Consider the following 144,179-nt stretch of genomic DNA (forward strand, 5'->3'; position numbering starts at 1 on the left):
AAAGACTTAAAAAAATGCAGAAATTATAGTTTCCACATTTTTTAAGTAAAAAAAATCATTGCTGAATAGACCCCGGAATATCGCTGCTCCACACGTATATATTGCTTATTTTGTTAAATAATTTCACTGTAACTCACATCCCTAATATAGTGGTTTCAAAAAAAGCCTTTATTTAATCAATGTCAGGTGCATGGTTATGTCTAAAGCAGGCGTCGATCGCTATCTACCGGTAGTATACACTGTATTCATGCAGTCTAAACCTGATTGAGTTATTTCAATAACAATTCAACAATATTGCCTTTATTATTTTCAGAACAATTCTGTATCTCTCACTGAAATGTGTCAGATACAATCCTTTCCATGGAGGAAAAATCAGCAGCTGATGGTATAATTAATATGGCATGCTGAAATGAATCATTTCGATATCAACATATTAGACCACTGTGGGGTCTATTCATCATTCCTTAATTTCTACAAAAGTGAGTGAAATGTAATATTTCCCTACTTTTGTCAGTGCCATTCATCATTCCTGTAACGCAGGAGATATCGCAGATATCTCCTGGTTACAATTCTGCCCGGATCATTTCCACAGTCCCCGTACTTTAGTATCAGGACGTAGAAATTATGCCATTCATCAAGTTCTGGAAAAGCATTTTTTTCGGAACTTGTGAGTGATAATGTACGCCACTCTGAGATGGCGTACAGTACCTGATACCAAGCACAAGCTGCTGTTCACATGGCAGCTTGTGCAGCAGAGGGATGTTTTAAGATCACTCAAGCTGTGTCTACTTACCTCCGGTGGCTGTGGGATGTCAACAGTTCCCTCCTGTGCTCTCCTGGAGGGGTGCCGGAGGAAGCTTCTGCTGCAGACGTGGGGCGGTGGAATGAACACACACAGTTGGGGGAGGCCACAGCAAGGGGAAGGGCGCTGGGACAAACAACCCCCGTGTGTATGTGGTCACACTCACTGGCTGCTGGAAGGCAGAGGGCCCAGCTGGGATAGACAACAGCGGGCACACATTCTTTTGGAAGGTGGGTACACACAGCGTCGAGCAATGGTGTCACAAGAGGGTTGTGGGCCACACCTGGGTTTCACCCGCCGAGGGGTGACACCAAAGTTCCGACTCCTAAGTGACAGGAGCCGGGTGCTGCACTGGCATTACATGCAGCACTCTGCTCCCGACACAGTGAGCGTGCCGGCAACGCACACAGAGTGGTCCCAGGGAGCAGTTCGCACCTCCAGGACCCCTGGAGTGACTAAATCGGGGGTTCAACAATGCCAATACTATACCCCTCCTGCCAAAGTCTCAACTGGTGGCATCCTATCGCCCTATCATGGTTCTCAATATATACTTTAAACAGTTGGCTAAGATTATGGCTGTGCAGCTTCAGCCAATCTTTCTTGGTCTGTTAATGGGACACCAGCTGGGCTTTCTGGAAAGGAGGGGGGGGGGGGGTCATATTTCTGTTAGGTGGATCCAGGCATCTGTGGCAGCCACTGTGGCTTCTGCCCAAGCTCCTTCTACTGACAATATGTTACTCAGCCATGATGCCAACAAGGCATTTGGTACCATTATATGGTCTCACCAGTATTAAATACTGGCCCGTAGGACGCGTGGATACTCCATCAGAAATTTAGGTGACCACTTCTGTGGAAGATAGTCTGCTCTATTTGACTAATGCTGCCCAGTCATCTTGCTCTATTCTGCTATATTTGGTGACTATGGCTCTATATCCAGCCTCCCCATGCCTACTGATAAACCTGTAATATTATATTTGAATCTAGGAGTCACACGTCCATCATGGGGCAGATTTGCTCCATTCTGGTTTGAGAAAACATTTATCCAATATCTTGGGACTCAAATACCTAAGAACCCTTTCATGTTATATCACCACGTTTCTCTGAGTGTGCGTTGTTTTGGTATGTATTGACGTCATCTCCGACTTTCTTAACTAAGCAGAATCCATCTTGTTAATATGGGTACTTTACCAGAACATACTCCAATCATTACCACGACTAACGCAGCCTGATACTAAATGAATAAGCCCTATAATTAAGAAATACATCTTGAGTAGTAAGCACCGGGATAATGGATTCATCAAATGTACAACAGCCTAAAATGAATGGTGGGATTAACTTCCCCAATGTGACTCGCTATAGTCATGCCGCCATTCTCCATCACCTTAGATACTGCTTTATGGAACTGAGCGATATACAGATATTCCCCTGGAGGAGGCCTTATGGACAGATAGGAATCTAGTGTCTTTTTCTTGCACCTTCACGACCAGGAGATGAATTTCATTACAGTTCCTCGTCAAACCCTTTGCAGCATGGAAGGCTAATGGAATTAACAGCATTGGTCATTTGGTGGATAAAGTAAGCAGACACCCTTACCTTTGTCCAAGCGGAGGAGTATAACATCCTCGGACCCCACCTTTTATTACATTTTCTTTGGTAAAATTCTAGATGAAGTCTCTTAATACAGGCTTAATTCAATGGTTACATCGCTTCCCTGAATTAACTATCAATGCCTTGCTGAGAGGTCTAGCACAGAGGTTAAACTGGGTCCTCAAGGCACCGTAACAGTCCAGGTTTTAAAGATATCCAGGCTTGAGCACAGGTGGCCAAATCAAATAGACTTGAGGTACTAATTAAGCCCTAACTGTGCAGAACCATGGAAATCACGGAAACCTGGACTCTAAGGGGTATATTTATTAAAGTGAGTTTTTAGAAATGGAGATGTTGCCCATAGCAGCCAATCAGATTCTACTTAACATTTAAGTAGCACCTTCTATAAGATAATAGCTAGAATCTGATTGGTTGCTATGGGCAACATCTCCAATTCTAAAACTCTCAATATATAACCCCAAGAATTCTTTGAGGACAGAGATTGGGAACTACGGGTCTAGTAGATTCCTGTTGCTTAGGGGTCCATTTACTAAGCCTTGGATGGAGATAAAGTGAATGAAGATAAAGTACCAGCCAATCAGCTACTGTCATTTTTCAAACACAGCCTGTGACATGACAGTTAGGAGCTGATTGGCTGGTAGTTTATCTCCATCCGAGGCTTAGTAAATAGACCCCTTAATTCCTACAAGAATGTACATGGAGATATTCTCTAGTGTCTCATTGTACTTATTTAACCCCACACAGTTACTATTACCTGGTTTTCAGACATGGTTCCAACCCAGGTCAGACAGTTTATACAGCTCCATCGATCTGGGTTATTCCTGGGTCAGCCCCGTTCACACTGAACCTGGGTCTACCCTACTAAACTTGTGAGGTCATAAAAAGTGGGAAGTGACTGCTCCACAATCATCAATCAGCTCATTTTAAGCATGACCCAGGTCGGATAACCCGGGTTGCGCCGTTTACACTGCACCATTACCCAGGTCCATCCTGGGTTCGACCCTGGTAGCTACCTGGGTTGGATTGCCGGGTCACTTGACCTGGGTTATTTTTCAGAGACCCTTTTATACTGAGCTGCAACCTAGGTAGACCCAGCAAAAACCCAGGTTTTTGCTCTGGTACAAAAGGGGTATAAGTGATGGGTATATCCCCAATACACATTTGACCTCAATGGTTGGAGACAGAATTGTTCTATTGCCTATTTAGCTGTCCTTTTGTGAGATGTTTTTGGCTTCAGCTTCAGAGATTTGCGACAACTGACCTGAACTTCCAGCCTTGCTGGAAGGAGCGGGTCGTTTTGGAAATTACCTAGCTAGCGAACTTCCAAGGGTTGCAGGTGACTCTTCTGTGCTCTTAATGCGGTCAGCAATGTCCAAGGAGGTTCAAATCCAACATTTGAGATGTGGGAGTAACTATAATTTCATTCCACATTGTGATATGAATTAAGAAATATAGATAATGACCAACCTATTCTCTCTTAGGGGTGAGGGCACATTCTGGTGTAACGATTCCTTTGTTTAGTCCGTTCGCTGATATGTTACATTGCATCCACTTCATACATTGGTATGTTTTCTCTCTTGGGCTTTGGCTGGCCCCTATTTGGACCTGCTATGAATCAAATTTGTTCCGTAACCTAAAACTACTGACACAATGTTTGCTTCTCTGACTCTTGTTTCAGGCACTCTCTTCTTATGTATGTTTGACTTATGCATTGAATTCAATTAAAATAGTGATTTTTTTTTTACATATAAAAAACTCAACATTGAAAAGTGATAACGCAGGTTGAAAAATAAAACCACATGACTTTTCAACAGCATTTATGGAAATATTAATACATACAGCACAAAGTGACATTTCAAAAAGATAGATTGTAACATCATCCTCTTCCGTCAGGAGAGAGATGCAGAGAACACTCTTTTTTTAAATTAAGTGTACTCTCATGCTAGAAGACCACCCAAAACTTCAGGAGCACTCACAAATAGGACAATCATTACACCTTACAGTGTCCTAATGGTTGTGTCATTGCCTAAGAGACGATTCTTCTGCTTGACCAACTTTTTCTAGGCATATATGTGTCCATTTATAGCCTCGCATTTCTCTAAGTACCAGGGCTTCTTGCTGCATATCATAGGCTTTTGCTAGAGGAAATTTCTTGGTAGCAACCTGTCTGTCAGGTATCAAACCTAATATCCTGTTACTAGTTTATCCTGCATTAACTCCATATGCACTGTTCCTTGTGTCCTTCAAACTATTTTATACCATTTGATCCAGAACCAAATAATACTAGTCTGCAAATTGACTTTTCATCCATCCAATTAGTGGAAATGATTTAACAAAATGTAAAAAAAAAAGAAAAAATTATATATATATATATATATATATATATATATATATATATATATATAATAAAACAAAAAAAACAACTAGAGCAGTAGTACAAACAATGCTATATAACAAAAAAGACATGATTAGAGGTCAATGAAGAGCCAAAGTCAGGAGGAATAATGAGAATTGTTCTTTTGAAAAAATACTTTCCACTTGCAAATACGCAAAGTTTTAACTGTATAAATGCATGTTAAAAAAATGTGTTGTTTATACGTACTGTCATATCAAACAAGATCAAAATGGCATCTCAACTCTGTGACCTCTCTGGTGTTTAATTACAGAGGATTTATGTGAGAAACATTTCCAGCACTCATAACACGGAAATGGTTTTTCCTGTGTGACGTCTCTGATGTTTGTTAAGATTTGATTTTTCTGTAAAACATTTCCCACACTCAGAACATGAAAAAGGCTTCTCACCTGTGTGAAGTCTGCAATGTGTAACAAGAGATGATTTTGCTGTAAAACATTTCCCACACTCTGAACAAATAAATGGTTTCTCACCTGTGTGAGTTCTCTGGTGTTTAAGACAAGTGGATTTTAGTGTAAAACATTTCCCACACTCAGAACAGGAAAATGGTTTCTTCCCTGTGTGACTTCTCTTATGTTTAAGAAGAGATGATAACTGTGCAAAACATTTCCCACACTCGGAGCAAGGAAATGGCTTCTCTCCTGTGTGAGTTCTCTGGTGTTTCATAAGATCTGCTTTGTATATGAAACATTTATCACACTCAGAACATGAAAACTGTTTCTCACCTGTGTGAATGCTCTGGTGTTTAAGACAACTTGAATTTTCTGTAAAACCTTTCCCACATTCAGGACAGGAATATGGTTTCTCCCCTGTGTGAATTATCTGATGTTTAATAAGAGTTGATTTCTGTGCAAAACATTTCCCACACTCGGAGCAAGAAAATGGCTTCTCTCCCGTGTGGATTCTCTGATGTTTAATAAGATCTGCTTTGTATATGAAACATTTATCACACTCAGAACATGGAAATAATTTCTCACCTGTGTGAAATCTCTGGTGTAAAAGAAAATTAGATTTTCGAGTGAAACATTTTCCACATTCAGAACAGGAAAATTGTTTCTCACCTCTGTGAAGTACCTGGTGTTTTGGAACATAAGATCTCTGCTTAAAACATTTCCCACACTCAGGACATGAATACGGCTTCTCTCCTGTGTGACTTCTCTGGTGTCTAATCGCATTTGATTTCTGCGCAAAACATTTACCACACTGAGAACACTGAAACGGCTTCTGTCCGGATTTAGCTGGCCGATGGGTGATAAGCTTTGTGTTCTGTGTAAAACATTTGGGATCTATAGCGGAGGGAAATATTTTATCCGCTCCAACAGACGTTACAGATGTACCATTATCAGAGCTACCGGGAAAAGATTCCTCACTGTGATGTACTTTATGTAAATTTAGGCTAATAGGGTTTTTTCTTTGAGAATCCTGTACGGTGACGTTTTTTTCCATTTCATGATCAGGTGATAAAATGAGAAGATCCTCTGAGGTATTCCCGCTGTTACGTCCTTCTGCTGAGAATAAAATAGAAAATATATTATAATATATATATATATATATATATATACATATACACACACACATAAACATATATATACATACATAAACAAGCCATACTGCGCAATAAGCCTAGCATAAGCAGGCAGGTCCCATGCTACTCTGCTAGAGTCTGGCATATTTTTTTTATTGACGAAAATGCGTCTAAGTCACAATGCGATGTGACTAGGACGCACCAGGAGACGGTGCTAATTAATTAGATATGTAACACTTGTATACCAGTGTGCGACTGTATCAACAGGTGCTTATCTTCTCTTGTAGTCATGCTGTTGGAATCATTGGATGGGCTTATTGCCCAGTCTGCTATTACAGCAGTTTCTGGCAGCAGGTTAGTACGGATACTGAAATACTGATAGCTCTAGGTAAGAACAGCTATTGCTCTCAGATGTGATTTAAGGGCAAGAGGTTCCTAATTGCTGAATATGGGGCAGTAGTACGCTTACCCTGATAGGAGCTCCTTTACTGGCAAGTCATGAGAACCCGAGTGGCAGTTGGGGGTAAAAAAGACTGACCGGAAGAAGACGCCTTGGCAGAGGGCACCACGGCGGTGAATGCCAGAACCGGTGGATTCAATTATTAGTGGAGATCACACCTGGTATGATAGTTAATACCATGTGATTGAGGGGTTATCAATGTGCCGGCTACAGGTAATGCCAGAAAATGCTTGTCCCTTGCTGGCTTTGTGGAGCAGGTCTCAAATTGGTGTAATACCAACTGGGAGATTGGCCGTCCCCTCCATAGTCAAGCCCAGTGTGTTACAGGATGAAGCGCGGGGCAGGTAAGACTCTGTGATATAGCACAGGCAAGTTTAGGCTGGGGTCCTGTAAGGCCACCAGGAGTAGTAAGCCTTGAGCGCTGGTTGCTATTCTCCAGGCTCCTCCAGTAATATATAAGCGTCACTCGCTCTTAGGTTATCTTTCTGCTTGTGAGCTATACATCACATGCAGCAGATCCATAGAATGATGTCCCTTACACAGAGAACTTCCTATTATCTGTGACTAAGAACACAATCAGGGGCTTACCTGGGGATGGGTGTCCTCAGGCTAATTTGGACTCAGACCACTCCTGTGACCCAGTAGATGGGAGGCTTTAGTTCAGTCCCAGCTACCTGTACAGGCTGCACATTTACACATTTAACCCCAGAGTGCTGGAATCACTGAACCAGCCAGTTCAATGATTCCAGCAGCATGACTACAAGAGAAGATAAGCCCCTCTAGATACATAGCAGTAAAAACACTATCTGATGGACTAACTAGAGTTCAGAAAAAAATATAAAAATAATGTATATATATATTTTACACATACACACACACACACATATATATATACACACACACATATATATATATATATATATATATATACACACACACACACACACACACACATACATATGTATACATACACACACACATATATACATACATATACACACACACATATACATATGTATATATACACACACATGTATATATATATATACACACACACACACACACACACAGTTATATATATAGACAATAACTAATGTTAAAGTTAAAATATGTTTTGATACATTTTATGCTACTATGTAATGGGAATAAATATATTAATTACATATTAATAAAAATAGAAATAATATATCTTATACAAGTTCTAGAAAGTTGTTAAAAACTAAACTTATGAAGTTATAAGTAAAATGGCCACTGAGGTCCAGGTTCTCTTGGAAAAATAAAATAATTAACATGTAAAATAAATAAAATGGACATATGCCAAGTGAAGTAAGCTAGCTCCAAGGTCACGAGGGAAAACTAAAAATGGACATAGGCCAAATGAAATAAGACACCTGCATAGATATGCATAGTTATATAAAGTATATTTTCCCATGGATTTACAAATGAGTTTTGATGACTTCACCTGTAGAAACGGTATAAATAATGGAGCCTTTATGGGCTATGGGGAGACTGGGGATTGAAGTTCTAGGATGACATCCTGCTGCACGTAACTATAAATGTTATCTATGTATTATTTTGTATTTGTACTTTACTTATTTCCTATTCAAGAACTGTTAAGTATTGTTAAGTATACGAAAAATTTTTATGAATTTAATTCTTGATTGGACATTGAATAATCAAAACAATATCTCTCTTTACTGTTTACTTTAAAAAAAACTGTTATAATCTTGTTGACCATCGTATGAATGACTGAATGTGTTGAATCAGCCTTTACGGGATCTGAATGTGCAAAAAGATTCTGATTTTAAGTATTCCTTCAGTTACCGCTTGAAGAAGGATTAGATAGTTCCAAGTCCCAAGTGAAATCACAACACTATAAGGCCTTAGACAGCATTATGTGATACACGTGAGAGAGAATAAAGGTGCTCGACAGGATGTACCAAAGGGAAGGTTTAATGTAAATGTTTTAATTTTGACAAAGAAAAATAAAAGTTCTTATCAAATAGGGACCTTGAAAGTTGGAAATTACACCATGCTAATGGTTTGTTATTAAATAGCAACTCCACTTACAAAAGTATTAAGATAATAATATAAAAAAGGGGCGCTTGTATTGGTGCTAAATAAAAATGAAGGAATTGTAAAAAACTAGGTAAATGATGAGAAATGTAAAAGACTATAAATTAGACCAAATAAAATAAATTTAAATGAAAAAGTAAAAATTAAAATAATGAGATATAAATTAAAAAATGAAACATAATATTATTAAAATAAGAAGAGTATGCAATACCTGTAAAGGAAAAAAAGGTGAGTATAAAAAAAGTTTATAGCCTTTATTGTGTATATAGTAAGTGCTGGGAAGTACAGGGGTTCCAATGGCGTCAGTACTGGCCTTGCATAAAAAGCCGCAGATTTGGAATTAACTAGCTGTCCCTATATCTGCCTACCTTTTCTGCCGTTATTCGCCGTGTGCTGACTGGTTTCCCTCTATATGTGTCTAGTTCTCCGTTCTCGGCAGGTTAGCACCGTGAGTGTCTTGGTCTTTCGCTCAGAGGCCATACCGATGACGTGCAATTACTTTGGGAATAAAATTTTTATACTAACCTTTTTTTCCCTTTACAGGTGTTGCATACTCTTCTCATTTTAATATTATTATTACGTTTCATTTTTTAATTTACATCTCATTATTTAGATTTTTACTTTTTCATTTAAATTAATTTTTATTTTTATTATTTTTTATTTATTTTATTTGGTCTAATTTATAGTCTTTTACACTTCCCATCATTTACAATTCCCTTATTTTTACTTCGCACCAACACAAGCGCCCCTTTTTTAGATCAAATAGGGACCTTATCAGACACCGCTAAGTGTGTATTACTCACCTGTGCTGCTACCTGTAGGGATTTCCTCCTCCTTACACTGCTCGTCACCTCTCACATACATCTCTTCTCCTTCTGTATTTTCTACCTTAATATCAGTCAGGACTTGATCCTAAATAACACACAAAAACAATAAAATAACACTTCAATAATGTCGGATTTGAATAAACTGGAATTAAGCTGTAAAATATCAGAGCAAGACGCACACAGTGTCACAGGTCATGTAATGAGAGCCACTTTGGTGTTTGGTGAGACCCTAAATCCCACCTACCTGATCTTCCTGTGGGACACTGTGATTCTCTTCTGTATGGTCCTGAGAATAAAGAGGACGGGGACATCTCTCTGGGGTATTTCTGTTACCTGCTCCATCTGTAATACATTATTTTTATGTGATTATTAACGTCTACAACCCAAAGCTTGATAGTGAAAGAAGGATTGGTCCCATGCTGAATTTATAAAATATAAAAGGGGATGTTTTACAAACTTCAAGTTACTGTAATACAGCAATACAGGCTGGATCAATAGGAAATGTACGCTCTTTACCATTGCATTGATACAATCAGCCACTGTAACAGTGAAGGTGAGCACTGAGCTCTGTGTTGTTCTTATCTCTGTTTACCCTGTTTCACTTTTAATAGCTCTTCTGTCCTGTTCCACTATTTGAACGTGTTTGATCATTTATTTTACATGATTTCTTCAATGCAGTTGCATTTTGATACCATATATACGTGTTGGTATGGTTTCCGCTGTTTTGCCAGTTATTTTGATAGCAAGCAGGTTTTCTAGATGTCCCTGTTTGATTCATCACTGGCTTTCATTTTTATTTATTTTCTACTTTCACGTTATTTGATGAATGCATTTGCTCACTGGCAAATCAGTGGCAGCCAAGTCAGCAAATGTATTCATCAAATAGCATGAAAGTAGAAAATAAATAAAAATGAAAGCCAGTGATAAACCAAACAGGGACATCTAGAAAACCTGCTTGCTATCAAAATAACTGGCAGATCAGTGGCAATCAAGTGATTTTGCGTGTGAGCAGGTTTTCCAGATATCCCTGTTTAACTCATCACTGTTTTTTTTATTTATTTATTTATTTTGGTATTTAGTGTTCTACGTTCATGTTATTTGATTAATTAATTTGCAGATTTTCCTCTGTAAAATAAACCTGTTTTTTTACATCATGCTGTTCAGCAGTTTGCAGGTATAGGCCAATTTTTCATGCCAAATCAGGAACCCAGAAAGTGCATAATGACATAGGTAGTTGTAGTACTAGTATACGGCTTGCCTGAAATAAATGTAAGAGGATGTCTTCACTACCGAGTACCGCACATGTATTATTACTACAGTGAGGATCATGTGTAATATGACATGTGGTCTTATCCCGTTAAGCAGTAATGGAACCACAATGGTGTACGGGTATCAGGTCTGTTTTAGAAGCTTTTGTAAATTTACCCCTAAGTGTATATTACTCACCTGTGCTGATAGCTGTAGGGATTTCCTCCTCCTTACACTGCTGATCACACATCACAGACGTCTCTTCTTCCTCTATTATATCTTCTACCTTAATATTAGTCAGGACTTGACCCTATATAACCCACAAAAACAATAAAAGAACACTTTAATAATGTCTGATTTGAACCAATTGGAATTAAACTGTATAATATCAGAGCAAGACGCGCACAGTGTCACAGGTCATGTAATGAGAGCCACTCTGGTATATTGGTGAGACCCTAAATCCCACCTACCTGATCCTCCTGTGGGACACTGTGATTCTCCTCTGTATCATCCTGGGAATAAAGAGGACGGGGACATCTCTCTGGGGTATTCCTGTTACTGGCTCCATCTGTAATACATTATTTATATATGGTTATTAACCTCAGCAACCCAAAGCTTGATTGTAAAAGCAGCAATACAGGCAATGGGAAATGTATACACTACTAAGCTCTTTATACATGATTGATTTTAGGACATTCCCGAAAGATATGGACCAGTATATTTCTATGGTATCCACACCTCCAGCAATGTGACAAGGCCAAGGGAAACCTTTTGTGCAGCACTATAGGAACGAGGAACCATCTGGATAGAAAAAACAGACTTACGGGTAAAGCTTCTATAACACACAAGAGGAGGTGTTGCAGCATAGCAACCAATCAGATTCTGTCTATTATTTTCTACAATGCAATAGAGAAATAATAGCTACCATCTGATTGGTTGCTATGGGCAACACCACCACATGTCTGTTTTAGATAGTTTAGTAAATCTACCCCCACAGGGGCATATTCAATTAGCTGCAGTGCTTACAGCGGGCAGATAACCTCGAGCATTAACGTTCGGCGTTATTCAATCATAAGCCCATTTCCTTCTGCGGTAAGCCTGTGGTTAACCTCTAGATCCAGGTTAGCTGCCCGGCGCTAAAGGTTAACACTCTCGTGGTGGCCCTGCTTTCCTGGAGATTGTGCGAATAGAAATTGTAGCCTGCGGGCTACAATAAAATAGCCCCGGACAAAATATTATCTTCGTGCTGTGAATTATTATTATTACTATCGTTTATTTATATGGCGCCACAAGTGTTCCGCAGCACCTTACAAGGTACATAACCAAGAAGTGACTTACAGTAAAATACAATACAATTAAGGACAAGGACATGGATAATATACATTGGAACATAGGTGGCCATAACACCCAATTAAGCAACAGAGCATTGGCACCAAGTGTTAGGTGTCCTAGTTGTGAGTAAGAAGTAGATGAACATAAAGTAAGGAGAAGCACAAGAGGGGAGAGGGCCCTGCTCGCAAGAGCTTGCATTCTGAATAATTACAAGAAGGCTTCTCAATAAAATACAAAAACAGGTCATACGTCCTAATGGCACCAAAATGTGCGGAATAAATATAATATAATGCTTCTGCACACCACAATTGAATACACGTCACAGAACCATAAATATGAATTAATGAAATATGCCCGGATAAGAACGACTGGCCTCTTAGACGTAGCTCACTCTTTCATGTCCCCTGAGGACTTCCTGGAGCCATAACTCAGCTGGATCGTGGTGGAGTAATGCTGGTAGTGCGCACTGAATTGTGCTCCGGGGAACAGTGTAAGGCTGTATACAGTTCCGCATGGTTGAAAAAGGAAAACGTTCTGTGAAGTAACTACTTTTTCTGATTTGTGATCAATATGAATTCTGCAAACAGGATTTCCGTAAGCAGTATAACTATGGGATAATGTATATAACCTCTCATCCAGCCTTAATAAAGGACCATTGGTCAAAATGCGACGGGATCGTCTATCTGCACCAGGTGAGTATTCTGAATCTGTTCATTCTGTAGCAATTTCAGTTCTTTAATTTTGGGTTTCTGATTCCAACTTGAAAGACAGTAGACATGTGCCTGACCATTGTCTATAAATTAGGCGGCCATCTTGCCGATATTTAGGATTCATCTGGTCTTTAAGCATAATACTGTTTATAGGTGCAATTTTATTAATAAATACAATTTAGAAGGATCAACTGCACCATACAGCAATTTATTTCCCTTGCATTCTGGGAACCACTTCATCAGCCCATTCGGTTTCCACCGAGATGGACTACAGATACCAAGTTACCTAAGATGTGCTCATTTGGTTGTTAATCTCTCTGAGTGCATTACCATATGGGATTTTCACCAACTGTATCTCCTCTTCATGACGGTAGAACTTGATCCTATTGGGTTGTTTGGTTCATTTGTGTTTTATCCGACCATTTCATCCATTTACCTGTATTGACTATGTTATACTAATGTGGCTGTTTCAGTTAGCCATGGACTACACATTTATCTAATTTTAAGAGCTAGGAAAATTTGATTCTGTATGTGTACTATTGTGATTTGTCCTCATTAGTCTGCGCTGACAGAGGAAGGTGTAGGATAAGAGATGGCTGTAGTGACAGAGGAGGGTGTAGGATAAGAGATGACTGTAGTGACAGAGGAGGGTGTAGGATAAGAGATGACTGTAGTGACAGAGGAAGGTGTAGGATAAGAGATTGCTGTAGTGACAGAGGAGGGTGTAGGATAAGAGATGACTGTAGTGACAGAGGAGGGTGTAGGATAAGAGATGACTGTAGTGACAGAGGAGGGTGTAGGATAAGAGATGACTGTAGTGACAGAGGAGGGTGTAGGATAAGAGATGACTGTAGTGACAGAGGAGGGTGTAGGATAAGAGATGACTGTAGTGACAGAGGAGGGTGTAGGATAAGAGATGACTGTAGTGACAGAGGAGGGTGTAGGATAAGAGATGACTGTAGTGACAGAGGAGGGTGTAGGATAAGAGATGACTGTAGTGAGAGGAGGGTGTAGGATAAGAGATTGCTGTAGTGACAGAGGAGGGTGTAGGATAAGAGAGTGCTGTAGAGACAGAGGAGGGTGTAGGATAAGAGAGTGCTGTAGAGACAGAGGAGGGTGTAGGATAAGAGATTGCTGTAGTGACAGAGGAGGGTGTAGGATAAGAGATTGCTGTAGTGACAGAGGAGGGTGTAGGATAAGAGAGTGCTGTAGTGACAGAGGAGGGTGTAGGATAAGAGATGGCTGTAGTGTCAGAGGAGGGTGTGGGATAAGAGATTGCCGTAGTGACAGAGGAGGGTGTAGGATAAGAGAGTGCTGTAGTGACAGAGGAGGGTGTAGGATAAGAGAGTGCTGTAGTGACAGAGGAGGGTGTAGGATAAGAGATGGCTGTAGTGACAGAACAAGGTGTAGGATAAGAGATTGCTGTAGTGACAGAGGAGGGTGTAGGATAAGAGATTGCTGTAGTGACAGGGGAGGGTGTAGGATAAGAGATGGCTGTAGTGACAGAACAATGAGAATATGTGACTGTCCTGTACTTAGTGATTATTACTCACCTGTGCTGATAGCTGTAGGGATTTCCTCCTCCTTACACTGCTGATCACCTCTCACATACGTCTCTTCTTCCTCTTTTATATCTTCTTCCTTAATATTAGTAAAAACTTCACCCTAAATAAGTCACAAAACAATAAAATAACACTTTGATAATATTCATATATTATTAGAGTATAAGACACACACAGTTGGCCTACAGAACACAGAGTGAAAACTCACATGGGTATTTGGTGAGACCCCCCAATCCCACCTACCTGATCCTCCTGTGGGACACTGTGATTTTCCTCTGTATGATCCTGGGAATAAAGAGGACGGGGACATCTCTCTGGGGTATTCCTGTTACTGGCCCCATCTGTAGGCGACACACAGTGACTGATTACACTGTATATATGTGATTATCAGAATTATTAAACCAGTCACTAGCTACTGGAGTAATTCCAGAGGACTGGAAAAGAGCAAACGTTGTCCCACTGCACAAAAGTGGAAGCAAGGAAGAGGCAAGCAACTACGACCAGTGAGCCTTACATCAGTAGTTGGGGAATTGATGGAAACACTCTTAAAAGAAAGAGACATAGATTATCTCAAATCCAGCAATTTGCAGGATCCCAAACAGCATGGATTTACTGGGGGGAGATCATGTCAAACAAATCTTACTGACTGGATGACTAAGGAAATAGATAAAGGGGGGGGCCATAGATATCGCTTATCTAGACTTTAGTAAGGCTTTGACACTGTTCCACATCGCAGACTGTTAATTAAACTGAAAAGCATGGGATTGGATACAAAGATAGTTGAATGGATAAGATCATGGCTGCAGGATAGGAAACAGAGAGTTGTAGTAAACTGAGTGCAGTCTCAAAAGAGAAATGTTACCAGTGGAGTACCTCAGGGATCTGTACTTGGAGCAGTGCTTTTTAATATCTTTATTTGTGACACTGCAAATGGTATTGAAGGGAAACTATGCCTTTTTGCAGATGACACAAAGGTATGCAACAAGGTAGACACACCAGGAGGGGTAAAACAAATTATTGATGATCTAGGTAGACTAGAGGAATGGTCAAGAACGTGGCAGCTACAGCTTAATGCCAATAAATGCAAGATCATGCACTTGGGTCTCAAAAATCCAAAGGCTAAATATAGTATTAATGGCACTATACTGGAAACTACTGAAGAGGAAAGGGAGTCACTATTTCAGGTGACTTAAAGGCAAGCAAACATTGTAACAAAGCAATGAGGAACGCAAGTCAGATGCTTGGTTGCATAGGGAGAGGAATCCGTAGCAGAAAGAAAGAAGTAATAATGCCACTGTATAGGTCATTGATACGTCCTCATCTTGAATACTGTGTTCAGTTCTGGAGGCCATATCTCCAGAAGGATATTAATACATTAGAGACTGTACAAAGAAGGGCAACTAAAATGCTGCAAGGTCTACACCACAAAACATACCAGGAAAGACTAAAAGATCTTAATATGTATAGTTTGGAGCAGAGAAGGGAAAGGGGGGACATGATAGAAATGTTCAACTATATAAAGGGTTTTAACACGGTAAAGGAAGGAGACATTCTTCAAAGAAAGAGAAGTATTAGAACAAGAGGACATGTTCTGAAACTGGAGGGTGGTAGGTTCAGGGGAAATTTTAGGAAAAATTACTTCACAGAAAGGGTAGTGGACAAGTGGAATAGCCTCCCATCAGAGGTGGTAGAGGCTAAGACAGTAGAGCAAGTTAAACATGCATGGGATAGACATAAGGATATCCTTCAGAAGACGTAAGGATCAATAAGGGATGAGGTAACAATATGTTTAAATATGGGGCAGACTGGATGGGCCAAGTGGTTCTTATCTGCCTTCAAATTCTATGTTTCTATGATGTGTATATAGGTGGCCCCATAGCTGCTCTCTCCATTACAATAAATGACAGTCTCCTCTTACCCAGTGATGTGAGGGGCCAGTGATTCTCCATCATCACGTCCTTGTACAGACCAATGTGTCCTTCTATATACTCCCACTCCTCCATGGAGAAATAGACAGTGACATCCTCACACCTTATAGGAACCTGACACACAATGATACGGTCATCACCCAGACAGATCCCCTGGTGTTACTGTATAAATGTCCCATTCCCAGCAGTCACCTCTCCAGTCAGCAGCTGAATGATCTTGTTGGTGAGTTCCAGGATCTTCTGGTCATTGTGTCTCTCATGTATCAGTGAGTGAGGTAGAGGCACTGTGATAGGGCTCTGGGTCCTGCTCAGTACCCATGACGCACAGAGGAAGCTGCTGGGTGTCTCATATTAACTAGATGTATTCTACACTATTGGTATTGAGAGAGACATCAATAAAAAGGGAAATGGAACTTTGCCTATCTGGAATTGTTTTACAGGCTAATTGTGCAGAATATACAAAAAGGGTATATTCTACAACCTATATTACACCTGTAAACATTTCCTGGAGTCACACTCTAGTAAAGTGTATATTACACATTTATCCCTCATCCAGCTCCAGCCATCTCCATGGGGTGTGAGGTTCCGAGTCCCCAGCCTACAGCCGGCACCCACAGATGTATTATCGGCTTTGAACAGAGAGCTGCAAATAGCAAGATGATGTGATGGTGGGGGCTGGACGAAAGTAAAGGACCCAGAACAGCCAGCCCACGGAAGATGGCATGAGAGCAAGGAGTTATATATACAGTATATTAGACAGTGTGTGGAGGAGACAGTTACAGATAGGACAGGGCTATGTTGGTAAAATTGTAGGATTTAATTAAATAATTGTTGGATTTAATAAGAGCTTAGAATAGGCCAAAAGCTGTAAACTGCAAAGTCTGATTAGTGTGTCAGTGATACAAAAATAATAATAATATAACAAATCCAAACTTGATTGATTCTGGGACCTGTAAAGGTGCCTACACACTAGGCGATTTTTTACACGATCTGCCCGATTCCGACAAATCGGAACGTCAAATCGTGTAAAATATGTCCTAATCGTGAGTGCCCACTCACGATCACGAGGCCGATGCGTGTCCCCGCTGGTCGTACATCGCATCTTCAGATCTTGCCTGTTGCAGGCAAGATCTGAAAATCTCAGTCACGATGCACTGGAATAGTTAGGAGGCACGATAGATCGTGGGTCAATTTGGATATTTTTTAACACCAAATTGTGCCCATGACTGCCGGGGGGAGAAATCGGACACGATTTCGCATCGTGACCAGATCGCCTAGCGTGTAGGCACCTTTAGAGATACAGCCTATACCTCCTGCCCAGGTTACAGCTCTGCAGATGAGAAGACTGAAGGAGAGCAGAACATACCAAAGAGAAAATGGATACCATCATGTGACCCAGAGAAGAGAGGATCATGGGAACTTGATAAAGACCCAAGAAGGAAGTATTCTAAGGTCACTACAAAACTCTCTGTGGAACGACTTTTCTAAAAGTTAACTCTAATTATATTGTCATAGTAAATTTGTTATAGATGCCCCTATGTAAAGGAAAATGAGACAGATGCCCTCCCCCCTCCTCCCACAGATCATGTTATCAGCCTTTATTTAATCATGTAAAAGTTACTTAGGGGTACATTTGATTAGGTGTTGGTATACAAAACCCAATAGCAAGCAATCAGCAACCAATCAGATTCTGGCTAAAATCTATCTGGTACATTCTATCATTTTAATTGGTTTTCGACTTTTAAAAACACAAACTTTAGTATTTTATCCCTTAGTCTACTTGGCTGTATCAGTAAATATCCCACTAACAGAAATCCTCAAAACATGAGCTATTGGGGGCAACATGAGAACCAGATTTGGGAAAGACTGCTCTAAAGGTGCGCAGCCAGTTATCGATAAAACAAGCCGATTGAACAATAACGACATCGTTCAATCGCTTGTTAATCGCCTGCAAATCGGGCATTTAAATGTTTTAAACGACCAGCGATGCGCGTGCCCGCTGGTCGTTTTAGACAGCTATCATCACCCGAATATGCTGGACAACCTGCCGATGTCGTCAGGCTGCCCATGTTCGGGGATGATAGATGTGCCTACACTGAACGACTGATCATTGAGTGTATGCACAACCACAGACTTGGAAACGACTGCACAATTACAATGTCGTAATCGTGCAGTCGTTTCCAAGTCTATTAGTGGATACGCACCTTTAAGGATATATTTGTTTCTCAAAATCTCACAGCTAAAAGCCACAAATAATATTGCAGAATATGTCCAAATCTATATTTCTAAAATATATAATAGTAGACAAGAGTCCTAAATGTAATAAAATAGAAGAGAATCAGGCTCTAATATATTATTATCACTCTATTCCTTGATAATCACTAGAATATTTATTGAGTGACCTTATACTAGAATATTTGGAAAAATTCTCAGTTCGTCATTCGATATCTATTTCCAAATTCCAATCCCCTTCTCAGACAAATGTGAGGACTGCTACCGGTACCCCCTAATTCAATCATGAACAAACAAAGGGAAACATGCACAAACAAAGGGAAACAGTAGTGTCTTATTACAGGATAATATATGTGGAGTATGCCATCACTGGTAAAAATGGGAAGCAGCCGGGAATCTGGTGGTGCCGACCACTGGCTTCCCGAATGCTTAATCCCGGCAAGGTACAAATGACAGGTGTCGATATGTCAAGACCTGTCATTAGACCTATGCCTGGAGCCCGACACCGGGTTTACCGATCGAAGGTAAGCCGGGCGCGGACAGCTGCGGGGGGGGGGGGGGATGGGAGGGTTAGGGGCTCCCTGGGGGGATGGGGGGGATTTAGGGTTAGGCACCCCCCTGGGAAGTTAGACTAGGGGAAGGGGGGGGTTAGGTTTAGGCACCCCAGAGGGGAGGTTAGGGTTAGGCACCCCCCCGGGAGACTTAGGGTTAGGCTGTGGAGAAGTGGGGGTTAGATTTAGGCACTTGGGGGGGAGGTTAAGGTTAGGCACCCCTAAAGGAGGGTTAAGGGGTAGAATTAGGTTAGTTATACTTACCTTAAGGACGATTGGGATTTCCTCCTCTGTCGGGCTGCCGCTGTCGGGAATAGATTCCTGTAAAAACTACCTCTTTCCACTTAATTGTGTATAGCCAGTCCCTCAGTTTATATATTTGTCTTATGAAACGTAGCTTATAAGATCTACATACTTCACAACATTTACACTAATCTCTGTGTTCTACAGACGCTGACTTACTCTCATAAATCACTGAGAATATAATAGGATTAACATATAGGAGGACAACAGATTTTAAAAGTCTTTATTCCCAATGTTTCTTACTACAATCACACCTACAGTCAGGTGCATAAATATTGGGACATTGACAGAATTTTCATACTTTGGCCTCTATTCACCACCACAATGGCTTTGAAATGAAACAAACAAGATGTGCTTTAACTGCAGACTTTCAGATTTAATTTGAGGGTAATTACATCCAAATCAGGTGAACGGTGTAGGAATTACAACGGTTTCTATATGTGCCTCCCACTTTTTAAGGGGCCAAAAGTAATGGGACTATCAACTCAAAGCTGTTTCATGGACAGTTGTGGGCTATTCCCTCGTTATTTCATTATCAATTAAGCAGGTAAAAGGTCTGGAGTTGATTCTAGGTGTGACATTTGCATTTGGAATCAGTTGCTGTCGACTCTCAATATGAGATCCAAAGAGCTGTCACCATCATCAGGCTGAAAAATCAAAACAAACCCATCAGAGAGATAGCAAAAACATTAGGTGTGGCCAAATCAACTGTTTGGAACATTCTTAAAAAGAAAGAACGCACCGGAGAGCTCAGCAACACCAAAAGACCTGGAAGACCACGGAGAAAAACTGTGGTGGATGACAGAGTAATTATTTCCCTGGTGAAGAAAAACCCCTTCACAACAGTTGGCCAAATCAAGAACACTCTCCAGGAGGTAGGTGTATATGTGTCAAAGTCAACAATCAAGAGAAGACTTCACAAGAGTGAATATATAGGGTTCACCACAAGATGTAAACCATTGGTGAGCCACAAAAACAGGAAGACCAGATTAGAGTTTGCCAAACAACATCTAAAAAAGCCATTACAGTTCTGGAACAACATCCTATGGACAGATGAGACAAAGATCAACTTGTACCAGAGTGATGGGAAGAGAAGAGTATGGAGAAGGAAAGGAACTGCTTATGATACAAAACATACCACCTCATCAATGAAGCATGGTGGTGGTAGATTTAGGATTGTTTAGTTTGTCCCATTACTTTTGGCCCCTTAAAAAGTGGGAGGCACATATAGAAACCGTTGTAATTCCTACACCGTTCACCTGATTTGGATGTAATTACCCTCAAATTAAATCTGAAAGTCTGCAGTTAAAGCACATCTTGTTTGTTTCAATTCAAAGCCATTGTGGGGGTGAATAGAGGCCAAAATATGAAAATTCTGTCAATGTCCCAATATTTATGCACCTGACTGTATATTTTAAACAATATTTTGCTGCTTATTTTAGAGTTAATAATAAGAAAAGTTATGTTTTAAAATGTATCATATATTTACCATTATGTTCTATTTGGAAAAGGGTACGATAATATACCATATGCATATAGGAGAATAGTGCACTGGATAAAGAAACCCCTACTGTTTCCCTTTTTTTGTTTATGTAAGAGTCCTAAATGTGTCTGACTAGAGTCACAGTTGTGCAGAAACCAAAATCACAAGAGGTGAAGACTCTCTCACCTCCCCAGTCAGGTCCCTGTGTTAGTACTAGAGATAAGAGTGATGTCACTGTGACACTCCCAGACTCCCCTCACCTCCCCAGTCAGGTCCCTGTGTTAGAAATAGAGATAAGAGTGATGTCACTGTGACACTCCCAGACTCCCTCAGCTCCCCAGTCAGGTCCCTGTGTTAGTAATAGAGATGATAGTGATGTCACTGTGACACTCCCAGACTCCCTCACCTCCCCAGTCAGGTCCCTGTGTTAGTAATAGAGATAAGAGTGATGTCACTGTGACACTCCCAGACTCCCTCACCTCCCCAGTCAGGTCCCTGTGTTAGTAATAGAGATCATTAGGGCATTCCCAGAATCCCTCACTAACCTCACTGTAACAAACCCAGTGTATAATATGCTGGGTGATGTCTTATCCCTTGTCAAATCTAATTGTAGAGACCCATCAACTATATATAATAATAATCCCTTATATCATGCAGTGTGTTTTGGAAGCTGTTATATTCTCATCATATATCACTGTACAGAGCCCTCTCCTCTATATAATAATATTACCACATACTAGTGGGTAATGGGAGCTGTGTTATATCCCCCATCATATATCACAGTACAGTCCCCTCTTCTCTATATAATACCACATAGTGTGTGCTGGGAGCTGTGTTATCCCCCATTGTATATCACAGTACAGTCCCCTCCCACCTATATATAATAATACCATATATCAGTGTGTGCTGGGAGCCGTGTTATTCCTCCTCATATATCAAGGTACAGTCCCCTCTCCCCTATATAATTAAAATATTACATATTAGTGTATGCTGGGAGTTGTGTTATCCCCCATTATATATCACTGTACAGTCCCCTCTCCCCTATATAATAATAATACCACATATCAGTGTGTGCTGGTAGCTGTGTTACCCCCATCATATATCACTGTACAGTCCCCTCTCCCCTATATTATTAAAATATTACATACTTATCAGTGTGTGCTGGGAAATACCTTTTATTTCCTTATTGGATCACTGCTTCATGCACCTTTCCTTTATATATTGATAATAACATAATTAATATAAAACTATTTACCTTCTCCGTGAGACATAAGGGAAATGGCGAGTGAGTATGTTGTTGTGTGGCAGTGAGACCCCAAACTTCCGGCCTTCTGCGTTCCAGCCGGGCCCCGCCCTCTGCAACCTTTTGAGCCCCGCCCCCTTCTTTCCCTCTGTCCAAACAATCTGCAATACACCAGAGCACCGCCCCCTGCCTTCCCCCTCGATCTCTGTCCACTGTCACCAAACCTCCTCCCGAACCCCGCCTTCTTTTCCGGCAATCTGCATTTCCTCTATCCCCGCCCCCTGCTTTTATTGTGTCCCCGTTTTGTGCGTTCCACTGAGTCCCGCCCCCTGCGTTCCACAGTCAGGAAGTGTTTATCTATTTGCTGGCTGCATTGCTGCAACTTTCCAGCGACAGTAACTAGGCAGCAGCAGCAGCAGCAGCAGCAGAGGGAGGACATTGCTGTGTCTGGCAGCAGGTAATGAGGTTCTCCACTTGATGTTACTGTGTTGCTGGGGGTATCCTGCTGTCATCTTAATGTGCTGCTTGGAGGGGGGGAATCCAGGGGTCACCTTACTGCGCTGCTGGGGGGGACCCCAGTGTCACCTTACTGTGCTTCTGGGGGAGGGACCCCGGTGTCACCTTACTATGCTGATGAGGGAGACCCCGGTGTCACCTTACTGCACTGCTGGGGGGATCCTGGTGTCACTTTATTGTGCTGCTCTGGGGGACCCAGGTATCACCTTACTGCTCTGCTATGGGGCATCCTGATGTCACCTCACTGTGCATACTGAGCACCTTTCTGCGCTTCTGGGAGGGACCCCGGTGTCACGTTACTGCACTACCACCCTAATGCGCTGCTGGTGTGGACCCCAGTGCCATCCTCCTGTCTGCTGGTGGGGACCCCGGTGTCACATTACTACTGGGGGGGCCCAGGTGTCAGCTTACCGTGGTGCTGGTTGAGACCCCGGTGTCAGCTTACTGCGCTGCTGGACGGGATCCCCGTGTCACCTTTTTGCAGGGCCTGACACATTTTTCTAAAACCTAGGAGCCAGGATGAAAGTTTAGGAGCCAGGTCACTGTTCCCCCCCCCCTCCCCCCCCACTCATAAAATTACAATTGTGAGTGAGGAGCACAACTCTGTCTTATGCAACTGTTATACACACTATACTAGTCCACAAAATGGTCGCAGTTGAATGGATACAATAACCATCCTCCCACAGCCACATTACTGAGCAGCTAACCCCCCTCTCCAGGCAACCAACCCCCAGAAACACCACCCCTCCGCAGCCAAAAATTCCAGGCAAGGAAAGCAGTGGCCGAACTAGAGAGTGGTGGGCCCAGGTGCAAGAATATGCTTTGAGCACCCCTATGCAGTGCCCCCAGTAGTAGTCCCCCCTATGCAGTGCCCCCAGTAGTACCCCCTATGCAGTGCCCCCAGTAGTAGTCCCCCCTATGCAGTGCCTCCTCCAGTAGTAGTCCCCCCTATGCATTGCCCCTATTAGCACCCCCCCTATACAGTGCCCTAGTAGCACCCCCCTTATACAGTGCCCCAGCAGTGGCCACCCCCCATACAGTGCCACCAGTAGTGGCCACCCCCCACCCTATGCAGTGCCCCCAGTAGTGGTCCCCATATACAGTGCCCCCAGTAGTGGTCCCCCTATGTAGTGCCCCCAGAAGTGGTCCCCCCTATACATTTCCCCCAGTAGTAGTCCCCCCTATGCAGTGACCCCAGTAGTAGTCCCCCCTATGCAGTGACCCCAGTAGTAGTCCCCCCTATGCAGTGACCCCAGTAGTAGTCCCCACTATGCATTGCCCCTAGTAGAGGTCCCACCCTGTACAGTGCCCCAGTAGCGGGTCCCCCAAACCGTGTCCACAGTAGCAACCACCCCCCATGCAGTGCCCACTGTAGCAACCACCACCCCTATGCAGTGCCCCTTACACACACACAAAAAAAACACAACTTACCTGATCCCCACTCCTGCTGACGACCACCTCTGTCCGCTCCTCCTGGCCCTCTTCACTATGGGAGAGACGTAATGACGCTGCTGGGGGAGCCGGAAGGCGGAGCTCATGAGTGAGGTGAGCTCCTGCCGGCTCCCTCCATGGACGACACAGCAGCCAATGAGAGTCTGTCTGACTCTCATCGGCTGCTATAACAAACACACAGCTGGCGCTAGCGGCTGTGTGTATGTCACTCTGTAGTGTGGACTGCTCTCGCAGTCTGCACTACACTAGCGGCTGCAGGGGTTGCTGCAAATCTGGTTGACATGGCCCCCGGGTTTTGTCGAGCCCTGGACTAACTGTCAGGTGATATGGCTGACCATTGTATAGGTGTGTACCGTGTACCCAGCTTTACACTGCAATTTAGATTTGAGCTAGGACACGCCGCTCCCAAATCTAAATCTAGGGAAGGGATTCTTTACAGTAAGGGTGATTATGCTGTCTAATTCCTTACCATATAAATGCATTCTTATCTGTAGCAATAAATGGTGGAGGACAAAAAAAACATCAATGTTACCATTTCTGTAATGTTCTCACTTTCAGTTTAGTAACCCATCTACAGAGGAACGTGTACTTCTCTATATCATCTTACAGTCTTAAATGAGGATGGACAAGGCCAGGAGTCACATGACTGAGAGGATATTAGATCTCACCCTGGAGATCATCTATCTGCTTACTGGGGAGGTGAGGGAGTCTGGGAGTGTCACAGTGACATCACTATTATCTCTATTACTAACACAGGGAGGTGAGGGAGTCTGGGAGTTTCATAGTGACATCACTATTATTTCTATTGCTAACTCAGGGACCTGACTGGGGAGGTGAGGGAGTCTGGGAGTGTCACAGTGACATCACTCTTATCTCTATTACTAACACATGGACCTGACTGGTGAGATGAGGGAGTCTGGGAGTATCACAGTGACATCACTATTATCTCTATTACTAACACAAGGACCTGACTGGGGAGGTGAGGGAGTGTCACAGTGACATCACTATTATCTCTATTACTAACACATGGACCTGACTGGGGAGGTGAGGGAGTCTGGGAGTGTCATAGTGACATCACTATTATTTCTATTGCTAACTCAGGGACCTGACTGGGGAGGTGAGGGAGTCTGGGAGTGTCACAGTGACATCACTCTTATCTCTATTACTAACACATGGACCTGACTGGTGAGATGAGGGAGTCTGGGAGTATCACAGTGACATCACTATTATCTCTATTACTAACACAGGGACCTGACTGGGGAGGTGAGGGAGTCTGGGAGTTTCATAGTGACATCACTATTATTTCTATTGCTAACTCAGGGACCTGACGGGGAGGTGAGGGAGTCTGGGAGTGTTACAGTGACATCACTATTTTCTCTATTACTAACACAGGGACCTGACTGGTGAGGTGAGGGAGACTGGGAGTGTCACAGTGACATCACTCTTTTTTCTCTATTACTAACACAGGGACCTGACTGGGGAGGTGATGGAGACTGGGAGTGTCACAGTGACATCACTATTATCTCTATTACTAACACAGGGACCTGACTGGGGAGGTGAGGGAGTCTGGGAGTGTCACAGTGACATCACTATTATCTCTATTACTAACACAGGGACCTGACTGGGGAGGTGAGGGAGTCTGGGAGTGTCACAGTGACATCACTATTATCTCTTACTAACACAGGGACGTGACTGGGGAGATGAGGGAGTCTGGGAGTGTCACAGTGACATCACTTTCTTCTCTATTGCTCACACAACCTGACTGGGGAGAGGATGAATTTTGAGTAGTGTTATTTCTACTTCAGGGTCCATAGGGTATCCACAGGATACCTTGGGGTATAGGTGTGACGTCAGTCGCAGGGCACCAAAGAGTTAAGCTTTCAGCCTCCCAGGATGCACTAGGTCCCCCTCCTATACCCCGCCCCCGGGCCAAGGCACCTCAGTTTAGTTTGGTGCCCGGCCGGAGTCGGGTGCACCTGTTGGAGTGGGGGCTAGAAGAGCCCCTGAAGCTTTTTCTTCATGCAGCTGTGGCTGCACATCTGGATGAACAGCATGGACAGTCAGTCCTGACGTCCATGCTGTCTTCCCTACACCCCGCCGGTACCAGAACGCCGGTACTGATTCGGGGATGCTGGTGGGCGTCTGGGGTCACAGCTACCGGTGACCCCAGATGCTCCGGACCATGGCCGGATTCAAGGGGGACAGAGGTAAGCAGCGGGGTCCCGCGGTGGGTCCCCGCTGATCACATGGTCCTACGTCCCCAGGCAGGGGGCTCCCTGGGGACTGGCTGCAGCGTGGAGCCAGGCGACCAACCTGCGCTTCCACTACCCCCTTGGACAGCGGACCGCAGCAGAGAGGTAGCGCTGCGGCGTCCCAGGGGTTAAATGCATGCCAGGGGAGCGCGCCTTCCCTGTCTCACAGCCGGCGCCTCCCCCGCTGCACACAGCCCTTTCTGCACTGTGCTGACTGGTCCTGTGTCAGCGCTCCTTCCCCAGGCCAGTTTCTCTCTGCTCCTCGGCGGCCATCTTCTCTGCAACGCATGGTGAACGCTGCTGGAAGTCTGGAAGGAAGCATCGTGGTCTGGGTCCCCCCGCATACCTCTCCTCCGCTGTGGCTCAGGTCTGTGTATGCAGCGCTGTGTCCTACCAGGCCCTGTGTCTGTGTAGTTGAGTGATCAGCGCTGTTAGTGCAGGAATTGTTATTTCTCTGCATTGTATGTGACTGTGCTAGCGCTGCCTGTAACTTTTCTTCTCTAAACTGTCAGCTTTATTACTGTCCCTGTTCTTTCTGCTAAAGCCCTTGCGGTGCGGTGCTGCAGGGTGGTCTCTCGCCTATTAATACTTAATTGGTGAGAGAGGTCACATACGTGGTGCCATCATGTCTGAAAGTGATTTTCCCCTCCGGCTACAGTGTACCACGTGCAAAGTACCGTTAGCGGAGGGGGAGGGTAGCGCGGAGGGCCTTTGCCGGCAGTGTTTGTCCATGGCGCGGCCTATTACGGTTACAGCACCGGTATAGGAGCCGCCCTGGGCTTGTTTCGCTCAGGCGTTAACAGCTTTAGTGGGCCAGTTAGCTCCGCAGCCCACGTTTACTCCGATGGGTTTGTCCCAGCAGTCTGTGGTGTCGTCACCCATGCAGGGGTTCCCACGACAATTGGTGGTACCCCACAGTCTCCCTATTTCCCCGCTCCCGGGTTCTCAGGAGCCAGCGTGGGTTAACTCCCTGACGAGTTCTGTACAGCACTTGTCGGATGTGTTGCAAGGGGAGTCTGTGATGCGGCCTCATAAAAGGACGGTGGCGTCTCTGTCCGCTCCTTATGAGGATGACGAAGGGACGTCTGATGATGGGGAGATTCTGGATCCTTACGATCAGGAACCTCTCCATACTAAGGACGCTGATGCTAAGTGCAAAGTATATATTCCTGGACTTATTCGGGCGGTCCGCACAGCCTTGGTGATTGAGGACGAAGTTCCCCCAGCGGCTAAATCTAAGTATGCCTTTTTCAAAGATGTGAAGGGCGATGCCACAGTCTTTCCTCTTTCGGGTCAGTTGGTGGACCATTTAGAGGAGGCGTGGAAACAGCCTGGCAAGCGATACCAGCCGCAGAGACGCCTGGCGGTGGCTTATCCGTTCGCGGATAATTATTTTGCTAAGTGGGAATCCCCTCCACAGGTGGATTCTCACGTGACCCGTCTTGTCCGTGGTGCCACATTGCCGATGCCATCCATGTCCTCCCTTAAGGATGCTACGGACCGCAAGGTAGAAATCTGCCTGAAGTCCGCTTATTCCCTTGCAGGGGGGGCAGCACGGCCGGCTATGGCCATTTGCTGGGTTGCCAGAGCGATGGAGCGCTGGGCGGATTCATTAGAGGCTTCTTTTGAATCCGACTGTCCGGCCGAACAGGCGGAGTTGATTGGCAATCTCCGTGATTCGGCCACCTACATCAACGAGGCAGCTCTAGACATTAGTACTCTGGTGTCTAGAATTTCTTCAGCAGTGGTAGCTGCTCGTTGCACCTTGTGGCTGCGATCCTGGAAGGCGGACGCAGATTCCAAGAAAGGTCTGGAAGCGTTGCCGTTTACCGGAGAAGTTCTCTTCGGTCCGGATCTGGATAAGATTGTGGCCACGCTGGCGGCAGCCAAATCTGCTTGTCTCCCGTCGGCCGCTGCTCCTTCTGGTTCTGGACCATCGTCCTTTCGGTCATCTAGGGCCCAGGGCAGGCCCAAACCACAGTCGTTTCCTCGACAGGCTGGCCCTAAGAAATCGGTCAAGCCCCGGAAGCAGGCATGGAGTACAAGACGTCCGGCCCCCAAGCCAGATGACAAGCCTGCGGCCTGATGGTCCGGGCCTCCCTTTGGGGGATCCCAGGGTGGGAGGCCGCCTGCTACAGTTCGCCCAGTGTTGGTCGACCACTACGACAGACACTTGGGTTCTGGAGGTGGTTTCCCACGGATACGCCCTCTCCTTCCGGCACAGATCCCCGGCTCGCTTCTTCACCACGGGTCTACCATCAGACCGGAACAAGGCTACGGAGCTGCGGAAGGTATTGCACACTATGCTCCAGGCTGGAGTTATAGTGCCTGTTCCATTCTCCCAGAGGGGCCAGGGTTTCTATTCAAATCTATTTTTGGTACAGAAACCCAATGGGTCATATCGTCCGATTCTCAACCTCAAAGCACTCAACAAGTCTTTGCAGGTCCCGAAGTTTCGGATGGAGACCCTACGGTCCATCATTCTGGCGCTGGAACCTGGGGACTACATGGTGTCATTGGACATACAGGACGCTTACCTGCATGTCCCTATTCTTTTGCGCCATCAACAGTTCCTCAGGTTTGAAATCCGCAGCGACCACTTCCAGTTTCGGGCGTTACCTTTTGGCCTGGCAACAGCACCACGTGTTTTCACCAAGGTGATGGCGGTCATGGCGGCTTCAGGGAGTCCGCATGTTGCCGTATTTGGACGACCTGTTATTGGTGGCAGGATCTCCAGAGCTCCTGTTACACCACTTGGACCTGACCATTGCACTGCTGCAACGGCACGGCTGGCTAATCAACTGGCAGAAGTCCACTCTAATCCCGTCTCGGAGGATTCTGCATCTTGGAGCCTTATTGGACTCGGGACAGCAAAGGATCTTCGTGACGGAGGACAAGATCTCTGCTTTACAGTCAAGGGTGCGCAGTTGCCTGCACAGCCGCCGGGTGTCCTTACACTCGGCGATGAGGTTACTGGGCTCCATGGTGTCGGTGTTCGACATGGTGGAATACGCCCAGTTTCACTCCAGACCTCTGCAGCACCTGATCCTGTCCAAGTGGAACGGGCTGCCTCAGTCTCTGAAGTCCCAGACGATTGTGCTCACCCCGGAGGTTCGCCTGTCCCTTGCGTGGTGGTTACAGACGATCCACCTCAACAAGGGACGTCCGTTCTGGGTTCCAAATTGGGTCCTGTTGACAACGGACGCCAGTCTTCGGGGCTGGGGAGCAGTTTCGGGTCCACACTTGTTCCAGGGCAGGTGGACGCCGACAGAAGCGGAGCTTCCAATAAATATCTTGGAACTCTGTGCGGTCTTCAATGCTCTCCAGCAGGCACAGCGGTTTCTCCAGGGTCGCCCGGTGCAGGTCCAGTCGGACAACGCTACCACCGTGGCCTACATAAACAGGCAAGGAGGAACTCGCAGTCGGGCGGCTCTCGTAGAGGTCTCTCGGATCCTGGTTTGGGCGGAGCGCAATCTTCCGGCCATATCAGCGGTCTTCATCCCGGGAGTGCTCAATTGGGAGGCGGACTTTCTAAGTCGCCAAGACGTTCATCCAGGGGAATGGTCCCTGCACCCGGACGTTTTTCAACTACTGGTGGACAGGTGGGGTCTTCCAGAAATCGACCTCATGGCATCCTGGCACAACAACAAGTTGCCGGTGTACGGGTCTCGCACAAGAGACGAAGGGGCGTCTCTGGTGGATGCTCTGTCCGTCCGGTGGACGTTCCGGTTCGCATACCTGTTCCCTCCGGTCTCCCTTCTTCCACGGGTAATCCGGAAATTCAAACAGGAAGGAGGGACGCTCCTGTTGATAGCTCCCGCGTGGCCCAGACGGCACTGGTTCTCAGACCTTCAGGGTCTGTCCGTGGACAGTCCTCTGCGGTTGCCGCTACGACCGGACCTTCTGTCTCAGGGTCCTTGCCTTCACCCGGACCTGACTCGGCTGTCTTTGACGGCGTGGCTGTTGAGACGGCCATGCTGAGGTCCCGGGGGTTTTCCAGCTCTGTGGTGCGTACCATGTTACGAGCTCGGAAACCGTCTTCCGCGAGGATATACCATCGCGTGTGGCATACGTTCTTCCAGTGGTGTCGACCGAGAGGTTATGCACCGCGGGAGTTTCGTCTGTCTCGGATTCTCGCCTTCCTGCAAGCGGGACTAGATCATGGGCTTCGCCTTGCTTCTTTGAAGGTACAGGTTTCGGCCCTATCTGTCTGGTTTCACCGTAGGATTGCTACAATCCCGGATGTGCGCACCTTTATGCAGGGTGTTCTCCGCATTCAGCCGCCCTTTGTTCCACCTGTGGCGCCTTGGGATTTGGCTGTGGTCCTGAGGGCTCTCCAAGGACCGCCGTTTGAACCACTGGGCTCAGTGGATCTTAAATGGCTAACAGCTAAGACTGTTTTCCTTCTGGCCATTGCTTCGGCCAGACGTGTTTCTGAGTTAGGGGCTCTTTCTTGCAGACCCCCTTTCTTGGTTTTTCATGGGAACAGGGCAGTGCTCCGCACTCGGCCCGAGTTTCTTCCCAAAATTGTTTCCCAGTTTCATGTTAACGAGGAAATAGTTGTTCCGGCCTTTAACTCACCGGGTCTTTCCGTGGGTGAGGCCTCTTTGGATGTTGTGCGGGCCTTAAGGACTTATGTTGACCGCACTTCTTCGTTTAGGAAGTCGGACGCTTTGTTTGTCCTCTATGGCTTCCGTAAAAAGGGTTGGCCTGCTTCAAAGCAAACTTTGGCAGCCTGGATCCGTATGGCTATTTCTGAAGCTTATCTTCATGAAGGCCAACCGGTCCCTCCTTCTCTGAAGGCTCATTCCACTAGGTCTGTGGGTCCTTCGTGGGCAGCTCGACGTGGTGCCTCGGCAGTTCAGATCTGCAAGGCTGCTACGTGGTCTTCTGTCCATACCTTCGTGAGGTATTACAGGTTTGACACCTTCGCCTCTCAGGATGCTTCCTTCGGGCGGCGGATTCTCCTTTCTGCACAGGAGCGTCCCCACCCTTAAAGGATACTGCTTTGGGACATCCCCAAGGTATCCTGTGGATACCCTATGGACCCTGAAGTAGAAAATATGAGATATGGTAAGAACTTACCCTTGTTATCTCTATTTCTACGAAGTCCATAGGGTTCCACAGGACTCCCGCCCTGTCGCACCTGTGCTGCAGATGGGCTTTGCTCTGGTCACCGGTTTTCCGTCTCCCTCTGGTGAGAATGTGATTCTTGTATGTGTCCAGATCTTTGTTCTCTCTCTTCCTTCTCCTCCTCCGGCCTATGGCTTGGTAACTAACTGAGGTGCCTTGGCCCGGGGGCGGGGTATAGGAGGGGGACCTAGTGCATCCTGGGAGGCTGAAGGCTTAACTCTTTGGTGCCCTGCGACTGACGTCACACCTATACCCCAAGGTATCCTGTGGAACCCTATGGACTTCGTAGAAATAGAGATAACAAGGGTAAGTTCTTACCATATCTCATATTTTTTTTTTTAACACCCTGTACCAGTCACAACCCGTGCAGTACCGCTTCTTACCTGGGGTGTTGCTTTCTACTCTTGTGCCTCTAGCACGCTCTGGTCTGTATATTGGTGCGTACACACGGTACGATTAAACAGGACGATATTAACAACAACGATATCGATCATATTGTTATCGTTCATATCGTCCTGTTTTGGGGCCCTTTTAACCCCCGAACGATGGACAATATCGATAATCGCCCGTGCATGCAGGCCAACCTCCTGGTTACTATAGGGACTCACGATGGTTGATCGCGGGTCGTTATAGTCGTTCGGGTGTTGGTGCATGTGCTGGATATTCAATATCGAACATCCAGCACAGCATGGCGATCAGACAACGATCATCTGATTGTCGTCTGATCGACCCGTGTGTACGGTCATATGAGAAGTATGTTGCATCAGCTGAGTGTGCTAGAAGCACCAGAGCAGAGAACGACACCCCAGGCAAAAATTGGGTACTGCATAGGTTGTGACAGGTGCAGGGTGCTAGAATGAACACTATTTGAGACCATCACTGTGACATGCCTCTTTTTCTCTACTTTATCACACACATTTTAAGTTCTGCCTATCCATCTTGATATTCAGTATTTTCTCAACACACAGTATTACAAAGTAGTGAAGAAGATAGGTGAATGTGAGACACCCAGCAGCCGTCCCCGTGTGTCAGTAAATCTGAGCAGGACACAGAGCCCCATCACGGTGCCTCCACCTCACTTCACTGATACTTGAGAGACACAATGACCAGAAGATCCTGGAACTCACCAACAAGATCATTCAGCTGCTGACTGGAGAGGTGACTGCTGGGAATGGGACATTATACAGTAACACCAGGGGATGTGTCTGGGTGATGACTGGAGAGGTGACTGCTGGGAATGGGACATTATACAGTAACACCCGGGGATGTGTCTGGGTGATGACTGGAGAGGTGACTGCTGGGAATGGGACATTATACAGTAACACCAGGGGATGTGTCTGGGTGATGACTGGAGAGGTGACTGCTGGGAATGGGACATTATACAGTAACACCCGGGGATGTGTCTGGGTGATGACTGGAGAGGTGACTGCTGGGAATGGGACATTATACAGTAACACCAGGGGATGTGTCTGGGTGATGACTGGAGAGGTGACTGCTGGGAATGGGACATTATACAGTAACACCAGGGGATGTGTCTGGGTGATGACTGGAGAGGTGACTGCTGGGAATGGGACATTATACAGTAACACCAGGGGATGTGTCTGGGTGATGACTGGAGAGGTGACTGCTGGGAATGGGACATTATACAGTAACACCAGGGGATGTCTGGATGATGACTGTATCATTGTGTGTGTCAGGTTCCTTTAAGGTGTGAGGACGTCACTGTCTGTTTCTCCATGGAGAAATGTATTTATTATTTATTATCAGTTATTTATATAGCGCAGACAAATTCTGCAGCGCTTTACAGAGAATATTTGGCCATTCACATCAGTCCCTGCCCCAGTGGAGCTTACAATCTATATTCCCTATCACATGCGCACACACATACACACTAGGGTTAATTTGTGTTGGGAGCCAATTAACCTACCAGTATATTTTTGGAGTGTGGGAGGAAACCGGAGTACCCGGAGAAAACCCAGGCAAGCACAGGGAGAATATACAAACTCCACACAGGTAGGGCCATGGTGCGAATCGAACCCATGACCTCAGTGCTGTGAGGCAGTAATGCTAACCATTACACCATCTGTGCTGCCCAAATTGGAGTATATAGAAGGACACAGGGGTCTGTACAAGGACGTGATGATGGAGAATCACCGGCCCCTCACATCACTGGGTAACAGGAGACTGTCATTTATTGTGATGGGGAGAGCAGCTATGGGGGGTAACCTAGATAAACATCATCTGATAATCATATATATAAAATTAGCTGTGATACCCAGCGTGCCCGGGTTGAAGACTGGACCCTGAAGTACATCTGCAGCCTTTATTTGTTTACATTGTCCACGCCTATAACACCATTCCATTGATCATGGAAAGGACCCCACTGTTTGCTAACATACCATGCAAGCAGTGACATAACTACCGTGGGCGCAAGGTGTGCTGCTGCTATGGTGCCCAAGCTGACTCTGCGGCCTGCCACTCCCCGTGTACCCAGTCACGCACAAGGTGGATCGGTCCAGTCAGGGCTCTTCGGGATGTCAGCGTTGTTGATTTGGTGCGGATCGCCAGCTGATTACAGCTGGCACACCGATCGGCAGCCAATCAGCAGTGGCGGCTCTTGATTGGCTGCTGGCCCTCAAGCTCCGATTGGCTCACCACCAGCACCAGATGTAATTTGTGCCAGTGCTGTCTGTCCATGTCTGCTGCTGCTTGCCGGAGTGCCAACTGTAATTAGCTGCTGACCTGGCACCACATCCACACCTGCTGGCTGCTGATGGCACACAGGGGAAGGCGAGAGGCTGCTAGAGGGACACAGGAAGGTGAGTTGCTGGGTAGGCATAATGTGTAAGGGGCATTACTGTGTGGTATCATGTTATTAGGGGCATTGCTGTGTGGCATAATATGTAAGGCACTACCATTGTGTGGAAAAATGTGTTATTTGGGGCACTTACTACTATGTGGCGTAATCTGTAAAGGGCATTACTGTGTGGTATCAGTGGCGTCACCCGGGTGTTACCCAACAAGGTGTGACACCAAGGTGTAGCCTCCCCTTCAGTGACAGGAGCATTTGCAGCATTTGGCTCCTGACATAATGAGGGATCCGGCACTGCACACAAGGGACCTCCTGCGCACCCCCCTCCAGTAAGAAGAACGGGACCACCGGGTTTCAGACACATCAGGTCCCGAAAAAAAACCCTGATAAGTGCCGTTGTCAGGCCGACTTCGGGGCTAATTGGATAGCCACGAGTGAGCCCCGGGCGAGCTAATTAGCCGTGGTAATTTACCGCAGCTAATTGGATATGGCCCCAAATCGTGACCACGACTGCCAGGGAGCATGCCACTTTTGATTGAAGCATATAATTCATAATAAACTAATAGCTCCGTTTTAATACATGCTGTATGGTTACTGTGAGCGATGCTGTATGGTTGCTGTAATCGATGTTACTGCGAGCGATACCGTATGGTTGCTGCGAGTGATACTGTATGGTTGCTGCGAGCAATGCTGTATGATTACTATGCTGTATGGTTACTGTGAGCAATGCTGTATGGAATGTATGGTTGCTGCGAGCGATGTATGGTTGCTGCGAGCGAGTGGTTACTGTGAGTGATGCTGTATGGTTACTGTGAGCAATGCTGTATGGAATGTATGGTTGCTGCAAGCGATGTTGTATGGTTGCTGCGAGTGATGCTGTATGGTTGCTGCTCACCGATGATTACAGCAATGCCCGGAGCATACTGAGGATGCCCCGGGGAGCTGTAAAGACAGCGGTGGGACCATCTGAATCATCTTAAAGACACTACAGACAGCACTGCTGCATAGATTCTGCCTGCAGGGTAACATTCTAGGCACTCTGCTACCCAGATGAGGCTAGCAGAAAAAAGCTCTTAGGGCCAGACCAAATGATTCCAGGGGCCTTATACGGCCCCTGAGCCTGAGGTTCCCCATCCCTGATCTAGTTAATCCTCAATTCAGAACATGTTTGTCTCTAAGAGGAGTTCTATAATATCCAGGCCCTGAGGAGACGCATATGACAGATTGATACACAGCCTGGTGGAGGAGTGAGGTTTCCTGCTCCTGTGACACAAAGTGGCACAAACATTTATTCCAAGCTTTTCCTGGTAGGAAAAACACCAGGAGATATTCTACAGTTCTCCACATGAGCCATCTTAATTAATTTTCGCACGTTGTCAGTTCAGTCCATATAGAAAGTAAATTACCTTACTTTAATAAATCTACACATTCCTATTACAGCTCAACATCATTTCCTCAGATCTTTCGTACTCTGTCATCATGGCGTGGCTTTATTTAGACAACCTTCTTGTGACCGAAAAGTCAAAGTACGTCGCCAAAATCAGAACAGCTTAGGAGATGACTTTCCTACAGGAACACGGTCTCATCATCAATACAGCAGGAAGTCATCTTGTGCTTTGTCAACAGGTGTCATTTTTGGAACTTACACAAGATGGGCACAGCACGAGACACAGCGTCTTTGCCACATGAAAGACTTGTCAAAGATCAACTTCTCGCTTGGCAAGTTCAGTCTTTTCGAAAACTTCCAATAATGGATTTTCTTCATCTCCTAGGCATGTTCTTAGCCGCCATAGTTCAGGTTCTCTAGATCGCTATATCAGACTTTGCAAGGATATTCTTGGATGGTGGCTCTACACAACTGTTTTGCATTCCTTTGCATTTGACCTTTGATGACCTTGTCTAGGAGCCTTTTGTTGCTCTCCAGCACTTTGCAGCTTCACTAAGGCTCCCAGGCAATTGGACAATGTGCAACCCAGTTCCTGGCTATAGCTTTTGAGCTTCAGTAGGATATCGACACCTTGGATTCTACCTTTTGCCAGGTTCTCCAATACACTTAAGGATGAACTGGCTTCCAGCGAGCTTCCATCTTTCTTTGACAAACTTATAAGCCTGTGTCACAAAGTCGTTTCAGGTAGTGGCTTCAGGAAAAGGAGCAGTCCCGCCATTCCACCTTTAGGCTGGCACCTCATTTTCAATTGCCAAAATTACTCCAGTGGAACCCATGAAGCTTGGACAACCCTGATTGTCCCCAAAAGAGGTCCAAGAACGGTCTGTGTTTATACTGTGCTGCATGGTATCAACGAGCTAGGCTTTGGAGTCGATAGGCTCCAAAGCCTAGCTGGTAGCGCAGAGGCCATACTTGGTTCATTTGACTGCACTCCCTCTACCATCTAAGTCAAAACTTCTCCATGCTCCTGGAGGATCAGCTCAGTTGTCTCTTTATTCTAGGGCATCCAGGGAGCTTAGTCAACACTTTTGTTGTTGCTAAACTTACTTTACCCACCTAAGACCTAATTCTACAAATTGTTCTCACGGTTATTATAAAATTTTATATCCCTCACTTTGTTGCACGTGGCAGGCACAGGTATCCGATTATATCAATTCAATCTTGGAGAATAGACATAAAGAGGTTACTACTAACACAGGAGATCAGACTTCCTCAAATAGACCTCATGGCAACATCTTCAAACACTGAGCTTGATTCTATCTTGTCAAGGGACACCAGAGCAAAGGGAATAGATGTGTACTTGATGCCATGGCACTATCTGCTGGACTATTTGCTCATTCCTTCACCTCGCACCTGATCGAGAGAAGCAGTAGAGGTCATGGCAGTATTACTATTCTGGCTGCTTCCCAGGGGCTTGGGGAATGTTGCTGGAACAGCCATGGCATTGGGCACATTGCTCAGATTGCACCAGGAACTGATTCTTCATCCAAACCCAGGTGTCCAGTCATTGAGGGCATAGAGTTTGAGCAGTCACTGCTGAGACAAAATGATTGAGAGAACTTTTTAAAGCCTGGAAACATCATTTTTCCTTGATTTACAATAAGATTGGTTGACATTAGTTCGGTGGTGCAGACCTTCTCTACTGTCTACGGCTTATCTCACCATGTTACAAGGGATTTGCAGAAAGTCAACCTTCTACAGATGTTATTTCCATGCCGACATATCAACAATGTTGTCATTATGGCTGGTATTGTGAATGCATCCCCTGTTCATTATATTTAACCCAGTTGCTTTCATTGCTATATTGCTGGAGCACTTTCCATACATGATGGGCTGCCTTGGAGTTTGAAAAGGAAATTAGAGCATAATCCGCCATTATTTCATACTCCATGGTAGCACAATACTGACGCTCATGTTGTCTGTTATGTAGGATATATTGGGAAGGTTCTCAAAGACACCAATGAAAGAAGGAGTCCTTTTATATACCTTCTGAAGGAGTTCTTCTTCCTGTCTCTACTCAGCTGACTAAAGAGTTAACTCAATAACTAAATTACAGCTGCTAGGGAGTATTTAAAAAAAAATATTTTTTTTCTTCTTTAATATTTAGGATGAAAACCTCAGTGATTTTCAAATTGTTATAGAAGAGATAAAAAAGGAGGAGGATGAGCTCCGTGTTATTATCAAAGAGGAGGAAATCCCTACAGGTAACAGCACAGGTGAGTAATAATCACTAAGTACAGAACAGTCACATATTCTTCTTGTTCTATCACTACAGCAGTCTCTTATCCTACACCCTCCTCTCACTACAGCCATCTCTTATCCTACACTCTCCTCTGTCACTACAGCCATCTCTTATCCTACACCTTCCTCTGTCACTACAGCATCTCTTATCCTACACCGTCCTCTGTCACTACAGCAATCTCTTATCCTACACCCTCCTCTGTCACTACAGCATCTCTTATCCTACACCTTCCTCTGTCACTACAGCACTCTCTTATCCTACACTCTCCTCTGTCACTACAGCAATCTCTTATCCTACACTCTCCTCTGTCACTACAGCAATCTCTTATCCTACACCCTCCTCTGTCACTACAGCACTCTCTTATCCTACACCCTCCTCTGTCACTACAGCCATCTCTTATCCTACACCCTCCTCTGTCACTACAGCCATCTCTTATCCTACACCCTCCTCTGTCACTACAGCCATCTCTTATCCTACACCTTCCTCTGTCACTACAGCAATCTCTTATCCTACACCCTCGTCTGTCACTACAGCAATCTCTTATCCTACACCCTCCTCTGTCACTACAGCCATCTCTTATCCTACACCCTCCTCTGTCACTACAGCCATCTCTTATCCTACACCCTCCTCTGTCACTACAGCCATCTCTTATCCTACACCTTCCTCTGTCACTACAGCAATCTCTTATCCTACACCCTCCTCTGTCACTACAGCATCTCTTATACTACACCCTCCTCTGTCACTACAGCATCTCTTATCCTACACCTTCCTCTGTCACTACAGCACTCTCTTATCCTACACTCTCCTCTGTCACTACAGCAATCTCTTATCCTACACTCTCCTCTGTCACTACAGCAATCTCTTATCCTACACCCTCCTCTGTCACTACAGCACTCTCTTATCCTACACCCTCCTCTGTCACTACAGCCATCTCTTATCCTACACCCTCCTCTGTCACTACAGCCATCTCTTATCCTACACCCTCCTCTGTCACTACAGCCATCTCTTATCCTACACCTTCCTCTGTCACTACAGCAATCTCTTATCCTACACCCTCGTCTGTCACTACAGCAATCTCTTATCCTACACCCTCCTCTGTCACTACAGCCATCTCTTATCCTACACCCTCCTCTGTCACTACAGCCATCTCTTATCCTACACCCTCCTCTGTCACTACAGCCATCTCTTATCCTACACCTTCCTCTGTCACTACAGCAATCTCTTATCCTACACCCTCCTCTGTCACTACAGCATCTCTTATCCTACACCTTCCTCTGTCACTACAGCACTCTCTTATCCTACACTCTCCTCTGTCACTACAGCAATCTCTTGTCCTACACCCTCCTCCTTCACTACAGCACTCTCTTATCCTACACCCTCCTCTGTCACTACAGCAATCTCTTATCCTACACTCTCCTCTGTCACTACAGCAATCTCTTATCCTACACCCTCCTCTGTCACTACAGCAATCTCTTATCCTACACCCTCCTCTGTCACTACAGCCATCTCTTATCCTACACCCTCCTCCTTCACTACAGCACTCTCTTATCCTACACCTTCCTCCGTCACTACAGCACTCTCTTATCCTACACCTTCCTCTGTCACTACAGCAATCTCGTATCCTACACCCTCCTCTGTCACTACAGCACTCTCTTATCCTACACCTTCCTCTGTCACTACAGCACTCTCTTATCCTACACTCTCCTCTGTCACTACAGCACTCTCTTATCCTACACCTTCCTCTGTCACTACAGCAATCTCTTATCCTACACCCTCCTCTGTCACTACAGCATCTCTTATCCTACACCTTCCTCTGTCACTACAGCACTCTCTTATCCTACACTCTCCTCTGTCACTACAGCAATCTCTTATCCTACACCCTCCTCCTTCACTACAGCACTCTCTTATCCTACACCCTCCTCTGTCACTACAGCAATCTCTTATCCTACACCCTCCTCTGTCACTACAGCAATCTCTTATCCTACACCCTCATCTGTCACTACAGCCATCTCTTATCCTACACCTTCCTCTGTCACTACAGCACTCTCTTATCCTACACTCTCCTCTGTCACTACAGCAATCTCTTATCCTACACCCTCCTCCTTCACTACAGCACTCTCTTATCCTACACCCTCCTCTGTCACTACAGCAATCTCTTATCCTACACTCTCCACTGTCACTACAGCAATCTCTTATCCTACACCCTCCTCTGTCACTACAGCACTCTCTTATCCTACACCCTCCTCTGTCACTACAGCCATCTCTTATCCTACACCCTCCTCTGTCACTACAGCCATCTCTTATCCTACACCCTCCTCTGTCACTACAGCCATCTCTTATCCTACACCCTCCACTGTCACTACAGCAATCTCTTATCCTACACCCTCCTCTGTCACTACAGCAATCTCTTATCCTGGAATTGGTATGATTTCCGTCAGCGGCAGCCCGACATCAGCAGAGATCCCGGCAGCGGAAGCCCGACAGCGCTGGAAATCCCGATCGTGGATAGGTAAGTATTGTCTAACCTAACCCTAACCCTCCTTACAGGTGCCTAACCCTAACCTCCCCCCCCAAGTGCCTAACCCCAACCACCCCCTTCCCCGCTGCCTAAACCTAAGTCCCCCGTGGGGGTGCCTAACCCTAATCCTCCCTCCCCCTAGCCTAACCCTAACCCTCCCGGGGGGGTGCCTAACCCTAAGTCCCCCCCGGGAGCCCTAAACCTAACCCCCCACCCCCCCCCCACCCCCGCGGCTGTCCGCTCGCGGCGCCCGGCAACACTACGATCGGGATGCCGGTCTCCTGGCGTCTGGGAAATGCCGGGCGTCTACATGTAGACGCCTGGCATTTCACCCTTGCCGGGATATGACAGTCGGGAAGCCGGCTGCCGGTATTTAGGCAGTCTGCTTCCCAATTGCATACCCTTATCCTACACCCTCCTCTGTCACTACGGCAATCTCTTATCCTAAACCCTCCTCTGTCACTACGGTAATCTCTTATCCTAAACCCTCCTCTGTCACTACGGTAATCTCTTATCCTAAACCCTCCTCTGTCACTACAGCAATGTCTTATCCTACACCCTCCTCTGTCACTACAGCCATCTCTTATCCTACACCCTCCTCTGTCACTACAGCAGTCTCTTATCCTACACCCTCCTCTGTCACTACAGCCATCTCTTATTCTACACCCTCCTCTGTCACTACAGCCATCTCTTATCCTACACCCTCCTCTGTCACTACAGCCATCTCTTATCCTACACCCTCCTCTGTCACTACAGCACTCTCTTATCCTACACCCTCCGCTGTCACTACAGCAATCTATAATCCTACACCCTCCGCTGTCACTACAGCCATCTCTTATCCTACACCCTCCTCTGTCACTACAGCCATCTCTTATCCTACACCTTCCTCTGTCACTACAGCACTCTCTTATCCTACACTCTCCTCTGTCACTACAGCAATCTCTTATCCTACACCCTCCTCCTTCACTACAGCACTCTCTTATCCTACACCCTCCTCTGTCACTACAGCAATCTCTTATCCTACACCCTCCTCTGTCACTACAGCAATCTCTTATCCTACACCCTCATCTGTCACTACAGCCATCTCTTATCCTACACCCTCCTCTGTCACTACAGCCATCTCTTATCCTACACCTTCCTCTGTCACTACAGCACTCTCTTATCCTACACTCTCCTCTGTCACTACAGCAATCTCTTATCCTACACCCTCCTCCTTCACTACAGCACTCTCTTATCCTACACCCTCCTCTGTCACTACAGCAATCTCTTATCCTACACTCTCCACTGTCACTACAGCAATCTCTTATCCTACACCCTCCTCTGTCACTACAGCACTCTCTTATCCTACACCCTCCTCTGTCACTACAGCCATCTCTTATCCTACACCCTCCTCTGTCACTACAGCCATCTCTTATCCTACACCCTCCTCTGTCACTACAGCCATCTCTTATCCTACACCCTCCTCTGTCACTACAGCCATCTCTTATCCTACACCCTCCACTGTCACTACAGCAATCTCTTATCCTACACCCTCCTCTGTCACTACAGCAATCTCTTATCCTGGAATTGGTATGATTTCCGTCAGCGGCAGCCCGACATCAGCAGAGATCCCGGCAGCGGAAGCCCGACAGCGCTGGAAATCCCGATCGTGGATAGGTAAGTATTGTCTAACCTAACCCTAACCCTCCTTACAGGTGCCTAACCCTAACCTCCCCCCCCAAGTGCCTAACCCCAACCACCCCCTTCCCCGCTGCCTAAACCTAAGTCCCCCGTGGGGGTGCCTAACCCTAATCCTCCCTCCCCCTAGCCTAACCCTAACCCTCCCGGGGGGGTGCCTAACCCTAAGTCCCCCCCGGGAGCCCTAAACCTAACCCCCCACCCCCCCCCCCCCACCCCCGCGGCTGTCCGCTCGCGGCGCCCGGCAACACTACGATCGGGATGCCGGTCTCCTGGCGTCTGGGAAATGCCGGGCGTCTACATGTAGACGCCTGGCATTTCACCCTTGCCGGGATATGACAGTCGGGAAGCCGGCTGCCGGTATTTAGGCAGTCTGCTTCCCAATTGCATACCCTTATCCTACACCCTCCTCTGTCACTACGGCAATCTCTTATCCTAAACCCTCCTCTGTCACTACGGTAATCTCTTATCCTAAACCCTCCTCTGTCACTACGGTAATCTCTTATCCTAAACCCTCCTCTGTCACTACAGCAATGTCTTATCCTACACCCTCCTCTGTCACTACAGCCATCTCTTATCCTACACCCTCCTCTGTCACTACAGCAGTCTCTTATCCTACACCCTCCTCTGTCACTACAGCCATCTCTTATCCTACACCCTCCTCTGTCACTACAGCCATCTCTTATCCTACACCCTCCTCTGTCACTACAGCACTCTCTTATCCTACACCCTCCGCTGTCACTACAGCACTCTCTTATCCTACACCCTCCGCTGTCACTACAGCCATCTCTTATCCTACACCCTCCTCTGTCACTACAGCACTCTCTTATCCTACACCCTCCGCTGTCACTACAGCAATCTATAATCCTACACCCTCCGCTGTCACTACAGCCCTTTTTAGTCTCCTGCTCTCCCCCTCACATCATGTCACTGTGTGTTACCAGCACAGAGATCTGACCAGTCTCCTCCCCACACTCTCTGGTGTATCTCCTACATCAGGAGCCATCAGCCCCTATTATACACCTGCTCTTATCCACTTTAGGTCGTTATAACTGACTGCATTACATGAGTATCAAAACACTACTGATTGACAGTCTCTGGACATATTGTTTAGTGGTTGTAGACTATGTTGTGACTTTGCAGTTGTTTTATTGCTTTATCTTTTCAGGATCCATACCACATGGATGTTGATATCCAGCACTGGCTTACATGGGAGGAGGGTTCTGAGTACCCAGAACAACTCCAACCCTTCCCCCTCCCCCTTTAATCATGCATAAATCCCCCCCCCCCCACCTCCTATACTGGCTATATAGAGTGGGTGGGGCCAGTATTATCAGCCTCTCCCTAAAATAACACATTTTGTCATTGTCAAACTACATGTGAATCTAACTGTATATTATAATTGATATATTATATATGTGTGTGTATATATCTATACGTGTGTGTCCTTACATGAGTTATTGTGATCACCCTGGGAAGTTTAGTTGGGACAGAATTGCAGCTGAATTGTTTATAAGACAGTTACAGTTATTAGTATAAGTGATAGCAGAAATGTGTATACAGACTTTCCAATCAGAAAAGTATATTGGTACCATTGAGTAGTGGAGTGTAATAAACTAAACGTTTTAAAGCTGACTGGTTGGAACTTTATCTCTCTCCCAGCTTTCATAAATCTCTCCCTGGGTTTTATAACGAGCTCTGCAACCTTCTCACTAGATCTCGTAATTCCCTATCTGGGTTTCCTGGAAATAATGTTACCGGTAAATGGATTGCTTTTTGCATGCATCCGAGCCTGGTGTCAGCAACGTTCAAGATCTATGAGTGACTCAAAGTTGTGCTCATCCCAGCCGCAACTTCACTTACGTAAGAGCAGGCGTAACTGGGCGTCCATGCGTTGGCTAAGTGTCCCGTTTTGAGCGCACGTAGAGATGCATCTGATTTCAGACCGTTCTCTTGCACCAAAGATACGGCTGGCACTACTCTCACGAGCAGATAGACGGGGAAGGTGCAGACGCGGTGATGCAGCCATCTTTGAACATGGATGAAGATAGGCATTTGCGTCTGTGAACGCGGTGCAGCGGACTCTGAATCCTTGTCGGATGTACGCCTTACCCTGCTTATCATTACTTTGCTGTGGCTGCTGGAGAGTCTATCCAAATATAAAAAGGCCCTGTACGGGTAGCAGCCATTACTCATTACGACACACAGCCCCCATGTAGAAAATAGGAGGTTCCTTCCTCTGCAACGGCCAGGTTTCCTGACTCTGGAGCTGATTGGTGCTCTCAGAACCGAATCCATACAGATATGTAAATGTAGGTTAGTCCTTGTTTACTGTTACGGTCTATCTACATTACGATGTGATTCGGCTCAGGTGCTGTAGAGGCGCACTAGTCTTCATCATGGTTTATGTATATGGCAGGGAAAGGAGATAATAGATATGGAGGGGAAAGAAATAAACATAGTAAGTATAGGGAGCTGCCTAGGTACATACTATACGATATATTGGGCAATCTTGCGATCTGCAACGACCATTTTATATTGTATACTCCCAATTAATCGTTTGATAAATCATCTGGTCGCATCGTCCCATCTGATGTGATACAGACGTTGTGGTGCGGTAACATTACTCCTGTAGCGATATATTGTGTCATCGTACGGCAGATTGCGCAGTATGTGCATGGGCACGATATATCGTTACATCGTATCAGGTCATCGCCTGAATAAGTGTGGACTAAGGCAAAATTATGTAATAAAAGAAGAATTAGGGATAAAATAATTGTATTTGCTTTGGAGACAGTGAGTATACTTGTCTGGGGTCACTGGGTGGAGGACCCTGTGCCTATAGCACACACTTGTACCCTCCGACAATAACCAAGCACATTGCTGCATCTGTAACTCCAATCATAGGCTACCTCAGACCAGACTGGATTAAGGGCCACACAAGCCTGGGACTGAATAATAATTATTTTCTCTGTAAGTATACTTTACATTTTTTACAGTACTAGGGTGAATGAGTCAGTGAATGAACATTTTCAAGTTTACAGTATAAAAATAAGCATTACTTTTCTCAGATAATCATAACCAGTGTTTAATTTGATGCTTTGAAGCCTTCTGGTGCTAGCTGAATTCTGATTGGATCCTGAAGCCACATGACTAGGTTGCAAATTGATTTCTGTTTCTGGGCTTGAACGAGTCTGAGCTGCTGTAAGGTAATGTACGAACTAATATGTACTAAACACTATAAAAAAGAAAAAAAAGTACAATGTTTATACTTCTGTGCATATGGGTAAAGGCTTTTAAAGGGTTTCAATTTGATACTTTGAGGTGAAAAACTACGTGGACAGCCTTAGATAAGGTAACTGGATACCATGATCAGGAGAACCTGGACTGTTCCGAGCCTGCACACCTCTACTGTAGACGGATCTCACTTCTTGGAAATGGCCTGACGAAGAGGAACATTATCTGGTACGACAGTAACATGGTGAAGGAAAAAATAATTGCTCCAAGTATAATTGGTTCAAGAGGATATGAAGTATACAGTGTTCCAGAAAGACTTAAGTATAGGCAAAAAAAGATGCTTAATAGCATGTAAACATCAAATTATCTATTTCTTCAATTATTATTAATCGTGTAGTATCTTGTACTTCAATGTAACACATAGGGATGGCCATCGATTTTGGTTTCCATCTATGGCGATGTAGCAAGTCGCCAAGGATGATTACAAACTATACAATGGATGACCATCAATGGTTTCACCACAAATGGTCATCACTGTTCTTTGTCAGACTGGCCCATTGGCCAATAAAAACCTGGGGGCGGGTCTTCACAGGTGTCGGAGGTGGAGCTATGCTTTGTATCCCGGCACCTTGTAAAAAAAAAAAAAACACATTCGGTTATGCTTAGCCATCTATGGAGGGAAACCTGATTGTCCCCCATTGATCATAAAAATGTTCACCATTGGCCATAAACCATCGATGATTATGAACCATCGATGGTCTTCCCTAGTAACAGAACATCAAAGTTGACCTGTTGGCGTTATTTTATTACAGTAAGTTACATTGCTCATGTAGGTCACACTGAGATCACACACCTGTTCATGAGCCTGCGTTATAGCCCCCATGGCTAACTTTGTGCAACTACGGGTGGTTCAGGGTTGTACCTATCTCCCCTTGCAGCTTAGTGGGTGTAAATTGGTATTGGCAGATGGGATAAGTGTGCCATGGGCGGAATTGCGGGTGACTCAGGGATGGGTGTGCACAGAGATCCATCTGTTGTCAGACAGAGGACAGGGCTGGTGCAAGTCATCCGCAGTGATAATGATGTGCATTGTGTGCAGTATACATGACAATATGGGATGTATGGATGGAATCCCAGGAAATCGCATCATATAGGAACCTGATTGCAGACCCCTAACGGAAATAGTATAATAGATATACAGCCAATGTGCAATGCAAATGGGACCACCCCTAACACACCCTCTCCCCTCCATACTGTGCAGGGCCTGTCCCCTTATCCATACCGTGCAGGGGCTGTTGCCTTATCCATAAACTGTAGGGGTGGTACCCTTATCCATACTGTGCAGGGACTGTCCTCCTTATCCATACTGTGTAGGGGCTGTCCTCCTTATCCATACTGTGTAGGGGCTGTCCTCCTTATCCATACTGTGTATCAGCTGTCCCCTTATCCATACTGCGTGGGGGCTGTCGCCCTTATCCATACTGCGTGGGGGCTGTCGCCCTTATCCATACTGTGTAGGGGCTGTCCGCTTATCCATACTGCATAGCGGCTGTCCCCTTATCCATACCGTGTTGGGGCTGTCCCCTTATCCATACTGCGTAGGGGCTGTCCCCCTTATCCATACTGCGTAGGGGCTGTCCCCTTATCTGTACTGCGTAGGGCCTGTCCCCCTTATCCATACTGTGTAGGGGCTGGTCTCTTATCCATACTGCGTAGCGGCTGTCCCCTTATCCGTACTGCGTAGGGGCTGTCCCCTTATCCGTACTGTGTAGGGGCTGTCCCCCTTATCCATACTGTATAGGGGCTGTCCTCTTATCCATACTGTGTAGGGGCTGGTCTCTTATCCATACTGCGTAGCGACTGTCCCCTTATCCATACTGCGTAGGGGCTGTCCCCCTTATCCATACTGCGTAGGGACTGTCCTCCTTATCCATACTGCGTAGGGGCTGTCCCCTTATCCGTACTGTTTAACTCACATTTAAATAATTTTAACAGAAACAAGAACGCAACTTGGTTGGTAATAATATAATTTATTATCTTATTTGTGTACAGACCATAAGGTAGCATGTCATATTCATATACATAATGTACTGTTATATCATCTACCTACTCAACACATAAACAGTAACACAATATAGATATAACATCAAACTGAATTATAACACACATTCTTATAGCCACTGTGCAACCTACAGAACACAATATAAAGAGTTATCATAAAACATAGGCAGCAATAACCTGTCTTTGCACAGACATAATACAGAAATATAATAATCACACTAAGGTGGTACATGTATTCCAACATCAAATGAAAAACACTATGGCCACCGACACACAGTGCAGGCAGCCATTTTGGGGGCGTCCTTCAGAATACAGTCTATCATATCATGAAGTTCCACAATAAGGTCACTGGCTCCTGATGGATTGGTAAAGTTGCATTCTCATGGATGGTGTCTCAGTTGTAGAATGGCTGCCTCCTCCACTGTTTGTTATCCTACAATTAATGGGACTCATCCTTTACTTCAAAATATACTAAAGATGAGTGGAGCTTGTGCTCAGCACTGCAGGCATTCAAAGCGAAAGGGGGGGAGAATACACATACAAGATCCCTGTCCTACTGTTACTGCTGTGTGGGCCCGAGAGAGGAGATGGCAGAATAATGATGTCACTAAAGAGGTGGGGCTTAGCTCATTATAACAGCACTGCTGACCTTGAGCACCCTACAAATCTTGCCATTTGGGAAAATTCTCTGACCTATTTGTCTTGTCATAAAGATTTGTCCTTTATCAAAACCACTCAAGCAGTGGGGCCTACTGGGGATATTCCCTGTACTCCTGTGGACCAGTTCAACCCTGTACGCACCTAATGCCAGGTTACTGTCTAATATATCCAGTGATTGCACTGAGCGAAAAAAATTGTGGATCCCGGGGAATCCCGAAGATAGGTAAAGTTGAAAGAAGACTTGAAAGAATAAAGTAGCCTCTTTGAGAACAGAACCTGCATAGAACAGAAGTACTGGAGCCGGCAGCAATAGGTGAGGAGTGTTAGGTATCTGCGGCTGCAGCATGTTCACAGCCGGGAAGATCCCTGAACTCAGTGGCCAGTACTAAGGTGATGAAGCGGGAAGCAGGCAGGGGGGAAACGGGTTGGATGGGAGTGCAAGCGCTGGCTTAAGCATAGCAGATGTGATGGAGTGGGGTGTCCGCGAATGCAGTATACTAAGCAGGTGAGTACTGGTGATGGAGCAAGAAGCAGGCAGGGGGAGTGTGGGTGAGACGGGAGTGCGAGCGCTGGACAGATGTGAAGGAGAGGGCAGGGGGTGTCCGCGGCTGCATCATCTAGATGGGCAGATCCCTGAGAAGTGATGAAGTGGGCAGCAGGGGGGGGGGGAATGGCACAGAGGCCCAGGGGAAGAAGGGGGGATCCGGCATCATCCAGCTGGAGACCTGAGCATGGAGGTCCAGGGCACATCGTTTGCCCGTGCGCCAGCTGCTGAATGAAAATGGCTCCACCTCAGAGATCCGTGAGGGGATAGAGCCTGGCACCGTCACGTGACCGGGAGGCGGTGGTCATGCTGATTGGTTGAGGAGACGCTAACGCCCGCAGTCATTGGTTGAGAGAAGGTGAGGGCTGGTGCCAACAGCTGCAGCGCACACAGCGCCTACTGCAGGACCCAGCCAGTTTTAAAAAGTAGGTCCCTTAGTGCCTGTAGGGCGTAAATACGGGCTATAGCGCATATTTTGCGATCACTGATATCCATGACCTTGATATGCAATGAGGTAGTCAATGTCTAATAGAAGGAATCTGCTGTATGTTACAGTCTTATGTTGATGGAACGCATGGTCACTGGCATAACGCGTACACACTAGACAATGTGTCCGATACGTCCTCCGATCCGGCCGGATCGGCTGACATATCGTCTAGTGTGTACCCGGCATTACAATTTATATACCACTTACATATATGGTATAAACATAATCTAAAGCATTTCATTGGATAAGTGAATTATGAGCATTAACAGTCTCAGCTACTATCTTTAAGCAGGTGCAGGGTAACAAAACAACCCTTCAGTTAAACCATAGAACTTTACAGTTTTCTCTGTATCTAAATGTCACACATCTGTGTGAGTCTTTCAACTTATCGAAGTACCAAGCAAAGCAAAATGGAGGATAAGAGCCATCTTGATCCATTCCAGCAAAGCCCTCCATAAATCAGTCATGCCAATACAATCTCTAAATATTTGTTTACACTATTTTTTTTATCATTTACATTAATATTAACATATTTTACAATATTTACATTATTGCTGCAATACCTCATGATAATGGTTTGTTTTCTGCTTTGTGAGTTCTCTGATGTACAACAAGGGTTGTTTTTCGCATAAAACATTTCCCGCACTCAGAGCATGGAAAGGGCCTCTCACCTGTGTGAGTTCTCTGATGTACAACAAGGGTTGTTTTTTGTGTAAAACATTTCCCGCACTCAGAGCATGGAAATGGCTTCTCACCTTTGTGAGTTCTCTGATGTCTAACAAGACCTGATTTCCCTGTAAAACATTTCCCACACTCACAGCATGGAAATAGCTTATCTCCTGTGTGAGTTTTCTGATGGCTGACAAGAGCTGGTTTATATGTAAAACATTTCCCGCACTCAGAGCATGAAAACGGCCTCTCACCTGTGTGAGTTCTCTGATGTTCAACAAGGGTTGTTTTTCGCGTAAAACATTTCCCGCACTCAGAGCATGGAAACGGCCTCTCACCTTTGTGAATAATTTGATGTCTAACAAGAACTGATTTCTCTGTAAAACATTTACCACACTCAGAGCATGGAAAAAGATTTTCTCCTGTGTGAATTCTATGATGGCTGACAAGAGCTCGTTTACATTTAAAACATTTCCCACACTCAAAACAAGAGAATGGTTTCTCACTTGTGTGAATTCTCTGATGATTAATCAGCACTGAATTCATAGCAAAACATTTCCCACACTCAGAACAAGAAAACGGGTTCTCACCTGTGTGAACACTAAGATGCACAGTAAGATTGGATTTCTCAGCAAAACATTTCCCACACTCAGAACAAGAGAACGGTTTCTCACCTGTGTGAACTCTAAGATGCACAGCAAGATTTGATTTCTCAGCAAAACATTTCCCACACTCAGAACAAGAGAATGGTTTCTCACCTGTATGAATTCTCTCATGCTTAATCAGCATTGATTTCTCAGCAAAACATTTCCCACACTCAGAACAAGAGAAAGGTTTCTCCCCTGTGTGAACCCTAAGATGCCTTACAAGCTGTGATTTCTGTGCAAAGCCTTTCCCACACTCACAACATGGAAATGGTTTCTCACCTGTGTGACTTCTCTGATGTCTAACAAAGTTTGTACGGCCTATGAAACATTTACCACATTCAGAACAGGGAAACATTTTAGCGCTTGCAGGGCTTGTTCTTTGTGTAACAACATCTAAATTATCAGCAGAACATTCCTTATGATTATATAGATCAGATGACGTATCTCCACTGTCAAACACTGGACGTATATTTACTGTAATAGGGTTTTGTCCTGGAGAATCTTGTACCATGTTCTCTCCTATTTTAAAATCTGAAGACAACAGGAGATGTCCCTCCGAGGTCTTCCTGCTTTTGCATCCATCTGCTGGAAATAAAAAACATATTTGGAGATATTTTCTTTCTACACTGAATAAAAGTTTATACAGGTTGAGTCTCCGCTATCCAAAATGCTTGGGACCAGAGATATTTTGGATAATGGAAAATTCTGTATTTTGGAATAATTGCATACCATAATGAAATATCTTAGGAATGGGACCCAAATACACACATAGAATGCATTTATGTGTTATATACACCTTATACACACAGCCTGCAGGTAATTTTATACAATAATTTCAATAATTTTGTGGCTCAAGCAAAGTTCGTGTACATACATAAATTTCAGTTATGTTTAATATACACCTTAAACACACACAGCCTGAAGGCAATTTTATACAATATTATTAATAATTTGTGGCTTAGACAAAGTTTGTGTACATTGAACTATCAAAAATCAAAAGTTTCATTTTCTACTTCAGGGTCCATAGGGGGTCCACAGGGTTTACCTTGGGGGTTATAGCTGGAACAGGATCCATGGGCACCACACAGTTAAGCTTTTAGCTCCCAGGATGCACTTGGGTCCTCCTCTATACCCCGCCCCCGAGCCACAGGCACCTCAGTGTAAGCTGGTGCCCGGCCGGAGTCGGTCACCGCGCAGGGGGGCTGCAGGAGCAGCCCCCAGAAGCTTTTTATTTTAAGTTAAATTTTTATTTAGTTTTAATCTATTTTTACTACAGACGGCAGCGAAGGGCTGTCTGTACAGACGCCCACGCTGCCGCTCTGATCCCCGACTGGCGCCGCGATGCCAGTACTGATCTGGGGATCGCGGCGGGAGGACAGAGTCCGTACTAGCCGGACTCTGTCTACCTCCCAGGACTGCTGCCGGAGTCGCCGGGGATGCAGGTAAGCCGCGCGTCGCTGGCTAGCGGCGGCGCGCGGAATGCCTTAAATGCAGTCCTTTAGCCTCCGGTCCTGGGGACAGACCGGAGGCTGCTGGCAGTGGTGGCGGGCCCCCCCCCATAACCCGTGGGACCACTAGACCACCAGGGATAACCGGCAAGCGGGAAGCCAGCATCCCTGGGGTTATGGCCAGCCAGGGGAGGAAGCCTTCCCTGTCAGCGGCTCCTCCCCTCAGCTTAGCGCACCTTTCAGCACGCAGTCTGGCGTCGCTGAGCTGCAGATTCCTCGGCCACTCCTCCTCTGAGGTCTCCAGCGGCCATTTTCCCACAGTGGCAGCGCAGATAGTGTGCTACTCAGTGCCATATTGTGGGCTGTTGTTCAGCACACCGGTGAGTGCGTTTCACTTCTACCCTGGTGCCAGATATATAATATATTCTGTCATGTCAGACGAGGAGGTTGAGCGCTCAGTGGCTCCGGTGTTGGCCTCCTGCGGACGCTGTTCTGCAGGAGTAGATAGGGAGGATTTGTCACAGGATGGCCTGTGTAGTCGATGCCAGGTGGCTCCTGGCCCATCCAGACCTTCTCTGGCGCAGGAACCACCGTGGGCGATGTTTTCTCAAGTGCTGGTGTCTATTGCGGACCGTCTGTCGGTCCCGACTGCTCTCCCTACTAGGGCGGTGCCCCAGCCGACCATCCCCCATTCCCCGGGTGTCCCGCAGTTATTGCGGAGTCCTCCTGGGTCTCAATCAGTTGGTCCCTATGCGGGGTTGCCTATGTATATACAGGCTTCCCCTGTGCCGCAGCAGCCTGTGGTACCTTTTCAGGCCCCTATGGCGACGCCTCCACCATGGGTGGATGTGCTCTCCAACTCCGTGCAAAATTTGGCGGCCGCTTCCTCGGCTTTTCAGTCAATGTTGCAGACTGACATGCCTTCTAGGATTTCTAAACGCCCACTCATGACACGGGCTGCTCAGGTATCGGACTCAGAGGGTTCCTCAGATGATGGGGAGGTCCCTGATGACACTGACTCGGACGCCTCGGTCCAGGAAATGGATACCAAGTCGTCCATTAATGTGCGAGCACTAGTTAGGGCGGTGCGAGCTATTCTTCTTATAGAGGATGAGGCACCGGTTCCTAGGTCGAAGTTTCCTAGTTTCAAAAAAACTAAGGTGGCTTCTGCGGTGTTTCCCCTGTCGGATCAGTTGACGGATCATATAGCGGTAGCTTGGCAGGCGCCCAGTAAGAGATTCCTTCCTCAGAAGCGGTTGGCTTCTAATTACCCCTTCCCTGAGGCACATTGTAAAAAATGGGAAACTCCACCGGCGGTGGATTCCCATGTCACCCGTTTAACTCGGGGCGCCACCTTACCATTACCGTCGATATCCTCGCTGAAGGATCCCACGGACAGGAAAGTTGAGACTTGCTTAAAGTCTATTTACTCCCTCTCCGGGGCGGTGGCCCGACCGTCCATGGCCATTTCCTGGGTGGCCAAGGCCATTGAGGGGTGGGCCAATGCATTGGAAGATACCTTCCCGGACGACGCTCTGGATGTCCAGTGGGCGTTGTTGGGACAAATGAGGGACGCCGCTTCTTACATTGGAGAAGCTTCTTTAGATGCTAGTCTGCTGACCTCGCGGGTATCGGCTGCAGCGGTGTCTGCCCGCCGATCCTTATGGTTGCGGTCCTGGAGAGCGGACTCTGATTCAAAGAAAGGTCTGGAGGCCTTACCTTTCAATGGGGAATTACTATTTGGTCCGGACTTGGACAAAATAGTGGACACCCTGGCTAAATCCAAGTCGGCCTTCCTCCCTTCGGCGGCACTGCCTGCTAAGGTTCGGAGTTCGGCTTTTCGTTCCTTTCGGGTTCAGGGTAAGGCGAAAGGTCAGTCCTTCCCGAGACAGTCTGCGAGTAAGACGGCCTCTAAACCCAAGAAGCAAGCCTGGAGTGCTCGGCGCCCTTCTTCCAAGCAGGAAGATAAACCTGCGGCCTGATGGGACGGGCCTCCCTCTGGGGGACCTCAGAGTGGGAGGCCGACTTCTTCTATTTGCCCAGTGCTGGCACAATACCACCACGGATGCCTGGGTTCAAGAAGTGGTCTCCCAGGGGTACGCCCTGTCTTTTCGGCACAGACCACCCCACCAGTTTTTCTGCACAAGTCCTTCTCAGAACAAGACCAAGGCGTTACAGGTTCAGGAGGCTATAGAGTCCTTGCTGAAAGCAGGGGTCATTGTTCCCGTTCCTCTATCACAACGAGGGACGGGGTATTATTCGTCTCTGTTTCTGGTGCAGAAACCCAATGGTTCTCATCGCCCTATCCTCAACTTGAAGTCTCTGAACAAATTCCTCAGAGTTCCCAAGTTCAGGATGGAAACGTTACGTTCCATCATTCTGGCGATGGAACCGGGGGATTACATGGTGTCCCTGGACATCCAGGACGCCTACCTCCATGTTCCGATAGCATCTTCACACCAGCGGTATCTGAGGTTCGCTATCCTTCAACACCACTATCAGTTCCAGGCGCTACCCTTTGGTCTCTCCACGGCACCGAGGGTGTTCACGAAGATTATGGCGGTCATGGCCGCACATCTTCGGAACCAGAATGTACGGCTGCTGCCGTACCTGGACGACCTCCTGTTGCTGGCGAGCTCCCCGGAGGTACTGCTTCAACATCTCCACCTGACGATCGCTTGCCTGCAAGCGCACGGGTGGTTGATAAATTGGAAAAAGTCCTCTCTGATTCCATCACAGCGGATGGTTCATTTGGGAGCTCTGCTGGATTCGCGTCAGCAAAGGATCTTCCTGACTCCGGAGAAGGTCGCCTCACTACAGCTGCGGATACGCAGTTGCCTGAGCCGTTGCCGCCTGTCGGTCCATTCGGCTATGAGAGTTCTGGGGTCCATGGTGTCGACATTCGACATGGTGGAATTTGCCCAGTTCCATTCCCGGCCCCTGCAGGGGCTGATTCTATCAGAATGGAACGGGTTACCTCACCGGATCCGCTCTCAGGTGCTGGTGTTGTCTCCGGACGTTCGGCTATCTTTGGCTTGGTGGCTTCAGACAGCTCATCTGGTCGAGGGGCGCCCATTTTGGATCCCGGACTGGGTCCTGCTCACGACGGATGCCAGTCTCCGGGGTTGGGGGGCAGTGACCGGCTCTTTGTCGCTTCAGGGTCGTTGGTCAGCGGAAGAAGCACTTCTCCCCATCAACATCCTGGAACTGCGGGCAGTATACAAGGCCCTGCAGTCGTCCGGCCCCGCTCTTCACGGAAGGGCGGTACAGGTGCAGTCCGACAACGCCACCACGGTGGCGTATATCAATCACCAAGGCGGAACTCGCAGTCAGGCAGCGATGTCGGAGGTGTCTCGTATCCTGTCTTGGGCGGAGGGTCACATTCCAGCGATCTCGGCGGTCTTCATCCCCAGAGTCCTCAATTGGGAGGCGGACTTCCTCAGCCGTCACGACGTGCATCCCGGGGAATGGTCGCTTCACCCAGAGGTGTTTCAGCTACTCGTGGACAGGTGGGGACTGCCGGAGCTGGACTTGATGGCCTCCCGTCACAATCACAAGTTGCCCGTTTACGGGTCAAGGACAAGAGACGCAGGTGCAAGTCTGGTGGACGCGCTGTCGGTGACATGGACGTTTCACCTGGCGTATCTGTTTCCTCCGATATCCCTGCTTCCTCGGGTTCTGCGGAAATTCAAGCAGGACGGCGGCATGCTCGTGCTGGTAGCTCCGGCGTGGTCCAGACGTCCTTGGTACTCCGATCTGAGGAGCCTCTCCATCGACGCTCCGTACCTTCTTCCTCAACGTCGGGACCTGTTGTCTCAGGGGCCCTGCCTTTACCCGGATCTGGGTCGGCTGTCTTTGACGGCGTGGCTCTTGAGACAGCCGTCTTGAGGTCTCGGGGCTTCTCCAGTTCGGTTATTGGTACCATGCTCAGGGCACGCAAGCCTGCTTCAGCACGGATTTATCACAGAGTGTGGCACACTTACTTTCAGTGGTGTGAGTCCAGACTTTATGATCCTCAGGTGTTCCGAGTTTCTAGGATCTTGGAATTTCTTCAGTCAGGATTGGATCTCGGCTTACGCCTTGCATCTCTGAAGGTTCATGTGTCCGCCTTGTCCGTGTGGTTTCAACGGCGGATTGCAATACTACCAGACGTTCACACCTTTTTCCAAGGTGTTCTCAGGATCCAGCCTCCCTTTGTGCCTCCTGTGGCTCCTTGGGACTTGGCGGTGGTGCTACGGGTCCTGCAGGGTCCTCCGTTTGAGCCTCTTGAGGCGGTGGAGCTCAAGTGGCTGACATTTAAGACTTTTTCTCCTGGCAATTGCTTCGGCCAGGAGGGTGTCTGAATTGGGGGCGCTTTCCTGTCGCCCTCCTTTCCTGATTTTTCACCAGGACAGAGCGGTGCTCCGCACTCGTCCTGAGTTTTTGCCCAAACCCAGTGGTCTCGAAGTTCCATATTAATCAGGAACTTGTTGTGCCAGCTTTTCAGTCCCCTGATCTTTCAGCTGGTGAGACTTCCTTAGATGTGGTCCGGGCGCTTAGAATTTATGTAGACCGGACGGCTTCGGTTAGGAAGTCTGATTCCTTGTTTATCCTCTTTGGTTTTCACAAGAGGGGTTGGCCTGCCAACAAACAAACGTTAGCCCGTTGGCTTCGTTCCGTTATTTGTGAGGCTTATGCACAGGAGGGCTTACCTGTGCCAGCCTCTGTTAAGGCTCATTCCACTCGTTCTGTGGGTCCCTCTTGGGCTGCTAGACGTGGCGCTTCTGCTGTTCAGCTGTGTAAGGCGGCCACTTGGTCTTCAATTCAAACGTTTTTGAGGTTCTATGCGTTTGACACCTTTGCCTCTCAGGATGCATCCTTTGGGCGCCGGGTACTCCTTTCAGCACAGGAGCGTCCCCGCCCTTAGTTGTACTGCTTTGGGACATCCCCAAGGTCAACCCTGTGGACCCCCTATGGACCCTGAAGTAGAAAACAAGAGATATGGTAAGAACTTACCTTTGTTATCTCTGTTTCTACGAAGTCCATAGGGTCCACAGGGCGCCCGCCCTGACGCACCTGGCTTCAAATGGGCTGTGTGGCTGGTCACCGGTTTTCCGTCTCCTATTGCTGTGAGTATGGTTTCTTGTGTGTTCCAGTCTTCCTTCTCTCTGTTCCATATTCTCCTCCGGCCTAGGCTGCTTACCAACTGAGGTGCCTGTGGCTCGGGGGCGGGGTATAGAGGAGGACCCAAGTGCATCCTGGGAGCTAAAAGCTTAACTGTGTGGTGCCCATGGATCCTGTTCCAGCTATAACCCCCAAGGTCAACCCTGTGGACCCTATGGACTTCGTAGAAACAGAGATAACAAAGGTAAGTTCTTACCATATCTCTTGTTATCTCAGTAAAGCAAAAAAATTCCGTATTTCGGAATATTTCGTATTTCAGAATATTTGGATATGGGAGACTCAACCTGTACTATGAGGGGAATGTGCTTAGCTTGCGGTATCCTATAGGACCCTTTTGGGCATCGCTGTAACCAGCAAATACAGTACAGGCGCCTTTGCTGATGTTTGCTCGCACTTCCTGAGGTCACAAGCAGTAAACACCATGAAATCCTGTCTGAGATCGTGGCCACTGACAGCTGCGGCTTGGCTAATTTAATGGCTTAACCCAGCGGAAGCATACAAGCCGCGAGGTTCCGCCTAATTTAATTCAAGACATTTAGCTGTATAATTTCTTTCAGCAACTAGGAACACTTTATTACAATTATAATTATAGATAGAACAAATATGACTATTTTTTTTCCTGACCAATAAAACACTGTATTACGATATAACACCACCAAATTACCAAGCACGTCACATAACCGCAGCCGAGGTAACAAGCAGATTGCACAGCCAGATTGTACAACTATACGCAGAATACGGTAACATTTCACAAGCATACGCATTACTCCGCCAGGATCATGGGACAACACAGCTGGGTACACACCTGAACAATTTTAAAAACAATTGCGACGGTCCTTCCAATTTCACTAACAATGATATAGTCCCAGAACACGCGATTTTGAGCATACACACTCCACAATCATCGTTCAGATTACTCGATATATCGTGCTCCAGGATCGTAAGCAGTTAATCTGTTCAGATGATGTCTTCAAAGGACTAAGTGCCCAACATACGATGATATCGGGTTGATGTGTGTACACACTACTATTCATGCGCAATATCGCACGTGGCAATCTCCCATCTGACGTCCAATTGAACGATGAGTCCTGAGCAGTTTTCATACTATGAATTGGGTGTACACAATATGAGATGATTGTGCAGAAAGATTGTGGATTGGATGATTGTCCAATATATTGTGTAGTGTGTATCCACCTCCAGCCTCATGAACAAGTGACACTGACCAACCACAGCGGCAACCCAGATACTGCCCTCAAACACACACTGGAAGCAGAGGAGACAGGGGCTAAATGAGCAGCACTTCTCAAATTTCTCCAGGTGGTCAGATAGGTAGCAAAGTAAAACAGCAAAGCAGTCTATATGTCTCTCTAGTCGACCTCAGGTAACATAATCCCATGGCCATAGGTGTAAGATGCAATGTAGAGGAGCACTGACATGGGAAGGAGAGCAGCAGGAAAGCTCAGAGCAGTATGATGAGGGCACAGAGTGCAGCAGAGCACAGTATAAGGAATGTGCAGCGGTGAGGCACGCAAAGTCTGGCTGCTAATACACAGTGACATGATGTGAGGAGGAGAGCAGGAGTATAATAGGGGCTGATGGCTCCCGACTCCCCCACTGGGAAGATACTTTGTCCCCATTTGTCTGTACTGACAGAGGAGGGTGTAGGATAAGAGATGGCTGTAGTGACAGAGGAGGGTGTAAGATAAGAGATTGCTGTAGTGACAGAGGAGGGTGTAGGATAAGAGATGGCTGTAGTGACAGAGGAGGGTGTAGGATAAGAGATTGCTATAGTGACAGAGGAGGGTGTAGGATAAGAGATTGCTGTAGTGACAGAGGAGGGTGTAGGATAAGAGAGTGCTGTAGTGACAGAGGAGGGTGTAGGATAAGAGATGGCTGTAGTGACAGAGGAGGGTGTAGGATAAGAGATGGCTGTAGTGACAGAGGAGGGTGTAGGATAAGAGATGGCTGTAGTGACAGAGGAGGGTGTAAGATAAGAGATTGCTGTAGTGACAGAGGAGGGTGTAGGATAAGAGATGGCTGTAGTGACAGAGGAGGGTGTAGGATAAGAGATTGCTATAGTGACAGAGGAGGGTGTAGGATAAAAGATTGCTGTAGTGACAGAGGAGGGTGTAGGATAAGAGATTGCTGTAGTGACAGAGGAGGGTGTAGGATAAGAGATGGCTGTAGTGACAGAGGAGGGTGTAGGATAAGAGACGGCTGTAGTGACAGAGGAGGGTGTAGGATAAGAGATGGCTGTAGTGACAGAGGAGGGTGTAGGATAAGAGATTGCTGTAGTGACAGAGGAGGGTGTAGGATAAGAGACGGCTGTAGTGACAGAGGAGGGTGTAGGATAAGAGATGGCTGTAGTGACAGAGGAGGGTGTAGGATAAGAGATTGCTGTAGTGACAGAGGAGGGTGTAGGATAAGAGATGGCTGTAGTGACAGAGGAGGGTGTAGGATAAGAGATTGCTGTAGTGACAGAGGTGGGTGTAGGATAAGAGATTGCTGTAGTGACAGAGGAGGGTGTAAGATAAGAGATGGCTGTAGTGACATAGGAGGGTGTAGGATAAGAGATGGCTGTAGTGACATAGGTGGGTGTAGGATAAGAGATGGCTGTAGTGACAGAGGAGGGTGTAGGATAAGAGAAGGCTGTAGTGACAGAGGAGGGTGTAGGATAAGAGATTGCTGTAGTGACAGAGGAGGGTGTAGGATAAGAGATGGCTGTAGTGACAGAGGAGGGTGTAGGATAAGAGATTGCTGAAGTGACAGAGGAGGGTGTAGGATAAGAGATTGCTGTAGTGACAGAGGAGGGTGTAGGATAAGAGATTGCTGTAGTGACAGAGGAGGGTGTAGGATAAGAGAGTATTGTAATGACAGAGGAGGGTGTAGGATAAGAGATGGCTGTAGTGACAGAGGAGGGTGTAGGATAAGAGATTGCTGTAGTGACAGAGGAGGGTGTAGGATAAGAGATTGCTGTAGTGACAGAAGATGGTGTAGGATGCTGTAGTGACAGAGGAGGGTGTAGGATAAGAGATGGCTGTAGTGACAGAGGAGGGTATAGGATAAGAGATGGCTGTAGTGACAGAGGAGGGTGTAGGATAACAGATTGCTATAGTGACAGAGGAGGGTGTAGGATAAGAGAGTGCTGTAGTGACAGAGGAGGGTGTAGGATAAGAGATTGCTGTAGTGACAGGAGGGTGTAGGATAAGAGATTGCTGTAGTGACAGGAGGGTGTAGGATAAGAGATGGCTGTAGTGACAGAGGAGGGTGTAGGATAAGAGATGGCTGTAGTGACAGAGGAGGGCGTAGGTTAAGAGATTACTGTAGTGACAGAAGAGGGTGTAGGATAAGAGATTGCTGTAGTGACAGAAGATGGTGTAGGATGCTGTAGTGACAGAGGAGGTAGTAGGATAAGAGATGGCTGTAGTGACAGAGGAGGGTATAGGATAAGAGATGGCTGTAGTGACAGAAGAGGGTGTAGGATAAGAGATTGCTGTAGTGACAGAAGATGGTGTAGGATGCTGTAGTGACAGAGGAGGGTGTAGGATAAGAGATGGCTATAGTGACAGAGGAGGGTATAGGATAAGAGATGGCTGTAGTGACAGAGGAGGGTGTAGGATAACAGATTGCTGTAGTGACAGAGGAGGGTGTAGGATAAGAGAGTGCTGTAGTGACAGAGGAGGGTGTAGGATAAGAGATTACTGTAGTGACAGAGGAGGGTGTAGGATAAGAGATTGCTGTAGTGACAGAGGAGGGTGTAGGATAAGAGATTGCTGTAGTGACAGAGGAGGGTGTAAGATAAGAGATTGCTGTAGTGACAGAGGAGGGTGTAGGATAAGAGATTGCTGTAGTGACAGAAGATGGTGTAGGATGCTGTAGTGACAGAGGAGGGTGTAGGATAAGAGATGGCTGTAGTGACAGAGGAGGGTATAGGATAAGAGATGGCTGTAGTGACAGAGGAGGGTGTAGGATAACAGATTGCTATAGTGACAGAGGAGGGTGTAGGATAAGAGAGTGCTGTAGTGACAGAGGAGGGTGTAGGATAAGAGATTGCTGTAGTGACAGGAGGGTGTAGGATAAGAGATTGCTGTAGTGACAGGAGGGTGTAGGATAAGAGATGGCTGTAGTGACAGAGGAGGGTGTAGGATAAGAGATGGCTGTAGTGACAGAGGAGGGCGTAGGTTAAGAGATTACTGTAGTGACAGAAGAGGGTGTAGGATAAGAGATTGCTGTAGTGACAGAAGATGGTGTAGGATGCTGTAGTGACAGAGGAGGTAGTAGGATAAGAGATGGCTGTAGTGACAGAGGAGGGTATAGGATAAGAGATGGCTGTAGTGACAGAAGAGGGTGTAGGATAAGAGATTGCTGTAGTGACAGAAGATGGTGTAGGATGCTGTAGTGACAGAGGAGGGTGTAGGATAAGAGATGGCTATAGTGACAGAGGAGGGTATAGGATAAGAGATGGCTGTAGTGACAGAGGAGGGTGTAGGATAACAGATTGCTGTAGTGACAGAGGAGGGTGTAGGATAAGAGAGTGCTGTAGTGACAGAGGAGGGTGTAGGATAAGAGATTACTGTAGTGACAGAGGAGGGTGTAGGATAAGAGATTGCTGTAGTGACAGAGGAGGGTGTAGGATAAGAGATTGCTGTAGTGACAGAGGAGGGTGAAGGATAAGAGATTGCTGTAGTGACAGAGGAGGGTGTAGGATAAGAGATGGCTGTAGTGACAGAGGAGGGTGAAGGATAAGAGATTGCTGTAGTGACAGAGGAGGGTGTAGGATAAGAGATTGTGTAGTGACAGAACAAGGAGAATATGTGACTTCTATACTTAGTGATTATTACTCACCTGTGCCGATACCTGTAGGGATTTCCTCCTCCTTACACTGATGATCACCCCTCACAAACGTCTCCTCTTCCTGTAGATCTTCGATTTTAATATTAGTAAAGTCTTCATCCTAAATAATCCACAAAACAAAAAAATAACATTTAAAAGCTCATCCCCCTATTACCCAACCTTATTCCCCCATATTTAGGTGGGCTTTGACCCGTCTCAGCAGACAAGATGTCCAGTGGACGTTATAGAATTTATAAATACGCACCAACTCCCTTCTCTTGTGCTTGCTCTGGACGCTGAGAAGGCCTTTTTCTGGGCCATTTATGATGCAAACGCTTACTACATTTGGTTTTAGGGGTATATTATTGCAGGCCATTAAGGCCCTTTACTTTAACCCTTCTGCTACATACATTTCTTGCTGGGGGATTACGCTCAGATCCCTTTCAAATAACCAACGGAACCCGACAAGAATGCCCTTTATCACCCCTTATCTTTGCACTCATTATAGAACCACTGGATAGGAGAATACGTATCAACCACAATATTTTCAGTGTGACTGCTGGAGACTCTTAATACACTCTTTCCCTCTTCGCCGATGATGTTCTTCTTCCCATGACTAAACCGCTCACCTCTCTTCCTAACTTATTTTGTGGACTATCCATATATGGAGATTTGTCAGGCTACAAAATCAACCAAAACAAATCTGAAGCTCTCCCTCTTCATCTCCCGGGGGATCTGACACAACTGTTCCAAATGAACTTTGAATTCACTTGGAGGAAGGACTCCTTGAAATATCTTGAGATCAATATCACCAAAACCTATGACTGTCTATACAAAGCTAATTACCCTGCCTTGTTCAAGTCAATTAAATGTGATCTTCTACAATGGGGGACTTATTTTATTTTGTGGGTCAGACGTATAAATGTTATTAAGATGACTGTTCTACCTAAATTGCTGTACTTGTTTCAGACGCTCCCAGTTGCGTTACCAATTCCAGTTCTTAACCTACTCCAAACTCGTGTTGTAAATTCATATGGAACTATAAAAAGTCCTGCACACGCCGAGATAATTTAGCTAGACGATCATCTGACGGGGGCCTGTGGTTACCTATGCTCCTACGGTACTATTAATGCTTCTCTCTTAAGCCAAATGGTTGCTTTGCACGCTCCTAAGTTTGCTAAACGCTGGGATGATCTTGAAAGTGCTATGGAAGATGTGGACTCAATCTCCCATCTGCCTTGGATGCTATGCAAACACAGACCTCGGGCCGCCCTCTCAACCCCAGCAGTAGCTCTGACAGTCTCCGTATGGGACAATCCTAATAAGAAACTTGCTCTATCCACATACCCATCTCCTCAGACCCCCTTGCGGAACAATCCTTCTTTCCCGTCAGGCCTCTCACCCACTATGGTATGTGTCTGGATAGTGGTAGGTATCACTCGCTTCCGTCACATTGTAGGACAATTCGCTCCACGGTCTTTTGGTGAAATCCAGGAAAAACATGGCATCTCCAACTACTCCCACTACCAGTATTTACAAATTCGCCATTTCGTTACCTCCTCCCTATCTACTATCTTGCCTGGAAATCCTTCTCCTATAGAAAGGCTTTGCATATACCGACCTACCGACAGGGGTATTATATCCTTTCATTACCACTCTATTTTGACATTGGAGTCCCCCTCACTTACTGCCCATGAACTTGCGTAGGAGACAGATTTGGGATTCCCACTGAGTGTTGATAGTTGGAAACAATACGTCTCGCTATTTCGAAATGTTCTCTTAGTGTGGCTATCCGAGAAAATTCATATAAAGTTTTTACTAGATGGTATTTAGGGGGCGATTCAGACCCGGACGCTAAGCTGCGCTCTCTCGCAGCCGTCAGGGGGTGGATATGCAAATACTACGATCGCACAGTCCGACAAAAGGACGTCTTCTATGTCTTAGAGAGTGACGGCAGAGTGATCAAACGCCGGTGTAATGACACCCACTTTTCTTTCTTAGCACACGTCATCTCCAGGAAGTGTGTGATTAATCAGTAACATCGAGAGGCATCGGAGCTGCTCGCAGCCCTTATGGTAGACCCAACCCCGCCGCAAGCACTGCGATCACTGTAGGCTGAAATACAACCAGGTGACGTGTACGACGCTGCCATGCTAATTATGCACGCTCAAAGAACAACGTTTTGATGCTCAGACATGCCTGCATTCGCTCATCCACTCTCCTCCGTTTTCCGGGACCTTCCCCTGTTACCACCCACAAACAGCACTGTCACTCAAAGGAGCAGCCCGTCTGCGGGCTTCGAGCAAGCACTCCCCCATCGCACAGACTGGTATGTGCACGTGCACTGCGACGCATATGCAGACGGCCGTCAATCGCCCATAGCGAGCGATCTCAGCTTTGCGTCCGGGTCTGAATCGGGCCCTTGGTCCCAGAGAGCCTTCATCAAATGCATCCTATCACTTCTGACTTTTGTTGGAGGCAATGCGGCCAAGTTGGCACATTCCTTCATACCTGGTGGTCCTGCCCAAAAATAATTCCATTCTGGAACATGGTCCGCTCCCTTATATCGACAGCTGTAGCTCTACCTTACCCCCTTTCCCCTGCCAACCTACTGCTGTGTGCTCCAGTTGACCAATCACCTAAAAACACTAACCAACTGATCCTCCACATCTCCTGTGCGGCCAAATATCAGTTGGCTCATAATTGGAAGAATCCAGACGCTCCCAACTCGTCAAAACTCATGAACCGTGCCCCATAATTACACTCTTGACTCCCTTTCGTCTCTCTCCCCCCCCCCCCCCTCGGCTCACTTATATCCCGATCGCTCATTCCCCTCCTCACCTTCTCCCCTTTCCTTATCCCCAATATCCTGCTGTTCTATCTTATGTCCCATCAAGTTTACTTTTACTGTTTCCATTGATACTTAGGACGCTACCCTTCTCAATCTCTATGTTGCTGAAGAACCTTTGTTATGTCACCTATTGTTGCTTTTTTTTGCTTACTTTATATTTCAATGTGATTTTTCATCACTATGTATGATGTTATATGGTATTTCTGCATATGTACCATTTCTTTCTCTTACGGTTAAATGTATCTTGTCAGATGTCTTCTTCAGGGTCCATAAGGCTCCACAGGGAAACCTTGGGGTGTAGGTGGTGGATTAGGACCGGGCACCAAACAGTTAAGCTTTTGGACTCCCAGAATGCTCTGGTACTTCCCCCCTATACCCCCCTCCTAAGGCAAATCAGTTTGCTCGGTGTCCAGCAGAAGTCGGTTCACATTTATAAAAGTGGGCTGCCTTATGCAGCCCATAGCTTTATTTTTATGTTTTTATCTTTTATTTCTTTATTCTCTGACCGCTCAGCATCAAACTATCCTCCGGAGGGTCCACTGTACTTCACATTGACTTGTATTTGTGAAGGCTGTAACATACTGTGTGGTTGCACTCTGCTCAGTGCCATATTCTGTGCTGTGCTCTCTTGCAGCTGTATCTAAGCATAGGCAGGATCACTATACTGCATACCAACTTGTATTTGTGAACACTGTTAATACTTGGTGGTTGCACATTGCTTATTGTGTGCTATACTATCCTGCAGCTATGTCTAGCAAAGGCAATGGTAGCAAGCTAGCTGCTGCAATTATACTGCTCTCGTGCAGATCCTGTGCAGCAGGCTTAACGGAGGAGGATTTCATGCAGGATGGACTATGTGCAAAGTGTTATACTACACCAGGCCAATCAGCCCATATAGCCTCTGCTCACGAATGCCCCTGGGCTTCCTTTTCACAGGTGTTAGCTACAATTGAAGACCGCCTAGCAGTCTCGGCAGTAAATCCCCCTATGGGGTTGCCACAACAGGAACAGACTGTCACGGCTCGGGTAATTGGGATTGGTGAACCCGAACTGGGTTGATGAACAGAGACACCTGGTCCAGTGGGTAGTTGGAATTTAGATGTAATTCTGAATGAGCTGAATGAGGACTTTAATATGAGATGTAGAATAATGTCCTCTATGCAGAGATGCGCAACAAAAGATACTGAATAAAACTATAACACAAAAGTCTCTGGAGTACACGAAGTAACGTATCGGCAAGAACTGTAGACTTGGAACTGTAGAATTAGACGAGGAATATTAAAACTTGAAATAGAGTCCGGGCTGAGGTTTACTGAATAAGAATTGGATACTTGAATGTGACTCCTGGGTGGAGTACCCTGGATTGGAGTGAGAACTTGAGTCTGACTCCGGGATGGAGTATGCTGGATTGGAGAGACCACTTGAATAGGACTCCGGGATGGAGTATGCTGGATTGGAGAGAACACTTGAATAGGACTCCGGGATGGAGTATGCTGGATTGGAGTGAGAACTTGAATAGGACTCCGGGATGGAGTATGCTGGATTGGGTGAGCACTTTGAATAGGACTCCGGGATGGAGTGTGCTGGATTGGGTGAGCACTTTGAATAGGACTCCGGGATGGAGTATGCTGGATTGGAGAGAACACTTGAATAGGACTCCGGGATGGAGTGTGCTGGATTGGGTGAGCACTTTGAATAGGACTCCGGGATGGAGTATGCTGGATTGGAGAGAACACTTGAATAGGACTCCGGGATGGAGTGTGCTGGATTGGGTGAGCACTTTGAATAGGACTCCGGGATGGAGTATGCTGGATTGGAGAGAACACTTGAATAGGACTCCGGGATGGAGTATGCTTGATTGGGTGAGCACTTTGAATAGGACTCCGGGATGGAGTGTGCTGGATTGGGTGAGCACTTTGAATAGGACTCCGGGATGGAGTGTGCTGGATTGGGTGAGCACTTTGAATAGGACTCCGGGATGGAGTATGCTGGATTGGAGAGAACACTTGAATAGGACCCCGGGATGGAGTATGCTGGATTGGGTGAGCACCTTGAATAGGACTCCGGGATGGAGTGTGCTGGATTGGGTGAGCACCTTGAATAGGACTCCGGGATGGAGTGTGCTGGATTGGGTGAGCACTTTGAATAGGACTCCGGGACGGAGTGTGCTGGACCGGAAGCAGGAGTACTCCCGACTGGAGTATACAGGAACTTGAGGCAAGCAAACTGGAAAGGAAACCAGCGGAGCTCAGGTACATAGGTCTTGCTGTAGCAAAGAGCACTATTGTACTGGCAGTGAGACAGAGTCAGGGAAGGGATTTTATACCCCTGGTCGTCTGGTGATTGGCTGGAGCAACTGGAGAGCGCTGCTGACTGGATGGGTCTGGACCACCTGACTTGATCCAAGATGGCGGCGCCCATGATACGGAGGTCTGACACGCTGAAGTGCATGGAAGTGTGGCTGGGACACCTAGGCAACAGCAGGGATGCAGGAAACCACCTTCAGGCATAGGCCCCACTCTGGATTCCACTGACAGGAGCGGCCGACGGCTCAGCAAGCCGCGATGACATAAGCGCATGGGGAGATGCAGGGGTCTCAGCCGGAGGTCTCTAGCACGGTTTGTGACACAGACGATACAAGTACCTCCTATGCCTACTCTCTACCTCAGTACAGAGTCTGGCGGCTACCACTTGCAAGGTGGGAAGCCCCTACCCGGTAAAACTACTAAGCGTCCTGTGTTATCTTCACAGTCTACGCAACTCTCAGATTCTGTTGTGTCATCTGAGGAGGCAGAAGAAGCTGATTTCTCTAATCCTGAGTCTCCCTTAGGGGAGCCTCAGTCTAAAATAAATATACCTGCCTTAGTGCAAGCTGTCAAATCAATTCTTCAGTTAGAAGATGCTGAGCCTGCCCCCAAATCAAAACAACCACTGCTTAAAAGTCAGAAAGTGGTTCTGGCAGAGTTTCCTCACTCAGGTCAGCTTCTTGAACTCATGGCAGCAGCAAGGAATACGCCTGGTAAAAAGTTTCAGCACCCAAAGCACATGCTTTCTTTTTATCCTATTCCAGCAACTGATTGCGCTAAACGGGAAGCTCCCCCAGCAGTACATTCCCATGTGACACGGCTGATTAAAAGCTCTACCTTACCTATCCCTACGGCTACCTCATTAAAGGACACAACGGATAGGAAGATTGAAGCTTGCCTCAAAAGTGTGTATTCTCTTACAGGAGCTATTACTCGTCCGACAATGGCCACTGCCTGGGTTTTGCCATTGAGAGCTGGACAGATGCTCTAGAGGAATGCTGTCATATATAGCTCACATCAGGGATGCAGCCTCTTATTTAGGAGAAGCGGCCTTGGATTCTGGTCTCCTAGCTTGTAAAGCATTAGCTGCTTTAGTTATTGCCCGCCATATTATTTGGCTTCGTTCATGGAAGGCGGTTGCGGACTCTAAGAAGGCCTTGGATCACTACCCTACACTGGGGAGATCCTGTTTGGCCCAGAGTTGGACAAGATTGTGGCTATCTTAGCAGCATCAAAGACTGCTTTTCTGCCCTCATCGTCTACACCAAGGCCTTGGACATCATCCTTTAGGTCCTTTCGTCTCCAAGGAAAGGCTAACGGTCAGTCCTTTCCTCGGCAATCGGCTTCCACAAGAGCCTCTAAGCCCAGGACCAAGCAGACCTGAGCCACCAGACGCCCAGATGCTAAATCTGAGGGCAAGCCTTCAACCTGACGGGGTGGGTCTCCCCCTGGGGGATCTCAGAGTAGGAGGCCGACTTCTACAGTTCGCCCAGTTCTGACATCAGACTACCACAGATGCCTGGGTACAAGAAGTGTCTTGTGGGTATGCCTTCTCATTTCTGAGATGGCCCCCGCCAACAATTCTTTTACACAGGCCCTCCAACAGACCCTCGCAAAGCCATGCCCCTCCAGGAGGCCATTCAGTCCTTGCTGCATGCGGGAGTAATAGTTCCAGTACCGCCATCATCAGGTAACCATTGCCTTTCTACAGAGACACGGCTGTTTAATCAATTGGAAAAAGTCCTCCCTGAACTCTTCACAAAGGATGGTCCATTGGGGACTCTCTTAAATTCTCAGTCTCAGAGAATCTTCCTGACAGCAGACAAAATCTTCACACTGCAACACTGTGTGCACAGATTACTTTACAGTCATCGAGTGTCAATTCACTCAGCAATGCAGACTCTGGGGTCCATGGTATCCACTTTCGACATGGTGGAGTACGCTCAGTTCCACTCCAGGACCCTACAACACCTAATCCTCTTTAGGTGGACAGTTGCCTTATCGGATCAGATCCCAAATGATGGTTCTCTCTCAAGAGGTTCATCTGTCCCCTTACTGGTGGTTACAGACTTCCCACCTAACCAGGGGCTGCCCATTTGGAACTCGGGAATGGGTAATTCTTACAATGGATGCAAGCCTCCGGGGCTGGGGCACAGTGACCGGTCAGCACTCCTTCCAGGGCCACTGGACCCTGGTCGAGACAACCCTACCAATCAACTTATTGGAACGTCGAGCCATCTACAGAGCCCTCATTCTGGCTCAGTGCATTCTTCAGCGCAAGACTGTACAAGTGCAGTCCGACAACGCCACAGCAGTGGCCTACATCAGGGAGGCACTGAAAGTCGGTCAGCAATGACAGAAGTGTCACGTATTCTCACATGGGACTAGGGTCACCTCCAGGCCATATGCGCTGTGTTCATCCCGCGAGTTCTCAATTGGGAAGCAGACTTCCTCAGCCATCACGACCTGCATGCCGGGGAATGGTCTCTCCACCCAGAAGTCTTTCAAATCCTAGTCGACAGGTGGGGCCTGCCAGAGGTGGACCTCATGGCCTCCCGACACAATTGCAAGCTACTGTTGTATGGGTCCAGAATAAGGGATGCCAAAGCAGCCTTCGTAGATGCCTTTTCAGAGAAGTGGACCTTCCATCTGGCGTGCCTATTCCCTCCAGTCTCCCTTCTTCCTCGAGTCCTTCGGAAGTTCAAGTGGGAGGAAGGCACTGCCCTGTTGGTGGCTACGGCCTGGCCCAGACGACAGTGGTACTCTGATCTTCAGAGCCTCTCTCAATTAGACGCTCCATTCCTGCTCCCTCAATGGCCAGACCTGTTGTCTCAGGTTCCCGGTCTACATCCAGACCTGGGCCGTCTGTCTTTGACGGCTTTGCTCTTGAGACATCCCTCCTAAGGTCCAGAGGGTTTTCTCGCTCTGTGGTACAGTCTATGCTCAGGGCACGTAAGCCAGCCTCTGTCCAGATCTATCACCGAGTGTGGCATACGTACTTCCAAAGGTGTAATACCAGAAACTGCGACCCTTAGGGTTTTTAGAGTTTCTAGAGTCTTGGCCTTCCTTCAAACAGGACTGAACCTTGGACTCCGCCTGGCCTCGCTGAAAGTGCACGTCTCTGCTCTGTCCATCTGGTTCAAGCGCAGGATTGCTCCACTGCCGAATGTTCACACCTTCCTTCAAGGTGTCCTCCGTATTCAACCTCCCTTCGTCCCTCCAGTGGCTCCGTGGGATTTGTCAGTGGTTCTTCAGGGCCCTCAGTTTGAACCTCTGGAATCTGTGGAACTTAAGTGGCTCACAGTGAAGACTCTTTTTCTTCTGGCTAGGGCATCCGCCCGTAGGGTGTCAGATTTGGAGGTGCTTTCCTGTCGTTCCCCATTTCTGATCTTTTATCAGGACAGGCCTGTTCTACGAACTCGTCCTGGCTTCGCTTCCCAAGGTTGTTACTCATTTCCACATTAATGAGGAAATTGTAGTCCTGGTCTTCCAATCACCAGATCTCTGGGCAGGTGAGGCCTCCTTGGATGTGGTCCATGCTCTCAGGATCTACGTGGACCGTACTAGTGGTCTTCGGAAAACAGATTCCCTATTTGTCCTCTATGGATTTCACAAGGGCTGGTCAGCTAACAAACAAACTCTGGCCAGATAGCTTTGCATGACTATCTCACAAGCTTACACGCAGTCGGGCCCTCCTGTGCCGGCTACTGTCACTGCTTGTCCTCTCGCTCTGTGAGACCCTCGAGGGCAGCCCGCCATGGCACCTCAGCTTAACAGCTTTGTAAGGCGGCCGGCCACATGGTGTTCTATCCACACCTTTCTTAGGTTCTATGCCTTTGATACAGTTGCTTCTCAGGATGCTTCATTTGATTGCCGGATTCTCCTCTCAGCTCAGGAGCATCCCCACCCTTAAATTACTGCTTTGGAACATCCACAAGGTCTGCCTGTGGAGCCTTATGGACCCTGAAGAAGAAAATGAGAGTTATTCTTCAAAGTTCATAGGGTCCACAGGGCACCCATCCTGACGCACCTGGCTTCTGTGGGTTATGTTTCCTGGTCACCGGTTTCTGTCTCCATGATGTGAGAGTGTGATTCTTCTGTGTCTTCCTTTTCTCCTCTCCTCCTCCTGCCTTGGGCTTGTGGGCTTTTTAACAAACTGATTTGCCTCAGGCTCAGGGGCGGGGTATAGGGGGGGAAGTACCAGAGCATCCTGGGAGTCCAAAAGCTTAACTGTTTGGTGCCTGTTCCTAATCCACCACCTACACCCCAAGGTCTCCCTGTGGACCCTATGGACTTCGAAGAAAGAGGGTTAACAAAGGTAAGTATTACCATAACTCTCATTTTTGCATCTACTGAGAGACCGTATTACTCTGTTGTTTGTTTCTACATATATATATCTAATAGACGATATTAAAAAAAACACTTTATAAATATCAGATTATTCAATTGATAGTAAGCAAAAAAAAAAGTATGAGACCCACACAGTTTCTCTACAGATCAAACCACTTAGTTATAAGATGACACTCTAAATCCCACCTACCTGATCCTCCTGTTTGACCCTGTGATTCTCCTCTGTATCATCCTGGGAATAAAGATGACGGGGATATCTCTCTGGGGTATTTCTGTTACTGGCTCCATCTATAGGAGACACACAGTGACTGATTACATTGTATATATGTGATTATCAGATTATGTGTATATAGGTGGCCCCATAGCTGCTCTCTCCATTACACTACATGACAGTCTCCTCTTACCCAGTGATGTGAGGGGCCGGTGATTTTCCATCATCACGTCCTTGTACAGACCCCTGTGTCCTTCTATATACTCCCACTCCTCCATGGAGAAATAGACAGTGATGTCCTCACACATTATAGGAACCTGACACACACAATGATACAGTCATCACCCAGACACATCCCCTGGTGTTACTGTATAATGTCCCATTCCCAGCAGTCACCTCTCCAGTCAGCAGCTGAATGATCTTGTTGGTGAGTTCCAGGATCTTCTGGTCATTGTGTCTCTCATGTATCAGTGAGTGAGGTGGAGGCACCGTGATGGGGCTCTGGGTCCTGCTCAGTCTTACGGACACCTTGTCTCACACACATACGTCCATTAGACCACCTCACATGAACCATATTTGCCCATTCTTCCCTACATGTCCATCAGACATCCCCAGATGCAAATTAGAAGCCCATGAGGCCTCCTCACATGCCCCTGACATCAGACCTCCACACACGCCATCTGCCTTGCTTGCAGACGGGATGCTTTTGATAATCTCAATACCGGCGATATTACATCTGATAAATCGGTTGGGTTTATTCGCTCGTTATATGATGAACATTAATAGGTCGCAAAACTTCTTCTCACTACTAAGACTGCAATAATCACGGATTTCTAGCACTGTCCCAATTTAAAATAGACAGAGGAGTAAATGTAATAGCCTGCGACTTGCATGCATCGACATGTTCCCGGCGAATCTGGGCGATGTTTTAAAGTTGTGTTCATTCTAGCACCCTGCACCTGTCACAACCTATACAGTTCCTCTTTCCTGCCTGGGGTGTTGCTCTCTGCTCTGGTGCTTCTAGCACACTCAGCTGGTGCAACAAGCTTCTGAGATACAGACCAGAGTGTGCTAGAAGCACCAGAGTAAAGAGCGACATCCCATGCAGGAAAGAGGAACTGCACAGGATGCGACAGGTGCAGGGTGCTAGAATGAACACTGAAGGACAAACCAACCTGGTGTTGCAGTTGAAATGATTGCTACTTTAAAACATCGGCCAGACTCACCAGTAATTTGTCGATGCCTACAGACAAGTAACACAGCTGGAGGGTTAGGATTCTCTGACTTTGCGCCACGTCACCATTCCTCACTGGTTACATATAGGTCAGGACGGCTTTATGAAACAAGACTTGGAACAGGAACTGTTCCACCCATGTTCCCCAGGTGCTCTAATCTGCGCTCCCGAAATCAATTAAAGATGTATAATATTAATAAGAAATTGAAATTAAATTGCTGTAGTGACAGAACAAGGAGAATATGTGACTGTTCTGTACTTAGTGATTATTACTCACCTGTGCTGATAGCTGTAGAGATTTCCTCCTCCTTACACTGCTGATCACCCCTCATATAGGTCTCCTCTTCCTCTTTTATATCTTCTACCTTAATATTAGTCAGAGCTTCACCCTAAATAATGCACAAAACAATAAGATAACAATAATTATGTCTGATATCATTCACATAGACTATCAGCGTAAAAGAGTCAGACGGCTTCTCCATAGGTCATGTAAATGTCACTTTGGTATTTTGTTGAAACCCTAAATCCCACCTACCTGATCCTCCTGTAGGACACTGTGATTCTCCTCCGTATCATCCTGGGAATAAAGAGGACGGGAACTTCTCTCTAAGGTATTTCTGTTACTGGCCCCATCTGTAGGAGACACACAGCGACTGATTATATTGTATATACAGTGGGGCAAAAAAGTATTTGGACAGCCACCGCAATGTGCAAGTTGTTGCACTTTGAAAGATGAGAGAGGTCTGTAATTTCCATCATAGGTACACTTTAACTGTGAGAGACAGAATCAGAACAAAAAATTCCGGAAATCACATTGTATGATTTTTAAACAATTTATTTGTATATTCTTGCGGAAAATAAATATTTGGACAGGTACCAACCAGCAAGACTTCTGGCTTTCACAGACCTGTTACTTCTTCTTTAGGAAGCTCATCTATCCTCCACTCGTTACCTGTATTAATGGCACCTGTTTGAACTGGTTAACTGTATAAAAGACACCTGTCCACACCCTCAAACAGTCAGACTGCAACCTCCCCACCATGGCCAAGACCAGAGAGCTGTCTAAGGACACCAAGGACAAAATTGTAGACCTGCACAAGGCTGGGATGAGCTGCTCGACAATAGGCAAGCAGCTTGGTGAGAAGAGATCAACTGTTGGCGCAATTATTAAAAAATGGAAGAAATACAGACCACAGTCACTCACAAAGGTTACCATTAGTAACACACTACGTCGTCATGAATTCAAATCCTGCAGCGCCCGAAAGGTCCCCCTGCTTAAGCCAGCACATGTCCAGGCCCGTCCAAAGTTTGCCCGTGACCATCTGGATGATCCAGAGGATTGGGAGAATGTCATGTGGTCAGATTAGAACAAAATAGAACGCCGTGTTTGGAGGGAGAAGAATGATGAGTGGCATCCCAAAAACACCATACCCACTGTGAAGCATGGGGGTGGAAACATCATGCTTTGGGGATGCTTTTCTGCAAAAGGGACAGGACGACTGATCCGTATTATGGAGAGGATGAATGGGGCCATGTATTGTGACATTTTGGGCAAAAACCTCCTTCCCTCAGTAAGAGCATTGAAGATGCAACGTGGCTTTGTCTTCCAGCATGACAATGACCCCAAACACACTGCCCGGGCAACTAAGGAGTGGCTCTGTAAGAAGCATTTTCATGGTCCTGGATTGGCCTAGCCAGTCTCCAGACCTCAACCCAATAGAAAATCTGTGGAAGGAGTTGAAAGTCCGTGTTGCCCGGCAACAGCCCCAAAACATGACACATCTAGAGAAGATCTGCATTGAAGAGTGGGCCAAAATACCTGCTGCAGTGTGTGCAAACCTGGTCAAGAACTACAGGAAACATTTGACCTCTGTAATTGCCAACCGAGGTTACTTTACAAAGTACTGAGTTAAACTTTTTGATTGTCCAAATATTTATTTTCCACAAGAATATACAAATAAATTGTTTAAAAATCATACAATGTGATTTCCGGAATTTTTTGTTCTGATTCTGTCTCTCACAGTTGAAGTGTACCTATGATGGAAATTACAGACCTCCCTCATCTTTTAAAGTGCAACAACTTACACAATCGGTGGCTGTCCAAATACTTTTTTGCCCCACTGTATGTGATTATCAGATGATGTGTATATAGGTGGCCCCATAGCATCTCTCTCCATAATAATAAATGACAGTCTCCTCTTACCCAGTGATGTGAGGGGCCGGTGATTCTCCATCATCACGTCCTTGTACAGACCCCTGTGTTCTTCTATATACTCCCACTCCTCCATGAAGAAGTAGACAGTGATGTCCTCATACCTTATAGGAACCTGAGACACACAATGATAGAGTCATCACCCAGACACATCCCCTGGTGTTACTGTATAATGTCCCATTCCCAGCAGTCACCTCTCCAGTCATCACCCAGACACATCCCCTGGTGTTACTGTATAATGTCCCATTCCCAGCAGTCATCTCTCCATTCAGCAGCTGAATGATCTTGTTGGTGGGTATAAAGATAATCTCACTTGTGATGAGCATCTGGGTCCAGCCTAATACAGAGATGACTCCCACAAATGTCACATTCATGCCCATAAGAACCCTCCACAAGTCCCTCAGACACAACCGCATGCCCATACCTCCCCTAATGCCCAAATGACATTGAGACATACCCCACCATACTATACCATATGCCAATTACAAGCCTGTGAGGCCTTTACACATGCCGATGAGATCTTCTCTCACCCACATGCCCAATGGACATCCTCCACATGCCACTTCTAACTTTGTCAGACCTTCTCCAACTTCGGCCCGTATTCAATTAAGAGCGAAATTGGCAGCAAAAATCAGAACATCACACAAAAACAGGTGAAAAGTTTTCACTATCTCAGACCAGGTAAAAAAAACAAAACTATTTTTGCCTAAAATGAAAAATTACCCCCAAATTTTTCGTCATTTGGCGAAAAAACAACCGGACAAATTTTGGGTGAAAAAAATCAATGAAAATGGGTTTAACGTATTGGGACTGGTATTTCGTGGGGCTGAATGGAGGCGTCAAGTGTTTTAAACATCGCAGCAGGCATTTCTGTAACGGTTTTTAAAGGACACGAAAATAGACTTGCACCCATTTTAACGTATCCCCAATTTACTTGGAACAGTAACTTCCTGGAAAAAATATTTGTTTTCTATTATTTAAAAAAAAATAAAAAATCATATATATGCAAATTACCACTAACCAACGTAATTTAAGTACCCAAAATACTTTTATTACGACCAATAATACACATCTAAATTAATTTCCAATGTACGTGAGGCATTTTTTGGGGTACAGATGCAATTTTCTGAATATCCCGACTTTTATGCCTGTTTTTATTTCTCACCTCCCATTTTTGCCAGCGAAAAACACGGCCCATTTCGCATCTATCTGAATATGGCCCTTCCTATCAAACTTCCCGCCCGTATGGGCACCAGGACCTCCCCACACGCTGTATACAAGATAGGGATGGACCCTGCAAGAACACTGGCTGGTGGTTTATCCATCGATGGTTACTGAGTGCACATGTGTAGTAGAGCCGTGCAGTGGCCACTACTCCCGGGTGTCCTCAGCTGCATAGATGGAATGTGACATCGGGAACTAGCATATGATGGTGGTGGCCATTGCTAACCCGACACTGAATGGGATAAACGTTTCCATCGAATCGGCACTCATCAGTGGCAGCCAACCATAGGCTTCCAATCTCCACCCTAATTAGTCCATCCCCTACCCCCCATGCTCATCAGGCCACACACAGAGGAAGGAGGGTCCCGTGCTGCTTTCTCCGTCTGTATAAAGCTGGGTACACATTTAACGATGTGTACCCAGCTGACCTATTGTGTGGCGGACCCCGGAAAGTGCATAAACATTTGCCGATGTTGGGACTGACGGCCGATGCCGCACATGCTCACCCACAGAGAGGGTACACACTAGACTATGTGCCTGATATGTCACCTGATTGGACAACATATAGTCTAGTGGGAATCAGTATGATTTACCACCGGCGGTTAAAATCCCGACAGTGGCTGCCTGGCAGGGGTAAAAATCCCGATCGTCCAAGGTATTTCCTAACCCTATTCTACCCCTTAACCCTCCCTTAGGGGTGCCTAACCCTAACCTCCACCCCAAGTGCATAACCCTAATGCCCCCTCTAAGTGCCTAAACCTAACCCCCCTTCCCCGCCGCCTAAACCTAAATCCCCCGGGGTTGTGCCTAACCCTAACCTGCCCCCGGGGGTGCCAAACCCTAACCCCCCTTCCCCTAGCCCAGGGGTTCCCAACCACGGTCCTCAAGGCACACTAACAGTCCGGGTTTTAGGGATAGCCATACTTGAGCCATACCTCCCAACTTTTCAAAACGGGGAGGGACAGGGCGCGCCGAAGGGGCGTGGCTTTTGAAAAGGGGGCGGAGTCAACTGAAAACAGGGCGGAGCCTTGCAGCTTCCCCCCGTTTTCGTCACTATAGGGGGCGTGCCCAGCACTCTCCGAGATGCTGGGCAGCCCCCCAGGCTCTCCCTACAATTTGTGAACAGATGCCGTGAGATGCGCTCGGCATCTGGTCACCTTCTGCACACCCGCTGCTCTACTAGGCAGAGCAGCGGGTGTGCTCTCCCCAACTGCGGCCCGCGGGTGGGACAGTCCCAGAAAAACGGGACTGTCCCGCTTCCAGGGAGGTATGCTTCAGCACAAGTGACTTAATTAGTACCACAGTTATTTTGATTTAACCATCTGTGCACAATCATGGATATCACTAAAACCAGGACCGTTAGTGTGCCTTGAGGACCGAGGTTGGGAATCACTGCCCTAGCCTAACCCTAACCTCCCGGGGGGGTGCCTAACCCTAAGTTCCCCCCCGAGAGCCCCCCTCCCCCCCAGCGACTGTCTGCGCCCAGCTTACCTTTGATCGGTAAGCTGGGTGTCGGGTTCCCTGCGTAGGTCTAATGACAGGTGTCGGGATTTCGACACCTGTCATTAGATCCCTGCTGGGATTCGACAGTCGGGAAGCCGGCGGTTCGGGATTACGTCCGCCAGCTTCCCGACTGCTACCCATCTAGTGTGTACTCGGCTTAACACAGATGGGGGGCAGAAAATCGCCTAGCGTCCACCAGGGACCGGCTGCAGGGACTGAGCCCCCTAAACTGGCTGTATAAGAACACAGGAGTCAGTTACTGCCTGACATGGCTGTGCCACACCATATTAGCTAGGCAGTCTGTGGCCCCTTCAGCTGCTTTAGGAACTGCACATCCCAGCATGCCTGACAGCAGGGCATGCTGGTAAGTGTAGTTCCACAGGATGGCTACCCGCCTGATACACAGTATAACAAGCCGCAAACGTCATCAAAGCCCATGATAAAGATCATTACCCGCTGTTGCCAGATACAGCAATGTCCTCCCCTCTGCTTCCGGTAGGTGGCCCCGCCCACACAGCGGTCGGCAGGAAGTTGCTACCAGCCAATAGATAAACTTCGTATGCAGATACGGGGGGCGGGGCTCAGGTGGAACGCGAAACGCTGGGACCCAAGTGAGGCAGGGGGGAATGGCGGCAAAAGAGGGCGGGGCTCGAGAGGAAGGCAAGGGGAGGAGCCTGGCTGGAACGCACAACAAGGCTGGAAGTTTGAGCCTGTCACACACATCCCCAGAGGGAAGAGTACAAGACCCCCTTCAGTAGCTGTATCATTCCGTCACCCCTCATGTGGTCGGTCCATAGCTGGCAGAGAGGATAAGTGTGTAATGACCCAGTCACTTATTAATTGCTGCATGCAGGGACAAACACATATTGTGTGAATATATTATATCTATCTATATATCTATATATATATATACACACACACACAAATATATGTATATATATTTTCATCTACTCAGCATCCCTGCGGTCGGTCGCCCTAGGGTTAGGTTTAGGGTGCGAGGAGGGGGAGGTTAGGGTTAGGCACCAGAGAGGGAGGGTTAGGGTTTAGGCACTAAGGGGGGGTTATGGTTAACCTAAAAAGTGGCACTCCTGTGCGTGCCCAAAAAGGGGACATGTCTTTAAGAAGCACCCCTGTTCACTACTCAAGGGGTCGTGCCCGAAACTTACAGACATGCCGAGCTGCCCCCAAGCTCCCGTTTCTGTGGAAAGATGCCCGTGCGCAGAATAGATTGGCGAGTCTTGTGTGGATTCAACTCTCTTTGCAAATAATGTATTTAATGTTGAAGATACAAAATAGCATCGTAATCAAAAGTGTGTACTACTCCAGACTCTCCTGTCAGCTAGCACTTCTTCACTATGCGTATCACAAGATGCGTCCTAAGGAAATCTTTATCTCTTCACCATTTTCATTTTCTAGAACCTTATGTTAGACATTTGAAGCCATGTCTATAACTCATTATAGCCTGACTATTAGGGCCTAATTCCTCGATTTGACTTTATATACTTAAAACGCCTTTATTGTTTTGTCATGCCTATTCTTTCTAAATAGTGAATACACATGCCTATATGCTGGGCAGTCAGACACATGAGAAGGGCCATGGGTACGTAATACACAGGCCACGGGGATGCAGTTAATAGACTGGCGGACTAAATGCCACCGGTCTATGGGCCTGATTCAGACCTGCTCGCAAGCGGGTCGATGTTGCCCAAGTGCGCATGATGGAGGCTGCTCCGTCGTGCGCATGCGCGAGACCCAAATAACGACGGCCAAGCCGTCGTTAAGGGTCTTGCACCAAAGGTGTGCTGTCGATGGTGATTGATAGCACGCCCCCTTTGGTGGGCGTGGCTGCCCAGACGGAGGCGTTCCCATGGGAACGCCTACCGTCTGGGTCCGGCCCCACTGACATCAATAGTGATGTCAGTGGGAGTGCTTTTGGCTCTGATAGAGCCAAAAGCACTCCAGGGCTTGCGGCAGACGAGACCCTACTGCAAGGGTCTCGTCGCAAGCCCCATCATCATGGACGCACGCATAAGCTGTGGGTGGACAGCTATGCGAGCGTCCAGGACGCACAAAAAAAACGCCCTGACTCAGAGCGGGTGCTCGTTCAGAGCGTCCGGCTCTGAATCAGGCCCTATATCCCAACAACAGAAGCCTGACAAGGGACTTAAGATAGGTGTCGAAATATCTTAATCCCAATTGTTCGAGGTAAGTTTGGCCGTCCTTAGTTGCGGGAGGGGGGGGGTTAGGGTTAAGTGCCACTGAGTGGAGGTTAGAGTTAGGCACCCCCCTGCGAGGGTTAGGTTTAGGGGGCGTCACTCTTATCTCATTACTAACACAGGGACCCAATGAGAGACACAATGACCAGAAGATCCTGGAACTCAAGATCATTCAGCTGCTGAGTGGAGAGGTGACTGATGGGAATGGGACATTATACAGTAACACCAGGGTATGTGTCTAGGTGATGACTGTATCGTTGTGTGTATCGTTTTGATGAAGGAGACGCGGCTGATATCAGACAGAGGACTGGGCTGGTGCAAGTCCACAGTGATAGTGATGTGGTTGCATTGCGTGCAGTATACAGACAATGTGGGACGTATGGAAGGAATCCCAGAACACGGCATGATATAGGAACCTGATTGCACACCCCTAAAGGAAATAGTATAATAGATCTACAGGCAATGAGCACTGCACATGGGACCAACCCAAACACACTCTCTCCCCTCCTAACTGTGTAGGGGCTGTCCCCTTATCCATACTGTGCAGGGGCTGTCCCCTTATCCATACAGTGCATAAGGATGTCCCCTTATCCATACTGGATAGGGGCTGTCCCCTTACCCATACTGTGTAGGGATGTCCCCTTATCCATACTGTGCAGGGACTGTCCACATATCCAAACTATAGCTGCCGTCCCTATTCATATTGTGCAACGGTTGTCCCCCTTATCCATACTGTGAGGCGGCTGTCCCCCTTATCCATTCTGTGTAGTGGCTGTCCCCTTATCCACACTGTATAGGGGCTGCCCCCTGATCTATACAGTGTAGCGGCTGTCCCCTTATCCACCAGTGATCACGGGGAGCCAAAATTGTGGGTCCCTGGGACCCCTAGCTTTACTAAGTTGGGGTCCTACCTAACCTTTTCAGGGTCCCATCAGAATGAAAGTTTTATGAAAATCTAACAAGAAAAAGATAATAAATGCTAAACAGTAGCTAAAGCATTATTTAGCTTTAACCTTTAATATAGTATACAAGTGCACAATGAGACATTTTTCCATAATAGACTCAGGTACGGGTAATCAACATTAGAGCTGCCAGTGTTAACCAACTAAAGTTTTAGCCCTTCACTCCATGCCATTGATAGCGTTTCTCAAGTTTCCAGTTGTGCCAAGTCTCCTATTCGTCAGTCGAGGCCAAGTCTCCTATTCGTCAGTCGAGTTCCAGAATCCTGTTTTGCTGTGTTTACCTGCTGCCGTTTGTTCCATCCAGGCGGTCCGGCTCGCACGCTGTCTGCTAGTGCTGCTTGTGTCATGTAGGTGGCACGGCGTGCATTCTCATCCAGGGGCACATGCCAGCGTCCGGCGGCTAGTGTCAACCTGGCAACATTGGCCGCACCTCAGCGTCCAAAGTGCGCAGTCCGGCGCACAATCACCAGTGTCAACCAGGCGACATTGGCCGCACCTCAGCGTCCAAAGTGCACAGTCTGGCGCACCATCGCTAGTGTCAACCTGGCGACATTGGCTGCACTTGAGCGTCCAAAGTGTGCAGTCCGGCGCACCATCACCAGTGTTAACCCGGCGGCATTGGTCGCACCTTAGCGTTAAAGTGCGCAATCCGTAGCACCACAGCCAGTGTCAACCCGGCGACATTGGTCTCATCTCAGCATCTGAAGTGCGCAATCCAGTGCACCTCCACGCCCTTGGGCATATTACACCAAAGACTTAGCAGCCCTCAAGGCTGCTTCCACAGCCCAAAGGCTGCATCCAGCTCTCTAGGCTGCCTCCACAGCCCAAAAGCTGCATCACACCCTTGGTCCTAAGGCCACAACTAGTCAAAGCATACCAGCCGTCAAGGCTGCTTCCACAGCCCAAAGGCTGCATCTCACTCTTGGCCCTCGGACCACGACTAGCCAAGTCATACCTAGCCCTCAAGGGTGTTGCACGGCCGCATCCAGCCAAGGTATACCAGCCCTCGAGGCTGTTGCAGGACTAATTCCCTATGGTCATCCCCAAGCCTTAACAGCCGGCGGCACAGGCAGCACTTCAGTGTCCAAAGTACGCAAGCCAGCGTACCAATGCCAGTGCCAACCCGGTGGCACAGGCCTCAATTCAGCGTCCAAAGTGCGCATGCCAAGTTTCCATCTGCAACAACAAGCCAAGGTTCACCACCTCTCAAGCCAATTGCACTGCCCAAAGGCTGCATCTTATCTGAAAGACCAGAAGCCCCAACTAGCCAAGGCTCACCAGCCCTCAAGACTGCTGCATGGCCCACAGGCCACAACAAGCCAAGGCTTACCAGCCCTCAAGGCTGCTGCACGGCCAAAGGCCGCATCTTGCTCTACGGCCCTCAGGCCACATCAAGCCAAACATTACCAGCTCTCAAAGCTGCTCCTCGGCCGCAGCTAGCCAAGCATTCCAACCCTCAAGGCTGTTGCGGGACTATACCATCGACAGATATACCCCTTTCATAACACAACTCCCCCCACTACTCCCTGCATCAATAACAACCCCCACTACTCCCAGCATCACTAACAACCCCCCCACTGATCCCTGCATCACTAACAACCCCCCTCCACTCCCTGCATCACTAACAACCCTCCACTACTCCCAACATCACTAACAACCCCCCTCCACTACTCCCAACATCACTAATAACCCCCCCCCACTGCTCCCTGCATCACCCCCCCCCACTGCTCCCTGCATCACTAACAACCCCCCTCCGCTCCCTGCATCACTAACAACCCCCCTCCGCTACTCCCAACATCACTAACAACCCAATCACTACTCCCAGTACCACTAACAACCCTCCCACCCACTACTTCCAGCACTACTAACTACCCTCCCACCCACTACTCCCTGCATCAATTATTACCCCTCCCTCCACTACTCCCAGCTTCAATAACTTCCCCCCCGTTGCTCTTTTTTCAGAGGAGGCAGGAGCGATGAATCCAGCTAGGGAGGGACATGAGAAGTGCGCTCGACCCCAGCACACCCGGCTCCCTTACATGCGCACTGTCGGAGCGTGATTTTCATGCTCCTAGCAGGTCCCTGGAACAGTAGGAGTGGAGGTGCTGTTACGCTGCCGAGCAAGACCAGCGTCATGCGGCGGAATGACAGCACCTCCGCTCCTACTGTTCCAGGAACCTGCTAGAATGAACATCGACATGATGCAGTCTGTGTCTGACAGTAATTCCCACGGCCGCTCCAACCCCCACCCGCTACTCCATCCCCCACCCGCCGCGCTACCCATCTTTACAAGTACCTTCTACCCGTGGGGACCGGAGTGTGTTCACGCCGGGGTGGGGCACAGTCTTCGGGCCGAGGGGGCCGCCGGGACCAGTCTTAGGGCCGGGCACACTACTCCTCACACTCTGAACTGCTGCAGGGGAATAGCGCATAATGGCTAACTGTGGAGCGCGTCCCCGGGGACCCACCCACTATGAAAAAGTGTGTCCCCGGTCTGCATTTGTGGGTAAAATATGCGCTATAGCACGTATTTTGCGAACACTGTTCACACTGTGTCAGGGCTGTCCCCCTTATCCATATTGTGTGGCGGCTGTCCCCTTTTCCATACTGCGTAGGGCACTGTTTTTCAACCACTGTGCTGCGGCACATTAATGTGCTGCGAGCAGTTGTGAAGTGTGCAACGGAGAGCCACCTTCCTTTCATCTGTGAGCCTGGGCCACGTTAGGCTCTTCTGGGAGGCTGAGGCACAGGGCCGTGACCTATGGACAGCATAGGTCATGCACATTGCATCGTTATCCCACCAGCCACCCGGCCCGCATGCTGCTCACAGCTCTGCACTGTGTGACTGAACAACCCCATCCAATTATGGACAGGGACGACAGTGAGCTCCCTTCTCAGCTATCAACATAAAGGCAGGGCTTGACAAAAACCCGGGGGCCAGGTCGCCTTGGCGACCAGATTTTTCTGCCTGGCGACCAGGTTTTCAGCAACCCTCGGGCCCTGTAGCGAGCACGGTCCACACTACAGAGTAACAAACATATACAGCCGCCGCTGACTGCTGTATGTTTGTTATAGCAGCCGATGAGAGTCTGTCAGACTCTCATTGGCTGCTGCGTCGTTCACGGAGTGAGCCGGCTGGAGCTCACTCATGAGCTCCACCTTCCAGCTCACCCCGCAGCAGGTTGGGAGAGACGTCACAACGTCTCTCTCATTGTGCAGAGCGGACAGGAGCAGACAGCGGCGGTCGTCGGTAGGAGCGGGGATCAGGTAAGTTGCATTTTTGTTTTTTGTAAGGGGCACTGCATAGGGAGGATGGCCGCTACTGTAGGGACACTGCATAGGTGGGGGTGGCCGCTACTGTAGGGACACTATGGGGGGGCTACTACTAGGGGAAATGCATAGTGGGGTCTACTACTGGGGGCAATGCATGGGGGGGGCACTGATTAAAGAGGCACTGCATAAGGGAACCACTACTGGGGGCACTGCAGAGGGGGGGATTACTACTGGGGCACTGCAGAGGGGGGGATTACTACTGGGGGCACTGCAGAGGGGGGATTATTACTGGGGGCACTGCAGAGGGGGGGTTACTACTGTGGCACCCCGTTAGTGGTGTGGCCATGGGGGTTGGTTATCAAGGGTGTAGGTGCTCAGTAATGCTTCCCGGGGGAAGGGGGGGGGGGTCTGGCTCCTACACTTTCATCCTGGCTCCTAAGTTTTAGAAAAATTTGTCAAGCCCTGACATAAAGTGGTCAATGTTATTTTGTTTTCTGCAGGGGCCAATGTGATAGTTGCTATTTGGTGGGAGCCAATGTGATTATTTTTTTTTTTCTTTGTGGAGCAATGTGATTTTTTAAATTGTGGTGGCCAATGTATTTGTTTTTTTCCCATGAGGGCCAATGTGTGTGGTTTTATTTTTTCCTATGGAGTATTGATAGTGTATCTTGGTAATATTAAAATCTTGTTTGGTGTGCTGCAAATAAAAATTGGTTGAAAATCACTGGCGTAGGGTCTGTCCCCATATCCATACTGCATAGCGGCTGTCCACATATACGTACTGTGTAGGGGATGTCCCCTTATCCATACTACATAGTGGCTGTCCACATGTCCATACTGTGCAGCGGCTGTCCACGTATACATACTGTGTAGGGGATGTCCCCTTATCCATACTACATAGTGGCTGCCCACATATACATACTGTGTAGGGGATGTCCCCTTATCCATACTACATAGTGGCTGCCCACATATACATACTGTGTAGGGGATGTCCCCTTATCCATACTACATAGTGGCTGCCCACATGTCCATACTGTGCAGCGGCTGTCCACGTATACATACTGTGTAGGGAATGTCCCCTTATCCATACTACATAGTGGCTGCCCACATGTCCATACTGTGCAGCGGCTGTCCACGTATACATACTGTGTAGGGGATGTCCCCTTGTCATTCCATCATTTCCTTCCCCATTTTGTTTTCCTCACGTTTAAATAATTTTAACAGAAACAAGAACATAACTTGGTTGGTAATATGTTTTATTACCTTATTTGTGTATAGACAATAAGGTAACATGTCATGTCTATATACACAATGTACTGTTATGTCATCACTACTTTAACAGTAACACAATAGAGACATAACATGAAACTGAATTATAAACACATTCCTATAGCCACTTTGCAACCTACAGTACACAATATACAGTGTTATTATAAAACATAGGTGTTACAAGTCTTCCCACATCAATTGAAAAACACAATGGTCAGCGACACACAGCGCAGGCAGCCATTTTGGGGGCATCCTACAGTATATTAAATCATGAAGTGCTTCAATAAGGTCTCTGGTTCCTGATGGTTTGATAAAGTTGCATTCTCATGGATTGTGTCTCAGCAGCAGAATGGCTGCCTCCACCGTTTGTTATGCTGTAGCTCCATCATACCATTAGTCGGACTCATTCTCAACCATCACCTCAAACATGTTACTGCTGGTGTAGGCTTGGGGTGGAGATGGCAGAATGATGTCACTGAGGGGTGGAGCTTATCTCACTGCACTGGGGTAAAAAGTGATCACCAGGCAATAACTTCTACACTAAGAAAAAAAACATTATGAAGTCAGGAAATAGGGATCACCCTCATGCAGGCTCCAATATACTCAGGGACACAATGGTTTTCAAGTGCAGATGTTATTATGAAAACCTACGGGCTTTTTGTAATTTTTTTTAAAGGTGGAGCAATGCGGAAACAAAAGCTACAAATTTCCTGGTAACTATATAAAAATAAAATAAATCAAAAACACATCTTGGGCCATTTTGGGTAGATTGCATTTGCCGTGTCAAGAGAAATGAGCAGACTGGCAATGTTTATGAAACTGAAAAGCCTTCTGGGAAAAAAATGTGTGTGACTTCTGCATCAAGCAATCACTGTTACTGATGTTGGCATATGGCCAGAAAGTGCCAGAAATAGGCTCAGCACAGAGGTGAGAAAAGCCTCACAGCATATAGAAATGTAGTCTGATGTATTTACGTTTTATAACAAGACTGAAAGCAGTTTGGTTCCTGTGCCATGTCATCTTACAGATGCTTCCACATACACCTATCCGGCAATCATGCCAAACAGCCCTGTTTGGGGCGCTACAGACTTTGCAACTTGACTGCCCCACGCAATTTTTTCTTGATACGTGAGTGGACATAATGTTTTGGCTCATGGGTGTATCTCCAGCCCCTTACTTTTATTATATATTCTTCTACCCTCCAACATGACCAGTTGTACTCGGTACAAAATGCACTGCTCCTGGACTTCCGACCTAATTAATGATTGCAGTCACCTGTGCTGAACTAGGTAATAATTGATTGCAGCCACCTGTGGTGAAACACCCTTCTCATCTAAGAGAGAATTCCAGGAGCAGATCATTTTGTACCGGGTGGAAGGGCTTATGTTGGAGGGTCTGTATTTTTTAGGACCCTATATAACAATGTGATCTTAATACAGTGGAGAGCTATAGCCAATGTGTAATAGAAGGACACTACTGTACGTTCCAGGCTAACGTTAATGAAACACATGCCACCTGTGGCTAGTAATTAAATTATAACATGCTAATATACTGTACTGTGAGAAAAGCATTAAAAGGCACTCCATAAATCATTGATGTCAATACAAACTGTAAATAGAAGTTTACACAAGTTTCTATAATTTACAATATTTACATTATTGCTGCAGCCATGGTGATGTGAATTTTCTGATGTACAACGAGAGTCATTTTTCGAGTAAAACATTTTCCACACTCAGAACATGGAAACTGCTTCGCAGCTGTGTGAATTTTCTGATGTCTGACGAGATCTGTTTTCTCTGTAAAACATTTCCCACACTCAGAACAGAGAAATGGTTTCTCCCCCGTGTGACGTCTCTGATGTGAAACAAGAACTGATTTATGTGGAAAACATTTTCCACATTCAGTACATTGAAATGACCTCTCACCTGTGTGACATTTCTGATGTCTGACAAGAGCTGATGTAGTTGTAAAACATTTCCCACACTCAGAACATGGAAAAGTCTTCTCACCGGTGTGAATTCGCTGATGTCTGACAAGATCTGATTTATGTACAAAACATGTCCCACAATCAAAGCATGGAAAAGGTTTCTCACCTGTGTGAGTTTTCTGATGCATAACAAGACCTGATTTATTTGCAAAACATTTCCCACACTCAGAACATGGAAAAGGTTTCTCACCTGTGTGAGTTTTCTGATGTATAGCAACATTTGATTTCTTAGCAAAACCTTTCCCACATTCAGAACAAAGGAACGGTTTCTGACCTGTGTGATATCTCTGATGTTCAATCAGCCGTGATTTCAGAGCAAAGCATTTTCCACACTCAGTGCACGAAAATTGCTTCTCACCTGTGTGATTTCTCTGATGTATAACAAGACTGGATTTCTCTGTAAAACATTTCCCGCATTCAGGACACGGAAATGGTTTTACACCTGTGTGATATCTCTGATGCGTAACAAGATTTGATGTCTTAGCAAAACATTTCCCACACTCAGAACAAGAGAACGGTTTCTCACCTGTGTGAATTCTCTGATGTTCATTCAGTCTTAATTTCTGAGAAAAACATTTCCCACACTCAGAACAAGAGAATGGTTTTTCACCTGTATGAATTCTGTGATGTTCATTCAGTTTTGATTTCTGAGAAAAACATTTCCCACACTCAGAACAAGAGAATGGTTTCTCACCTGTATGAATTCTGTGATGTTCATTCAGTTTTGATTTCTGAGAAAAACATTTCCCACACTCAGAACAAGAGAATGGTTTTTCACCTGTGTGAATTCTCTGATGGCTAATTAGCACCGATTTCTTAGCAAAACATTTCCCACACTCAGAACAAGAGAACGGTTTCTCCCCTGTGTGAACTCTAAGATGCAAAACAAGCTGTGATTTAATTGCAAAACATTTCCCACACTCAGAACATGGAAATGGTTTCCATCCTGTGTGACTTCTCTGATGTCTAACAAAGACTGAACGATGTAAAAAACACTTACCACATTCAGAACAGGGAAACATTTTAGCACTTGTAAGTCTTATTCTATGTGTAACAACATCTAAATTATCAGAACATTCCTTATGATTAGAGGGATCAGATGGCATATCTCCACTGTCAAACACTGGATGTATATTTACTGCAATGTGGTTTTGTCCTGGAAAGTCTTGTACAATCTTATCTTCTATTTTAAAATCTGAAGACAACAGGAGACGTCCCTCCGAGGTATTTCTGCTTTTAAATCCATCTGCTGGAAATAAAATACATATTTGTAAATAAGGAGAGATATGGTACCTTGGTTAACTCTCTTCGAAGTCCATAGGGTCAACAGAGAGACATTGGGGTGTAGTTAGGACCTGGAGGACCGGACACCAACAGCAAAGCTTTTCAATCCCAGGATGCTCTGGTACTTCCACCTATACCCCGCCAAGAGCCTGAGGGCACTTCAGTTTTGTTAACAAGCCCAAGGCAGGAGCAGGATAGGAGAGAAGGAACTCTGGTAACACTGAGGCATCACTCTCACAGAGAAGAAAACAAGTGACCAGGACAAGCAACCCATAGAAGCTAAGAGCTTCAGGGCAGGTGCCGTGTGGACACTATGGACTCAAAGAAAGAGTTAACCAAGGTAAGTTTTACCATAACTCTCCTTTTCTTCTTCAGGGTCCATATGGCTCCACAGGGAGACATTGGGGATGTCCCAAAGCAGTTATTCAAGGGCGGGAACGCTCCTGAGCTGATAGGAGAACCCTACGTCCGAAGGAAGCACCCTGAGAGGCAAATGTATCAAAGGCATAAAAACCTAAGAAAGGTGTGGACAGAAGACCAGGTGGCCACTTTGCATAGCTGTTCAGCTGAGGTGCCACACCGGGCTGCCCATGAGGGACCCACAGAGTGCATAGAATGAGCAGAGACTGTAGTCGGCACAGGAAGGCCAGTCTGCGTGTAAGCCTGTGAGATAGTCATGCAAATCTATCTGGCCAGAGTCTGTTAGCTGGCCATCCCTTCTTGTGGTGTCCATATAGGACAAAGAGGACGTAGATCTTCAGAGCACGGACCACATCCAAAGAGGCCTCACCTGGAGGTCTGGTGAATTAAAGGCCGGAACCACAATGTCCTCATTCAGATGGAAGCGAGAAACCACCTTGGGAAGGAAGCCTGGATGTGTTTGAATGAAATATTAAAAAGGGGGCCAACGTGAAAGTGCCCCTAAATCCGATACAATACGGGCAGATGCTATAGTTAGAAGAAACAGAGCCTTTGCAGTGAGCCATTTGACATCCACCGATTCCAGGAGTTCGAATGGAGGTTCCTTAAGTGCTTTGAGCACCACTGACAAATCCCATGGAGCCACAGGAGGGACAAGTGGAGGTTGAATATGTAGAACACTTTGCATGAAGGTGTGAACATCCGGAATAGGAGCAATTCTGCGCTAAAACCAGATAGACAAAGCAGAGACCTGCACTTTGAGAATTATAGGTTGAGGCCTAGATCCAGTCCAGCCTGAAGGCAAGAATTCTAGGCACTTTAAAGACTTGAGGGTCAGTTTCTCGGAGCACACCATTGGAAAGTTGTATGCCATATTCTGTGGTAAATCCTGGCTGAGGCTGGTTTACGTGCTCTAGGAATGGGCTGGACAACAGAGCTGGAGAAACCCTTAGCCGTTAAGAGGGATGTCTCAAGAGCCAAGCCGTTAAAGACAGAGGGGCTAGGTCCAGATGTAGACATGTACCCTGAGACCACAGGTCTACTTGTAGAGGAAGATGAAGAGGAACATCTACGGAGAGGCTTTGAAGATTGAAGTACCAATGACGTCTGGGCCAAGGCGGAGCTATTAACAGGACTGTGCCTTCCTCCTGTCTGAACATCCGAAGTACTCGAGGAAGCAGGGATATTGGAGGGAAGAGATATGCCAAATGGAAGTTCAATTTCAACAACAAAGCGTCTATGAAGGCCACGTCGGGGTCCTTTTTTCTGCCTCCATAATTGGAAGTTTGTTGTTGTGTAATGAGGCCATGAGATCCACTTCTGGAAGACCCCATTTGTCTACCAGAAGCTGAAAGACTTCTGGATGTAGAGACCATTCTCCTGGATGCACGTTGTAATGGCTGAGGAAATCCGCTTCCCTTTTGAGAATCCCTGGGATGAACACTGTGGAGATGGCTGGGAGATTGCGTTCGGTCTATATGAGAATGTGGAACACTTCTGTCATTGCTGACTGACTTCGCGTGCCCCCTTGGTGATAGAGGTAGGCCACAGCCGTGGTGTTGTTGGACTGTAACTTGTACTGGCCTGTTTTTCAGAATATTCTGAGCCAGAGTGAGAACTCTGTAGATGGCTCGAAGTTCTAGGATGTTGATTTGCAACACTACATACACAGGGGACAATCGGCCCTACAAGGAATACTGGCCGGTTACTGCGACCCACGTTCAGACGCTCGTGTCCGTGGTCAGGAAAGTCCAGTCCGGGATCCAAAAGAGACAACCCTAGTTCAAATGGGAAGCCTCTAGCCACCAGGCTAGGGTCAGGTGAACCTCTGGGGGGAGACTCATAGTCTGGGATTTCAGCAGATGTGGTAGCCAGTTCCACCTGGAGAGGATCTGGTGTTGTAGGGGCCTGGAGTGAAACTGGGTGAACTCCATGTCGAAGGTGGACACCATCGATCTCAAAGCCTGCATTGCAGACGGAATCGACACTCTGCGATTGTGAAGCAGTCTGCGTAGTTTAAGCTGTAGTGCTAAAGTCTTGTCCGCCGTTAGGAAGATTCTGTGAACTTGATTGAGAGTCCTGCAGGGCTCCCAAATGTACCATCTTTTGAGAGGGTGTCAGGGAAGACTGTTTCCAGTTGATCAGTCAACCGTGCATTTGTTACCTGCAGATGGAGGTGAAGAGCCTCTGGGGAGCTGGCCAACAGCAAGAGATCATCCAAGTATGCCAGCAGTCTGATCCCTTGACGAAGAAAGGCCACCATAACTGCCATGATCTTGGTAAAGACCTGAGGGGCTGTTGAGAGGCCAAACGGTAGAGTCTGAAATTAGTAATGTTGCTGTAGTGTAGCAAACCGGATATTGTTGACGAGAAGTCACTATAAGTACATGTAGTTAAGCGTCCTGAATGTCTAGGGATACCATAAAATCGCCAGGCTTAAAAGCTAGAATAATAGAATGGAGGGTTTCCATACGAAATCTGGGCACCCTGATAAACTTGTTCAAAGATTTGAGGTTAGGCCGATTAGACACTTTGCTTCTTAACTAAGAAAAGGGTATAATAATAGCCCTTGCCCCATTGTGAGGAAGGGACCCAAATTATTACTCCTGAATTTAGTAAGGACTGAATGGCTTTTTGGAGCAGCAGGGCCTTGGTTGAGTCCGATGGTGGTTCTGTGCAAAGGAACTGTTGGTAGGGTCGCCTCAGGAAGGATAGGGCATATCCATGGGAGACCACTTCTCTTACCCAGGTATCTGTCAGTAGACCTTCCACCCTGGGAGCCCCCAGGGAGAGGCCCCCTCCGTCAGGCTAGAGGCTTGTCCTCAGACTTGGCAGGTGGCCGTCTTGTAGCCCAGGCTTGTTTGGCCCTAGGCTTGGAGGCCTTGGCTGATGTCTGCTGCCGTGGAAAGGACTGACCCTTGGCTTTGCCCTGAGGGCAAAAAGGACCGAAAGGATGACGTCCTAGATTTTGTATTATATGCAGAGGGAGGGAACACCGTCTTGGAAGCTGTCAAAGTAGTCACAATTTTATCTAATTCTGGACCAAATAAGATATCTCCCGAATAAGGCAGAGACTCCAGAGCCTGTTTTGAGTCCGAATCTGCTTTCCAGGAACGAAGCCAAACAATTTGGCGAGACACTACCGAAGTGGCAGATATCCTGAAGGCCAGGAGAGCAGTATCCATAGCTGCTTCACCTAAGTAGGAGGCTGCATCCCTAATGCGAGATTCATAGGATAGTTGTTCCCTTGAAGCATCAGAGGGAAATGTCTCTTCTCGGGCCTCTGTCCAGCTCTCAATGGCTTTTGCCACCCAGGATGTAGCACTAGCATGACTAGCAATTGCTCCTGTAAGAGAGTAAATTGATTTATGACATGCTTCTATACGTCCATCTGTAGTCTCCTTTAAGGAGCTTGCAGTATGAATGGGTAATGTGGCATTTTTAACCAGACATGTTACATGAGAATCCACTGTTAGGGGAACTTCCCATTTAGTGCAATCAGCAGCTGGAAGAGGGTTTTGTAGTTTAAAAAGTGTATTATTTTTCATAGGAGTGGTTTCATCCTCTTCTATTTGTAAAATTGATATTACAGCTCTCACAAGAGCAGGTATATTTAGTTTAGAGGGTGGCTCCTCATCTCCTGAGACAGAGTCAGAGTGAGAGTTCTGCCTCCCCAGATGATATATCAGAATCTGGACTGGGAAGATAACAGCACGTTTAGTAGATAAAAGCTTTTCCTTTTGCAGCATTTGCTGATAAACCCTAGAGGTATTAGCCAAACTCTGTACTGAGGTAGACAGTACGTCTACCCACGGGGGAAGCAAAGGATTTGTAGGGAGTACCAGCTGTGGCCATCCCACAGGGGGAGCCACCATGGGGACTGCTATGTGGTCCGCAAGTTTTGCCAGCATCTATGAAAAGGCCGCCCATGGTGGGCCCTGAGGGAGAGACACCGGAGCCGAAGGGCCTGGGGCTGTGTAACAATTAGTACAAAGACCATCCTGAATCAGGTCCTCTGGTGCTAAACCCGCTAAGCAGGACTTAAGGGACAACAGAGTAGGGGCAGCAGCCTCAGGCTGCTTGTTATTCTTTCCTCTGCCAGAAATAGCCTCAAGAATAATAGAATACACAGTATGATACAGTGCAGTGAATACCCTGCAGTATGTGTAATATGGCACAATATAGTGTGCAACCGCGCTATATATGGCACAATGTAGTGTGCAACCCCACTATATAGTATGTGATAGCCCTCACAATTATACAGATGTGAGGTACAGTGAACCCTCTATACCTTAATATGACAGGGTATAGTAGAAAAAAGTGACAGGTATAAACTGACAGCATAGAAATAGAGATTAGCGCTAGCACAAGTCACATACAAACAGAAAATAAGAGTTATGTTAGACTGACCATTGATCAATCTTTTTCTTCGAGGTCCATAAGGTCCACAGGGATACCATGGGGTAATGTGGTGTGAGAGATCCAGGCACTAAACAGTTAAAGCTTTCAGCTCCCAGGATGCCTCGTGTCCTCTTCAATATATACCCCACCCCCAGCCACAGGACTTCAAATTAAAGCTTAGGCTGCTTAATGCAGCCCCGTTATAATGGTGGCCCAGCTCCAATGAAACTGCTGCTGTTGGTGTCCAGTCCTCCAGGTCCCACCTACACCCCAATGTCTCCCTGTGGAGCCCTATGGACCCCGAAGAAGAAATAATTTATTTCTACATGGAGTAAAAGTTCATACTATGGGGGCAATTCACTTAGCTTGTGTGGCCACATAGAAGCCTCTTGCACTGTGGGTGTCACTCTAACCAGCAAATACAGTAGAGCCAATATTCCTGATCATAGGTGTAAGATGTGATGTAGGCGAGCACAGACATGGGAAGGAGAGCAGCAGGACAAGTCACAGCAGTATGATGAGGACACAGAGTGCAGCAGAGCACAGTATAAGGAATGTGCAGCGGTGAGGCACGCAAAGGGACAGAGGAGGGTGTAGGATAAGAGATTGCTGTAGTGACAGAGGAGGGTGTAGGATAAGAGATTGCTGTAGTGACAGAGGAGGATGTAGGATAAGAGATTGCTGTAGTGACAGAGGAGGATGTAGGATAAGAGATTGCTGTAGTGACAGAGGAGGATGTAGGATAAGAGATGCTGTAGTGACAGAGGAGGATGTAGGATAAGAGATGCTGTAGTGACAGAGGAGGGTGTAGGATAAGAGATTGCTGTAGTGGCAGAGGAGGGTGTAGGATAAGAGATGGCTGTAGTGACAGAGGAGGGTGTGGGATAAGAGATGGCTGTAGTGACAGAGGAGGGTGTGGGATAAGAGATGGCTGTAGTGACAGAGGAGGGTGTGGGATAAGAGAGTGCTGTAGTGACAGAGGAGGGTGTGGGATAAGAGAGCGCTGTAGTGACAGAGGAGGGTGTAGGATAAGAGAGCGCTGTAGTGACAGAGGAGGGTGTAGGATAAGAGATGGCTGTAGTGTCAGAGGAGGGTGTGGGATAAGAGATGGCTGTAGTGACAGAGGAGGGTGTGGGATAAGAGATGGCTGTAGTGACAGAGGAGGGTGTGGGATAAGAGATTGCTGTAGTGGCAGAGGAGGGTGTAGGATAAGAGATTGCTGTAGTGACAGAGGAGGGTGTAGGATAAGAGATTGCTGTAGTGACAGAGGAGGGTGTAGGATAAGAGAGTGCTGTAGTGACAGAGGAGGGTGTAGGATAAGAGAGTGCTGTAGTGACAGAGGAGGGTGTAGGATAAGAGATGACTGTAGTGACAGAGGAGGGTGTAGGATAAGAGATTGCTGTAGTGACAGAGGAGGGTGTAGGACAGTGTTGGCTAACCTTGACACTCCAGCTGTTGTGGAACTATATATCCCAGCATGCCCTGCCACAGTTTTAGCATGCCCTAATAGCAAAACTGTAGCAGTGCATGCTGGGTTATGTAGTTCCATAACAGCTGGAGTGTCAAGGTTAGCCAACACTGGTGTAGGATAAGAGAGTGCTGTAGTGACAGAGGAGGGTGCAGGATAAGAGATGGCTGTAGTGACAGAGGAGGGTGCAGGATAAGAGATGGCTGTAGTGACAGAGGAGGGTGCAGGATAAGAGATGGCTGTAGTGACAGAGGAAGGTGTAGGATAAGAGTTTGCTGTAGTGACAGAGGAGGGTGTAGGATAAGAGAGTGCTGTAGTGACAGAGGAGGGTGTAGGATAAGAGATTGCTGTAGTGACAGAGGAGGGTGTAGGATAAGAGAGTGCTGTAGTGACAGAGGAGGGTGTAGGATAAGAGAGTGCTGTAGTGACAGAGGAGGGTGTAGGATAAGAGAGTGCTGTAGTGACAGAGGAGGGTGTAGGATAAGAGAGTGCTGTAGTGACAGAGGAGGGTGTAGGATAAGAGAGTGCTGTAGTGACAGAGGAGGGTGTAGGATAAGAGAGTGCTGTAGTGACAGGAGGGTGTAGGATAAGAGATTGCTGTAGTGACAGAGGAGGGTGTAGGATAAGAGAGTGCTGTAGTGACAGAGGAGGGTGTAGGATAAGAGAGCGCTGTAGTGACAGAGGAGGGTGTAGGATAAGAGAGCGCTGTAGTGACAGAGGAGGGTGTAGGATAAGAGAGCGCTGTAGTGACAGAGGAGGGTGTAGGATAAGAGATTGCTGTAGTGACAGAGGAGGGTGTAGGATAAGAGAGTGCTGTAGTGACAGAGGAGGGTGTAGGATAAGAGAGTGCTGTAGTGACAGGAGGGTGTAGGATAAGAGATGGCTGTAGTGACAGAGGAGGGTGTAGGATAAGAGATGGCTGTAGTGACAGAGGAGGCTGTAGGATAAGAGATTGCTGTAGTGACAGAGGAGGGTGTAGGATAAGAGAGTGCTGTAGTGTCAGAGGAGGGTGCAGGATAAGAGATGGCTGTAGTGACAGAGGAGGGTGTAGGATAAGAGATGCTGTAGTGACAGAGGAGGGTGTAGGATAAGAGAGAGTGCTGTAGTGACAGAGGAAGGTGTAGGATAAGAGAGTGCTGTAGTGACAGTGGAGGATGTAGGATAAGAGATGACTGTAGTGACAGAGGAGGGTGTAGGTTAAGAGATTGCTGTAGTGACAGAGGAGGGTGTAGGGCAGTGTTGGCTAACCTTGACACTCCAGCTGTTGTGGAACTATATATCCCAGCATACCCTGCCACAGTTTTAGCATGCCCTAATAGCAAAACTGTAGCAGTGCATGCTGGGTTATGTAGTTCCATAACAGCTGGAGTGTCAAGGTTAGCCAACACTGGTGTAGGATAAGAGATGCTGTAGTGACAGAGGAGAGTGTAGGATAAGAGATGCTGTAGTGACAGAGGAGGGTGTAGGATAAGAGACGGCTGTAGTGACAGAGGAGGGTGTAGGATAAGAGATTGCTGTAGTGACAGAGGAGGGTGTAGGATAAGAGATGACTGTAGTGACAGAGGAGGGTGTAGGATAAGAGACTGCTGTAGTGACAGAGGAGGGTATAGGATAAGAGAGTGCTGTAGTGACAGAGGAGGGTGTAGGATAAGAGAGTGCTGTAGTGACAGAGGAGGGTATAGGATAAGAGAGTGCTGTAGTGACAGAGGAGGGTGTAGGATAAGAGACGGCTGTAGTGACAGAGGAGGGTGTAGGATAAGAGATTGCTGTAGTGACAGAGGAGGGTGTAGGATAAGAGATGGCTGTAGTGTCAGAGGAGGGTGTAGGATAAGAGAGTGCTGTAGTGACAGAGGAGGGTGTGGGATAAGAGATGGCTGTAGTGACAGAGGAGGGTGTAGGATAAGAGAGTGCTGTAGTGACAGAGGAGGGTGTGGGATAAGAAATGGCTGTAGTGTCAGAGGAGGGTGTGGGATAAGAGATGGCCGTAGTGACAGAGGAGGGTGTAGGATAAGAGAGTGCTGTAGTGACAGAGGAGGGTGTAGGATAAGAGAGTGCTGTAGTGACAGAGGAGGGTGTAGGATAAGAGATGGCTGTAGTGACAGAGGAAGGTGTAGGATAAGAGATTGCTGTAGTGACAGAGGAGGGTGTAGGATAAGAGATGGCTGTAGTGACAGAGGAGAGTGTATGATAAGAGATTGCTGTAGTGACAGGAGGGTGTAGGATAAGAGAGTGCTGTAGTGACAGAGGAGGGTGTAGGATAAGAGATTGCTGTAGTGACAGAGGAGGGTGTAGGACAGTGTTGGCTAACCTTGACACTCCAGCTGTTGTGGAACTATATATCCCAGCATGCCCTGCCACAGTTTTAGCATGCCCTAATAGCAAAACTGTAGCAGTGAATGCTGGGTTATGTAGTTCCATAACAGCTGGAGTGTCAAGGTTAGCCAACACTGGTGTAGGATAAGAGTTTGCTGTAGTGACAGAGGAGGGTGTAGGATAAGAGAGTGCTGTAGTGACAGAGGAGGGTGTAGGATAAGAGAGTGCTGTAGTGACAGAGGAGGGTGTAGTATAAGAGAGTGCTGTAGTGACAGAGGAGGGTGTAGGATAAGAGAGTGCTGTAGTGACAGAGGAGGGTGTAGGATAAGAGAGCGCTGTAGTGACAGAGGAGGGTGTAGGATAAGAGAGCGCTGTAGTGACAGAGGAGGGTGTAGGATAAGAGAGCGCTGTAGTGACAGAGGAGGGTGTAGGATAAGAGAGTGCTGTAGTGACAGGAGGGTGTAGGTTAAGAGATTGCTGTAGGGACAGAGGAGGGTGTAGGATAAGAGAGCGCTGTAGTGACAGAGGAGGGTGTAGGATAAGAGAGCGCTGTAGTGACAGAGGAGGGTGTAGGATAAGAGAGCGCTGTAGTGACAGAGGAGGGTGTAGGATAAGAGAGCGCTGTAGTGACAGAGGAGGGTGTAGGATAAGAGAGCGCTGTAGTGACAGAGGAGGGTGTAGGATAAGAGAGCGCTGTAGTGACACAGGAGGGTGTAGGATAAGAGAGCGCTGTAGTGACACAGGAGGGTGTAGGATAAGAGAGCGCTGTAGTGACACAGGAGGGTGTAGGATAAGAGATTGCTGTAGTGACACAGGAGGGTGTAGGATAAGAGATTTCTGTAGTGACAGAGGAGGATGTAGGATAAGAGATGCTGTAGTGACAGAGGAGGCTGTAGGATAAGAGATTGCTGTAGTGACAGAGGAGGGTGTAGGATAAGAGATTGCTGTAGTGACAGAGGAGGGTGTAGGATAAGAGAGTGCTGTAGTGGCAGAGGAGGGTGTGGGATAAGAGAGTGCTGTAGTGACAGAGGAGGGTGTGGGATAAGAGATAGCTGTATTGGCAGAGGAGGGTGTGGGATAAGAGAGTGCTGTAGTGACAGAGGAGGGTGTAGGATAAGAGATTGCTGTAGTGTCAGAGGAGGGTGTAGGATAAGAGATGGCTGTAGTGTCAGAGGAGGGTGTAGGATAAGAGATGGCTGTAGTGTCAGAGGAGGGTGTAGGATAAGAGAGTGCTGTAGTGACAGAGGAGGGTGTGGGATAAGAGATGGCTGTAGTGACAGAGGAGGGTGTAGGATAAGAGAGTGCTGTAGTGACAGAGGAGGGTGTGGGATAAGAGATGGCCGTAGTGACAGAGGAGGGTGTAGGATAAGAGAGTGCTGTAGTGACAGAGGAGGGTGTAGGATAAGAGATGGCTGTAGTGACAGAGGAAGGTGTAGGATAAGAGATTGCTGTAGTGACAGAGGAGGGTGTAGGATAAGAGATGGCTGTAGTGACAGAGGAGAGTGTATGATAAGAGATTGCTGTAGTGACAGGAGGGTGTAGGATAAGAGAGTGCTGTAGTGACAGAGGAGGGTGTAGGATAAGAGATTGCTGTAGTGACAGAGGAGGGTGTAGGACAGTGTTGGCTAACCTTGACACTCCAGCTGTTGTGGAACTATATATCCCAGCATGCCCTGCCACAGTTTTAGCATGCCCTAATAGCAAAACTGTAGCAGTGAATGCTGGGTTATGTAGTTCCATAACAGCTGGAGTGTCAAGGTTAGCCAACACTGGTGTAGGATAAGAGTTTGCTGTAGTGACAGAGGAGGGTGTAGGATAAGAGAGTGCTGTAGTGACAGAGGAGGGTGTAGGATAAGAGAGTGCTGTAGTGACAGAGGAGGGTGTAGTATAAGAGAGTGCTGTAGTGACAGAGGAGGGTGTAGGATAAGAGAGTGCTGTAGTGACAGAGGAGGGTGTAGGATAAGAGAGCGCTGTAGTGACAGAGGAGGGTGTAGGATAAGAGAGCGCTGTAGTGACAGAGGAGGGTGTAGGATAAGAGAGCGCTGTAGTGACAGAGGAGGGTGTAGGATAAGAGAGCGCTGTAGTGACAGAGGAGGGTGTAGGATAAGAGAGTGCTGTAGTGACAGGAGGGTGTAGGTTAAGAGATTGCTGTAGTGACAGAGGAGGGTGTAGGATAAGAGAGCGCTGTAGTGACAGAGGAGGGTGTAGGATAAGAGAGCGCTGTAGTGACAGAGGAGGGTGTAGGATAAGAGAGCGCTGTAGTGACAGAGGAGGGTGTAGGATAAGAGAGCGCTGTAGTGACAGAGGAGGGTGTAGGATAAGAGAGCGCTGTAGTGACAGAGGAGGGTGTAGGATAAGAGAGCGCTGTAGTGACAGAGGAGGGTGTAGGATAAGAGAGCGCTGTAGTGACAGAGGAGGGTGTAGGATAAGAGATTGCTGTAGTGACACAAGAGGGTGTAGGATAAGAGATTTCTGTAGTGACAGAGGAGGATGTAGGATAAGAGATGCTGTAGGATAAGAGATTGCTGTAGTGACAGAGGAGGGTGTAGGATAAGAGAGTGCTGTAGTGACAGAGGTTAGTGTAGGATAAGAGATTGCTGTATTGACAGAGGAGGGTGTAGGATAAGAGATGGCTGTAGTGACAGGAGGGTGTAGGATAAGAGATGGCTGTAGTGACAGAGGAGGGTGTAGGATAAGAGATGGCTGTAGTGACAGAGGAGAGTGTAGGATAAGAGATTGCTGTAGTGACAGAGGAGGGTGTAGGATAAGAGAGTGCTGTAGTGACAGAGGAGGGTGAGATTGCTGTAGTGACAGAGGAGGGTGTAGGATAAGAGATTGCTGTAGTGACAGAGGAGGGTGTAGGATAAGAGATGGCTGTAGTGACAGAGGAGAGTGTATGATAAGAGATTGCTGTAGTGACAGGAGGGTGTAGGATAAGAGAGTGCTGTAGTGACAGAGGAGGGTGTAGGACAGTGTTGGCTAACCTTGACACTCCAGCTGTTGTGGAACAATATATCCCAGCATGCCCTGCCACAGTTTTAGCATGCCCTAATAGCAAAACTGTAGCAGTGCATGCTGGGTTATGTAGTTCCATAACAGCTGGAGTGTCAAGGTTAGCCAACACTGGTGTAGGATAAGAGTTTGCTGTAGTGACAGAGGAGGGTGTAGGAAAAGAGATTGCTGTAGTGACAGAGGAGGGTGTAGGATAAGAGAGTGCTGTAGTGACAGAGGAGGGTGTAGGATAAGAGACTGCTGTAGTGACAGAGGAGGGTATAGGATAAGAGACTGCTGTAGTGACAGAGGAGGGTGTAGGATAAGAGACTGCTGTAGTGACAGAGGAGGGTATAGGATAAGAGACTGCTGTAGTGACAGAGGAGGGTATAGGATAAGAGAGTGCTGTAGTGACAGAGGAGGGTGTAGGATAAGAGAGTGCTGTAGTGACAGAGGAGGGTATAGGATAAGAGAGTGCTGTAGTGACAGAGGAGGGTGTAGGATAAGAGAGTGCTGTAGTGACAGAGGAGGGTGTAGGATAAGAGATTGCTGTAGTGACAGAGGAGGGTATAGGATAAGAGAGTGCTGTAGTGACAGAGGAGGGTGTAGGATAAGAGAGTGCTGTAGTGACAGAGGAGGGTGTAGGATAAGAGAGTGCTGTAGTGACAGAGGAGGGTGTAGGATAAGAGAGTGCTGTAGTGACAGAGGAGGGTGTAGGATAAGAGAGTGCTGTAGTGACAGAGGAGGGTGTAGGATAAGAGAGTGCTGTAGTGACAGAGGAGGGTGTAGGATAAGAGAGTGCTGTAGTGACAGAGGAGGGTGTAGGATAAGAGAGTGCTGTAGTGACAGGAGGGTGTAGGATAAGAGAGTGCTGTAGTGACAGAGGAGGGTGTAGGATAAGAGAGCGCTGTAGTGACAGAGGAGGGTGTAGGATAAGAGAGCGCTGTAGTGACAGAGGAGGGTGTAGGATAAGAGAGCGCTGTAGTGACAGAAGAGGGTGTAGGATAAGAGAGTGCTGTAGTGACAGGAGGGTGTAGGCTAAGAGATTGCTGTAGTGACAGAGGAGGGTGTAGGATAAGAGAGCGCTGTAGTGACAGAGGAGGGTGTAGGATAAGAGAGCGCTGTAGTGACAAAGGAGGGTGTAGGATAAGAGATTGCTGTAGTGACACAGGAGGGTGTAGGATAAGAGATTTCTGTAGTGACAGAGGAGGATGTAGGATAAGAGATGCTGTAGTGACAGAGGAGGCTGTAGGATAAGAGATTGCTGTAGTGACAGAGGAGGGTGTAGGATAAGAGATTGCTGTAGTGACAGAGGAGGGTGTAGGATAAGAGAGTGCTGTAGTGGCAGAGGAGGGTGTGGGATAAGAGAGTGCTGTAGTGACAGAGGAGGGTGTGGGATAAGAGATGGCTGTAGTGTCAGAGGAGGGTGTAGGATAAGAGAGTGCTGTAGTGTCAGAGGAGGGTGTAGGATAAGAGAGTGCTGTAGTGACAGAGGAGGGTGTAGGATAAGAGATGGCTGTAGTGACAGAGGAGAGTGTATGATAAGAGATTGCTGTAGTGACAGGAGGGTGTAGGATAAGAGAGTGCTGTAGTGACAGAGGAGGGTGTAGGATAAGAGATTGCTGTATTGACAGAGGAGGGTGTAGGACAGTGTTGGCTAACCTTGACACTCCAGCTGTTGTGGAACTATATATCCCAGCATGCCCTGCCACAGTTTTAGCATGCCCTAATAGCAAAACTGTAGCAGTGCATGCTGGGTTATGTAGTTCCATAACAGCTGGAGTGTCAAGGTTAGCCAACACTGGTGTAGGATAAGAGTTTGCTGTAGTGACAGAGGAGGGTGTAGGATAAGAGAGTGCTGTAGTGACAGAGGAGGGTGTAGGATAAGAGAGTGCTGTAGTGACAGAGGAGGGTGTAGGATAAGAGAGTGCTGTAGTGACAGAGGAGGGTGTAGGATAAGAGTGCTGTAGTGACAGAGGAGGGTGTAGGAAAAGAGAGTGCTGTAGTGACAGAGGAGGGTGTAGGATAAGAGAGTGCTGTAGTGACAGAGGAGGGTGTAGGATAAGAGAGCGCTGTAGTGACAGAGGAGGGTGTAGGATAAGAGAGCGCTGTAGTGACAGAGGAGGGTGTAGGATAAGAGAGCGCTGTAGTGACAGGAGGGTGTAGGATAAGAGAGCGCTGTAGTGACAGAGGAGGGTGTAGGATAAGAGAGCGCTGTAGTGACAGGAGGGTGTAGGTTAAGAGATTGCTGTAGTGACAGAGGAGGGTGTAGGATAAGAGAGCGCTGTAGTGACAGAGGAGGGTGTAGGATAAGAGAGCGCTGTAGTGACAGAGGAGGGTGTAGGATAAGAGAGCGCTGTAGTGACACAGGAGGGTGTAGGATAAGAGATTTCTGTAGTGACAGAGGAGGATGTAGGATAAGAGATGGCTGTAGTGACAGAGGAGGCTGTAGGATAAGAGATTGCTGTAGTGACAGAGGAGGGTGTAGGATAAGAGAGTGCTGTAGTGACAGAGGTTAGTGTAGGATAAGAGATTGCTGTAGTGACAGGAGGGTGTAGGATAAGAGATGGCTGTAGTGACAGTGGAAGGTGTAGGATAAGAGATGGCTGTAGTGACAGAGGAGGGTGTAGGATAAGAGATGGCTGTAGTGACAGAGGAGAGTGTAGGATAAGAGATTGCTGTAGTGACAGAGGAGGGTGTAGGATAAGAGATTGCTGTAGTGACAGAGGAGGATGTAGGATAAGAGATTGCTGTAGTGACAGAGGAGGGTGAGATTGCTGTAGTGACAGAGGAGGGTGTAGGATAAGAGATGGCTGTAGTGACAGGAGGGTGTAGGATAAGAGATGGCTGTAGTGACAGAGGAAGGTGTAGGATAAGAGATGGCTGTAGTGACAGAGGAGGATGTAGGATAAGAGATTGCTGTAGTGACAGAGGAGGGTGTAGGATAAGAGAGTGCTGTAGTGACAGAGGTTAGTGTAGGATAAGAGATTGCTGTAGTGACAGAGGAGGGTGTAGGATAAGAGATGGCTGTAGTGACAGGAGGGTGTAGGATAAGAGATGGCTGTAGTGACAGAGGAAGGTGTAGGATAAGAGATGGCTGTAGTGACAGAGGAGGGTGTAGGTTAAGAGATTGCTGTAGTGACAGAGGAGGCTGTAGGATAAGAGAGTGCTGTAGTGACAGAGGAAGGTGTAGGATAAGAGATGGCTGTAGTGACAGAGGAGGGTGTAGGATAAGAGATGGCTGTAGTGACAGAGGAGGGTGTAGGATAAGAGATTGCTGTAGTGACAGAGGAGGGTGTAGGATAAGAGATGGCTGTAGTGACAGAGGAGAGTGTATGATAAGAGATTGCTGTAGTGACAGGAGGGTGTAGGATAAGAGAGTGCTGTAGTGACAGAGGAGGGTGTAGGACAGTGTTGGCTAACCTTGACACTCCAGCTGTTGTGGAACAATATATCCCAGCATGCCCTGCCACAGTTTTAGCATGCCCTAATAGCAAAACTGTAGCAGTGCATGCTGGGTTATGTAGTTCCATAACAGCTGGAGTGTCAAGGTTAGCCAACACTGGTGTAGGATAAGAGAGTGCTGTAGTGACAGAGGAGGGTGTAGGATAAGAGAGTGCTGTAGTGACAGAGGAGGGTGTAGGATAAGAGAGTGCTGTAGTGACAGAGGAGGGTGTAGGATAAGAGAGTGCTGTAGTGACAGAGGAGGGTGTAGGATAAGAGAGTGCTGTAGTGACAGGAGGGTGTAGGATAAGAGAGTGCTGTAGTGACAGAGGAGGGTGTAGGAAAAGAGAGTGCTGTAGTGACAGAGGAGGGTGTAGGAAAAGAGAGCGCTGTAGTGACAGAGGAGGGTGTAGGATAAGAGAGCGCTGTAGTGACAGAGGAGGGTGTAGGTTAAGAGATTGCTGTAGTGACAGAGGAGGGTGTAGGATAAGAGAGCGCTGTAGTGACAGAGGAGGGTGTAGGATAAGAGAGCGCTGTAGTGACAGAGGAGGGTGTAGGATAAGAGAGCGCTGTAGTGACAGAGGAGGGTGTAGGATAAGAGAGCGCTGTAGTGACAGAGGAGGGTGTAGGATAAGAGAGCGCTGTAGTGACAGAGGAGGGTGTAGGTTAAGAGAGCGCTGTAGTGACAGAGGAGGGTGTAGGATAAGAGAGCGCTGTAGTGACAGAGGAGGGTGTAGGATAAGAGAGCGCTGTAGTGACAGAGGAGGGTGTAGGTTAAGAGATTGCTGTAGTGACAGAGGAGGGTGTAGGATAAGAGAGCGCTGTAGTGACAGAGGAGGGTGTAGGTTAAGAGATTGCTGTAGTGACAGAGGAGGGTGTAGGATAAGAGAGCGCTGTAGTGACAGAGGAGGGTGTAGGATAAGAGAGCGCTGTAGTGACAGAGGAGGGTGTAGGATAAGAGAGCGCTGTAGTGACAGAGGAGGGTGTAGGATAAGAGAGCGCTGTAGTGACAGAGGAGGGTGTAGGATAAGAGAGCGCTGTAGTGACAGAGGAGGGTGTAGGATAAGAGAGCGCTGTAGTGACACAGGAGGGTGTAGGATAAGAGATTTCTGTAGTGACAGAGGAGGCTGTAGGATAAGAGATTGCTGTAGTGACAGAGGAGGGTGTAGGATAAGAGATTGCTGTAGTGGCAGAGGAGGGTGTGGGATAAGAGATTGCTGTAGTGGCAGAGGAGGGTGTGGGATAAGAGAGTGCTGTAGTGACAGAGGAGGGTGTGGGATAAGAGATAGCTGTAGTGGCAGAGGAGGGTGTGGGATAAGAGAGTGCTGTAGTGACAGAGGAGGGTGTAGGATAAGAGATTGCTGTAGTGTCAGAGGAGGGTGTAGGATAAGAGATGGCTGTAGTGTCAGAGGAGGGTGTAGGATAAGAGATGGCTGTAGTGTCAGAGGAGGGTGTAGGATAAGAGATTGCCGTAGTGACAGAGGAGGGTGTAGGATAAGAGAGTGCTGTAGTGACAGAGGAGGGTGTAGGATAAGAGATGGCTGTAGTGACAGAGGAAGGTGTAGGATAAGAGATTGCTGTAGTGACAGAGGAGGGTGTAGGATAAGAGATGGCTGTAGTGACAGAGGAAGGTGTAGGATAAGAGATTGCTGTAGTGACAGAGGAGGCTGTAGGATAAGAGATGGCTGTAGTGACAGAGGAGGGTGTAGGATAAGAGATGGCTGTAGTGACAGAGGAGGGTGTATGATAAGAGATTGCTGTAGTGACAGAACAAGGAGAATATGTGACTGTTCTGTACTTTTTATTACTCACCTGTGCTGATAGCTGTAGGGATTTCCTCCTCCTTACACTGCTGATCACCCCTCACAGACGTCTCCTCTTCCTCTTTTATATCTTCTACTTTAATATTAGTAAAGACTTCATCCTAAATAATCCACAAAACAATAACACCTTAAAATGGTCTGATTTATTTCATTGAGAATGTATAAAAATATATATCAGTGTATGAAACGCACACAGTTTTCTTCTGGTATTTGGAGAGACCCCCAATCCCACCTACCTGATCCTCCTGTGGGACACTGAGATTCTCCTCTGTATCATCCTGGGAATAATGAGGACGGGGACATCTCTCTGGGGTATTCCTGTTACTGGCCCCATCTGTAGGAGACACACAGTGACTGATTACATTGTATATATCAGATATATATCAGATGATATATATCAGATGATGTGTATATAGGTGGCCCCATAGCTGCTCTCCCCATTACAGTAAGTGACAGTCTCCTCTTACCCAGTGATGTGAGGGGCCGGTGATTCTCCATCATCACGTCCTTGTGCTCTGTATGGAGAAATAGACAGTGAAATCCTCAGTGCTCTCGCAAGATCATTTACGCCCCCACATACCCGTCCCCCCATCATTCATATTGGATAAATTATGCTAATTAAACCCCTCAAAGTGCATGATCAGTCATTGGGAGGGGTGTGCCACAGGTTCTGCACTGTCCTGACATTTTTACCCTAAACAAAAAAATAGTTTGCCTTGAGCTCGGCTCGCAGTACCCCACTAAGTGAATTGACCCTGAAGAGTGAAAAAACAGGGCAAGCAGCGGGCATGTTATGCTTGTACGGGATGCGGTCATTATGGCGACCGTGATATTGACGACAATGTCACCGTCAGCAGCAGTGTGCCGGCACCGCGATGCTGACATGATTAACAAACTACCTAAATCCTTTCACCAGCTTCGGCAGTAGAACTGTAATCATACTGCTTTAACACCATGGGTCCGATTCAGACCCGTTCGCTAGGCTGCGTTCGCTCGTAGCTGGACGATAGCCGGACAAAGCGATCAGGAAGCGATCGCTCGAAGCACACCGACTGCCCGCTTCTTTGAGTGACAGAAAGTGCCGTTTGTGGGTGTTGACAGGGGCAGGTCTTTGAAAACGGGGGAGTGGATGTGCGAACGCAGGCATGTCTGTGCATTCTAATGGCGTTTAATAGGCGTGCATAATTAACATGGAAGCGTCATTGTACACGTCACCTGGTTGTATTTCAGTCTGCAGTGATCGCAGTGCTAGCAGCGGGGTAGGGTCTACCACAAGGGCTGCGAGCAGCTCCGATGGCTCTCGATGTTACCGTTTTATCACACACTTCCTGGAGATGACGTGTGCTGTGAAGGGGGCGTCTTTAGACTGGCGTGCTTTCCCTCTGCCATTGCTCTCTAAGACAGAGGGCGTGCCGTGTGATCGCCTGCCTTGCCGTCACTTAGCCGAATTTGCATACTCCGAGAACACGCGTTCGCATCTAGTGAGCGGGTCTGAATCGAGCCCCATGTTCCACGTTATACTTCCAACATTGTGGAAATGCTTTCAATAGCCTTTTAGCATTGTTGGCATCGCCGTGACGGCATACTGCTTCCGACAGGGACAATGTCGACAGACCATATGCATTTTGTTTATCTCCCCAGTAGAACAGATTTTTGTCTTGTACTGATCCTCGGGCCTGATTCGCAGCCGCTGTGCTAAAATATGCTAGTGCCGTCTTGTGTAAACAGACGACTCCTGCGGCTTCTGCGATCTGCTGCTGTCATCTTAGTAACCTTCAGCCACTGACTACAGCACCCCCAGAAAACGGGGCAGACATGCTGTCAATAAGGCGGCAGCATCCGGGCACTACAAGCGAGATCGCAGAAGGAAATCTGCACATGCTCAGTACAGATCTTGTGCATGCGCAGATCAAACCATCAAGTTTACGTACATATCTCAATTAGCCCCCTATTGACTATAGTATCCCCTAATTACACCGGCCCCTCTGTACACACACACCATGGGACACATGCGCTGTACATTCTGTCTACGAGTAAAGACGTATGTACAGCTGAAAAACACAGATACACATTCCTATCGCACAGGTGTTCCTATGGTCCCCATGTAGCTTATACAATTATGAAGATACCCCAATTATCCAATTATATAGTTTATGTCAGTATAGCCAAAGAGGGTGCTACCACTGGATACGGTACAAATTCCAGTACATAGTACAAGGAGTGTGTCAAAATTGGGTGCACTAAATTAAAACATACCTTTTAATTCAAACATCTAAAATTCAATCAATTCCATATAATATACCAAAGAGTTTAAAAAAACAAAACAAAAAGAAAAAAGAAAACCCATCAGCCACATTCGCACATATCGCCAATGTCTGCCTTGTTGGCCACCCTAGTAATCCAACACAATGTCTGCCTTGTTGGCCACCCTAGTATTCCAACACAATGTCTGCCTTGTTGACCACACTGGTATTCCTACACAATGTCTGCCTTGTGGGCCACCCTAGTATTCCTACACAATGTCTGCCTTGTTGGCCACCCTAGTATTCCTACACAATGTCTGCCTTGTTGACCACACTGGTATTCCTACACAATGTCTGCCTTGTGGGCCACCCTAGTATTCCTACACAATGTCTGCCTTGTTGGCCACCCTAGTATTCCCACACAATGTCTGCCTTGTTGGCCACCCTAGTATTCCCACACAATGTCTGCCTTGTTGGCCACCCTAGTATTCCTACACAATGTCTGCCTTGTTGGCCACCCTAGTATTCCTACACAATGTCTGCCTTGTTGGCCACCCTAGTATTCCAACACAATGTCTGCCTTGTTGGCCACCCTAGTATTCCAACACAATGTCTGCCTTGTTGGCCACCCTAGTATTCCAACACAATGTCTGCCTTGTTGGCCACCCTAGTATTCCAACACAATGTCTGCCTTGTTGGCCACCCTAGTATTCCAACACAATGTCTGCCTTGTTGGCCACCCTAGTATTCCAACACAATGTCTGCCTTGTTGGCCACCCTAGTATTCCAACACAATGTCTGCCTTGTTGGCCACCCTAGTATTCCAACACAATGTCTGCCTTGTTGACCACCTTAGTATTCCTACACAATGTCTGCCTTGTTGGCCACCCTAGTATTCCTACACAATGTCTGCCTTGTTGACCACCCTAGTATTCCTACACAATGTCTGCCTTGTTGACCACACTGGTATTCCTACACAATGTCTGCCTTGTTGGCCACCCTAGTATTCCTACACAATGTCTGCCTTGTTGGCCACCCTAGTATTCCTACACAATGTCTGTCTTGTTGACCACACTGGTATTCCTACACAATGTCTGCCTTGTTGACCACCCTAGTATTCCTACACAATGTCTGCCTTGTTGGCCACCCTAGTATTCCTACACAATGTCCGCCTTGTTGGCCACCCTAGTATTCCTACACAATGTCTGCCTTGTTGGCCACCCTAGTATTCCAACACAATGTCTGCCTTGTTGGCCACCCTAGTATTCCAACACAATGAATGTCTGCCTTGTTGGCCACCCTAGTATTCCTACACAATGTCCGCCTTGTTGGCCACCCTAGTATTCCTACACAATGTCTGCCTTGTTGGCCCCCCTAGTATTCCAACACAATGAATGTCTGCCTTGTTGGCCCCCCTAGTATTCCAACACAATGTCTGCCTTGTTGGCCACCCTAGTATTCCAACACAATGTCTGCCTTGTTGGCCACCCTCATATTCCTACACAATGTCTGCCTTGTTGACCACCGTAGTATTCCTACACAATGTCTGCCTTGTTGACCACACTGGTATTCCAACACAATGTCTGCCTTGTTGGCCACCCTAGTATTCCAACACAATGTCTGCCTTGTTGGCCACCCTAGTATTCCAACACAATGTCTGCCTTGTTGGCCACCCTAGTATTCCAACACAATGTCTGCCTTGTTGGCCACCCTAGTATTCCTACACAATGTCTGCCTTGTTGGCCACCCTAGTATTCCAACACAATGTCTGCCTTGTTGGCCACCCTAGTATTCCTACACAATGTCTGCCTTGTTGGCCACCCTAGTATTCCTACACAATGTCTGCCTTGTTGGCCACCCTAGTATTCCAACACAATGTCTGCCTTGTTGGCCACCCTAGTATTCCAACACAATGTCTGCCTTGTGGACCACACTGGTATTGCTACACAATGTCTGTCTTGTTGACCACACTAGTATTCCTACACAATGTCAGCCTTTGCTTAAAGAGAGTAAGCTATCAAAGAAATGTAGATATAAATGAGTTTCCATTTCTAAGTTCAGATTATATTATGGAACCCTGCTGTGTGCCATTTTGGAATGGTGGTTTAATGCAGAACAAGAACCCAAAAGTGCTTATTTGCGGCGTTTATAAATCCTTCTCTTCTCCCTTCAGAACACCCACCAGCTAATCAATCCCCATTACCACTTGTATGCGGAAGACCCTAAAATGTTCTAATACTCACCAACGCTCAGACTATCACCTAGCCTCCTGCCCTTTAGCCACACCCTTACAGCTCATCTTTTCTCTCAAGCCTACACCCCCTCTTCCTAACTCTCTAGCATCTGCACCCCACAGTTCTCCTCCCCTCTCCCCTCTTTGTGTCCATCCTCTCTGCCCTATGTGAGCCCTTACTAGCAGGGCCCCACACTTCCTCACTGTCTTCTAAATGAAGGGTTTGTATTATGTGATTAAGCTATGTAATCGTACAATTTACGCTGCTTTTTTGTTTTACCTAGTCAGCATTTACAGCGCTAGTGAACCCTTGTGGTGCTATATAACTAAAAGATAGTGATAATTAAAATTACACAACTTTGCATTTAGTTCACGTTCTTGCACTGTAAATAAAATAACACTCTTGGCCATTTTGGGTAGATTTTATGTGCTGTATTACTCAGAGGAATCTGATGAAACTGGACACTGACCGCAGAAACGTGTCAGCCAGTAGCTCTACCTGTATATGCAGATCCAAGATGTTACTGCCCACACCAACCAGGTCAGTACTGAGGACTATGGGGCAGACGTGTCTGCATCTTATGACAATGCCGCCGCCAATTTTCTACAAAAAGAGACATCCACTTGCAGGGCCCTGAGTGCTCATTTCTATGTTTTTAGACACCACCATCAGATACGCCATGGAAACTTGCACCAACTCTATGTAAGGTGCAGTTTATCTGTCTTAAGGCGCACATCCACTTACCGATTTCTATGAGCGATTGAACGATAACGTTATATCGCTCATGGATCATGCATGAATCGGACACATTAATGTCGGAAACGACCAGTGATGCGCACCCCCGCTGGTCGTTTCCGACATCAATCACATCGCCCCAGCATGCTGGTCAACCTGATGATAACGTCAGGTTGAGCATGTTGGGGGATGATTGATGTGTCTACACTGAACGACTGATCGTTCAGTGTAGGCACAGCACAGACTGTGAAACGACTGAACGATTACAATGTCGTAATCGTGCAGTCGTTTCCAAGTCTGCTAGTGGATGTGCCCCATTACTCTTGCCTCCTGTTTGAGCAGTGTGTGTTGCAGCATGAACATGTAATACTCTACATACAATTGCAGTGCTATGTGCAGTTCCTTAATAGTGACCCATGGAGTATCTAGAAAAATAGAATGTTACTTTTAAATTGCTGCAAATCTGGACTCAATTACATCCCAAGGAATCTCATAGGGACTAATGAATCTGGACTCGTTGAACAGATGGTTTAGCCTGTAGTGACAGAGGAGGGTGTAGGATAAGAGATTGCTGTAGTGATAGAGGAGGGTGTAGGATAAGAGATGGCTGTAGTGACAGAGGAGGGTGTAGGATAAGAGATTGCTGTAGTGACAGAACAAGGAGAATATGTGACTGTTCTGTACTTAGTGATTATTACTCACCTGTGCTGATAGCTGTAGGGATTTCCTCCTCCTTACACTGCTGATCACACATCACATACGTCTCTTTTTCCTCTTTTATATATTCTACCTTAATATTAGTCAAATGTTCACCCTAAATAATGCACAAAACAATAATATAACATTAGAATTATGTAATTCTAACAGAATATCAGCGCGTTAGTATAAAACAGCTTCTCCATAGGTCATGTAATGAAAAGTCACCTACCTGATCCCCCTGTGGGACACTGTGATTCTCCTCTACATCCTCCTGGGAATAAAGAGGACGGGGACATCTCTCTGGGGTATTCCTGATACTGGCGCCATCTGTAGGAGACACACAGTGACTGATTACACTGTATATATGTGATTATCAGATGATGTGTATATAGGTGGCCCCATAGCTGCTCTCCCCATTACAGTAAGTGACAGTCTCCTCTTACCCAGTGATGTGAGGGGCCAGTGATTCTCCATCATCACGTCCTTGTACAGACCCCTGTGTCCTTCTATATACTCCCACTCCTCCATGGAGAAATAGACAGTGACGTTCTCACACCTTATAGGAACCTGACACACACAATGATACAGTCATCACCCAGACACATCCCCTGGTGTTACTGTATAATGTCCCATTCCCAGCAGTCACCTCTCCAGTTGAATGATCTTGTTGGTGAGTATAAACACAATCTCACTTGTGATGATGATCTGGATCCAGCCTAATACAGAGATGACTCCCATGTATCTCACATTCATGCCCATAAGACTTCTTCACATGTCCCTCAGACCACACCCCACGTCCCCTACATGTCCATCATACCTCTCCTGATGATCAAAAGACGTCTACATATCCCCCATAATACTTCTCTATATGCCAATTACAAGCCTGTGAGACCAATACACATGCATATCAGATATTTCCTCACCTACATGTCCATTGGACATTCCCCACATGCCACTTATGAGCCCATTAGAGGCTACCTCCCTCTCATGTGTAACAGACCTAGGGATGGACATCGGAAGCCCGGCATTGCATGGTTGACGGGCTTCCGACATCAAATCCAGCAATGCCCTAAAGAGACCTTCCCACATGCTGCTTACAAGCTAGGGATGGCCACCGCAAGGACACTGGACAATGGTTTAACCATTGTTACTGAGCGCTTAGCGGAGCCGTGCTTATAAACTCCCTCCTCACACACTAACCCGCGTCTGTGATTCTCTCACACGTGGACCTCTATCGCTCCCAGCTGTCCATTTCTGCTGTCTCACCATCATGTGTGTGTCTAATTTCCCCGAATTTAGACCTTTTCAGTGTGCATCAGGGGAGGTACAAGGGGCATGTAAGGGGCATAGGATGTTCCTGGATTTGGTTAAGCCCCCACCCCCTGTCCTGTATATTTCTACAACAAAAGGTGGCAGCCCTACCATGTATTGCACATTCATGACCGCAAGACTTCTCCACATGACCCTCATACCACATCCTATGCCCCTTACATGCCAATTGTACCTCCCCTGAAGATAGTAAGACCTCTACACATGGCCCGTGCCAATTACAAGCCAGTGAGCCCTTTAAGACCGGACACCCCCCAAATGCCACTTAGTTCCCCATTAGACCTTAATCTTCCACTGCTCCCTTATCCTGCTGTATAACAAAGATGGGGCGCAGTGAGACGCCTGGCGCCCACCAGGGTCCAGCTGCAGGGACTGAGCCCCCAGTAAAGGCTGTATAAGGACACAGGGGGGCACTTACTGCCGGTTTTGGCTGTGACCCAACATATACAGCAAGAGCTAGACATTCTGTGGCCCCTCCAGCTGCTGTGGAACTACACATCCCGGCATGCCCTTGCACAGTATTAGCATGCCCTGACAGCAAGACTGCGGCAGGGAATGCTGGGACGTGTAGTTCCACAAAAACGGGAGCGCTACAGGACGCCTACCCCCGTTACACAGTATATAAGTGTGATAAGAAGCAGCAAACGTTATCAGAGCCCATTATAAAGGACATTACCCTCTGCTGCTGCCAGTAACCGGGACGACGCTGCTGCCCACCACTTCCTGCTTGGGCGGGCTGAGGACATCCGGTCTAGGATAGCATATCTGCTCTGTGCGTTCCACCTGTCACGTGTTTATGAGCAACAGCATCACCTGGGCTGATCATGTGACCTCCTATTATTATGGACTCTCCGCCAGTGCAGGCACAATAAGCCCCGTACTGTAATCTCCATTTACATTGCGATCTTGTGTTCCAAATCCTCTAAGTAAGGTGATTGTGCGTCTCATTAGAATTGTTATTATTTCCATACTTGAAGAAGAATGAAAGAGGTAATTTTGGGAAATTTCCTCAAACACAAATTTAATCATTAAGGGGTCTATTCATAAAGATGTAAAGTACAGAATGGTTACTTATCAGTATGGATCGTATCAGTTTCGATGCCATCTATAGCTTAGATAAGTAGCGATTCACGTACCCTCCCCTGTGTTGCCTAGCGATTCTGTACTTCCTTTTTCTGTGTTCAGGTTTTTTCACTTTATTCACATGTGCTGTTTTGATCTATATTCTACGCATGTGCCGGCAGCTTCAGACTGATTGCCAGTACAGACTATGGGCCTGATTCTGCAAGGAACGTAATTACAACGCTGCACGTAGGCTATAGACATATGATGTATGCACGCAGGCTATAGACATATGATGTATGCACGCAGGCTATAGATATATGATGTATGCACGCAGGCTATAGATGTATGATGTATGCACGCAGGCTATAGATGTATGATGTATGCACGCAGGCTATAGATGTATGATGTATGCACGCAGGCTATAGATATATGATGTATGCACGCAGGCTATAGATGTATGCACGCAGGCTATAGATGTATGATGTATGCACTATAGATATGTGATGTATGCACGCAGGCTATAGATGTATGATGTATGCACGCAGGCTATAGATGTATGATGTATGCACGTAGGCTATAGATGTATGATGTATGCACACAGGCTATAGATGTATGATGTATGCACGCAGGCTATAGATGTATGATGTATGCACGCAGGCTATAGATGTATGCACGCAGGCTATAGATGTATGATGTATGCACGCAGGCTATAGATGTATGATGTATGCACGCAGGCTATAGATATATGATGTATGCACGCAGGCTATAGATATATGATGTATGCACGCAGGCAGCTTTGCAATTGCAATCCTTGCAGATATGGTAAGGCAGCGGGAGGCATCACGCCTCCTGTGCATTACTTATCCGTGCTACATTGTCCAACGCAGCAACATCGGATAATCTGCGTAACATCGGCCGCCTACGGTGACCCACGGGGTCACGCAGCTGGACGCCGCAGTTCAGAAGAAGAGGCCAAAAAATCTCTGTCAGCCGATGGATATCCCGGCCTCTTCCCTCCCCAGCAACAGCGGCGACACGTCTCCATTTCAGGAAACGGAGGCCAACGCCGCCCCTTCCCCGCCCACACAAAAGGCAGCAGACTGTCAATCACCGACAGTCTGCTGCGAGCGAGATCGCATACCCGTTCTGCAGATGCGCAGATTCCTGAACATCAGGAATGTGCTAACAGCAATGCACTGCTGAGTCAGGCCCTATAATCACACCTGCTCTCCCTAACTTTCATACATAGGACACATTATTAAAGAAGCAGATTAACATGTCAATATAGACGACGGTCTAAAGCCAAGGGGGCGGAATGATCGCGTCCCCAACAGTACCCTCTTGCAGTTTGGATACTCTCTCCACCTTTCCACAGGACGTGTCTGTAGAAAGCACTCTATACCAATGTTCCTGATCCCTGGTGCCGTTCTATGATGTCATGTGTTACGGGGTTTCAGATGTCCATCCCCAGCTCCGCTATACTCTGAAGAATCCTAATGCAGAGTGGTGAGAGGTGAATGTGATACAGACTACTCTATTAAAATACACACTGAAATCTGATTAATACTGACAGGCCTGATTTATATTGTCCTGTGAAACAAGAGCACTCAGAGTGATTATACCCATGCCTCCCAGATGGGGTACCGGTGGCTAAAATACCAACACCGGAATCCCGACACTTGTCAGAATATTAGCACCGGCATCCCAACAGTAAATACTGGGGTTAGGGTTAGGCACTAGGGGGGGGGTTAGGTTCAGGCTGTGGGGGGGGAGGGTTAGGATACTGACAGACAAGTGTCTGTATCCCAACCCTGTCAGGATGCCAGCGTTTGGATTCTGTACCCAACGTGGCTGCATTGTATGCAGTGTACATGACAATGTGGGATAACTGCATGGAATCCTAGGAAACAGCAATACAACCTATAGGAACCTGATTGCAGACACCTAAAGGAAATAGTATAATAGATATACTGCCAATGTGCAATGCACATGGGACCACCTCAAACACAGCTGCTCACCTCCATACTGTCCCCTTATCCATACTGTGTAGGGGCTGTCCCCTGATCCATACTGTGTAGGGGCTGTCCCCTGATCCATACTGTGTAGGGGCTGTCCCCTGATCCATACTATGTAGCGTCTGTCCCCTGATCCATACTGTGTAGGGGCTGTCCCCTGATCCATACTGTATAGCGTCTGTCCCCTGATCTATACTGTGTAGGGGCTGTCCCCTTATCCATACTGTGTAGGGGCTGTACTCTTATCCATACTGTGTAGGAGCTGTACTCTTGTCCATACTGCGTAGGGGCTGTCCCCTTATCCATACTGCGTAGGGGCTGTCCTCTTATCCATACTGTGTAGGGGCTGTCCCCTCATCCATACTGTGTAGGGGCTGTCCCCTGATCCATACTGTATAGCGTCTGTCCCCTGATCTATACTGTGTAGGGGCTGTCCCCTTATCCATACTGTGTAGGGGCTGTACTCTTATCCATAGGAGCTGTACTCTTGTCCATACTGTGTAGGGGCTGTCCCCTTATCCATACTGTGTAGCGGCTGTCCTCTTATCCATACTGTGTAGGGGCTGTCCCCTGATCCATACTGTGTAGGGGCTGTCCCTCTTATCCATACTGTGTAGGGGCTGTCCCCTCATCCATACTGTGTAGCATCTGTCCCCTCATCCATACTGTGTAGCATCTGTCCCCTCATCCATACTGTGTAGGGACTGTCCCCTTATCCATACTGCGTAGAGGCTGTCCCCTCATCCATACTGCATAGGGGCTGTCCCCTCATCCATACTGTGTAGGGGCTGTCCCCTTATCCATACTGCGTAGGGGCTGTCCCCTTATAAATACAGCATAGAGACTGTCCCCTCATCCATACTGCGTAGGGGCTGTCCCCCTTGTCCATACTGTGTAGAGGCTGTCCCCCTTATCCATACTGTGTAGGGGCTGTCTGTCACGGCCAGGGTATTTCAGCATGGCGCTAGGCGGGTGTTACCTGTGAGGTCGTTGTGGCGCGGGCTGTCTGGTGGCGGGCTGTCTGGCGGGGGGCTTTGGCTGCGCGCGTTGTTGTGCGGCCCTGTTGTCACTCTGCGCTGGTGAGGCCTGGCGGCGTCTCTGTTCTGTTTGGCATGGGCGCCGCCATCTTGTCTTCTGGCCATGTGATGCGGCTGGCCAATCCTGGTGAGTCACATGTTCCCTCCGGCCAGTAACAGCACGGCATGGGGTATTTAGGAAGGGTCAGTGCCTTCTTTGCCAGTGCAACGTGTATCTCAGCCTAGCTGAGAGGGAGTTCTCTGTGCTTATCCTATTCTTGTGAATTCGCTGTCTGCCAGTCTCCCTGTCAGCTCCTAGCTCCCACTGGACTACCCCGCTTCCTCCATCACCCTTGCCCATACCTGAGTGCCTGAGCTGCTGACATCCTGCGCTTCAGTTCACTACCTGCATACCTGGCTTGTTTATTTTCAGTTCACTCCCTGCATACCTGGCTTGATTAGTTTCAGTTTCACTACCTGCACACCTGGACAGCTCTAATTGTTTCTACTTGGACATTAACCCTTTTACTCCAACCACAGAACTCTTGTGCACATTTATATATTCCTGGACTTTTATTTACTGCCACATTATATGTCTGCTCAAGCACTTATTAAAAATCCTAGTTTTATTTTCAAATCTGCTTCTGTGATCGCTCCTGCTACCCCCCCCGGGTCCACAAACAACCCAGAACATAACAGTTTGCACTGGCCCCATGGAGCCGGCCACGGATCAGGAGTCAGGAGTGGATTTGTTCCGGTGCATTTCTGGTCGTTTAGAAAATCTGGAAAACATGCAGCATCAGATGGCTCAATTTCTGCAAGAGATGTCCAAGCAACAGGATAGTTTGCAAACTTCCTTTTCTACCCCTGAAGTACCAGCATCTACATCCGCATCAGCATCTGGGAATACAGGAGGCAGATCATCTCCCCGCTTACATCTTCCTTTACCAAGTAAATTTAACGGCAATCCTAAACTCTGCCGAGGATTCCTAAATCAGTGTGACATACATTTTACCCTGCAGCCTGACAACTTTCTAACTGCAAGAACTAAAGTGGCTTATATAGTCTCTCTGTTATCCGGCCAGGCCTTGGAATGGGCTTCCCCACTCTGGGAGCGCTCAGATCCGCTGCTGGATAATTATGCAGGCTTTGTGTCATCCTTCAGGAGGATTTTTGATGAACCTGGGCGTACTGTATCAGCATCATCAAACAGGGGTCCGTCCTGTCAGTCAATATGCCGTGCAATTTCAAATTTTAGCATCAGAGCTCAAATGGAATGAGGAAGCCCTCACCTCGGCCTTCTGGCATGGGTTGTCAGACCGACTAAAGGATGATCTAGTCACTCGAGAGCTTCCTACTAATCTGAACGACATGATTTCGTTGTGTATCAAAGTTGACCTACGCTTCAGGGAACGTCAGGCTGAAAAAAACAGAACTGACCGGCAAAGGTCATTTACCCCCTCCATTTCTACCCGACCCATTCCTTCTAATACTGAAGAGGAGCCTATGCAGGTGAATCATACTCACCTCTCCAAAGAAGAGCATCAGAGAAGAATACAAAAGAACCTCTGTCTGTACTGCGGAGAGTCCGGTCACCTGCTGATCTCCTGCCCCCGTAAACCGGGAAATGCCAAATCCTAACTGACCCTGGAGACATCAAGTTAGGAGTTATGAACCCGTCTCCAAAAATTAAAGATTTCACGATTACCCTAGCCTTGGATCTTAAACCCAAACCTGTCTTTGCTACTGCTCTACTTGACTCGGGAGCAGCCGGAAATTTCATAACATCTAGTTTCATAGATAAATTTCAGATTCCTTGTTTGTCTCTCAACCATGCCATCTCTCTGACCTCTATAGACGGACGCCCACTAACTAACGGGATAGTCACCAAAGAGACTCAACCAGTATTGGTCCGAATTGGGGCACTTCATTCTGAGTCCTTAAAATTCCTGTTGATATCAGAGGCCTCTCAAGAAATTGTTCTTGGTCTACCCTGGTTACGTCAACATAATCCCAGGATTGACTGGAGTTCTATGCAGATTCTATCATGGGGTATGGACTGTCAGAAATCCTGTCTTCCAAAAATTCGACCTGTGAGAAAGACAGTTCCATTAGTTTCTTCTGCCATTCCCAAGGAATATCAGATGTTCGCCGACGTGTTCTCTGAGCAACAAGCAAATATCTTACCCCCTCATAGGGAATGGGACTGTCCAATTGAATTGATACCTGATGAGATGCCACCTCGTGGTCGTACCTATCCGCTGTCCTTGCCTGAGACTCAAGCCATGACCGAGTACATCCGGGACAACCTGGCAAAGGGGTTCATTCGCCCCTCTACTTCACCTGCCGGAGCTGGGTTTTTCTTCGTTGGCAAGAAGGACGGTGGTCTAAGACCATGTATCGATTATCGAGGCCTTAATGACATTACTGTAAAGAATCGATACCCTCTTCCCCTGATTACTGAGTTGTTTGATAGGGTCAAGGGCTCTGTCATTTTTTCTAAATTAGATCTGAGAGGGGCTTACAACCTCATTCGTATCCGAGCTGGCGATGAATGGAAGACCGCTTTTAATACCAGAGATGGACATTTCGAGTATTTAGTAATGCCTTTTGGATTGTGTAACGCCCCTGCTGTCTTTCAAAGTTTCGTTAATGAGATTTTCCGGGATCTGTTATATGTTTCGGTTGTTGTCTATCTGGATGACATACTGATTTTTTCACCCTCTGTGGCTAAACATCAAGAACATGTTAAAGAAGTTCTGACCCGTTTGAGAGAAAACCACCTTTACTGCAAACTGGAGAAGTGCGTCTTTGGAGTGCCCAGTGTACCTTTTCTCGGCTATGTAATATCTGGCTCCAGTTTAGAAATGGACCCCAAGAAGGTGCAAGCAATTCTGGATTGGACCCGACCTCAGACACTGAAAGCCATCCAGAGATTGTTGGGCTTCGCCAATTATTATAGACGCTTCATTAAGGGATTTTCTACACTGCTGGCTCCTATTACAGCCTTGACCCGCAAAGGTGCTAATCCTGCCCAATGGTCACCTGAGGCAGAGTCTGCCTTTCATCTTCTAAAACAGGCCTTTATCTCAGCACCAGTTCTTCCACAACCAGATCTGGACAGGCCGTTTTTGTTGGAAGTGGACGCATCATCTGAAGCTGTGGGAGCAGTCTTGTCTCAACGTTATGAGGACAACCGAGTCCATCCGTGTGGGTTCTTTTCTAAAAAATTCTCACCTGCCGAAAGGAACTACGCCATAGGTGATCAAGAACTACTAGCTGTAAAGTTGGCGTTGAAGGAATGGAGATATTTGCTAGAAGGCGCCAAGTTTCCATTTACTGTATTTATGGACCATAGAAATCTCCTATTTCTCAAAAACCTCCAATGTATGAGTCCTCGTTTGGCCCGCTGGGCAATATTCTTTGCCAGGTTTCAGTTCACCCTGACCTTCCAGTCTGGAGCACTTAATCAGAAGGCTGATGCCCTATCGAGATCTCTCCTCTGTGATGATCAATCTGAAAATCAAAGCAATACCCCTGTCTTGGAATCAAGAGTTTTCGCCGCATTACAAGTTCAGCCTCCTACGGGAAAATCATTTGTGGCCCCGGAATTAAGGAAGCAGCTTCTCACTTGGGCACATTCCTCTCGCTTCGCAGGGCACTCAGGCACTCGGAAGACCTTGGAGTTCCTGAAAAGACACTATTGGTGGCCTTCTATGAAGGCCGATATAATGGAGTTCATCTCTTCCTGCTCCTCCTGTGCCCAGCATAAATCATCACGACAAGCTCCAGCTGGGGCATTGCTTCCATTACCTACTCCATCACGTCCATGGACGCATCTCTCCATGGATTTTGTCACAGACCTGCCAGTCTCTCAAGGTTTCAACACTATCTGGGTTGTAATAGACTGATTTTCTAAGATGGTCCACTATATACCGTTGAAGAAGTTACCTTCTGCCCCTGACCTGGCACAGTTGTTTGTCCAACACATATTTCGTCTACATGGCCTTCCCGCTGAAATTGTCTCTGACCGTGGTGTGCAGTTTCCTGCAAAATTCTGGAGGGCTTTGTGTTCTGTTCTTCAAGTGAAGTTAAACTTTTCCACGGCCTACCATCCGCAAAGCAACGGCTGAACCGAGAGAGTTAATCAAGACCTAGAGACTTTCTTAAGAATTTTTATGTCATCTTCCCAGGACAATTGGGCTGCCTTGCTGCCGTGGGCTGAGTTTGCACATAATGCTTCCTACCACTCGTCAACTAACCAAACGCCATTTCAGGTTGTATATGGCCTTCATCCTCGTGTTCCCGAATTTCGAAGCCTGCCTGTTTTCAATGTTCCGGCCGTGGAGGACACGGTGCGGAATTTTGCTGCCATCTGGACTCAAGTACGGTCTGATTTGTTGAAGGCATCCTCTCGCTATAAGACCCAGGCCGATAGAAAGCGTAGAATAGTTCCACGCATGCAAGTAGGAAACCAGGTCTGGTTGTCTACTCGGAACCTTCGTCTAAGAGTTCCGTCTATGAAATTCGCACCCCGCTTCATCGGTCCCTTCACCATAACAGAAGTCATTAATCCAGTGGCCTACCGTTTACAGTTACCCCCATACCTAAAAATTCCCAATTCCTTCCATGTTTCCTTATTAAAGCCCCTAGTCCTGAATAAGTTCCATAATGCTCTACCTGCTTCTCCTCGAGTCCAGATGGAGAGAGGAGTTGAGTTTGAAGTCGCCCAGATCTTGGACTCTCGTCTGCGCAGAGGTCATCTTCAGTATTTGTTGGACTGGAAAGGTTACGGTCCAGAGGAACGTTGCTGGACCGATGCTCGTGATGTCCACGCTCATCAGGAGATTCCATTCTGCCCATCCGGAGAAGCCTGGTGAGTGTCCTGAGGCCACCCCAAAAGGGGGGGGTACTGTCACGGCCAGGGTATTTCAGCATGGCGCTAGGCTGGTGTTACCTGTGAGGTCGTTGTGGCGCAGGCTGTCTGGTGGCGGAGCTGGTGTCTGGCGGGGGGCTTTGGCTGCGCGCGTTGTTGTGCGGCACTGTTGTCACTCTGCGCTGGTGAGGCCTGGTGGCGTCTCTGTTCCGTTTGGCATGGGCGCCGCCATCTTGCCTTCTGGCTATGTGATGCGGCTGGCCAATCCTGGTGAATCACATGTTCCCTACGGCCAGTAACAGCATGGCATGGGGTATTTAGGAAGGGTCAGTGCCTTCCTTCTTTGCCAGTGCAACGTGTATCTCAGCCTAGCTGAGAGGGAGTTCTCTGTGCTTATCCTATTCCTGTGAATTCGCTGTCTGCCAGTCTGCCTGTCAGCTCCTAGCTCCCACTGGACTACCCCGCTTCCTCCATCACCCTTGCCCATACCTGAGTGCCTGAGCCTGCTGACATCCTGCGCTTCAGTTCACTACCTGCATACCTGGCTTGTTTATTTTCAGTTCACTCCCTGCATACCTGGTTTGATTATTTTCAGTTTCACTACCTGCACACCTGGACAGCTCTAATTGTTTCTACTTGGACATTAACCCTTTTACTCCCACCACAGAACTTTTGTGCACATTTATATATTCCTGGACTTTTATTTACTGCCACATTATATGTCTGCTCAAGCACTTATTAAAAATCCTAGTTTTATTTTCAAATCTGCTTCTGTGATCGCTCCTGCTACCCCCCCCCCCGAGTCCACAAACAACCCAGAACATAACACTGTCCCCTTATCCATACTGTGTAGAGGCTGTCCCCATATCCATACTGTGTAGGGGCTGTCCCCTTATCCATACTGTGTAGGGACTGTCCCTCTTATCCATACTGTGTAGGGGCTGTCCCCTTATCCATACTGTGTAGAGACTGTCCCTCTTATCCATACTGTGTAGGGGCTGTCCCTCTTATCCATACTGTGTAGGGACTGTCCCCTTATCCATACTGTGTAGCGTCTGTTATCCATACTGTGTAGGGGCTGTCCCCTTATCTATACAGTGTAGCGTCTGTTATCCATACTGTGTAGGGACTGTCCCCTTATCCATACTGTGTAGCGTCTGTTATCCATACTGTGTAGGGGCTGTCCCCTTATCCATACTGTGTAGGGGCTGTCCCCTTATCCATACTGTGTAGGGGCTGTCCCCTTATCCATACTGTGTAGGGGCTGTCCCCTTATCCATACTGTGTAGGGGCTGTCTCCCTTATCCATACTGTGTAGGGGCTGTCCCCTTATCCATACTGTGCAGGGGTTGTCCCCCTTATCCATACTGTGTAGCGGCTGTCCCCTTATCCATACTGTGTAGGGGCTGTCCCCTTATCCATACTGTGTAGGGGCTGTCCCCCTTATCCATACTGTGTAGGGACTGTCCCTCTTATCCATACTGTGTAGGGACTGTCCCTCTTATCCATACTGTGTAGGGGCTGTCCCCTTATCCATACTGTGCAGGGGTTGTCCCCCTTATCCATACTGTGTAGGGGCTGTCCCCCTTATCCATACTGTGTAGGGGTTGTCCCCCTTATCCATACTGTGTAGGGGCTGTCCCCTTATCCATACTGTGCAGGGGTTGTCCCCCTTATCCATACTGTGTAGGGGCTGTCCCCTTATCCATAGTGTGTAGGGGCTGTCCCTTTATCCATACTGTGTAGGGGCTGTCCCCTTATCCATAGTGTGTAGGGGCTGTCCCCTTATCTATACTGTGTAGCATCTGTTATCCATACTGTGTAGGGACTGTCCCCTTATCCATACTGTGTAGCGTCTGTTATCCATACTGTGTAGGGGCTGTCCCCTTATCCATACTGTGTAGGGGCTGTCCCCTTATCCATACTGTGTAGGGGCTGTCCCCTTATCCATACTGTGTAGGGGCTGTCCCCTTATCCATACTGTGTAGGGGCTGTCCCCCTTATCCATACTGTGTAGGGGCTGTCCCCCTTATCCATACTGTGTAGGGGCTGTCCCCTTATCCATACTGTGTAGGGACTGTCCCTCTTATCCATACTGTGTAGGGGCTGTCCCCTTATCCATACTGTGCAGGGGTTGTCCCCCTTATCCATACTGTGTAGGGGCTGTCCCCCTTATCCATACTGTGTAGGGGCTGTCCCCTTATCCATACTGTGCAGGGGTTATGTCTCCCTTATCCATACTGTGTAGGGGCTGTCCCCCTTATCCATACTGTGTAGGGGTTGTCCCCCTTATCCATACTGTGTAGGGGCTGTCCCCCTTATCCATACTGTGTAGGGGTTGTCCCCCTTATCCATACTGTGTAGGGGCTGTCCCCTTATCCATACTGTGCAGGGGTTGTCCCCCTTATCCATACTGTGTAGGGGCTGTCCCCCTTATCCATACTGTGTAGGGTTGTCCCCTTATCCATTCTGTGTAGGGACTGTCCCCCTTATCCATACTGTGTAGCGTCTGTTATCCATACTGTGTAGGGCTGTCCCCTTATCCACACTGTGTAGGGGCTGTCCCCTTATCCATACTGTGCAGGAGCTGTCCCCCTTATCCATACTGTGCAGGAGCTGTCCCCCTTATCCATACTGTGTAGGGGCTGTCCGCCTTATCCATACTGTGTAGGGGCTGTCCCCTTATCCATACTGTGTAGGGGCTGTCCCCTTATCCATACTGTGTAGGGGCTGTCCCCCTTATCCATACTGTGCAGGGGTTGTCCCCCTTATCCATACTGTGTAGGACTGTCCCCTTATTCATACTGTATAGGGCTGTGCCCTGCTCTATACTGTATAGGGCTGTGCCCTGCTCTATACTGTGTAGGACTGTGCCCTGCTCTATACTGTGTAGGGGCTGTCCCCTTATCCACACTGTGTAGTGACTGTCCCTCTTATCCACACTGTGTAGTGACTGTCCCCTTATCCATACTGTGTAGGACTGTCCCCCTTCTCTATACTGTGTAGGGGCTGTCCCCTTATCCATTCTGTGTAGGGACTGTCCCTCTTATCCATACTGTGTAGTGACTGTCCCCTTATCCATACTGTGTAGGGACTGTCCCTCTTATCCACACTGTGTAGTGACTGTCCTCTTATCCATACTGTGTACAACCATGGCCAAAAGTTTTGAGAATGACACACGTATTGGTTTTCACAAACTTTGCTGCTTCAGTGATTTTAGGTCTTTTTGTCAGATGTTACTATGGTATACTGAGGTAATATCACAAGCATTTCCCAAGTGTCAAAGACCTTTATTGACAATTACATTTATGCGAACGACAGTACGATTGCAACATTGTAATCATACAGTCGTTCCTCATCCTGTAATGTGCCTACACTGAACGATATGTCGTTCAGTGCAGGCACCCTTCCTCATCCCCGAACATGCCCAATCAGTCTTTATCAGCAGATTGGCCTGCATGTTCAGGCGATGATTGATGTCGGAAATGACCAGTGGGAGTGCATATCGCTGGTCGTTTCTGACATTATACTGCGCGATTCATGCACGATTAATGAGCGATTGAATGATTATGATGTCGTAATCGTTAAATCGCTCATTTATATCGGCAATGGGGTACGCACCTTAAGTTTATTCAAAGAGTCAATATTTACAGTGTTGATCCTTCTTTTTTGCAAGACCTCTGCAATTCGCCCTGGCATGCTGTCAATCAACTTCTGGGTCACATACTGACTGATGGGCGCCCATTGTTGCCTAATCAATGCTTGGAGTTTGTCAGAATTTGTGGGTTTTTGTTTGTCCACCTGCCTCTTAAGGATTGACCACAAGTTCTCAATGGGATTAAGGTCTGGGGAGTTTCCTGGACATGGACTCAAAATTTTGATGTTTTGTTCCCCAAGCCACTTAGTTATCACTTTTGCCTTATGGCAAGGTGCTCCATCATGCTGGAAAAGGGTTTGTTCATCACCAAAAACTGTTCTTGGATGGTTGGGAGAAATGGCTCTTGGAGGATTTTTTAGTACCATTCTTTATTCATGGCTGTGTTCTTGCAAAATTGTGAGTGAGCCCACTCCCTTGGTGAGAAGCAACCCCACACATGAATGGTCTCAGGATGCTTTATTGTTGGGATGACACAGGACTGATGGTAGCGCTCACCTTTTCTTCTCCGGGCAAGCATTTTTCCAGATGCCCAAGACAATCTGAAAGGGGATTCAACAGAGAAAATGACTTTACCCCAGTTCTCAGCAGTCCAATCCTTGTACCTTTTGCAGAATATTAGTCTGTCCCTGATGTTTTTCCTGTAGAGAAGTGGCTTCTTTGCTGGCCTTCTTGATACCAGGCCATCCTCCAAAAGTCTTCACCTCACTTTGCGTGCAGATGCACTCACACCTGCCTGCTGCCATTCCTGAGCAAGCTCTGCACTTGTGGTGCCCCGATCCTGCAGCTGAATCAACTTTAGGAGATGGTCCTGTCGATTGCTGGACGTTCTTGGGTGCCCTGAAGCCTTCTTCACAATTATTGAACCTCTCTCCTTGAAGTTCTTGATGATCCAATAAATGGTTGATTTAGGTGCATTCTTACTAGCAGCAATATCCTTGCCTGTGAAGCCCTTTTTGTGCAAAGCAATGATGACTGCACGTGTTTCCTTGCATGTAACCATGGTTAACAAAGGAAGAACAATGATTTCTAGCACCATCCTCCTTTTAAAGCTTCCAGTTTGTTATTCTAACTCAATCAGCATGACAGAGTGAGCTCCAGTCTTGTCCTCGTCAACTCTCACCTGTGTTAACGAGAGAATCACTGACATAATGTCAGCTGGTCCTTTTGTGGCAGGGCTGAAATGCAGTGAAAATATTGTTTTTGCGATTAAGGGCCTGATTCAGACCCACTCGCAATCGGCTGTCCGCTCGCAAGTGGGTCGATGTTGTGCACTGCGCATGCGCACGACGGCGGGAGCTCCGTCGTGCGCATGCGCCAGACATGACGAGCGAAGGAAAGTCCTTCGCTCGTTGTGTCTGATCAAAGGGGGCGTGCTGTTGATGTTGATTGACAGCACGCCCCCTTTGGTGGGTGTGTTGGGGGCGTGCCTCCCTGACGGGGGCGTTCCCAAGGGAACGCCTACCGTCAGAAGCCGGCCCACTGACATCACTAGTGATGTCAGTGGGAGTGATTTTGGCTCTGATAGAGCCAAAATCACTCCGGGCCTTGCGGTTGAAAACCTCAACCGCAGGCTTCGGCTCGCAGTTTCGATGGTCACGACCATCGCGGCCATCAAACTGCACGCTCGTATAGGCTCTGAATGAGGGCCCAAGTTCATTGTCATGGCAAAGAGGAACTTTGCAATGAATTGCCATTCATCTGATCACTCTTCATGACATTCTGGAGTATATGCAAATTGCCATCATAAAAACTGAAGCAGCAGACTTTGTGAAAATCAATACGTGTCATTCTCAAAACTTTTGGCCATGGCTGTAGTGACTGTCCTCTTATGCATACTGTGCAGGGGCTATTCCCTTATCCATACTATGTAGTGGCTGTCCCCTTATTCATACTGTGTAGGGGCTGTCCCCTTATCCATACTGTGTAGCAGCTGTCATCTTATCCATATAATGTAGGGGCTGTCCCCCTTACCCATACTGTGTAGCAGCTGTCCCCTTATCCATACTGTGTAGCGGCTGTCTCCTTATCCATACTGCATAGGGGTTGTCCCCTTTTCCATACTGTGTAGGGCACTGTTTCTCAACTACTGTGCCACGGCAAATTAGTGTGCTGAGAGCGGTTGTCTAGTTTGCCTTGTAGAGCCACCGTCCTTTCAACTGTGGGCTCGGGCAGCATTAGGCTCTTCTGGGAGGCTCAGGCACAGGGCCATGACCTATGGATATCATAGGTCATGCATTGCGTTGTCATCCCACCAGTCAGCCTGCAAGCTGCTCACAGCTCTGCACTGTGTGACTGAACAACCCCAGCCAATTATGGACAGGGATGACAGTGAGCTCCCTTCTCAGCTACCAACATGTAGGGGCCAATGTGATAGTTGCTTCTTTGGTGGGAGCTAATGTGATTATTTTACTTTCTGTATGGTTATCTATTTTTTTGTGGGGGCCATCCAATGTGATTGTTTTTAATTGTGGTGACCAATGTGTGTGTGTTTTTTTTCCCGTGAGGTATTGATAGTGTGCCTTGGTAATTTTAAAATCTTGTTTGGTGTGCCACAAATAAAAAAGGTTAAAAATCACTGGCGTAGGGGCTGTCCCCATATCCATACTGCATAGTGTCAGCCCACATATCCATACTGCATAGTGTCAGCCCACATATCCATTATAAAATGGGATTGAGCGCTATAGAATTAAATGAATAAAATAAATAAAAACAATCACATATTTTGATGTTTATAGTCTATTTAGACTAATTTGAGGCAGCAAGCGTCCTGCTGGTATCCCGCAGCTATTAATAGTCCGTGATGCCAATCCCTAATCTGACTGTCCCTACCTTACTACCAGTGATGGATTCCTTCTCCCGTCGGGGGCTTCTCCTTCAATCGCTTCTCCTTCAATCGCCGGAGTCAGCCGCTGGGTAACCGCTTCCTCCGGAAACTTCCTCTTATCAACCCGGCTTTCACAATCGCGGCACTGGGTAGTGACGTCAGACGCCGGGTGGCTCGATCGGACTTGGCGGTCAGGTACTGCTGCTGTCCTCTTCTAATCACCAACGGATGGGATAGTTCAGTTCTCTTTCTTTATTTATAGATCAACTTGAAACAAATTAAAAAGCGGATATTCATTGCCGGAAGTGGATGGGCTTTTTTGGCGTCAAGCACATGTTCCCATATACTCCATATTGTCTTTTAGTGATTGTTATAACTTTTTTATTTAAATGTATGTACCTATAAAAATTAGATATATGAAAATAAAAACTGAATAAAATTATTATAAATAAGCCTTTAGTTCAATGTCTATATTGAGACCATGTGGTTCTAATGTTTGTAATAAAAAGATCCATTTTGTTTCGTTTCTTTTAAGTAAGTTCACCAAATCATCTCCTCTCCAGTTTGGATTAATTTTTTTAATTCCCAAGAATTTCAGACCTTTTGGGTCTTTATTATGATGACACAGAAAATGGGCTGAGAGACTGTGCGTAGTAAGACCTCTTTTTATATTATATGTGTTCTGCTATTCTTATTTTTACTTTTCTTTTTGTTTGCCCTACGTATTGAATTCCGCATGGGCATTCTAGCAGATATATTACTCCTTCAGTCTCACAGGAAATAAACTCTTATTTTGTAACTTTTTCCCGTTTTTTTTTTGAAGAAAATTCCTGGATTTTAGAAGTATTTGCTATTTGATTTTTGCAGCCCATGCATTTTTTACAGAAGTGAAACCCTTTTGATGCTTTATTCACACTTTTATGGGAAGGAAGCTCTTTGTCAATTGCTGTTTTAAATTTCTTGCCTTTTTATAGATTATGCACGGTTTTACTGGTAAAACTTTTTTAACCTCTTCGTCTAATAATAATACATTCCAATACTTTTCCAAAATCTCTTCTATTTTTTTATAGTTTCCATTAAATTGTGTGATGAATGCAACTGCCCTAGGATCTTCTTCTCCTTTTGTTCTATATTTAATAAGTTCTTTTCTATCTAGTCGAGAGACCCGATCAATTTCATTTTGCAATAACTTTTCTTTATATCCCTTCTTCGTAAAGTTTGATTTCATCTCTTTCGCTTGGCTAAGAAAAGTTGTTTCCTCAGTACAGTTTCTTTTTATTCGTCTGAGCTGACCTCCTGGGATATTTTTTATCCATTTCTTGTGGTGATTACTATGAGCTGGTAGGATGTTGTTACATCTTTTATATGATTCTGTGTGTGTATCTGGTTATTCTTTATAAAGATTTCTAGATCTAGAAAAGTCACCATTTCTTTACTTTGATTTGAAGTAAATTCCAGATTTAGTTCGTTTTCATTTATATATACCAGAAAGCGTAGTAGTTCTTCCTCTCTGCCGTTCCATATGAAAAAAAGATCGTCTATATATCTTTGCCATACAATAATATTTGGTAGAAATGGATTGTCTTTCCAAATAAAATTATCTTCCCACCACGCTACAAATAAATTTGCATAGCAGGGGGCACATGATGTTCCCATGGCTGTTCCTTTGGTTTTTAGAAAGAAGTCTCCCTCATACCAAAAATAGTTTTTTCTTAGGATGAAATCTATAGAGTCCATAATAAAATTTATTTGGCTGCTCGAAATGGTCGTCATTGAAGAAAGATAGTGGCGAGTTGCATCGCATCCTTTTTGATGATTTATTACTGTATATAGTGACTTAATGTCACTTGTACAGAGTGTATATGACTCTTTCCATTCTGTGTTTTCAAGAATTTGAAGAATATGCATAGTATCCTTCAAATAACTCTTTTGTTGTGACACTAATGGCTGTAAGAAGAAATCAACGTATTTTGACAAATTCGATGTAAGGGATCCAACACCAGACAATATAGGTCTTCCTAGTGGATTTGGCATTTTCTTGTGGATCTTTGGTAGGTGATATAGAGTTGGAATTCACAGATACTTTATATTCAAAAATTCATATTCTTTCTTGGTAATGATTCCTAACTCCAAGCCTTCATCTAGATGGTCTTCTAAAATATTCTTGAATTCTTTTGTGGGATCTTTATTTAGTTTGAGATATGTACTTGTATCTGAAAGTAATTTGAATGCTTCTTCTTTATAATCTTCTACATTCATGATAACCACTCCTCCCCCTTTATCTGCCGGCTTTATCACAATAGTGCTGTCATCTCTTAATTCTTGTAGGCTTTTCCTTTCTTCTTCTCTAAAATGAATAGGTGTCTTTGATCTTTCTGGAAGCTTTGCAATTTCTTCTTCCACTAGCCGCTGAAAAGTACTAATATGTGGTCCTTTCACATGAGTTGGATTGAAGGTAGAAGTTGGTTTAAAATGTGAGTATTCCTTAGGTGGGAAGCAATTTTCTCTTGTAATAGGATCTTTAAGAAAATATTTCTTTAGACATTTTTCTTATAAATTTTTGCATATCAATATATAGATTGAATTTATTTATTCCAGATTGGGAATATCCATACTGCGTAGTGGCTGACCACGTATCTATACTGTGTAGGGGATGTCCCCATATCCTTGTATCATTTCCTTCTCCATTTTGTTTTCCTCCCTTTAAATAATTGTAACAGGAACAAGAACACAACTTAGTTGGTACAAATACATTTTATGACTTTATTTGTGTACAGACCATAATGTAGCATGCCATGTCCTTATACACAATATACTGTTATGTCATCTACCTACTCACCACATAAACAGTAACACAATATAGATATAACATCAAACTGAATTATAACATATATTCCTCTAGCCACCTTGCAACCTACAGTACACAATATACAGTATTATAAAGAATAGGCAGCAGTAACAGGATCTTTGCAAATACATAATACAGGAATATAAACATTAAATGTGTTAAATGAATTCCCACATCAACTGAAAAATACAATAGTCAGCTACACACAGGGCAGGCAGCCATTTTGGGGTCCTCCTTCAGAACACAGTTGATCATATCATGAAGTTCCAAAAATAAGGTCACTGGTTCCTGATGGAGTGGTAAAGTTGCATTCTCATGGATGGTGTATCAGCTGCAGAATGGCTGCCTCCACTGTTTGTTACTCTGTAGTTCTTATAAGGATCATCCTACTATTTGTGGGACTCATCCGCAGCCTTTACTTCAAATATGCTGAAGATGATTGGAGCTTGTGCTAAGCACTGCAGGCATTCAAAACAAGAGACGGAGAATGCACACACAAGCTCCCTTTCCTACTGTTACTGCTGGTGTGTGCCTGGGGATGCAGATGGCAGAATAATGATGTCACTGAAAGGGTGGGGCTTAGCTTGTTGCACTATAACACCACTGCTGACCTTGAGCACCCTGCAAGCTTTGCCATTCGTCTGGCCATAAATATTTGTCCCTTATCAAAGTCCCTCAAGTCTTTATACCCGACCACTACACGCGCCCAGTGTTGAAATGGGGCATGAAGGGCCACCAGAAGAATGCAGTGGTAGGGGCCCATGCTTAAGGGGTGTTTTCATCTACAATAGGGGATGTGGCCAGCCACCACAGACACTTGGCTAACAATTAGGCAAATTGTGGTATAATTTCTATAGAAGGTCAGTGGTTCTGCTCCTCCAGGTAACTGACCGCCTAATAAAATAACAATCTAGGATCTCCTGCCCAGCGCTTTGAGTTTTGGCAATTTTTAACCTCTCCCATGCTGCCTGAAGACCCTGACGTGTGCCCATACCAAGGGCTAGCCTACCTGTTCTGGTGGAATAGGGTCGTGGAGCCGGGGGTCTTCTGTGGCTCTGTAAGTTGTGGCCTGTCCACCCTCTTGAATCTCGGGGGGGGTGTAGCCTGGTGGTGTGATCCAGCTGGGCACCATCCAGATACGTGTGCCCTGGGTCCAGCAGTCTTCTCTACTGCAGCCCTGATGCCACCTTCCCCTCCTGCCAGCTAGAAGCACTTAACCGCCGCCTCCACTGGGTGGGTGCAATGTACCGAGCCTGCAGCTGCTTACCCGCTGAAGAGTCCCTTGTGTCTGCCCACCTCCTTCAGTGTACTCCGGTGACAGCCGGCGTGCAGGGAAAGACTATGCCACCAGGTGCTCCTTATTGTTCCTCTCTGTTTTCCCTCTCTCAGGGACCTGAGTGTATTGCCTTTGCCCAGCTGGTGATGAGCTCTGTGGGGACTGGGAGGTGCCATACCAGTTACTTCCCGGGGCCTGCCCCCTTCCTTTATCCCCACTAGACTCTGATCGTTCCTAGCCCACTGTATAAACTGTCTTGTCCCCTATATATTTTACTATTGGATTTGCCTACTTGCACTTTTCCTCCTTATTTAATGTGTTATAGGGCATAGGCTTCCACTAGCTTGTATATAATCTGAGATTTTCATAAGTAGTGCCCACTACTACTATACCATATTGGGCTGGGAGCTCCCCCCAGTGGGCACATTTGTAATTCAATACATTTACAGAGCCACTTTTTCCCATTATATTGCAATAACCTCTCTTATGTGGAGACATCTGCTCGTTCATATGGGCCGACTTATGGGCTGTTTTTTTTTTTATGCATGCGATTTTCTCTTATCTTCATCTTTCACACCATCGCAACCTAATCTATTCCGCTATCTCACTCCTGATGCTGATGCCTTCAGGGACACCTGTTCTAGTTTAACCTCTTCTCCATCAGGTCTCGTGTCGAAGCTGGTTTAGTGGCTGAGACAGAATCAGTGTAAAATTAGCTTGGAGCGACGCCATCTTGCGAATGGTAACAAGACTCCATCTTAAAAATAAGAATCTGCACGACGCCATTTTAAGTTACAACTCACAAGCTAAGTACAGATGGCAATGTTTTAATACAAGCCCATTGTGGGGACAATCTTGCATAGAAATATACCAAAACAAACACAGTATCAGATAGCAACTAGAAAAACAGCTTCCTGAGAAAAGTAATTAGAAAAGACAATACACCAGGAACTGTTGGTGTTTTAGCATGTAAATGGAGAGACCCCACATGTGGACAGGTGTAGCTGTGACAATTGTAATATGGCCCAGACACTTGAATTTGACTGAATGAACAATGGTAAGAAATCTGCATAGAAGAGAACTGTTTAAACTCACTGTCAGACAATATGGCACCAGCAATCGGCGGGAGGTCTCCACCCTGTTTGAGAGTGAAGCTCACTGCCCATAACACATTTGCATTGCAGTTTAAAAATGTTAGTAAGAAATGATATATATGTATATATATATATATATATATATATATATATATTAAATCCATCATAAATAGAATCACATGCATAAACACCGCACATTACGCACAGTTGCGCTGTTAACATGTCGCACATTAGCGAATGCATAGAATCCTGTATAAAAACGCTGTTTATCAGCTTCGTGCGCACGCATCTGCCCCAAGTTAACTAGCGTCTTTTCCCAAACCCCTAATACATAAAGCACACTCACATAAAAGGTTCCATAGCTTTAAAGTATAAGATCCAAGTTTTATTCATTTATTACAAATGCTGTGAAATAAAGGCTATTTTTGGTATCTAAGGTTTAATACGTGATAAGTAAGCCGTGTTTGGTATTATACTGATCTGCACTTTCTCAACAGCTTTCCGGTATCATCGGTGTGAAGATCGCAACATGCATTCTCAACTTATGGACCGTAGAGACTTAAAGAACCGAAATGTACATTGTGAAACCAACAGCCTAGATATGCATGAGGCGGGAAAACTGAGGCAACAAGCTGTTAGAGGCTGTTCTGTGTCCATTTGAATCAACCTGTTAAATGCCCTGTAACAAACGCACCACGATGGGGAACCAATGGGATCATCAACAAACCTCTCTATTGTGTTGTCTGTTTCTGTAAGGGTATAAATGTGTGTGATGTGACCCCAGTCTGGAGTCTTCTTGCTGATTGACGGAGGTTTCTTGCTGATGCCGGTATCTGGTCCAGAGCGCGTGCGTATGTATAACTGTATCTTGGGTCTGTATAATTCTTTGCGCTAAATTGTACTTAGATCACAGCGTGTAACTGACTGTACTTTACTTGAATAATACTTTGTGCTTTGGAAAGACATGTTCAAGGTCTAAAGTCTTTATTTTACTGTATGACTGCGTACGCACATCGCGTCAATATTAGAAGGTATAGGAAGGCTTTTAGAAGGTATAGGTAGGAGCGCATAGAGGTTTAAATCCAGTATCTTTACATGGCATCACCGACTCATGCTAATTCTAGCAGTGCAGCAGATGCCACTGTGGCTGATATCTTGGCTCATTTATGCTCTCCCCAGGAAGCAGGATTTTCTGGACCTTGAAAAGACTATTGAAGCTACAGTCAAGGCAGAAATGTTTGCCCTTCAAGTGGACATTTCTCATGTAACCCACCAGGTGCCTGATATGGAGACTCATCTGGAGGAAGTGGATTCTTTCCAACAACAACTTCAAGACACTGTCCTACATGCACTGGAGATGAGAGCAATGCAGTGTCGGTTGGATGACCTAGACAATCGACGTCGATGCAATAATTTAAGTATCCAGGGGATTCCGGAGGATGTCCAAGGTCCAGGTATTATCGATACGCTCACCAAAGTGTTTAATAAAATCACAGACGCAGAACCGTATAATACAATTCTCTTTGACCGTGCTCATCACGGGTCTCCAGTCTGAGGCTCCCAGAGATATTATCTGACGTCTCCATTACCATCATGTCAAGGAAGAGATTCTCAGCAAAGCACGCAAATTGGATGGTATCAAGTTCAATGGCAACAAAATTCAAGTTTTTCCTAACCTCTCTTGGCACACCCTCCAACAAAGGCGCCTCCTTAAGCCTCTCACTGCTTACAAACAGAAAAATATTCAATTTCGTTCGTGCTTTCCGTTGAGTATACAAACTTTGCACGATGGCAGCCGATCTTACAGACACCTTAGGACACGGACAAATTTTGTAATGCGCTTTCTATTCCTATACCACCTCTCCCAGACTGGGTTCAGCTGTACTCTTGTCTGGATCCTCCTGACCCTCCTAATACACGAGCTCCCTGGCCACCGGTGAGAGGGCAAAAACGTGGTCCGTCCTCTCCGTGCCCGGAACGAGTGGTTTCTGGCACTTGATGGACTGCAGTAACTCTGCGTGACTTTCTGTGCCTTTCCAGGGAATGGTCAAGTATATGCCCAGATATGTATTTTAGTTTTATTTTCTGTAGTTTGTCTATTTCATTGATTATTTACTGGCCATACAGTCCCTAACCAGCTCTGCCCAATGATTCACTGTTCTGTATTTATTGTTTTATGTTTGACTTTTTCCATACACACAGCAGTTTCTTTTTCATATATGCCTAGTATTTTAGTGAGATCGGTGGTATTGCTGATCTCTTTAATTTGTTGTTTCTCGTATACCACCGTTTATTTATCACACTTTGTTTCTCTAAAAATGGGTGGCATTTGCAGCCGCTTACCCAAGTTGGAGCATGGGTTGACAGATGTTACCCACTTGTTCCAACAGCGGTCATCTTACCCTATTGACATGTTATTCTGTATGTTTCTCAATATTTTCTGGGTTTTTTTCCTTTTTTTCTTATTTTCCTTTTTTTACCTATTTCCCTTCAAGTCGCCATGTCTTCCTCCCTCCTCCCATTTTTATTAATTAGGCCTACAAGCAGCTGTGCCTTTCCATACATGTCTCACCCATTCCGCAATTATGCCCATGATTTCACTTAATCCAGTAGATATAAAATTATATTCTTTCAATGTGAAGGGCCTTAATTTCACTGAGAAGCGTTCCACCCTGCTGCGTGAGCTTCGTTTGTAAAGTGTGGATGTGGCTTTTGGGCAGAAAACACACTTCTAGCAGTTAGCTGCCCCTAGGCTTGGAAACTATTATGTCAGGTTTTAACATGTAAGATTTACAACCAACTGTATACTATTGTAAACTTTTACTCCCCTAATCAGAAACAAAAGCAGTTCTTTAGTAGGGCGTTGAAACTTCTGGAACTGCTGAGAGAGGGATGCTTAGTGCTGGGTGGGGATTTCAATTAGTCTTTAGACCCGGTTTTAGATTGCTCCTATAGGTCATCACACGTTCCACTACAAGAACATCGAAGAAAGCATCAACTCCTATTTGAGTATCAATTGATTGAGTTGTGGAGGACTCAGCACCATAAGGTTAGGGACCACCTTTTATTCTACACCGCTTTCAGTGTACTCTCACATAGATTATTTCCCTATAGATCATAGAAGCCTTCAATACTTTCCCTAGTCATATAGGTCAAATTACGTGGTACAGTTTATGCCACTGTGTGCCTCCCTATTGCTCCTCCCAAACCGTGGACATGGCAATTTAATGAGCTTTTGCTTAGTGACCCTCGTACTAAAGCTGACCTTCTTGCGGCTATGATTATAATTCCATTAATGATATTCCATATACCCACGATGTTATTTGGGAGGTGCATAAATGCGTGGTTAGAGGAAAATGTATACAATTAGGGTCCCAATTAAAAAAGGAAAAGACTCAACGAACACAACTCCTGGCCCGTATTAAGTCTCTGGAAACATCCCATAAGTCTTCCTTAGGTGCGTCAGTACTGCGTGACCTCACTGAAGCTAGACTAGCTCTTAACAGGCTTCCTCAGGACAGAACTAAATTGGATCTGCAAAAATGCAGGTACAAATTTTATCAATGGAGCAACAAACCTGGCACAATGCTTGCCAGAGCACGTAGAGCACAAATGTTGCGATCTTTGTGATGCTGGGGGGGACTGTTGTCCACACATTTCCTCAAATTGCAGCTGCTTTTCAGAATTACTATATGAATCTTTATAACCTAGGAAAAGGTCAACCCCCTGGTACCTTCCCTACACCTCAGGAGGCGGTTAGAGATCTCTTCTGGGTTAATTGCCTGTGGATTGGATGACCTGACCTACCTTGACCAGCCCTTTACTATTGAGGAGTCAGACTCAGCACTGTGACCTACGCCGATTAGGAAGAGTCATGGCCCAGATGGTTTTCCCATGAGCTACTATAAAGCATTCCAATCCACCCATATGCCACTTTTTTTGAAAGCATGCAATGAGATATCTGACGAGGTGAGCTTTTCTTCCCAGACTCTCCAGGCCCATATTTCCATAATCCCCAAAGAAGGAAAAGACCCTACCCAATGTTGTAGTTATAGGCCCATCTCCCTATTGAATAATTATTTAAAATTATGCCAAAATGCTGGCAAATAGGTTGGGTTCCCATCTCCCTGATTTGATTCATGGAGATCAGGTAGGATTTGTTCAGGGAAGGGAAGCCAAGGATACCACCTCCAAGATCATTGACATCATCTATCATGCTAAAAATCCTGGGTCCCATGTGATCCTAATATCCATGGATGCAGTTCATGGAGGGCCTTCTCAGACACGTGGGTTTGGGCTCTCACTGCCTCCATCGTATATTGGCTCATTATCGCTGTCCTTCCACCGGAGTGTGGGTTAATGTGGCTTTCAGACCCCTTTTTGATACGAAACAGCACACATCAAGGCTGCCCACTGTCTCACCTTAGTTTTGTGTTGTGCATGGAGGCACTGGCGAGGGCTATCCCATCTAATGGTGACATTAAAGGTGTGCTGGTTGGTGACCATGAATATATATTGCCATTATTTGCTGACGACCTCATTGCTACGGTCTCTATACCGGTGACCTCTCTCCCTGCCCTCATTCATGAGTTTAATAGGTTCAGTGAGATGTCTAATTTTAAGATTAACTATTCAAAATCTTTTGCCATAAACATATCTGCTCCTGACCCTGCTGTGGTGGGCCTCAGAGGCTCATTTCCGTTTCTCTGGACCTCGTCTCAAATCAAATATTTAGTTTTTTTTATCTCCCACTAATGCTAACTTGTTTCAACTCCGTTTCCATCCCCTCCTTAAAAAGTTTAAGTTAGACTTTCAGAAATGGTCTTTATTGAAATTGTCCTGGTTGGGTAGGATTAATACCGTTAAAATGAATATCTTACCCAGTTCTCTATTTACTGCAAACTATACCCATTGCGATCCAAACCTCGTTTTTTAGAGTTACAGGGTTTAGTGGGGCGTTTTGTGTGGGGGTCGGGCCAGCCTTGACTGTCGCAGTTGTTCTAACTCAAAGTCGCACAAGGGGAGGTCTCCAGCTCCCTCACTTTCTCACCTATTATTACTCTGTTCACCTGGCCAGGGTTGTTGAGATGTCCAGGCTACCCACCGTAAAACAATGGCCACTTATAGGTTACGCAGCTACTATACGTTCCCATATCCTCCCTTGGATTGCGAAGTGTCCTCGTTTGACTCACCCAACATTAGGGCCTACGCTTCAATGCTGGAAAAAATGGAACTCTCTTTTGGTTAGTCCAGGTGTCTCGTTGCATACACATTTGTTGTGCAATCCGGATTTTCACCCAGGCCTTTTGGCTCCTAGCCTATCTAGTTGGTTCTCAGCAGCTGATTTTTAATTTGGTTACGGCTAGTGGTCTCCGGTCCTTCATGGAACTCCAGCAGACTTAACATCTCCCACTTCCACCTCGTTCATTCTAGGCTTACCTTCACATGAGACATTACATTGTCTCTTATGGCTGGTAGTCATCAATGGACCCCCTACTAAATTTGAATCTCTTTGTTTGACGGAAGATCCGCTGAGACACCTTATTACTTTGTTGTACCAGTTGTGTCCTGTATTCCAATTTCTCTTTGCCTTCATACAGTCAGGTGCATAAATATTGAGACATTGACAGAATTTTCAGATTTTGGCCTCTATTCACCACAATGGCTTTGAAATGAAACAAACAAGATGTGCTTTGACTGCAGACTTTCAGATTTAATTTGAGGGTAATTACATCCAAATCAGGTGAACGGTGTAGGAATTACAACGGTTTCTATATGTGCCTCCCACTTTTTAAGGGGCCAAAAGTAATGGGACAAACTAAACAATCCTAAATCTAACTTTCACTTTTTAATACTTTGTTGCAAATCCTTAAGCTGGCAATTACAGCCTGAAGTCTGGAACACATAGACATCACCAGACGCTGGGTTTCATCCCTGGTGATGCTCTGCCAGGCCTTTACTGCAAATGTCTTCAGTTCCTGCTTGTTCTTGGGGCAGTTTCCCTTCAGTTTTGTCTTCATCAAGTGAAATGCATGCTCAATCGGATTCAGGTCAGGGGATTGACTTGGCCATTGCATAACATTCCACTTTTTAGCCTTAAAAAACTCTTTGGTTGCTTTTGAGGTATGCTTCGAGTCATTGTCCATCTGCACTGTGAAGCGCCGTCCAATGAGTTCTGAAGCATTTGACTGAATATGAGCATATAATATTGCCCGAAACACTTCAGAATTCATTCTGCTGCTTTTGTCAGCAGTCACATCATCAATAAATACAAGGGAATCAGGTCCATTGGCATGCCCACTCCATGACACTACCACCACCATGCTTCACTGATGAGGTGGTATGTTTTGGATCATGAGCAGTTCCTTTCCTTCTCCATACTCTTCTCATCACTCTGGTACAAGTTGATATAAATCTCATCTGTCCATAGGATGTTGTTCCAGAACTGTAATGGCTTTTTTAGATGATGTTTGGCAAACTCTAATCTGGTCTTCCTGTTTTTGTGGCTCACCAATGGCTTACATCTTGTGGTGAACCCTCTATATTCACTCTTGTGAAGTCTTCTCTTGATTGTTGACTTTGACACATATACACCTACCTCCTGGAGAGTGTTCTTGATTTGGCCAACTGTTGTGAAGGGGTTTTTCTTCACCAGGGAAATAATTCTTCTGTCATCCACCACAGTTGTTTTCCGTGGTCTTCCGTGTCTTTTGGTGTTGCTGAGCTCTCCGGTGCATTCTTTCTTTTAAGAATGTTCCAAACAGTTGATTTGGCCACACCTAATGATGGGTTTGTTTTAATTTTTCAGCCTAATGATGGCTTGCTTCACTGATAGTGACAGCTTTGTATCTCATATTGAGAGTCGACAGCAACTGATTCCAAATGCAAATGTCACACCTAGAATCAACTCCAGACCTTTTACCTGCTTACTTGATAATGAAATAACGAGGGAATAGCCCACACCTGTCTATGAAATAGCTTTTGAGTTGATAGTCCCATTACTTTTGGCCCCTTAAAAAGTGGGAGACACATTTAGAAACCGTTAATTCCTACACTGTTCCCCTGATTTGGATGTAATTACCCTCAAATTAAATCTGAAAGTCTGCAGTTAAAGCACATCTTGTTTCATTTCAAAGCCATTGTGGTGGTGAATAGAGGCCAAAATATGAAAATTCTGTCAATGTCCCAATATTTATGCACCTGACTATATTTCTGCTAGGCATGCTGAATTGTCCCAAATTTTTAGCTTTACGTTTGCTAGTTTTTCTTCCCTTCTTACTCTTCACTCCAAGTTTTCAAGACTCAATATAGGATTTTAGCTAGGTGGTACAGATGTGCAATACACATTCACCAGATATTTCCAAATTTACCTGATCTATGCTGGAGATGTAGCCAGGCGTCGGGTTCACCCCTCCATATTTGGTGGCACTGCCCAGTGTTGGCTTTTTGGAAGACAGTGCGGTGGTTAACAGGGTTGATCACTGGTCTTCCTTTACCTGATACTCCTGAGTTTCTAGTGTGTGCCCGGCTTTACTGGTCTCCTGAGTTTTGGCTGCTGATCAATTTAATGGACATATCCATTTCAACTTACAAAAAGTCCTTGCTTCGACATTTGGTGAATGCTGCGAAGGCAACTGTGCAGTGTTTTTGGAGGTCCTCAACCTGCCCTATCTCACAGTGGTTCAAGAATAGATCATTATATGATCATGGAATATCTCACCTCTTCTTTGAAATCCCCTTCTTCTGACTTTACTCCTATTTGGTATAGTTTGTTGGATTTTAAGGAGACCTCAGAGTATAGCTTACATATTACCCCTTCTTCCCCTTTGATACAGTAATTGACACAAATTACTTTTTCTCCTCTCTTTCTTCCCCTTCTTTTTGTCTTTATTCTATGTTCTATTTTATTTTTTTTGCAATATTGTTTTAATAATAGTTTATCTTTTTTTCTCAATTACAATTGTGATAGGATCATTGGTAAAGTGGTCTGTGGCAGGTACATTTGTACCAGATTCCTGTCTTATGTGTTTTAAACCTCCAGGAGAAAGTCTGCAGTGTAGCAGGCTTGAGTCTCGGCTTTTTGAAAAGCCGGTTTGGGACCTGGGGGTTGTGGGTGAGAGGAGAGGGAGGGCTCCACCCACGGCCACTCCAGGTTTTGGTTCTCTTAGCCTGGTAACAGGCTTGTTAGGGTTTCCATCCGAGAGTGGCCAATATAAGCCTAGTGTGTTGAGGGCTGATTGTCTCACCTGGGAGAGCAGACAGGGAGTTTGCTCAGAGACACTTGAAAACCTAACTGTATGTGTTGTGCTGTGCCTTGGTTGCTGGTGAGGGCATTAGGCCCTGCCAGGTTCTGGTAGTGAGGGAACTACCTGTGAAGTTAGTGCCCCGACAGGGCTAGGATTTATGTTTGTTTTCTTTCTGACATTGTACAATAAAGACTGGCGCCGACCAGCTTGTACTTGCATCCAGACTGGTGTGCTGCTTCCCTGCTGCTGTGTGTGTGTGTGTAAGGAAGGAGTCCTCTACCCAGGAGAGGGACCCCCTAACCTGTCACACAATATATGGTAAGATTTTGTATGGCTCGGTTTGAGTATTTGGTTTTGATGTCTGCTCTTTATATTTGTATTGTTATTTACCTTAATTCTGTTTTTGTGGGCTGTTGTTGGCTATATATTTGTTGTGCTGATTTTGCCTCAATAAAAACAATTATACAAAAATAACAATCTATAATTTGGAGGTCTGGAGCCTGTTACTTAGAAGAGGGGTGGTCCCACAGGCAGCGGGGTCCACCCGTGATTTCCCCTGTAACCCTGTGGTCCAGTCCAACCCTGCAGGCACTTAATGCCAGCTTACAGTCTAATATATCCATGACCTTGAGGTAGTCAATGTCTAATACAAGGAAACTACTGTAATGTTCCAATCTTATGTTACTGGAACACATGCAACCTATAACCTGTTAATATACTGGATCGAATAAAGCTGTAAAAGGCCCTTGTTTTCAGTGGAATCAGGTTGAGTGCGCGGTGTTAAATTAAAAAGTCAGTTTATTAACCAATTACTTAATTTAAGTCAAAATAGAGCTATGGATATAGGGAAGGAAAATATTCGAAGTGGTATAGAACTTGCTCTTACATTAAATCAGATGAGCATTGTAAGCGTTAACATTGATATACTTAGTTACAATCGTCTTCAAACGCAGTTATTCAGTCAATGTGGTATCCAGGGGGCCCCCTGTCAGTGAGTTCTGAATTACGAGCTGGATGAAGGGTCAGGGATCAGGTCACTGGCTCTGCTGCAGTCAGAACAAGTGCAAAGCTCACTGCAGCAGTGCTGTCTTAAGGCGGGTACACAACAATGTCTAGTGTGTATTGACCTTGTTAGCGACGGGAGCCGGCGTCAGCAAGTGCATACACACACTTGCCAAAGACAGCGAGACGCATAGGGCCATGCTGCATTCGCCAGTGTGTACTTTGTTGTACCAGTTGTGTCCTGTATTCCAATTTCTCTTTGACTTCATATATTTCTGCTTGGCATGCTGAATTGTCCACATTCACCAGATGTTTCCAAATTTACCTGATCTATGCTGGAGATGTAGCCAGGCGTTGGGTTCACCCCTCCATATTTGGTGGCACTGCCCAGTGTTGGCTTTTTGGAAGACAGTCCGGTGGTTAACAGGGTTGATCACTGGTCTTCCCTTACCTGATACTCCTGAGTTTCTAGTGTGTGCCCAGCTTTACAGTTTATATACCAAAAGCAAAAGCCCGGATACCACTTACATATATGGTTATAACATAATCTAAACCATTTAATTGGATAAGTGAATTATGAACATTAGCAGTCTCAGTTACTATCTTTAAGCAGTTGCGGGGTAACACCTGTGGGGTAACTTTGCAGTTCTCTTTGTATCTAAAAGGTCAGACTTTCAGCTCATAAAAGTACCAATCAAACCAACATGGAGGATAAGAGCCATTTTGTTCCATTCCAGCACTGCGCTCCATGTCAATATAGTCTGTAAATATTTGTTTACACTATTTTTTATCATCTACATTAATAATAACATCTTTTAGAATATTGAGATTATTGCGGAAATACCTCATGGTAATGGGGTTTTTTCTCCTGTGTGAATTTCCTGATGTACAACAAGGGTTGTTTTTTGGGTAAAACATTTCCCACACTCAGAGCATGGAAACGGTTTCTTAAATGTGTGACTTCTCCGATGTGTGACAAGACCTGATTTACGTGTAAAACATTTCCCACACTCAGAACAAGAGAACTGTTCCTCACCTGTGCAACTTCTCCGATGTCTGGCAAGAGCTGGCTTACATGTAGGAGATAAATATCCGGTGACAGTCTATACGGACCATAAGAATCTGACGTATCTCAAAACAGCTCACTGCCTAAATTACCGTCAATACAGGTGGTCA

The 144,179-nt window shown here is 46.6% G+C and overlaps 2 protein-coding genes and 1 pseudogene across 6 annotated transcripts; 1 reads left to right on the forward strand and 2 right to left on the reverse strand.

The window, feature by feature from the left end:
* Window positions 1–4,902: 4,902 nt before the first annotated feature.
* LOC148500765 (uncharacterized) lies at window positions 4,903–22,427 on the reverse strand (annotated as a pseudogene).
* A 233-nt stretch (window positions 22,428–22,660) lies between these two features.
* Window positions 22,661–43,953, forward strand: LOC148500766 (uncharacterized). 3 transcript variants are annotated; one of them, XR_015870121.1, is made up of 5 exons: window positions 22,661–22,760; window positions 24,830–24,970; window positions 32,625–32,814; window positions 38,023–38,131; window positions 40,559–43,953. XR_015870121.1 is itself a non-coding variant. In XM_088451412.1 (5 exons), the coding sequence occupies exons 2-5, from the start codon at window positions 24,887–24,889 to the stop codon at window positions 42,349–42,351; spliced, it is 429 nt and encodes a 142-aa protein (XP_088307538.1). In that variant the 5' UTR covers window positions 22,661–22,760; window positions 24,830–24,886; the 3' UTR covers window positions 42,352–43,953. The 3 variants fall into 3 exon arrangements, 1 of the variants encoding a protein (XP_088307538.1); XM_088451412.1 differs by lacking the exon at window positions 32,625–32,814 and having other exon boundaries at window positions 40,559–40,666; window positions 42,224–43,953; XR_015870122.1 differs by lacking the exons at window positions 24,830–24,970; window positions 32,625–32,814.
* Window positions 43,954–47,641: 3,688 nt separating this feature from the next.
* Window positions 47,642–113,845, reverse strand: LOC148500767 (uncharacterized). 3 transcript variants are annotated; one of them, XM_088451360.1, is made up of 9 exons: window positions 113,760–113,845; window positions 112,198–112,321; window positions 111,984–112,081; window positions 111,758–111,869; window positions 106,311–106,358; window positions 106,080–106,177; window positions 105,833–105,944; window positions 87,389–88,948; window positions 47,642–51,023 (listed from the first exon to the last, which is right to left on the reverse strand). In XM_088451360.1, the coding sequence occupies exons 2-9, from the start codon at window positions 112,280–112,282 to the stop codon at window positions 49,906–49,908; spliced, it is 3,231 nt and encodes a 1,076-aa protein (XP_088307486.1). In that variant the 5' UTR covers window positions 112,283–112,321; window positions 113,760–113,845; the 3' UTR covers window positions 47,642–49,905. The 3 variants fall into 3 exon arrangements, with proteins under 3 accessions (XP_088307486.1, XP_088307485.1, XP_088307484.1); XM_088451359.1 differs by lacking the exons at window positions 87,389–88,948; window positions 105,833–105,944; window positions 106,080–106,177; ... (3 more) ...; window positions 112,198–112,321; window positions 113,760–113,845 and adding exons at window positions 62,114–62,222; window positions 71,799–71,896; window positions 73,331–73,442; window positions 73,589–73,686; window positions 75,257–75,398 and having other exon boundaries at window positions 47,642–51,239; XM_088451358.1 differs by lacking the exons at window positions 87,389–88,948; window positions 105,833–105,944; window positions 106,080–106,177; ... (3 more) ...; window positions 112,198–112,321; window positions 113,760–113,845 and adding exons at window positions 62,114–62,222; window positions 71,799–71,896; window positions 73,331–73,442; window positions 73,589–73,686; window positions 75,257–75,397 and having other exon boundaries at window positions 47,642–51,242.
* Between the last annotated feature and the right edge of the window lie 30,334 nt (window positions 113,846–144,179).

The sequence above is a fragment of the Taudactylus pleione genome, unplaced genomic scaffold, assembly GCF_031769625.1.
Source record: "Taudactylus pleione unplaced genomic scaffold, aTauple2 ptg000547l, whole genome shotgun sequence".
Taxonomy (NCBI): Eukaryota; Metazoa; Chordata; class Amphibia; order Anura; family Myobatrachidae; genus Taudactylus; species Taudactylus pleione.

Coding starts and splice junctions, on each gene's coding strand:
- LOC148500766 (XM_088451412.1), top strand. CDS start 24,887: ATGAGGATGGACAAGGCCAGGAGTCACATGACTGAGAGGATATTAGAT. Junction 38,132..40,558: donor CCCTACAGGTAACAGCACAG/GTGAGTAATAAT, acceptor CTGTCACTACAG/CAATCTCTTATCCTGGAATT. Junction 40,667..42,223: donor GAAATCCCGATCGTGGATAG/GTAAGTATTGTC, acceptor CTGTCACTACAG/CAATCTCTTATCCTGGAATT.
- LOC148500767 (XM_088451360.1), bottom strand. CDS start 112,282: ATGGAGGAGTGGGAGTATATAGAAGGACACAGGGGTCTGTACAAGGAC. Junction 112,082..112,197: donor CTGGCCCCTCACATCACTGG/GTAAGAGGAGAC, acceptor TGTCTCCTACAG/ATGGCGCCAGTATCAGGAAT. Junction 51,024..87,388: donor TGTACATCAGAAAATTCACA/TCACCATGGCTG, acceptor GAACAAGCCCTG/CAAGCGCTAAAATGTTTCCC.